Genomic DNA, 121896 nt, shown 5'->3' with positions numbered 1-121896 from the left:
AAGAACCTCATTTCCATCATTGCTATCCACGATGTTATTCTTTCAGTCATTACCCAAAGTAAATGGAGTGGTAAACTGAGAGTCTTACCTTCTGGCTCAGCTCTTTCTTCACTACAACGGTCTGGTACAGCGTCCACAGGACCTCAGATCACAGCCCTAATCTGTGTGTCAATCTTACACTCCATCTTACCCCATTCACGAACAAGACCATGAGATACTTGAACTGCTAAACTCAAAAACACATGAATGCAGAAATTTTGTTTCCACTCCTACTTTTCCTGAATTTAAGTAGAAAACCTAAGATTTTTCTCTGTACACATAAGGATTATTCTGCACAAAGTTTGCATACAGATTTGTTAAAATCCATGTTTGCAAGCACTTCACCTTTGTCAGGATAATCCATCCACCTGGCAGGTGTGGCAGATCACGATGATAATGGCACAGATGTTCTCTGGGCTGGTCATGATTAAAAGCTCATTAAAATGTGCATTTTAATCAGGACTCATAAATTATTCATTAGTATGTAATAAAAACTTATAAAATATAAAAAAACACACATGATGAGAATAACTAAATAAAGGGTCAAAAATGAAAAGAACTGAGTGTCAGAGGTGAAGTCCAATGAAAGCTGAAACTGAAACGTTAAAAATAAAAAATAATCAATATCATATAGTTGTTGCTGAGAGAAACAAGAGGGAAAAAACAAGTTTTCAGTTGAAGGAATGCACAAGTACACATGACTTATTTATTTATTTCATTTGATTTGATTTAAATCATTATTATATGACAAGGTATAAAATAGATACAATGGCATGGTAATTAAAGGATAAACACAATAAAGCATTAATTTCCATTGCAGTCCCTTATTTATTTGTTAGTGTTGCTTATGTATGATCAGGGTGTCTTTTTTTCTACTTCTATAATAAAATGCATATACTGTATGATTTTTTTTTTTTACACATTCCGATACAGTAGGTGGCGGTATGCACCTCAAAGATTGGTTGCAATCCACCAACAAACTTGAAGAAAAAGATGCGCAGCCGCGGTAGCGGCAGAAACAACTCGTTTTGGAACCCACTGAACTATAGTTCAGTGTTGGAACTACAGAAAGTGTTTAAAGTCGTCACTTTTAAAGATAATTTTGGCTCTACTTACGGATCGAAACGAAAGTAAAGGTAATAATTAGACTAGACTGACCATTCAGAAGGCCTGTGTAGGTGTCGGATAGCCAGTTAGCCTGTGTGGCTGCGCTGCAAAGAACAGAGCCGTGAAACAAAGTGAAATAAACACAAAAACCTAACCATTTTGGATACTTTTACTGGATGTTAAAGATATAGGGGCTTTGGACAAAGCTGGATATCGCTGCACAAAGCAGCACAACATCATTCAGAGGTAAGAAAATTATGTAATGTATTCAACAAACAACGTTTGTTCGATAAAAGTGTAAAAACACCTCGTTTCAAGTCACTGTAGTGGAGTAAGATATTCATCTTTCCAGGCCCGTGATAAGTGCGGGAAGAGACCTCCAGCAGACCAGACTCAGATCCTGGACTCATGATCCGTGCAGTTTACAGATCTGAACCGGTCCAGAATTGGACATGGACCATATTTACACATTGAACTACTGCACAAGACTCCTGGAAGTGTCCAAAGCAGTGAACTCTTATTCTTATCCTAACCCTAAACAATTTACCATAAAATAATTTGCACAGTTGGGACTGGGAGGCAGCTGAGCGGGTTTAGAGCCTTGTTATGACACTGGATGTGTGCCATCCTCTTCCAGAAGTGGCAGTTATAGTTGGGGAGTTAACAACTATGACTACCACTAAAACACTCTCTCTGCTCTATTTGGTTTTGTGTGTGAGTGTGAGGGACAGTGATACCTCTGTGACCTTGACCTTTTTTCTGGGCTAGAAATGGGTCATGTCTTAATAGTCAACCTCGCTGCACCATTAATCGACACCATCATCACAGAGCTCAGATATGTGGGATGCAAGTTCAGCTAACAAGTCCACCAGCCTTGACCTACTTTTCTGGGTCAAATCTCACTACGTGTCGTGCTACAAAACCAACTCTGTAGTCACTACTAGTCCTTCGGGATGGGTGTCTCTTTTTTGAAGGTTGGGCTTATGACTAGCACTCAGCTCAGTGTTTATGACAGTAACATCGCCTGTGTGGGGAATTAGACCGGTGGTAAAAGACGAACTGAACACAATTATTCAAACGTGAATGGAATTCTGTTATTTTTTGACAGGCATTGAAAACCAGTTCCATGTTATACCCTCTTTGTCATTTGTATGTCTCAATTTAATACATGTTAGAAGAAGTTAACGTTATTTAGAAATTGTTTGAAGCAGCTTCAAAGCAGTAGAAACCAGTCTTTAATAAACTTCTTATCGACAAATAAAATAGGGGAGGATTTTTTTTTCCTGTCAGTCAGCAAATCAATCAAATAATTGTCTTGACTTTAGCAAGAATTAAAGTCATAAAACTAAAGTTCACTGGCATTAGAAGAAGAGATAAGTCCTATACGGAGGCCCAGAGGCTTGTTGCTTATCTCTGGATTCTGTAGTGTGAAGTTAATGACAGTTGAGGACTGCACCTGGACGGGACACCGGTCCAATGACGGTTACTTCCCCAGCCAAAACTGGTACCCAATTAAAGCTGGGCGGACTGGGATTTTGTTCAAGGACCCAGACAGGCAGCACAACGAAGAATCAAAGCAAGTCTTATATTGATAATCCAACTTGTTACCCACTGAGCTACCTGTTCTGCAATTACATTCTAACTTATAATCAGTGAATTGTACAAAGATAATGTCCTGGTGTTGTGAAGCTGTACATGTGAATTAACATGACTGTACCTGTAAAGTGCTCAGAACGGTTTTGAGTCCTAAAGACTTGGCTGTAATTAATGATGCCTCACTTCTTGAGATCATGAACTTTGATGATTTCAGCTGGTAATAATTTTGTTTTATGGCAGCAATTGATGGTTACTTTCATTATTCAATTGCTGATTTTTATAAATGATGATTTGACCATTTAAAAATTAAATCACCAAATAACAGTTATTAAATCTATTTACTCCAGCTCTACAGGTGTAGTCCAACATGTTTAAACCTCAGTGAAGCAACAGAACCAGCCGGGATGAACAGGAAGAAGGATAAAGGATTTGAGAGCCCTCGTCCCTTTAAATTATGAGTATTTCTTATATGATTTTTTTGTCTTGATGATTTACACTTAAATTTCTCTTTGAAAATATAAGCACTGGAGTGTGTGCTAGTATTTGAGCTTACATAATTTATTTTTTTTAATGTAAGCTTATTGTTTACCACTTATTTTGCATGCTGTATTAACATTGTTTTGTTGCTGCTTTTACGACCCACCAGATGGTGTGCATCAACAACATCAACTTCCAGAGGAAATCTGTCATTGTGAGTATTGCAACTGTCTGAGAAAAAAACACATTTTCACTGGAACCTGACCAACATATCGATATGAGCCTTTCACAAATATATCTGTATCAGTGTTATTTTTGCCGATATGAAAAATTTTTTATGTTGAATCAACAATGCTGGAAAATTGTCATTACATAGTTTGCCCTTTAGAGGATGCTTTGACAGCATTGTTAAAATACTGTCAACACGTGGCTGGGACCCCCATCACCCCTTCATTACATTAGTTACAAGAGACAGAGGCAAAGTGACCAGCTGCCATTCATTTGCAGTCAGAGCTGGTGGTTTACAGCAACAAGAGACGAGTGGCTAGTTTGCTGCTAGCTAGGTGGCGCCAAAATAGACATGCCGAGGGAAGCCACATGGTGACAGGTTGTTGTTTATATTTGTAGTTAAAGTTCATGTTTAAGCTGTTACATCAACTCTCAGGTACATCTACAACCCCTGGCAAAAATTATGGAATCACCGGCCTCGGAGGATGTTCATTCAGTTGTTTAATTTTGTAGAAAAAAAGCAGATCACAGACATGACACAAAACTAAAGTCATTTCAAATGGCAACTTTCTGGCTTTAAGAAACACTATAAGAAATCAGGAAAAAAAAATTGTGGCAGTCAGTAACGGTTACTTTTTTAGACCAAGCAGAGGGAAAAAAAAATATGGACTCACTCAATTCTGAGGAAAAAATTATGGAATCATGAAAAACAAAAGAACGCTCCAACACATCACTAGTATTTTGTTGCACCACCTCTGGCCTTTATAACAGCTTGCAGTCTCTGAGGCATGGACTTAATGAGTGACAAACAGTACTCTTCATCAATCTGGCTCCAACTTTCTCTGATTGCTGTTGCCAGATCTTGCAGGTTGGAGCCTTGTCATGGACCATTTTCTTCAACTTCCACCAAAGATTTTCAATTGGATTAAGATCTGGACTATTTGCAGGCCATGACATTGACCCTATGTGTCTTTTTGCAAGGAATGTTTTCACAGTTTTTGCTCTATGGCAAGATGCATTATCATCTTGAAAAATGATTTCATCATCCCCAAACATCCTTTCAATTGATGGGATAAGAAAAGTGTCCAAAATATCAACGTAAACTTGTGCATTTATTGATGATGTAATGACAGCCATCTCCCCAGTGCCTTTACCTGACATGCAGCCCCATATCATCAATGACTGTGGAAATTTGCATGTTCTCTTCAGGCAGTCATCTTTATGAATCTCATTGGAACGGCACCAAACAAAAGTTCCAGCATCATCACCTTGCCCAATGCAGATTCGAGATTCATCACTGAATATGACTTTCATCCAGTCATCCACAGTCCACGATTGCTTTTCCTTAGCCCATTGTAACCTTGTTTTTTTCTGTTTAGGTGTTAATGATGGCTTTCGTTTAGCTTTTCTGTATGTAAATCCCATTTCCTTTAGGCGGTTTCTTACAGTTCAGTCACAGACGTTGACTCCAGTTTCCTCCCATTCGTTCCTCATTTGTTTTGTTGTGCATTTTCAATTTTTGAGACATATTGCTTTAAGTTTTCTGTCTTGACGCTTTGATGTCTTCCTTGGTCTACCAGTATGTTTGCCTTTAACAACCTTCCCATGTTGTTTGTATTTGGTCCAGAGTTTAGACACAGCTGCCTGTGAACAACCAACATCTTTTGCAACATTGCGTGATGAGTTTGATAATCCTCTCCTTTGTTTCAATTGACATCTCTCGTGTTGGAGCCATGATTCATGTCAGTCCACTTGGTGCAACAGCTCTCCAAGGTGTGATCATCCTTTTTAGATGCAGACTAAGAAGCAGATCTGATTTGATGCAGGTGTTAGTTTGGGGGATGAAAATTTACAGGGTGATTCCATAATTGTTTCCTCAGAATTGAGTGAGTCCATATTTTTTTCCCTCTGCTTGGTCTAAAAAAGTAACCGTTACTGACTGCCACAATTATTTTTCCTGATTTCTTATAGTGTTTCTTAAAGCCAGAAAGTTGCCATTTGAAATGACTTTAGTTTTGTGTCATGTCTGTGATCTGCTTTTTTTCTACAAAATTAAACAACTGAATGAACATCCTCCGACGCCCATGACTCCATAATTTTTGCCAGGGGTTGTATATACATAATGGGCTACATCTGTCTGTCCGGGATAAACTCCCAAACTGTAATATGTAGCCCTAAAAAGTATATATATTCTGAATCATGACATGGGGAACAAACTGGTACCATTTTTTAAAAAGTTGAACTGAAAATTACCCCCAAAATATTCATTTATGTAAGACCATACAGTGTTGTACCATGTGCAGTAAACTCCCAAACTATAATATGTGGCCCTAAAAAGTATATATATTCTGAATCATGACATGGGGAACAAACTGGTACCATTTTTTAAAAAGTTGAACTGAAAATAACCCCCAAAATAGCCATTTATGTAAGACCATACAGTGTTGTACCATGTGCAGTAAACTCCCAAACTATAATATGTAGCCCTAAAAACTATATATATTCTGAATCCTCATGACATGGGGAACAAACTGGTACCATTTTTTTTTTTTTGAAGTTGAACTGAAAATTACCCCCAAAATAGCCGGCTGTGGGTATGACCAGGCAGATTCAAATTTCCAGCCCTGTTTATGTGTTGGCCATCTATGTTTATTTAATCCCCTCCTTCAGCTACTTTATATTCTCAACTTTTAAGCACCTGACTGTCCTGTACAACCCAGTTTGCCTTCCTGTCTGAATACATTCATTTTATGTTTGTAAAATTACAATGTAAAAACAGTGAAATACACCACTACCTCAATTTTGATTCATTGATATTTACATTTACTGTTACCTACCTTTTGTGTGTAATTTTGTTATAAATTTGATTGCAAAACAAAGTCTGCATGAAGGACTTCAAATGTGTTTGTCTTTTAACCAATTATTTCCACTTAGTTTGGGGAGTCCACCTCTTATAGTTCTGCTGGATAAACTTTAGCCCATTAACTATTATACTACATCAGCATTACAAAAACAAATGTTGGGCAGTTGTTTTGATTAAAATGATTGGCATTTGGCTTATGTCTAAAACAGGTTAACCCGCGCAGCACCGGGTACCCCAGCTCGTTTCTTTATAATAAGGGTTTAATAAAGAAATGTTAGGAATCACTGCTGGTACTGATATACTCGTATGTAATATCAGTGTCATCATTTTGTTTTTACTCCCTGATATTGGTATCTCTATCTGTATCCCCCCCCCCCCCCCCCCCACACACACACAAAAAAATCCAAATCAGTTAGGCTCTAAATTTTACTTTATCATTGCATAAGATATTGTAAGAAATGCAGGTGAAAAACAAGAGCAATTGGAGAGTTCTGACGTCTGCCAAGGGTTCACGAGGACTCACAATAAAAGATATGTGATTCACATTGTGACCCAGACTTTACGTGGGTCCGGATTCCACACCACAATGCAGTAATTGCATACTGATCCAGAATGGTCCACCTGATCAAGATGTTGCAATCTGATGTTTAACTCACAAGGTGATCTTGGTTGTGCATCGTTATGTTGTGTCCGTGAAGTAGTTTTGGCGTAATCCTTCAAAGTCTACAAAGTGAAATCCTAATCCAGAATCCGGATCCCGATCACCTCCAACATTTAAAGGAGTCTTCCCATGCCTAACACCAATGTGTGGTGAAAATTTGGTGAAAATCTGTTCAATAGTTTTGACATATTCCTCAAAATCCAACAAAGTGAAGTGTACAAATTAAAATCCTGATCCAGAGTCTATATCTGGATCACCTCCAAAATTTAATGGAGTCTTCCATGGCCTAATATCTGTCTGTGGTGAAAATTTCATAAACATCTGTGCAGTAGTTTTGACGTAATCCTGCTAAAAGACAGACAGACAAATAAATAAAGGCCGATGATTTTATTACATCCTTGGCAGACACAATACTGTGATTAACAGTTACTCTTGCTGTCAGTCTGGATGTTAATCTGCCAGATTGTTTTTCTGAATAATTAATTGTTTTACAATATGATTTGCATGTTAAAAAAAGTTTATAATGTCTCATAACCAGATAAAAGAAAATATAAATCTTTAAATTACATTTTGCTAAAATCAGAATCCATGAGTTTTGCACAGTGACAATAAAAAAAATGTTCAGTGATTATTCAAAGGAAGAGTTGTGATTAATTTTCGTCTGTTTTGCGCCTTTCAGGGTTTCGTTGAGCTGACTATTTTCTCCACAGTTGTCAACCTGAACAGGATCAAACTGAACAGTAAACAGTGTCGTATCTACAGGGTCCGAGTCAATGAACTCGAGGCCCCGTTCATCTACAACGACCCCACTTTGGAGGTGTGCCACCACGAATCCAAGCAGTGAGTATGTCTGTGTGCATGTTTAGCCAGCATCGCATTTGACACTAAATCAAATTTGTGATGAGACAACTCCCCCATCCCCACCATCAACCTTCTACAACCAGATGAAAGGTGGGTGTCCTCTTGACCTTCTCCAGCTGCTGGGGTCCTCAACACTGAGTGAATGTTTTTGACTACATACAGACACAATGCTGATGATTGAGTCCAGGAAGTCATTGGGATCCTATAAACTCAAGACAATTTTTCTTACTGGGCTGGTGTTTGGTAATGTTGGCAGGCACGGTTGCTGTCTGCCTTCCTGAAGTTGACACAGGTCCTTTACAGGCAGATCCCCAGATACTGTACTGTGGATCAGATGGGAGTCTAAGGCCGGGTTCACACGGCAGGATAATTAGGCCGATATCAGACCCGGTCTTCCCCATCCGACAATCTTAAGAACGCCCCGACAATCGTGATGACGCTAAAGATAATCTTATCAGATATTCCTGTCGTGTGTGGTGTGTTCACAGCGCTCTGATCTGCTCAGAAGGGCGTCAGGAGCGCTCCGATCGCAAATCGGGGATATTCAACATGTTGGATTTTTTTTGGCCTGATATCGCAGTGTGTATTGTGTCCTCCGACCACAAACGAGCACGCAGCCTGCTGAATGTGACGTGCAGCCAATCATAAAGCGAGGTGACGGACGTGCGGAGTGGAAAATAAAATCAAAACAGCTGTTCTGACTTACCAGAAAGTCCGGTGGTCGCGCTGTCTGCACTCCTTTAAAGAGCACCTTTTCTTTTTCTTTTTGTATCATTTTTTCCCTCTGTTGTAAATAGTCCACAAAGTACCTCCGTTTGTTTACTCTGAAGTCACGTTTAATCTTGAGATTTTGTGAGATTTCCTGTCTGAACTGTAAATGTTCGTGCGTGAAATCTGTTCGTGTGTGGTGTTGTTGTCCTTACGGTGTGGCTGCACACCACACACTGTGCGACCAAACCTGTTAGATCCATGATTTTTTTATCTTCACGTGTGTGGTCTCTCAGGTTTTGGAAACCTACAGATAATTTTAAAATCCTGTCGTGTGAACCAGGCTTAAGACTCCCCCGGATGGGACACCAGTCTATTGCAGGTTACTTTTGGGTGGACCTGGATGATACAGATGAAGTGTGTTGTCCAAAATACAGACATGTAACCTGAAAGACAGACTGGACATTGAACACAGGTCTACATATTGGTATTCTAACTAACAACTGGGGTTGCAATGTTCTGGGAATTTTCAGTTAGACATTTTCTGTGGAAATACGTATGGGAATTAAATATAGTTGTTATAGTTATATATATCTTGCAGCATAATCTTGCTTAAAACAACCAGATATGAAGCTAATTCAGCTCAGTTACTACACCACACTATGCTTGAATCACAGCACACAACTTACTGCACGGCTTTTGAGACCACACCCCCTGAATGCACTTCCTCTATTACATGCGCAGATAGTCCCTTTGGCTTTTCCCTTGTTTGCACTCGGGGTTGTCACAGCAAATCCAATTTGGAGCTGCATGATGAATTGGCACAGGTTTTACACCATACATGAGGGTTAGGTGAATTGGAAACTTTATAATTGTCCAGGTCTCCCTTGCAAAGTATTAAAGCCACAGTACTGCATTTGAGCCCAAGAAATACATCCAGTCAAGTACGTTTTGATGTTTTTAGTGGAGTAAATATATTTTATCTATGGTATCAAAGTTTAATGAGCAAATTCAAAATCAAAATGAAAGTGTTTTTTTTTTGTATTGGAAATGTTTGCATGCATGCCTTTGTGTAACAAAACAAAATGATTTTGTTTGTGTATGGTACAGTTTGTGTATATATATAACCTCATATTTCCTATTAATTCCTGTCAATTCTCTTTTAAGTTCCACATATTCTAGTTAATTCCCATAGAAAGTTTCCAACTTGGAATATTGCAGATTGTTCAAAAAGTGGTAAAAACTTCCAAATTCCTGACCTTCCCATGAAAAGTTGTTGGAAATTTTCCAGAAATTTTCTGCTCCTGTGCAGCCTTGCTCCCATCACAGTGTCCGGTCTCATATTAAAATGCTTTTAAGTAGATTCTGTAAATGATGTGTTAGCATCAGCCTCAGCCTTACAAAGCTCTTATTTAGTCCAACACACTGGAGCATTTCGTCTGACGCACCACAGACCTGAAAAATTGTCACTTGTCCGATGTCAAACTAGTTAGGTTGTCTGCAGCGTCGGGTCAATACTACACAAAAAGACTAGCAAGGGCTGGATCTGTGACTCTAACAATCCTTCCTTGTTCAGATCCTCTATCTTTAGTAAAATGTCAGTGGTTCAGTTGCTGATCTGAACCCTTGGTAAAAATTGGGATCGGTTTCACGATTTCTCGCTTTAGTTTCCCGGTTTGTCACTTTATCTCACAGCTTTAAGGTTCCTGTCTGCAGTGGAAAATCAATGTTTTCATTGTCTATAAACAGGAGGAACCTGAACTATTTCTCCAGTGCATACACAGCAGCAGTAGGTGCTGTGGACCCAGATGCTGGACACGGCGAGCTGGTCATCAAAGTTCCCGCTGAGATCTGGAAACAAGGAGATGGTAAGAGGCTCAGTGAGACGGAGGGGTAAAGCAGCATGGATTCTTCTTCTGCAGCACTTATTGTTTTACCTCGAGAGGTGTGGTATAATGAGTTTGATAATCAGTAACAAAATGGACGACTTTACCACATTCTTTGCCTGATGGTTTGTATTCATGCAGCCACCTGACATATGTTCAGCTGGTTGAAGTACCTTGTAGAAATTGGGACAGGACGTTATTGTTCCTGTGTTTTCAGATTTGAAGGTTTTCAAGGTGTACATTGAGTTTTCCTTGGACCAGCCAAAGGGGGGTCTGCACTTTGTTGTTCCTGATGTAGAAGGGAGCATGGCGGAGAGAGCAGCACATGTGTTCTCCTTTGGACACCAGAATTCCACCAGGTCTGTGAAAATGTGTCTGTAGTATTCCCAAAATATGTAATACTATGTACTCATACAGTATGTACCACCTGATGGTGATCCCGTTTGCTTTCTTTTCATTGACTCTTCTCATCTCAAAGGTTCTGGTTCCCCTGTGTGGATTCTTACTCGGAGTTGTGTACCTGGAAGTTGGAGTTCACAGTTGATGCCTCCATGGTGGCCGTGTCCTGTGGTGATTTGGTGGAGACAATCTACACTCATGACATGAGGAAGAAGACCTTCCATTATGTGCTAGCTATACCCACCGCCGCCCCGAACATCTCCATGGCTGTGGGACCTTTTGAAATCCTCGTGGACCCCTACATGCATGAGGTGGGTTTTCAGAAAGCCTGAAAAAAAGAGAAAAAGGTGTCACTTGAGCCAGTTACCATGGTACAGTGCTACAGCTGACAATGGTTTTCATAAATGATGAATCTCTTTTTTTTTTAATTTTGTGATTACCATAATCAGTTATGTAGTTTTTAAATGTCAGAAATTACTTTAAAAATGGCCATTACAATTTCTCAGATCAGAGATCTGAGATTTCTTCATGAACTCCAATGTATTAAGTTGACGAAGCCCAGCTGATACATGTATCAGATATAGAGTACCGTATATCAATTTGCACATAATATCAGCTGATACGAGCTTTTTGCAAACATATCTGTGTCGGTGTTATTTTATGCCAATATGAAAACTTTTATTTTACCAGTGCAGAAAACACTTTGGCTGTTGGAAATGGTGTCATTGTGTAGTTTGTCCAGCAGGGTGCTCGGACAACATAGTTGGGACCCCCTTCACTCCTTGGACACATTAGCTACAAGAAACACAGCCAAAATGGCCAGCTGCCATTCATTTTCATTCAGAGTGGGCATTTTACAGCAACGAGAGACAAGTGATCGCTATGCCCCCAGCTAGGTGGAGCAGAAATAGACAAGAAGCCTATTTTATACAAATGCTGAGTGAAGGGGCACACTGACTGTCAGTCCGAGTGAAGTCAGTGTGATGTACTTTGGCTGGTTGTTGATAACATTTATAGTTATTTAGAATAAAGTTTGAACTGTAAACTGTGCTCAGTTACATTTCTTTGTCATTCCTTTGATAAAATGTTTTGTAATGTCTGTATAGGGAGACACATCCCTATTGTAAATGTTTTGCCCTTTAATATCAATATCATATCGGCTTCCAAAGAAATCCATATCGGTCGGGCCCTATTAAGTTGTTTGTGAAACGCTGTCGAAATGGGCTTATCTCAGACAAATTATATACCTTTATCAGCAATCTAATATATCAGGGTTCCTGCTCATCCTTTTTTGATGTTTTTAGGTTTGTTTTATAATTTCATTGGAATACATTTTTGAAAAATGGATACACTTATCAGTCAGGCCAAAATGTTCAAAATTGGAGTTCTTCAATATCTTGGTTTCTAGATGATCTAGAATCTTGATTCCAATTGCTAAATACAGTAGTGTTCAGAATAATAGTAGTGCTATGTGACTAAAAAGATTAATCCAGGTTTTGAGTATATTTCTTATTGTTACATGGGAAACAAGGTACCAGTAGATTCAGTAGATTCTCACAAATCCAACAAGATCAAGCATTCATGATGTGCACACTCTTAAGGCTATGAAATTGGGCTGTTAGTAAAAAAAAAAAGTAGAAAAGGGGGTGTTCACAATAATAGTAGCATCTGCTGTTGATGCTACAAACTCAAAACTATTATGTTCAAACTGCTTTTGTAGCAATCCTGTGAATCACTAAACTCGTATTTAGTTGTATAACCACAGTTTTTCATGATTTCAATTCAGTTCAATTTTTCAATTTTTTTTTTATATAGCGCCAAATCACAACAAACAGTTGCCCCAAGGCACTTTATATTGTAAGGCAAGGCCATACAATAATTATGTAAAACCCCAACGGTCAAAACGACCCCCTGTGAGCAAGCACTTGGCTACAGTGGGAAGGAAAAACTCCCTTTTAACAGGAAGAAACCTCCAGCAGAACCAGGCTCAGGGAGGGGCAGTCTTCTGCTGGGACTGGTTGGGGCTGAGGGAGAGAACCAGGAAAAAGACATGCTGTGGAGGGGAGCAGAGATCGATCACTAATGATTAAATGCAGAGTGGTGCATACAGAGCAAAAAGAGAAAGAAACAGTGCATCATGGGAACCCCCCAGCAGTCTACGTCTATAGCAGCATAACTAAGGGATGGTTCAGGGTCACCTGATCCAGCCCTAACTATAAGCTTTAGCAAAAAGGAAAGTTTTAAGCCTAATCTTAAAAGTAGAGAGGGTGTCTGTCTCCCTGATCCGAATTGGGAGCTGGTTCCACAGGAGAAGAGCCTGAAAGCTGAAGGCTCTGCCTCCCATTCTACTCTTAGAAACCCTAGGAACTACAAGTAAGCCTGCAGTCTGAGAGCGAAGCGCTCTATTGGGGTGATATGGTACTACGAGGTCCCTAAGATAAGATGGGACCTGATTATTCAAAACCTTATAAATAAGAAGAAGAATTTTAAATTCTGTTCTAGAATTAACAGGAAGCCAATGAAGAGAGGCCAATATGGGTGAGATATGCTCTCTACTTCTAGTCCCCGTTAGTACTCTAGCTGCAGCATTTTGAATTAACTGAAGGCTTTTTAGGGAACTTTTAGGACAACCTGATAATAATGAATTACAATAGTCCAGCCTAGAGGAAATAAATGCATGAATTAGTTTTTCAGCATCACTCTGAGACAAGACCTTTCTAATTTTAGAGATATTGCGTAAATGCAAAAAAGCAGTCCTACATATTTGTTTAATATGCGCTTTGAATGACATATCCTGATCAAAAATGACTCCAAGATTTCTCACAGTATTACTAGAGGTCAGGGTAATGCCATCCAGAGTAAGGATCTGGTTAGACACCATGTTTCTAAGATTTGTGGGGCCAAGTACAATAACTTCAGTTTTATCTGAGTTTAAAAGCAGGAAATTAGAGGTCATCCATGTCTTTATGTCTGTAAGACAATCCTGCAGTTTAGCTAATTGGTGTGTATCCTCTGGCTTCATGGATAGATAAAGCTGGGTATCATCTGCGTAACAATGAAAATTTAAGCAATACCGTCTAATAATACTGCCTAAGGGAAGCATGTATAAAGTGAATAAAATTGGTCCTAGCACAGAACCTTGTGGAACTCCATAATTAACTTTAGTCTGTGAAGAAGATTCCCCATTTACATGAACAAATTGTAATCTATTAGACAAATATGATTCAAACCACCGCAGCGCAGTGCCTTTAATACCTATGGCATGCTCTAATCTCTGTAATAAAATTTTATGGTCAACAGTATCAAAAGCAGCACTGAGGTCTAACAGAACAAGCACAGAGATGAGTCCACTGTCCAAGGCCCTAAGAAGATCATTTGTAACCTTCACTAATGCTGTTTCTGTACTATGATGAATTCTAAAACCTGACTGAAACTCTTCAAATAGACCATTCCTCTGCAGATGATCAGTTAGCTGTTTTACAACTACCCTTTCAAGAATTTTTGAGAGAAAAGGAAGGTTGGAGATTGGCCTATAATTAGCTAAGATAGCTGGGTCAAGTGATGGCTTTTTAAGTAATGGTTTAATTACTGCCACCTTAAAAGCCTGTGGTACATAGCCAACTAACAAAGATAGATTGATCATATTTAAGATCGAAGCATTAAATAATGGTAGGGCTTCCTTGAGCAGCCTGGTAGGAATGGGGTCTAATAGACATGTTGATGGTTTGGATGAAGTAACTAATGAAAATAACTCAGACAGAACAATCGGAGAGAAAGAGTCTAACCAAATACCGGCATCACTGAAAGCAGCCAAAGATAACGATACGTCTGTTGTGTGGGCCGCTGAAGAGGAGGTACTACTGGCCCACCACCACAAGATGGCGCCCTGCTTGAAGTGCGGGCTTCAAGCACGAGAGGGCGTCGGCTTTGCTGGAGGTGACAGCTGTCAACAATCAACACAAGCTGTCACCCATCATCACCACTACAAAGACCGGACTGCCACTCCACCTCCTCGCCGAGAAATCAACTACCATTCAGGTAATTTCTCTGCTGCCTGACACTGTGTGTGTTTAACCTGAACTTCTATTTGCAGCCGTTTTCCTGGAATGTTTCTTTATCTGGAGGATTGGCGTTTGGTGTGACAGCGACGGCTTCGCCTCACACCCCAACTCAGATAAGTGGTTGACCAGGAGCTGCACGAGTGTGTGTGATTGGAGGTGGAGGTTTTCCCTCCTTTACTTAAGACAGACTGTGGATTACTGAGTGTGCGAACTCACACTCATCTGGACTGTCTTTGTTCTCTGCCAGCAGTACCGGCTCTGACTGCTGAAGACAGCGGCCACCTGGGGCGCAGGGCTTGGCGGCTCCGGTGTTCTTCAGCTCCGTTGGTGGTGGAAGCTGTGTGGGGATCCAGCTCTTCTCTCTCCAGGCGTCTTCTATCGTCGAGCCTGCCCACACGTCACCTGGTGTATGATTGACAGTCACCATATTGTTATTGTCTGTACGTTGTTGTGCGATTCACAACATTAAATTGTTACTTTTTGGCTTATCCATTGTCCGTTCATTAACGCCCCCTGTTGTGGGTCCGTGTCACGTCACTTTCACAACAACGTCTTTGGGATGGTTATGAGTAATTTTTTCTCTAATAGTTAAAATTTTGTTAGCAAAGAAAGTCATGAAGTCATTACTAGTTAAAGTTCATGGAATAATCAGCTCAATAGAGCTCTGACTCTTTGTCAGCCTGGCTACAGTGCTGAAAAGAAACCTGGGGTTCTTATTTTCTTCAATTAGAAAGATGTCCTAGCTTTACGGAGGGCTTTTTTATAGAGCAACAGACTCTTTTTCCAGGCTAAGTGAAGATCTTCTAAATTAGTGAGACGCCATTTCCTCTCCAACTTACGGGTTATCTGCTTTAAGCTACGACTTTGTGAGTTATACTACGGAGTCAGGCACTTCTGATTTAAAGCTCTCTTTTTCAGAGGAGCTACAGCATCCAAAGTTGTCTTCAATGAGGATGTAAAACTATTGACGAGATACTCTATCTCACTTACAGAGTTTAGGTAGCTACTCTGCACTGTGTTGGTATATGGCATTAGAGAACATAAAGAAGGAATCATATCCTTAAACCTAGTTACAGCGCTTTCTGAAAGACTTCTAGTGTAATGAAACTTATTCCCCACTGCTGGGCAGTCCATCAGAGTAAATGTAAATGTTATTAAGAAATGATCAGACAGAAGGGAGTTTTCAGGGAATACTGTTAAGTCTTCTATTTCCATACCATAAGTCAGAACAAGATCTAAGATATGATTAAAGTGGTAGGTGGACTCATTTACATTTTGAGCAAAGCCAATTGAGTCTAATAATAGATTAAATGCAGTGTTGAGGCTGTCATTCTCAGCATCTGTGTGGATGTTAAAATCGCCCACTATAATTATCTGAGCTAAGCACTGAGTCAGACAAAAGGTCTGAAAATTCACAGAGAAACTCACGACCAGGTGGACGATAGATAATAACAAATAAAACTGGTTTTTGGGACTTCCAATTTGGATGGACAAGACTAAGAGTCAAGCTTTCAAATGAATTAAAGCTCTGTCTGGGTTTTTGATTAATTAATAAGCTGGAATGGAAGATTGCTGCTAATCCTCCGCCTCGGCCCGTGCTACGAGCATTCTGACAGTTAGTGTGACTCGGGGGTGTTGACTCATTTAAACTAACATATTCATCCTGCTGTAACCAGGTTTCTGTAAGGCAGAATAAATCAATATGTTGATCAATTATTATATGATTTACCAACAGGGACTTAGAAGAGAGAGACCTAATGTTTAATAGACCACATTTAACTGTTTTAGTCTGTGGTGCAGTTGAAGGTGCTATATTATTTTTTCTTTTTGAATTTTTATGCTTAAATAGTTTTTGCTGGTTATTGGTGGTCTGGGAGCAGACACCGTCTCTATGGGGATGGGGTAATGAGGGGATGGCAGGGGGAGAGAAGCTGCAGAGAGGTGTGTAAGACTACAACTCTGCTTCCTGGTCCCAACCCTGGATAGTCACGGTTTGGAGGATTTAAGAAAATTGGCCAGATTTCTAGAAATGAGAGCTGCTCCATCCAAAGTGGGATGGATGCTGTCTCTCCTAACAAGACCAGGTTTTCCCCAGAAGCTTTGCCAATTATCTATGAAGCCCACCTCATTTTTTGGACACCACTCAGACAGCCAGCAATTCAAGGAGAACATGCGGCTAACCATGTCACTCCCGGTCCGATTGGGGAGGGGCCCAGAGAAAACTACAGAGTCCGACATTGTTTTTGCAAAGTTACACACCGATTTAATGTTAATTTTAGTGACCTCCGATTGGCGTAACCGGGTGTCATTACTGCCGACATGAATTACAATCTTACCAAATTTACGCTTAGCCTTAGCCAGCAGTTTCAAATTTCCTTCAATGTCGCCTGCTCTGGCCTCCGGAAGACAATTGACTATGGTTGCTGGTGTCGCTAACTTCACATTTCTCAAAACAGAGTCGCCAATAACCAGAGTTTGATCCTCGGCGGGTGTGTCGTCGAGTGGGGAAAAACGGTTAGAAATGTGAACGGGTTGGCGGTGTACATGGGGCTTCTGTTTAGAACTATGCTTCCTCCTCACAGTCACCCAGTCGGCCTGCTTTCCCGGCTGCTCGGGATCTGCCAGAGGGGAACTAACGGCGGCTAAGCTACCTTGGTCCACACCGACTACAGGGGCCTGGCTAGCTGTAGAATTTTCCACGGTGCGGAGCCGAGTCTCCAATTCACCCAGCCTGGCCTCCAAAGCTATGAATAAGCTACACTTATTACAAGTACCGTTACTGCTAAAGGAGGCCGAGGAATAACTAAACATTTCACACCCAGAGCAGAAAAGTGCGGGAGAGACAGGAGAAGCCGCCATGCTAAATCGGCTAAGAGCTAGTAGCTGCGCTAAGCTAGCAGATTCCTTAAAACACGCAAAGTGAATAATGTGTAAATAATTTAGAGGTGATTCAGCAGAAGGAGTGCTTTAGTTAAGGCACGTGAAGATTACACTGGGAAACAAATCGTTATCTAGATAACTAGATCAATCTAACTGCGCAGATTAAACAGCTAACAGATACAGCAAAACACCGCTGTGCTCCGGAACAGGAAGTGATACAATACCGCAGTGAGAGCCAACCACCAGTAGAGGCAAGCAAGAGCAATGTGATGTGATTTCGCAGATGTGATTTCTTCACATCTGCGAGGCATTAATTTTCTTGGTTTGGAACCAAGATTTTGCTTGTGTACTAGTGTGCTTGGGGTCATTGTCTTGTTGAAACACCCATTTCAACGGCATGTCCTCTTCAGCATAAGGCAACATGACCTCTTCAAGTATTTTGACATATCCAAACTGATCCATGATACCTGGTATGCGATATATCGGCCCAACACCATAGTAGGAGAAACATCCCCATATCATGATGCTTGCACCACCATGCTTCACTGTCTTCACTGTGAACTGTGGCTTGAATTCAGAGTTTGGGGGTCGTCTCACAAACTGTCTGCAGCCCTTGAACCCAAAAAGAACAATTTTACTCTCATCAGTCCACAAAATATTCCTCCATTTCTCTTTAGGCCAGTTGATATGTTCTTTGGCAAATTGTAACCTCTTCTGCACGTCTTTTATTTAACAGAGGGACTTGGGGATTCTTGCAAATAAATTAGCTTCACACAGGCGTCTTCTAACTGTCACAGCACTTACAGGTAACTCCAGACTGTCTTTGATCATCCTGGAGCTGATCAATGGGTGAGCCTTTGCCATTCTGTTTATTCTTTTATCCATTTTGATGGTTGTTTTCCATTTTCTTCCACGCGTCTCTTTTTTTTTTTTGTCCATTTTAAAGCATTGGAGATCATTGTAGATGAACAGCCTATAATTTTTTTGCACCTGCGTATACGTTTTTCCCCTCTCCAGTCAACTTTTTAATCAAACTACGCTGTTCTTCTGAACAGTGTCTTGAACGTCCCATTGTCTTCAGGCTTTCAAAGAGAAAAGCATGTTCAACAGGTGCTGGCTTCATCCTTAAATAGGGGACACCTGATTCACACCTGTTTGTTCCACAAAATTGACGAACTCACTGACTGAATGCCACACTACTATTATTGTGAACACCCCCTTTTCTACTTTTTTTTTTTACTAATAGCCCAATTTCATAGCCTTAAGAGTGTGCATATCATGAATGCTTGGTCTTGTTGGATTTGTGAGAATCTACTGAATCTACTGGTACCTTGTTTCCCATGTAACAATAAGAAATATACTCAAAACCTGGATTAATCTTTTTAGTCACATAGCACTACTATTATTCTGAACACTACTGTACACATCTTCATGGCTAAGTGATCCATTGGTGCTGATTACAAAATAATGTAAATGTGATTTAATTTTAAGCCACCATTTTTACAAATCCTAGATGGTCACTATAGTGGCTTCCAGGAAAGTGGAATGGTCCATTTTCTGATTGACAATGTTTTGCACTTCTCAGAAATGTATAGTTTTAGAAATCTCTATGAAATTCCAACAAAAACTAGTATCTGAACATAGTGAACGTGACTAAAAACAGTCTAGGCATTTTTTGTGTGTGATGAAACTGTACAGAATTAGATTAGATTAATTACAATTGCAATTCAATTTATTTCATTTATATAGCACCAAATCGCAACAAAGCTGTATCTAAGCACTTCACATAAGTAAGGTCTAAACTTACCAAACCCTACAGCAAGCACACAGGTGACAGTGGTAAGGAAAAACTCCCTCTGATGATTTGAGGAAGAACCCTCAAGCAGACCAGACTGTTGAACGGTAGCATGGCCCAAGCAGAGGGCAGAGAGAAAAAAAAGACAGAATCAGGCATCGGAAAGACAACAAATACAGTATAATATGTCAGCATTAAGCAACAAGAAAAACAGAAGAAATACTAAGGTGATCACTGACACTACCCTAAGCTTCACTAAAAGACCCAGACTTTAGATAAAGTTGAGGCCGCGGCCCAATCCGTTTCCTAATAAAATTAATTTAAAAGGGTAAAAAGCATAGTAACATACTATGCCAGGATGCTAGCCATACGAAAGGGAAAATAAGTGCGTCTGAAGTCTGGACTTGAAAGTCTCTGCAGAATCTGACTAATTTCTTGATGCAGGGAGATCATTCCACAGAACAGGGGCACGATAAGAGAAAGCTCTGTGATCCGCAGACTTTCTATTCACCCTAGGGACACAAAGTAGTCCTGCACCCCGAGAACGCAGATTAGATAGAACTTTATTAATCCCTTGGGAAGACTCCCTCAGGGAAATAGAGGTTAGATAGCATTGTATAGCAGCACACAGGGTAAGAAGCACACAGAGTATCAAAAGTGAATGTAAAAAAAAAAAAAACAATTTGCAAATGTAAATGCCAGAAATACTGCTTGCGACTGGTTTACTGGCTGCTACTGTAGCTCTCCTTCCTGTCCTCTGTCTTTCTGTAAATATACAGTTCAGTATTTTTATTATTTTTGTAAGTTCGAAAGGGAAAAACATCAGTCCTGTTTATGACAAACAAAAGATGCCAGATGATCTCACTGGACAGTTAGCAGTGATGGATGTAGCCATCACTTGTCATTAACATAAGACACTTCATCACTAATCCTTTATCAGTATTAAAGGAGGAATAAAATTGTGCTGCAGTTCCTCAACACGAGCATTCAATTATTTTTACCACCTGTCAGCAGCTGCTGTCTTGAAATGATAGGAAAATATCCTGGAAAGGTCCTGTAAAATGATCATGGTTTCTTCTTTATATCTTGGTATTTTTGTGGGCTTTCGCAATGTTGTAAGTTCCAGTGACTCTCTTCAGCATTGTACTTGGTTCTTTTGTCCACCAGGTGACCCACTTCTGCCTGCCTCAGTTGTTGCCGCTGCTCAAACACAGCATGTCATACCTCCATGAGATTTTTGAGTTCTACGAAGAGATCCTGACTTGCCGCTACCCGTACTCCTGCTTCAAAACGGTCTTTGTGGACGAAGCGTATGTGCAGGTGTCCTCCTATGCTTCCATGAGCATCTTCTGGTATGACTTGTATATTTATGCAGCCACATAAACTATGCTAACACAAAATGTGTTCCGAGTTGTCTTTACAGAAGTATTTTTACAGTAGCATGATTTTATGGTCCCCACATTGACTATATAAGGCCACGCACAAGTGTGTTTGAGGCACATCCACTTTTTCACAGTGTCCATTGAATCTGCAAAGTGGAGTCAGTGGATACCCTGATTGCAGGAACTGAGAAGTTCAGTGAGGAATTGGAGTGTGAGTTTCCAGTTGTCCTGGTCCAAGACTAAGATCTGGGTTTTTAATGACTTCCTGGACATCAGAAGTGTATTTGTTGGCCAAGATAGGGTGGAACTGTTGAACTTCATTCACTTATCTCGGCAGTGACATTCATATCTTTGGGTCTTCAGTATTTGTGGTAGACAGACGCCTGGGCAGAGCTTATAGAGTCATGAGGCCACTGGACAGAGGTGTTTGTTGATGCCAATATCTTTGCAGGAGAATGAAGTGTCGTGTCACAGACTGAGCTGTGACCCTTACGCAGTCAATGGCGTGTAGGCAGCAATTAGCCGGCATTTAACAACTATGCTGCACTGACGCCGACTGTGTTTCACTCTTCATCCATCTGTATGTATTGTTTTCATTTTCCTGGTTCATTATTTACCGTCATTAATCACCATTTGCCATAACTTTTACCTAGTATTGTGACTAAGAGTGCAGGGAAAGGCCTACCGGCATTTCTTACAGCTGACAAGATGGCTAACAGGAAGAAGACTACTGAAGATAAGGAAGATGGAGCAATAGGCGGCGCCACTGAGACGGGAGTGCCTACTCCACAGCCTGCCACAACAGACATAGCCATTGATCGACTTGCCATGATGTTCCAGTCGTTTATGGAAGTGCAGCGTGCCAGAGATGAGCGAATGGAGAGAGATGCATCCAAGCAAGCCCAGGAGGTCAAGGTCCTGACGCATCAGGTGACACAGCTGCAGCTGGACTTGAAGACAGGCCGAGCCACAACCCCACCACCATCCCTGGACACTTCAACGCCTGAACCACCACCAGTGACCACTGTGACCACCGAGGGGCGTCTACCAAAAATGGCCAAGCTGGAAGAGGCTGATAACATTGAGCACTACTTGACCACCTTCGAAAGGCTAGCCACAGCTTTTGACTGGTGAAGAGCGACCTGGGCCGTGCACCTTATCCCGTTGCTGACTGGGAAGGCCCGCAGTGCTTTCGTTGCCATGAACCCAAATGACACAACCGACTACGATCGCTTGAAGGAGGCAGTGTTGAAGAAATATGAAATCAACGCTGAGATATATCGGTAGCAGTTCAGAGCCCTGGACACCAGTTCGACTGAGACGCCACAGGAGCTGTATGTCCGACTGAAGGACCTGTTCTGTAAGTGGACCGGATATGAGAAGAGCAGTAAAGAGAACCTGATGGAGATGCTGGTGCTGGAGCAGTATCCACGCGTACTATATCCAGATGTGAGGACCTGGGTCAGGGAGCGTAACCCGAAGACTGCCGCAGAAGCCGCAGTACTGGTGGAGAGCTATGTGGCTGCGCACAGAGGTCCCCGAGGCTACCTCTACGCTGGAGTGCTGGAGCAGAGCACCCGGGGTAAGTCTGTTGCATTTGGGAAGGGAGTTGGTTCTGGTACGGCTAATAGTCACAGCCTTAGTAGAGCCCCACCACCACCCCCCACAGACCGTGCTAGACCCCAGAGCATTTCCTGTTATAATTGTGGCCAGGAAGGTCATAAGAGCCCTGCTTGCCCCCTGAGAAAGTCAAAGTACAGCCACTTATGCTATGTTCCCCACCACTCCTTTAAATATCCTGGAGAGCAGAGATCCCGTTATCACCATTGAGCTAAATGGTAAATCTGTTAAAGCATTGGTGGATACTGGATGTTCACAGACACTAGTGCAGGCTGACCTAATCCCCCTAGAGGTCCGCAACTGCAATGACAAGCTGACCATCTCTTGTGTACATGGAGATAAAAGTGAGCAAGACACAGCCGATGTGTATGTCAGAGTGCAGGGACAGACATACTTGCTAAGGGTAGGACTGGTGTCTAAGTTGCCATATCCTGTGTTGCTAGGCCAGGATCTTCCAGTGTTACTTGAGTTGGTGAATAGAACCACTTTGTGTGGTGTTGTGACAAGAGCACAGGCTAGGGAGCAGCAAGCAGAGTTGACAGACTTGCCATATTATGGCGAAGAGGTTCCTGTTAAGTCCACACCGAGTAGGCAGCAGAGGTGTGATAGGCGTAGACAGACTGTTGAAGACACTTTGAATCAAAAAGACGTGCAGACAGAGAATATTGACCCCCCTGAATTGACGGATGTGAATTTTACTGGTAATCTGGCAGAGGAGCAGCGTGCAGACCCCACACTGAAACAGAGTTTTAAGAAAGCTGAAGAAGGTGTTGGTTATGTTCCTATGTTAGGTAAGGAGGGCTACACTGTGCAAAATGAGCTACTGTGTAGACAGAGTGAGGATGGAATGCAATTGTTGATCCCAAAGAAGTACCGTAGGCAGGTGCTGGAATTGGGTCACACTGTACCCTGGGCTGGACACTTGGCCTACTTGAAAACATTACAGAGAGTAAGCAAACGTTTTTACTGGCCAGGTTTGTTCTCTGATGTTAAAGAATTTTGTAAGTCTTGTCCTCAGTGTCAGCTGTCAGGAGGTAAAAACTTTGCCCGTACCCCATTGATCCCCTTACCTGTTATTGACACGCCATTTGAGAGGATAGCTGTTGATGTGGTAGGCCCTCTTGAAAAGAGCAAGTCAGGGAATAGATTTATCCTGGTATTATGTGATTATGCCACAAGATACCCCAAAGCCTTTCCCCTGAGAGATGTTACAGCCAAGCGAGTTGCAACAGCCATGCTGCAGCTCTTCTCTAGAGTAGGGGTACCCCATGAAGTGCTTACCGATCAGGGCCCCAACTTTATGAGTAAGACCCTCAGGCAGGTTTATGATACCTTTAGGCATTAGGCGTATCAGAACCACTCCTTACCATCCACAGACCGACGGACTTGTTGAACGGTTCAACCAGACCCTTCTCAACATGCTTCAGAAGTTTGTGGAAGACTCTGGCAAGGACTGGGACCAGTGGCTACCATACTTGCTCTTTGCCTACAGAGAAGTCCCCCAGGCGTCAACAGGATTTTCCCCCTTCGAGCTCCTGTTTGCGCACCAGGTTCGAGGTCCCCTTGATGTGCTGAAAGAGACTTGGGAGGGCGAGATGTCTGCTGGCACGAACATCATCTCGTATGTGCTGAAGATGAGGGAGAAACTTGCTGCTGCATCTACCCTGGCACAGGAGAACCTGCAGAAGGCGCAAGAGAGACAAAAGACATGGTACGATCATTCTGCCAGAACACGCTGCTTCCAGGCTGGTGACAAGGTCCTGTTGCTGCTGCCCAGCTCTGAGAACAAACTGCTGGCAAAGTGGCAGGGGCCGTACACTGTTACCAGGCAGATGGGACCGGTGACGTACGAGATTCACATGCCAGACCATCGTAAGAAGCACCAAGTCTACCACGTGAACATGCTGAAGAAGTGGACTGAGCGTCAAGAGCACCAGCCAGAGGTGTCTGCCCTGTTCATCCGTGCCATTGAGGAAGAGGAGGAGCACAGCGAGCAGTACCTACCGTGCTGGGGCGAAGGCTCTACACTGGACTTGAGCCACTTGTCCAATGACCGTCAGCAGGAGCTGACCGCCATCTTACCCGAGGGTCTCTTCTTGGAGAGGCCGGGACGGACGGAGATGGTGGTGCACCGCATAACCCTGAAAGACCAGCAGCCGGTGAGACAGCCATGCTACCGGGTTCCAGAGAGCCTGCTGCCCGTGCTGAAGGATGAGTTGGACATGATGCTGGAGCTGGGGGTGATCGAGCCATCCTCCAGTGAGTGGAGCAGCCCCATCATCCTTGTCCCCAAGAAGGATGGCAACCTGAGGTTCTGCCTGGACTGCAGGAAGGTCAACGGCCAGTCCGAGTTTGACCCTTACCCCATGCCGAGGGTTGATGATTTGGTCAAGCGCCTCGGCAAAGCCAAGTACTTGACCACCATTGACCTGTGCAAAGGGTATTGGCAAGTGCCGTTGGCTGAGAACAGCAAGAAGCTGACGGCTTTCAGGACACCTTTTGGCCACTACCAATTCACGGTGCTCCCTTTTGGATTGCATGGAGCGCATGCAACGTTCCAGAGATTGATGGACAGGCTCCTCAGAGGGACTGAGGGCTTTGCCGCCGCCTACCTGGATGACATTTGCATATACAGCTCCACATGGGAGGAGCATTTGCAACACCTGCAGCTGGTCCTCTCCTTGGTGAAGGAGGCGGGCCTGACCATCCATCCTGAAAAGTGCATGCTGGCCAGGGAGGAGACAGCGTACCTTGGCTACATGTTTGGCCGGGGTGTCATTCGGCCTCAAGCTGGGAAAGTTGAGGCCATCAAGGCCGCTGAGCGCCCCACCACCAAGAAACAGGTGCACTCTTTCCTGGGCTTGGTTGGGTGGTATAGACGCTTTATACCCAACTTTTCAGAGAGAGCGGTCCCACTGACTGAGGTCACACGTAATAGTCAGCCTAACAAGGTGGCATAGACTGACGAGTGTGAGGCAGCATTTCAGGGCTTGAAGGACTCCTTGTGTAGGGAGCCTGAGCTGCTCAGCCCAGACTTCAACAAGACTTTCACTGTCCAAACTGATGCCTCAGACCGAGGCCTTCGTGCGGTGTTGCTGCAAGAGGAAGATGGACATTTGCGACCTGTGGCTTACATCAGCCGCAAACTGCTGCCGCGGGAGTGTAACTACTCCACAGTCGAGAAAGAATGTCTCGCTATTAAGTGGGCATTGGACTCTTTTAAATATTATTTGTTGGGGAGGAAATTTATTTTAGAGACTGACCACAGGGCATTGTCTTGGTTAGGACGCATAAAGGATACTAACTCAAGGATCACTAGGTGGTTCCTTGCTGTACAGGTCTGGGAAGCTGAATACCACTGCAGACTTCCTTTCTAGGATGCCCCAGGGGGCATCTTCAGAACAGGGGGGGGAAATGTCACAGACTGGGCTGTGACGCTTACGCAGTCAATGGCGTGTAGGCAGCAATTAGCCAGCATTTAACAACTGTGCTGCACTGACGCCGACTGTGTTTCACTCTTCGTCCATCTGTATGTATTGTTTTCATTTTCCTGGTTCATTATTTACCATCATTAATCACCATTTGCCATAACTTTTACCTAGTATTTGTGACTAAGAGTGCAGGGAAAGGCCTACCGGCATTTCTGCAGTGTGTTTATTTCCACCGCGTTTCAAAACGCGCATCTTATACAGTTACTCATTATCAAAATTCATCTGTTTTAGTGATCTTTAAAACACTGGTAAAACATTTCTGTAACAGTTTAAGCTTACTCACCAAAGTTACCAGCATGCAGGTACTTCCTTGTTTGGGGCAAACCGAGTGAATGTTCCATTCAGTGTAAATACAGGGGTTAGGCTGAGTAAACTATTTTAGATAGGGGTGTTTTATCTGGTGATGTTCATATTCCATTTTATTATGCTTAGAATGGGTTTTTGGTTAAAGGAAATGGTGTTGGGTGTTAATGTATTTTGTTTGTATTTCTTTGGGTTGTTATTTTGTGCTTATGTTACTGTTATTTAGTTGATTGATTGATTTTGTGAATGGAGCTTACCTGTGGGAGGGTCGGAGGGGAAGGTTGTGTCTCAGTGAACGTGTATGTAAGTAGTGGCCCAGAGTCTTTGATAGGTATAGTCTGGCACTCTTGCTCATTTGTTTTTTGATGCCCATCTTGGGATGCACTGTAAATATTTGCACTTTTAGAAAATAGGAAAAGAAGAAAAAGAAATGTTTTTAGTTGGGAAAACTGTCTCTTGTCCACTCCGTCGCCGGTCTTCCTGCTACATGAAGGTCCAAGTCTTTTAGTGTCCTGATGCTTCCTGTCTTGCGCTGTGGTTGTGAGACTTTAATCATTGACCTTAGGTGATGGCTGAATGTCTTTGGTGTTAGGTCTGGTTATAGGATCCTTGGGCACTGGTGGGATGACTTTGTGTTCAGCTCGTGGTTGCTGAGGCAGACTCAGATGAAAAGTATCACTTACACTGTGAGATTGTCATCTTCGACTTTTTGAAAGGTGGTGCATTTCTCTGTGCAGGTGTCTCCGCGTTCAGGACCCCTGTAGCTAGAGATGGCCAAGAGGAGATGCTTATGCTTCACCTGACTGCAGTAGATAGACAGTTACTTTCGAGCAGTGAGGGTGGACCTGTGATCTGGCTGGGTGGTTGCCAATCAAGACCCAAGCCAGTTCCATGATGTTGTGAATGTGTCAACACGTGACACCAGTGCATAGTCCCAGAGTTGACTTGACAAGTCCACCTTGCTGTGTATATAACCTCAGTGCCACATCATTTGCACACAGAGGTTGTATTTAGTCTAGTCGGGCTGTATTCTACAACAAGCACAAAGCAACGCAAAGCCCACTTGATGCCGGTGACATTTTTACACCCAGGGACCGTGTCCTTTAAATAATAATACTTCTTGCTCTCCTTTGACCGTGTTGGTCTAAATATCAGGTGTAGTCAAGCACAGAGCTGGTGCATCGTCTTCCATCACCAGAAAGCATTTGTGCCGTAGATCACCTAAAACCTGGTCTTCAGTCCAGAACTGTCTCACACTGCACAGAGAGTTTCATAAGCGCCTTCACAACACACGTACACTCTCTCTGCACCTATCTCATTTTGTAAAAATACTTCTTGTAGGAATTATTTTCTAAAGGATTTGTTATTCTTGTTATTAATGGTATTATCAGGCAAAATCTACATCATTGATGAAGGGATTTTTGAGCTGCTTTTGTCAGACTGTGATGTTGCCTGTGTTTTGTCAGTACGAACCTGCTCCACAGTCCCATGATCATCGACCAGACCCCGCTGACTCGCCGCTGTCTGGCCCAGGCCTTGGCACAACAATTCTTTGGCTGTTTTATCTCCAGAATGTCTTGGTGAGGCTCAGAACTTTAAATTATTTAATATTAAAATGCCAGTAAGGCACCCAAAGCAGGCAGAGGGAAGGTTTAAGAATTTTGTGTGGAGTCGAATCTATCAACTAATAGAAAGTTTGTACACGGTGATGTCTTATTCCTGTTGTCTTCTGTAGGGCTGATGAGTGGGTGTTGAAGGGAATCTCAGGCTACATCTATGGCCTTTACCTGAAGAAGACCTTTGGTGTTAATGACTACCGACATTGGATCAAGGAGGTATTGATTATTGTGATTATATTTTCACACTGACTTGCCTTTGGGGATCCTCTTCATTAAAATTATGCACTGAATTTGTTTCAGATTACTTTTCTCAGTTTGTTATGCTTTTTTCTTTCTTTTTTTTTTCTTGTAGGAACTGGACAAAATTGTGGAATATGAGCTTACGATGGGAGGGGTTCTGCTGCATCCGACCTTCATTGGAGGCAAAGAAAAGGACAAGTAAAGGAAAAAAAATTGTGAAAAGCATCTCACAGATGATAACTAATTACCCTTCTGGATTTTTAGACCTACATAACGGCAGTAGCCGATGTTAATAGAGAACATGTCAGTCCTATATTGGCCCATTGGTGCCTGCACTTACCTCTGGATTCTGCAGCGGCAAGCGGATGAGAGTCTGCTCTCCCCCTGCACCGACACCAGTCCAGTGCAGGTTACTTCCCCAGTCGAGGCTCATGCCCATTTACAACTGGATGGATGTTTAGACTTTTTTTACTTGCGTATCAGCAACAGCTAATATTAATGATTGATAGAAATTACGTCCAATAGATATTCAGTGATTTTAAAATGTTTGTCTGTCTAACCCTCGACATGTTTTAAAGAACACTGGCAGTAAAAATTCTGATTTGTTTTAAAACATAATTCTTATATGCAGTTTGTCCAATTGCATATGGGTTCTGAAAATAGAAAAACTTATTTCTGTTAAACCCCATGAGTTCAAGCTGAAAGACTACAGTAATGGCACATCTTGATTGTATCATTTTAAAGACATCGTGGTGGTTTACAGAGACAGAATTACAAAAATTGTCACTGTCTAAATAATTATGGGCTGGACTGTAGAAAGCAGGTAATCATCAACTTTGGTGTTCATGGGATTTATTTTATTTAACGTTTCTGCTCTGTGACATCACGTTACAGAAATCATCTCTTAGTTTCCACACTGATGTCATAGGTTTTCACATAAATTTCTCAGTCTGGTGTAGTTACTAAAATGCAATTTTTTTTTTTTTTTTTTTTTATTCCACATAACACCTGAGAAGAGATGCTTCAGCCCTGTTTTATCAGCATTGCACCGACATGTATTTGTGGGTTAAAGTAGCTGTAAGACATTTTTGCTGTTTTTTTTTTTTGTTTTGTTTTTTTTTGTCTGAGGCACTGATTGTGTTTTTGTTTCCACAGTCCAACTCCCCACCTTCACTTTTCCATCAAACATCCTCACACGCTGTCGTGGGAATACTACAAGATGTTTCAGTGTAAGGCCCACCTGGTGATGAGGCTGATTGAAAACCGGATCAGCATGGAGTTCATGCTGCAGGTCCGTCACAGGCGGGATCCTCCCTGTTCTTAATAAGAGGTTCAGTCTTATTTTCATCTCAGAATTCTCTCTCCACCATCAGGTTTTTAACAAGCTGCTCAGTCTGGCCAGTACGGCCTCGTCTCAGAAGTACCAGAGTCACATGTGGAGCCAGATGCTTCTCTCTACTCATGCTTTCCTCAAATCCATTTCCAACGTCTCTGGCAAAGACATCGGCCCCCTCATCAAACAATGGGTGTATCCTTATCTGTTTTTTGCTGGGTTTTTGTTTTTGTTTTTTTTTGTTTTTTACATTTAAAAAGTTACCAATGGAACACACTCATCACCTTCAGCTTTTGCATGTTTTAATAATTTTATGACATCAAATCTAAATAAAATCATTCAAACTTTCTTTATACTATGTTTAACAGTTAAGACCTTAGAACACATGGGGAAAAACAAATCTGTACAAGGGTAATATAAAACGCAACAAGGCGATCAGAGATAGGAGAGTTCACCCTATCACCCAGCACCCAGTTCACCCAGCAACTAGTGGAATATAACAATTAATGAGATATTCTTTGATGATATTCTTACCAACAGTTCAACCTTTCTTTGTGTTTCTTTGTGATGAGCAACGCCAACATATTGTAATTATTATACAACCCCAATTCCAATGAAGTTGGGACATTGTGTGAACTGAAAATAAAAACAATACAATGATCTGCAAATCCTCTTCAACCTGTATTCAATTAAATACACCACAAAGACAAGATATTTAATATTCAAAATGATAGACTTTTTTGTTTTTGTGCAAATATTTGCTAATTTTGAAATGGATGCCTGCAACACATTTAAAAAAAGTTGGGACAGGGGCAACAAAAGAAAGTTGATGAATGCTCAAAGAACACCTGTTTGGAACATTCCACAGGTGAACAGGCTAATTGGAAACAGGTGAGTGTCATGATTGGGTATAAAAGGAGCATCCCCAAAAGGCTCAGCGTTCACAAGCAAAGATGGGGTGAGGATCACCACTTTGTGAACAACTTTGTGAAAAAAATAGTCCAACAGTTTAAGAACAATGTTTCTCAATGTTAATTTGCAAGGAATTTAGGGATTCCATCATCAACAGTCCATAATATAATCAGAAAATAATATAGTAAGTAATAGTAAATGGCAAGGCCGAAAACCAACATTGAATGCCTGTGCCCTACGATCCCTCAGGCAGCACTGCATTAAAAACCGACATTTGTGTAAAGAATCTTACCGCATGGGACTCAGGAACATTTCAGAAAACCATTGTCAGTTAACACAGTTTGTCGCTACATCTACAAGTGCAAGTTAAAACTCTACCATGCAAAGTGAAAGCCATACATCAACAACATCCAGAAATGGCGCTGCCTTCTCTGGGCCCGTGCTCATTTGAAATGGACAGACGCAAAGTGGAAAAGTGTGCTGTGGTCTAATGAGTCCACATTTCAAATTGTGTTTGGAAATCATGGACGTTGTGTCCTCCAGACAAGAGGAAAAAGACCATCCAGATTGTTACCAGCACAAAGTTCAAAAGCCAGCATCTGTGATGGTATGGGGGTGTGTTAGTTCCCATGGCATGGGCAACTTACACATCTGTGATGGCACCATCAATTCTGAAAGGTACATCCAGGGTTTGGAGCAACACATGTTGCCATCCAAGCAACGTCTTTTTCAGGGACGTCCCTGCTTATTTCAGCAAGACAATGTCAACATTCTGCACGTGTTACAACAGCGTGGCTTCGTAGTAAAAGAGTGCGGGTACTAGACTGGCCTGTCTGCAGTCCAGACTTGTTGCCCATTGAAAATGTGTGGCGCATTATGAAGCACAAAATATGACAACGGAGACTCCGGACTGTTGAACAACTGAAGTTGTAAATCAAGCAAGAATGGGAAAGAATTCCACCTACAAAGCTTCAACAATTAGTGTCCTCAGTTCCCAAATGCTTATTGAGTGTTATTAGAAGGAAAGATGATGTAACACAGTGGTAAACATACCACTGTTTCAGCTTTTTTGAAATGTGTTGCAGGCATCATTTCAAAATGAGCAAATATTTGCACAAAAACAGTAAAGTTTATCAGTTTGAACATTAAATATCTTGTCTTTGTGGTGTATTCAATTGAATATAGGTTGAAGAGGATTTGCAAATCATTGTATTCTCTTTTTATTTACATTTCACACAGCGTCCCAACTTCATTGGAATTGGGGTTGTATTTAAAACGACAAAACATGCCACAGCACGCCCGACAACATTCAGTGACTCATCTGTGCAGCATGATCATAACTTTGATAATATTTTCCTCATTTTGTGCATGCCACAACATGCACAAGAACAACAAGAGCAGTCAGATTTCTGATGCCAGTCCAGATCTGGATCACCTCTAAAATTTAATGGAAACTTCCATGCCCTAATGTCTATCTGTGGTGCAAATTTGGTGAATCTATGAAGTGGTTTTGAAGAAATCCCTCAAAGCCTATATAAAGTGAAATCTTGATCCAGGATCCAGATCACCTCCAAAATTCAGTGGAGTCTTCCATGCCCTAATATCTGTCTGTGGTGCAAATTTGGTGAGAATCCATAAAGTAGTTTTGACATTATCCTTCAAATCAATCTTGATCCAGAATCCAAATTTGGATCTGGATCCCCTCCAAAATTTAATGGAGTCTTTCATGGCCTAATATGTATCTGTGTTGAAATCTTTGTCAAATTCTGTGAAGTAGTTTTGACGTAATCCTTCAAAGCGTACATAAAGTGAAATCTTGACCCATAATCTAAATTCAGATGCAGATCATTTCCAAAATTCAGTGGAGTCTTCCGTGCCCTAATATCTATCTGTGGTGCCAAAATTGGTGAAAATCCATGAAGTAGTTTTGACGTAATCCTTCAAAGACTATATAAAGTGAAATCTTGATTAGGGATGGGCATCGAGAATCGGTTCCTTTCGAGTATCGTTAAGAAATGATTCGATCCACCGACATCAATAAGCTTTTTACTTAACGATTCCCTTATCGGCCTTCAGAGTGCCCGTTGTTTTTGGGGATGTTTGTCAGGAAAATTATCATTTCTCTACATTGATTCCAGACCCTGCAGCGGGTCTGGAATCAACTTTTCTGCAGTGCAGCTTTGCTTTGAACCTTGAACCAATCGAAGCAGTGATTTGCAGATCGAAGCAATGCTTTGATCATTGTTTCGTTGATTAATTTTTTCTTTCGCTTTCCCCCGCTAAAACCCTAAAGAGCATATGGCTGTGAGTATTGTTTACCTTTTTTATGTTAAACTGACCTGTTATGGTCTTCTGAAACAGTTGATACAAATCCTGGCAAAAATTATGGAATCACCGGCCTCGGAGGATGTTCATTCAGTTGTTTAATTTTGTAGAAAAAAAGCAGATCACAGACATGACACAAAACTAAAGTCATTTCAAATGGCAACTTTCTGGCTTTAAGAAACACTATAAGAAATCAGGAAAAAAAAATTGTGGCAGTCAGTAACGGTTACTTTTTTAGACCAAGCAGAGGGAAAAAAATGTGGAATCACTCAATTCTGAGGAAAAAATTATGGAAATCATGAAAAACAAAAGAACGCTCCAACACATCACTAGTATTTTGTTGCACCACCTCTGGCTTTTATAACAGCTTGCAGTCTCTGAGGCATGGACTTAATGAGTGACAAACAGTACTCTTCATCAATCTGGCTCCAACTTTCTCTGATTGCTATTGCCAGATCAGCTTTGCAGGTTGGAGCCTTGTCATGGACCATTTTCTTCAACTTCCACCAAAGATTTTCAATTGGATTAAGATCCAGACTATTTGCAGGCCATGACATTGACCCTATGTATCTTTTTGCAAGGAATGTTTTCACAGTTTTTGCTCTATGGCAAGATGCATTATCATCTTGAAAAATGATTTCATCATCCCCAAACATCCTTTCAATTGATGGGATAAGAAAAGTGTCCAAAATATCAACGTAAACTTGTGCATTTATTGATGATGTAATGACAGCCATCTCCCCAGTGCCTTTACCTGACATGCAGACCCATATCATCAATGACTGTGGAAATTTACATGTTCTCTTCAGGCAGTCATCTTTATAAATCTCAATGGAACGGCACCAAACAAAAGTTCCAGCATCATCACCTTGCCCAATGCAGATTCGAGATTCATCACTGAATATGACTTTCATCCAGTCATCCACAGTCCATGATTGCTTTTCCTTAGCCCATTGTAACCTTGTTTTTTTCTGTTTAGGTGTTAATGATGGCTTTCGTTTAGCTTTTCTGTATGTAAATCCCATTTCCTTTAGGCGGTTTCTTACAGTTCAGTCACAGACGTTGACTGCAGTTTCCTCCCATTCGTTCCTCATTTGTTTTGTTGTGCATTTTCAATTTTTGAGACATATTGCTTTAAGTTTTCTGTCTTGACGCTTTGGTGTCTTCCTTGGTCTACCAGTATGTTTGCCTTTAACAACCTTCCCATGTTGTTTGTATTCGGTCCAGAGTTTAGACACAGCTGACTTTGAACAACCAACATCTTTTGCAACATTGCATGATGATTTACCCTCTTTTAAGAGTTTGATAATCCTCTCCTTTGTTTCAATTGACATCTCTCGTGTTGGAGCCATGATTCATGTCAGTCCACTTGGTGCAACAGCTCTCCAAGATGTGATCACTCCTTTTTAGATGCAGACTAACGAACAGATCTGATTTGATGCAGGTGTTAGTTTTGGGGATGAAAATTTACAGGGTGATTCCGTAATTTGTTCCTCAGAGTGAGTCCATTTTTTTTTTTCCCTCTGCTTGGTCTAAAAAAGTAACCATTACTGACTGCCACAGTTTTTTTTCTTGATTTCTTATAGTGTTTCTTAAAGCCAGAAAGTTGCCATTTGAAATGACTTTAGTTTTGTGTCATGTCTGTGATCTGCTTTTTTTCTACAAAATTAAACAACTGAATGAACATCCTCCGAGGCTGGTGATTCCATCATTATTGCCAGGGGTTGTAGATGTATTTTATAACTTAAAAACGGGACCGATGCTAACACATTAGCATGTCTATGGCATTTTCAATGTTAAAGTTAGCATTAAGCAGTTGCAGCTGTCAAGCGTTTGTTGTCGTAAAGGAGTCAAATGTATTACAAATTGTAATATTTTTTTTAAATTTATTTTTGTTTATATATTAATAATAATACCAAGCACAACAATAATAGTAATAATAACTAATCTAATGTTTATATACAATTTTAGAGAAAGAGACAAAAAGAACCTGAATAAAAACACAACAGAAAATATAAAACCAACTAACAATGAACATACATAAATAAATACATATATACATACAGAAATAAATAAGTGTTTCCTGTGAACATCAAGTGACTCTTACACCTCCATTTCATCCCTGTCGTATTTAACTTTAATGACAGTTTGTTTCGGTCAAACCATATTTTCAATGTGTTAATTTCTTCAGTGATTTCCTCCAGAAAATCAAAAAATTCAATTGGGCTTGTGACCCGGTCATGAAGGGCTGTCAATGAGTTAATCAGTTACACTCCATTGCAGGTACTGTCAAGTGTGGAAACACAGGCACGCACACACACATACACACACACACACACATAAAGAACCACTAAAAACAATACTTCACTCCCCTTCCAAGGGGTGAAGTAACAAGTGGACTGGATAAAGTTAATCGAGTTATTGTGCAAGGAGACCCATGAGGGAAGCCACCAAGGCACTTAAACCACTCTGAAGGAATCGTTTATTTGTAAAACTGTAAAGCATATCCATGACTCCCCCAAGATGGGACAGTAGGCCATCACAGGTTAAGCCCCGTTTCTACCTTGAGGTCCGGGTCAGCACAGCACGCTATTTGTGGATTTGCACATCCAGATTTAGGAATGGGTACCAAAATAAGCGAGCTGTACCGTAACAGTTTTTCTGCACCCTTCGGCTCGGACCCAAAAAATGGAGCGTAACAAAAGGGAGGCGCTAACCCGCTGCTGTCCATCGTTTGGCTCAGCAACAGCTAAAGCTGCAGTCCCCACGTGACGATTCATACAGTTCAGACTGTTACAAATATTAAAACCATTCACACATTTATCTTACCTGTTACGTCATTTCAGATTCATCATCACATCCTGTCCGCATAAAGTGTCCTTATTTTGGAAAACAACATCTGGAAATACATTTGTTCCTTGTCGTGGCTGAAGAAACGCTGCATTTTTAAAGAAGTCCCTCTATGTTTGTCTGCTCCCGGTGCATTTCTCAGCCTGAACCAGAGAACGCCGGCACTTTGGTCCACAACAAGACATTGACTTATTTTAAATGTTGAAAGAGTCACAGCGCCTCATTCATTCTTGCCAGCGTTTAACACAGGCATCAGTCGACTCTTCAGCCATCTGCACACGATGAAAATAAATCCCATGATCCACAAAGACAAAAATATAATTACATTTTTTTTTAAATGGTAAATTACACTGTGTGGACTCCGCATGGAGGTGGTGAGGCTGTGTGACAGCGTACACGCTCTTGATTATGTGCCTATCGACGTCTACATGCTCTGCCTACTAAACAAAAGGGATCTGCTGGTGGTGGAAACACAAGCCAAGACAGACTTAGCCGTTCTTACCCACTGGTGGAAACGAGGTTTAACTGCCCCAGCCAAGGCCGCTACCTCTACTTCTGGACTGAGACAGATGACGTCTTGTCCAAGGACACAAGTGGGAATTCATGCCCAGGTCTACATATTGTTTGGCCAACTCCTGTCCTGCTGTGCTACCTGCTCTGATCTGTATTTATTTATTTTCAAACACTCATTCATTTCCTGCCACTTGTCTGTGACAAAGCAGCTCCACCCATACTCCCTTATCCCTGGCCAAGTCCTGTAACTAATAATACCTCCAGCATGTCCTCAGTCTTCTCCCACTATTTACCAGAACTACTTGTGCTCAATCTTGGACTAGATCCTGAGTGCTGGACTACCTGTAAGTAGACCTGTCTGGAAACTTGGGCTAGCTTTGTCCTTTAGCATTATTAATAGTGTTACTCAGGCAGAAACACTGATGCATCATCACTGGACAGATTTGCTTTAATAATAAAGAGCGCCGACTGCAGACTGATCACACGTGTCAGACTTAACCTGCTTTGTACTCAGAGACCAGAGTGGTGTCGTCAAATTCTTCGGCAGTTTTGCTTTCAACAGAAAAAGGAATGTGCTGGAGCTGGAGATCCGTCAGGACTATACTTCATCTGGGACTCAGAAATATGTGGTGAGAGAATCTGACGTTTCTCATCCTCACACGTTTGCTTGCCCTGTCATGGAAGTTCTGTTTGTTTCCAGTGCAGTTTAATAGATTAAGAAACTAATGAAGAATAATGGAGAGGATTAATGCTGCCTTCCATTGTACAAGCTCCAACTCAGAAAAATGCAATGGAATGGCTGCTTGAGTCATAATTCCAAGTCAGAAACTCAGGCAAGATCTGTGCAGATGGAGTTCGTTGATCTGATGTCACAGCAATATGGTGGTAAAAAGAATAGTCTTTTCATCATATTTTACCTACACGTCGTGATTGACAGCAGAATTTATGCAATAAATTGACACAGGTACTGACTTAAGTTCTGAGTGTTAGTGTTGCTGTCAGTCTGGCAGTAGGTCACAAAAGTGTGATGATCCTGGTGGACGAAAATATCGAGAAAACAAGCTCAATGTCCCGAGCCATGATTTTGCTGTTAGCATTCTTGCTTTCCCAATTGGACATACCAGTTCGAAATTATCAACTTGCAGTGGAATGCAGCATGGTAAAGTGGGGCAGAAGAAGGAACTCCAGCTCTTGTCCATAAAGAATTTGAGTTTTGCTATGAGATATATATATATATATATATATATTTTTTTTTTTTTTCTTTTTTCTGCAGGGTCCCATCAAGGTGACAGTACAGGAACTGGATGGCTCTTTCAATCACACACTGCAAATAGAGGAGAACAGTCTGAAACATGACATTCCCTGCCACTCCAAGAGCAGACGGTACAACACATACTACATATGAATCAAGCCTGACCGATATAGCCGATAGCATCAGCTGATATCAGCCTTTCACGAATATATTGGTATGTGTTGATATTTGCTGATATGAAAACTTTTACCCCAGTCACATTAGGTACAAGAGGCAAAGTGAGCAGCTGCCATTGAACTTTATTTATAATAAAGTTCATGTTTAAACTGTAAAACACATACTAAATTACGTTTATTTGTCATAAGGGTTTGATAATGAAATGTTCCATTTTTTGTTTATAGATCACTCAGTTTATCAGTATCACATTTTTATTATTCCCTGATATTGGTATTGGTATCAGCCCCCAAAAATTCCATATCAATTATGCTCTAAATATCAATATGTTCTTTAAATTCACCAATATATTTGAATGCTGTAGAAAACTCTTTCTGGTTCCGTAACATTTATAATGCATCTATTTTTGGTCTGTTCAGGTGCTCCTCATGAATCACTTCCGCTGGTCATGTGGTTCAGCTGTTTATAGGTTTATAGGTTGCTCATGATGGGGAGAAAAAGTTTACTGACTTCGACTTCACAGATGATGCTGTGATCTTTGTGGAATCAATGAATACTCTAATGGCCACACTTGAGAAGCTGAGTGAGGATTCACAGTGTCTGAGTTTGTCATTGTCCTGGATCAAGACTAAGTTCCAGGATTTCCATAACTCTCTGGACTCAGCCATCAGAAGTGTTAAGCTTGTTGAGACATTTGCTTTCTTCATGTCTCTAGGTCTTCACCTTGTGAGGTTGAACGATGTCTGGGAAGATGTTATGGATTCATGACGTCATTGGACAAAGGTGTTTCACACTGCCAATACAGGAATTGTGGTCCAAATCTTTAGGATCCTGGTGCTTCCTGTCTTACTATACCATTGTGAGACTTTTACTCTAACCAGTGACTGGGTGTCTTTGGTACCAGGTCTCTTTGAAGGATTTTTGGGTTCTGCTGGAATGACTTTGTGTCAAACGAATGGTTACTGAGAGAGACTCAGATGAGGAGCATCACTCGCATTGTGAGAGAACATCAGGTGTCACATTTTGGCCATGTGGCACATACCTCTGGTGCTGGATGCAGGTACCCCAGTGACCGGAAGAGGTCAAAGATGCCCATGTTTCACTTGACTGTGGCAGATACAGCAGGCAAAATAAGTATTAAACACGCCACCATTTTTCTCATTAAATATATTTCCATAGGTGCTACTGACATGAAATTATTGAACACACTTACTCAAATTTATTTAATACTTTGTACAAAAGTCTTTGTTTCTAATGAAGCTCAAAGACACCTCCTGCATGGAGAAACTAGTCTCATGCTTTGTTCTGGCATGATTTTGGTCCATTCTTCCACACAGTCTTCAAATCTTGAAGGTTTTGTGGACCTCTTCTATGAACTCTGATCTTTAGTTCTTTCCATAGATTTTCTATTGGATTCCAGTCAGCTGATTGGCTGGACCATTCTAGCAGCTTTATTCTCTGAGACCAGTTGCGAGTTTCCTTGTCTGTGTGTTTGAGATCATTGTCTTGATGAAATGTCCACCCTCGTTTTGTCTTCATCATCCTGGTAGATTTTTATCAAGAATGTCTTGGTACATTTTTCCATTCATCCTTCCTACAGTTGTATGACATTTGCCAGTGTAAACCAGCCCCACACCATGATGTTCCACCTCCAAACGTCACTGTTGGTGTGGTGTTGTTTGAGCGATGTGCAGTGGCATTTATGGTGTGTATTATGACATCCAAAGAGTTTAATTTTGGTCTCACCTGTCCAGACTATATTCTTCCATTATTTCAGAGGCTTGTCTAAATGTTGTTGTTGTAGCAAACTTTAAACGAGCTTCAACATGCTTTTTCTTCAGCAGTGGAGTCTTGTGTGGCGAGCGTGCATGCAGCCCACAGTAGTTGAGTGCATTACTTATTGTTTTCTTTTAAACATTTGTACCTGCTAATTCTAGATCTTTTTGAAGTGGTCCTTGGCTCTTGGACAACTCTTCTGATCATTTTTTCCAGTCCCCTGTCAGTAATCTTGCCAGGAGTACTTGGTCTTGGCTGGTTTATAGTGAAATGATGTTTTTTCCACTTCCAGATTATGGCCCCCACAGTGTTCACTGGAACATTCAGACGTTTAGAAATCCTTCTGTAACTAATGCCACCAGTATGTTTTGCAACAGTAAGGTTGCGAAGGTCTTGAGAGAGCTGTTTGATTTTACCCATCATGAGATGTTTCTTGTGTGACACCTTAGAAATGAGGGATAGGACTTCTTTGTAATTACTGATGTCTTGGCTTTCCATGTCTTTTTGCACTTCCCTTTCTTCAGGTGTTCAGTACTTTTTTCCTTGTGTTATTTCACATTATTATACATAAATTATGAACATCTGTTGTTTGATTTCTTTGTGTGGATTAGTTGAGTTGTTACTGACATCTGATGAAATTTTCATGTCAATCGCACCTTTTAGAAATATTCCTGAAATAAATGGTGACGTGTTCAATACTTATATCACCTAGAGTCCCTTAATTCAGAGAGTAACAACATGAAGAGTCTTATAAAATGGGCATGTGACTCGTGGTGCCATCTTGGGTTCAAAGTAGCGTTCGCTGTTAATCTGTCTACCTGGAAATCCAGCTCTTTTATTTGTTTATTTGCTGAAAATGCCGGGTTGTTGTTTGTTTGAATGCACAAATAGATACAACAAGGGCTTCAAAATGTACAGATTCCCTTCAGATCTGAACAGAAGAAAAATTTGGGAAAATAAAGTCAGCCGTGTGAGACCCATAGATGTTTCATTACTTGCTCAAGGATTACAGATTGAAAGAGTACAAGAAGTCAAGTTTTTGGGCATTACTATAGATGAACACTTGGCCTGAAAATCACATACTGATCATGTCAAAGTAAAGGTATCACAAATCATAGCTGTGTTGTATAGGGTTAAAGACTCTTTAAATAAGGATGCCTTGATTTTGTTGTATAACTCACTGATTGTTCCGTGTCTAACCTACTGTATTGAAGTGTGGGGAAACACTTGCAAAACCTATATTAATCCAATTTTTCTTTTACAGAAACGAACTGCGAGAATTGTCAATGGAAGTGGATACAGAAGTCCAACAGACCCAATTTTCATGCAATTAAAAATGCTAAAAAATTAATGAATTGGTAGAAATCAATATTTTAAAAACATGTACAAAGCTCACAGGGACAAAATTTGCCTATTAATCTCCAAAACAGATTCACCAAAAGAGTAAGTAAATATGAACTAAAAGGGACTGAGGTTTTCTCAAAACCCAGCTTCAGGACTACAACAAATCTGAGGCGATAGTTTATGGAACAATCTTGACAGTGAATTAAAATGTTCCAAGTGTACATATATATGTGTTTAAAAAGAATTTAAAATTGTCCATGTTGAAAAAATATGAAATTTCTGAGTAATAGTAGTTAAATTGCTCAGTGTTGTGAGTTTTATGTCTTAAAAAGCCATGTGGCTGTTAGTACAGCCAATTAATTGAAATTGTTCATTTTGTTTTGTGTGTGAGGGGCAGATGTTACAAGTTATTGCTTCTTTCTGCTCCTTTTCATTCATGATAATCTGGTAACAGTAGCTATTCTTGTGTTTTTATTTTATTTTTATTTTATGAGTGAAATAAATCAAGAAATAAAATGAAAATGGAAACAACTGAATCGTCAAAGTTTTGCAAGGTAAATTTATTGTTCAGTCCCATGTACAGTAAACCTCACCTAAACAGTCATCGTATGAACCGGATATTCACAGTCACCAGACCAGAAAAAGTCCCACTGTTTTTGTATTTTCCATGTAATAAACACCGTATATAACGGATTTTGTATAACAGATTTTTTGCTCACATCGGATAAAATGTCTGGTCCGATCGTGATGTATTTCCATTAAACCCCTCGCATGTGGGACCGGAGTCATTTGTGATTAAAACCCTGGCCATTTATTTTTTCACACCGTGCTCAGACTTGGAGCCACGGCACCTGTTAAATTAGACACAGCAAAAGGCTGTGATTTGACATTTTTCTGCTTTCACTCCTTTGTCTCCCATTATATTTTAATAGTTTTTGTAGTACACACGTTGATTACATTTCGGGATCACATACGTTTGACAGAAAAGTCTGCAAATTTACAACACACAGTCTGAAAAAAGAGGAAATTGTACAGCTTACCTTTTGGGGGTGATGATTGTAGAAAGAAAAGCTTGTTGAGGGTCAAATTAGTCCATCTAATCTAGATCTTTAAGACTGTCATGCACATCATTGCATGACACGGAGTTACAGAGCTGCAGCTGCGTAAATAAGGCTTTAAATTAATTAAATAAACCATCATAAATTGTAAATTTGATAGCTTAACAATTTCTATATTTGTTTTGATCATACCTGTACCTGGATGTGTTACTGTATGTGGTTAACTGTTTAAAAAAAAGTTGAAAACATAAGGTTCATTCAGTAGTTCAGCACATTTGGCCCCAAAATGGCGCCATGTTCCAAGTTGACGTTACTCTCTCAATAAAGGGACTGTAATATCACCCACTGTAGATGGTTGCTTTGGAGAGGTGGGGATGGATTGTTTTCCTGGGTGGTTATCAACCAGAAACCCAAGGTGGTTTCTGATCTGGTACTAGGACCTCTACTCATCAAATGGTATCCACACCTGGTTTGTCATGAGGTCTTCAGAGTGGAAAATCAGTTCACACAGCGAGTGAAACACATGGATTTTTATAAATGAAAGAGGTGTATGAGGCACCTGAGCCTCCTGTAATTTTTGTCGGTAGAATATATCAAAAGTCTTTCATCTAAAATGTTCATTAAGCGCAGCTGAATTTGACAGATTATTTTTGGTTACTTTTCTCAGTAACAAGAAGAAGAAGATTCCTCTGATGAATGGAGAGGAGGTGGACATGGACCTGTCGGCCATGGAGTAAGTCATGACTTATGTCACCTTTCTTCTCTTTTCCCTGTCCATCGTTTTTGGAACTTGTTTTCGTACATGTCAAGTATTAGCGATGGTTTGATGTTTTATCAGTATAATTAGAGTTCTCCAACTGTTCCCTTACAGTTATCAGTAAATGATTTCTGTACATTTAATTCCAGTTAATGTCATGGCCGTGGGAGAAGGGTTTGAGTTGGGGGCGCTGTCGTGAGGTTTTCTGCTAATTTGACAAAAGCATATCCAAAAGCAAAATGGCTCTACACAATATTTGAACTGCACAAAATTTACTATATTTTATTAAGACCCACTCCTCTGTCACGGGACACAGACATCAAGCAAATGCACACAATAACACATGAGAACAAAATTATTCACCCCCTTATGAAATGTAACATTGTCTTGAAAATTTTTCCAAGTGCTTTTTTTTTTTAACAGAGCAAGGAATCTTCAACAAAGCATTTCTAAACATCCAAGTTTCATTTTGGATGTTTACATTATTTTACTGATGTTTGGGAACCATCACCTTATCGTGGTGGAGAGGTTTGTGTTGGGGGGGGGCTTGGGGTCTGCTATTTGGTGACTATCGTTTTGACAAACAACAGTCACCAAATAGTAGTTTGGAGTATTCAGCCTTCTTGGAGTCCCTGACTGGAGTCCTGTATAGGGCTCCAGTGGGGGACTCCATCGTTGTGCTGGGGGACTTCAATGGACACATGGGCAATGACAGAGACACCTGGAGAGGCGTGATTGGGAGGAACAGCCTCCCTGATCTAAACCTGAGCGGTCGTTTGTTGTTTGACCTCTGTGCTAGTCAGGGACTGTCTACAACAAACACAATGTTCAAACATAAGGATGCTCATAAGTGTACATGGTACCACAGCACCCGAGGCCAAAGTTTGATGATCGATTTTGTGATCGTATATCTGATGTGAGGCTGCGTGTTCTGGACACCCGGGTGAAGAGAGGGATGAGCTGTCAATTCATCACCATCTGGTGGTGAGTTGGATCAGAGGGTGGGGGAGGACTTTGGACAGACATGGGAAGCAGACCTGGGATAGTGCAGGTGAACTGGGAACGTCTAGAGGAGCCCACTGTCCAACAGACCTTCAACTCACACCTCCAGCAAAGCTTTTCTGGCATCCCTATGGAGGTTGTGGTCATTGAACCACAATGGGCAATGTTCAAAGCTTCCATTTCTGAAACTGCAGCAGGGAGCTGTGGCCTGAAGGTCTTAGGTGCCTCAAATGGCAGTAACCTTCAAACACTCTAGTGGTCACTGGTGATCAGGGAAGCCGTCTGGCTGAAGAAGGGCTCTTTCCAGGATATGTTATCTCGGAGGACTCCGGGGGAAGTTGCAAGGTACCTAGAGGCCCGGAGGGCGGCAGCCTCTGCTCTGTGGGAGGTAAAGCAGCGGGTGTGGGAGGAGTTCAGAGCAACCATGAAGAAGGACTTTTGGTCAGCAACAAAATGCTTCTGAAGGACCATGAGGCACCTCAGGAGAGGAAACGGGGAACCATCCAAGCTGTATACAGTAAGGATGGGACTGTGTTGACCTCAACTGAGGAGGTAATTGGGTGCTGGAAGGAGCACTTTGAGGAACTCCTGCATCAGACCGGACCGCCCTCTGTAGTAGAGGCCAGCTGGAAGCTGGTGGGGGATCATCATCAATTTTCCTGGTGGACGTCACTGAGGTAGTCATACAACTTTGCAGTGGCAAAGCCCCGGAGCTTGATGAGATCTGTCCAGAAATGCTGAAGGCTCTGGGTGTGGAGGGAGTGTCTTGGATGAGACATCTTTTCATCATTGCTTGGCAGTCTGGGACAGTGCCTAAGGAGTGGAAAACTGGGGTGGTGGTCCCCATATTTAAAAAAGGGGACCAGAGAGTGTGTGCCAATTACAGGGGCATCACACTACTCAGCCTCCCTGGTAAAGTCTACTCCAGGGTGCTGGAAAGGAAGGTTCTGCCGAACGTCGAACTGCAGATTGAAGAACAATGCGGGTTCTCTCCTGGCCATGGAACAACCGACCAGCTCTTCACTCTCACAAGTATCCTGGAGGGTGTCTGGGAGTATGCACATCCAGTCTACGTGTTTTGTGGGCTTGGGGAAGGCATATGATCGGGTACCCTGGGAGATACTGTGCGAGGGGTTCCCTTCTCAGAGTCATCCAATCTCTGTACTCACAAAGCGAGAGCTGTGTTCGGGTTCTCAGCAGTAACTTGGACTCGTTTCCGGTGGAGGTTGGCCTTTGCCAGGGCTGCACCTTTTCACCATTCCTGTTTGTGATATTCATGGACAGGATATTGAGGTGTCATCGGGAGGTGTAGTATGGGGATGTGTTAGTGCCCATGGCATGGGCAACTTACACATCTGTGATGGCACCGTCAGTGCTGAAAGGTACATCCAGGTTTTGGCGCAACACATGCTGCCATCCAAGCAACGTCTTCTTCAGGGACGTCCCTGATTATTTCAGCAAGACAATGCCAAGCCACATTCTGCACGTGTTACAACAGCGTGGCTTCGTAGTAAAAGAGTGCAGGTACTAGACTGGCCTGCCTGCAGTCCAGACCTGTCGCCCATTGAAAATGTGTGGCGCAGTATGAAGCGCAAAGTACGACAACGGAGACCCCAGACTGTTGAACAACTGAAGTCGTACATCAAGCAAGAATGGGAAAGAATTCCACCTACAAGGCTTCAACAATTAGTGTCCTCGGTTCCCAAACACTTATTGAGTGTTGTTAGAAGGAAAGGTGAGCCATTTCAAAATGAGCAAATATTTGCACAAAAACAATAAAGCTTATCAGTTTGAACATTATATATCTTGTCTTTGTGGTGTATTCAGTTGAATATAGGTTGAAGAGGATTTGCAAATCATTGTATTCTGTTTTTATTTACATTTTACACCATGTCCCAACTTCATTGGAATTGGGGTTGTACTTTGCACACAGAAACAAAATTATTTCACAAAAAATCAAAAACTACCAGGGTCAAAATTATTAGCCGCCCTGATGCTTATAGTCAATTGTGTGTCCTTTTTGCTGGAACAAACAGCCTGCAGCAGTCTGTTGTAGTTTTTCAGCAAGTCTCAGATATGTCTCCTGAGGAAACCCAGCACATTGTTTGGAGAATCTCCCAAGCTCATCCAAGTTTGATGGTCTTCTGGCATGGACCTTGGTCTTGAGTTCACCCCACAGTTTTTCAGTGGGATTCAAGTCAGGGCTTTGTGTAGGCCAGTCAGTAACCTTCACTTTGTTCTTCTGAAGGTAGTTCTTCACCAGGAGCAACATATGTTGTGGGTTGTTGTCGTGTTGGAAGACAAAATGGTGACCCAGATTCAGTTTTGCTGCTGACTGCTGGAGATTTTCTTTAAAATATCTTTTCTTCTTGGTTCCTTCTACCTTGAAGACATTCACAGTTCCAGATGCACTGACGCATCCCCACAGCATAAAACTCTCACTGCCATATTTCACTGTGGGGATGGTGTTCTTTGGGTGTCTTTCTTCAAACATAAGCAGCATCTCTGTGGACAAAGAGCTCTAGTTTCTTCTCATCTGACCAAAGGACACCCTTCCAGTCTACATATTCTGTCTCCAGGTTGTCCTTAGCATACTTTAGTCTGGCTTGAAAGTGTATCTTCTTTTCTTGGTCTTGAACCTCACAGTCCATTCCTGTCCAGGGCTCTATTGATGGTCTTCATCGAGTCTAACCTTCCTGACTTGGCTGAAGGGCCAACACTGCAAGAGTTGAGGGAGTTAGATACATCACGGATAGCTCTAAAAAACATTATTTTCAATGAGACGCTTCGTGTTTTTGAGATGAAGCATCACGTCAAAATCTGAGCAATTGCAACGCTCCGCCAGGAGCACGCATTGCCACTTGCCGTTAAACTGCCATGGTCAAAGTTCAGCCCAATCCACCTTTCGCCGCTGTGCGCTGTGACATAGCTTCACGCTGTCCAATAGAAATGAGGTATCAGGCCAAAATGCGGAAGACTACAGTGCAGAAACGTCACAGAACTGCTCTTTTATACACAGCTCTTTTAAACCTCAAAATTAATTTCTGATTTAAAAAAAAAAAGTTTCTTACATAAGAACACTTGTAATTAAAATAGTAAAAATAAAAGATTCTTTAGAAACCTTTCTTCATCTGTAAATTAAAACCATAACTGACCTGTTGTTTCAGATTAAATGATTTCTTGATTAACAAAATAAGCAGTGTTGGGCACAGTTAATCAAAAAGTTAGCTTCAATAACCACTAATCCACTAACTGAAAAGTTGATAAATGGACGGACTGTATTTCTATAGCGCTTTTCCGTCTGCATCAGATGCTCAAAGCGCTTTACAAATAATGCCTCACATTCACCCGATGTGTGTGTGCTGCCATACAAGGCGCTCACTACACACTGGGAGCAACTAGAGGATTAAGGACCTTGCCCAGGGGCCCTTAGTGATTTTCCAGTCAGACTGAGATTTGAACTGAGGATCCTTTGGTCTCAAGCCCAACGCTTTAACCACTAGACCATCACCTCCCGAAACCAACACACAAGTTACTGTAACATGTATTGGTTTTTTAGAACCAACCAAGCACTGATGAGGAGGCTCAATTTCCCATAATGCCTTTTGGCATCTGTGAGTTTTAATGCTCAAACTTTCAGAATTAGTGCATTATTTTAAAACTAAAAGATATTTGTGATAATGACAGAGTTAACATTAACATCAGTAAACTCTCCGGAATTAGTTTGGTTTTTAAATCAAACCATAAGTCAAACCTGCTTTTCTGTTTATGCCTTTTGCTCATGTCAGGAGCACTGTATGCTGTGAATGTGAATAACTTTTTTTGTACCAGCCAGGTAACCAGGTCCCTTCTGCTGGAGTCGGGTTGAGCTCAGCTGCGTGACTGCTGCAAAACACAACAGACAGGAACTAACGTGTGATTTTAGGGTTTACAAATGTTTTTGACCGTTCGGCTTGCTTACTTACTTACTATGCCAGCAAAAAAACGTTAGCGGACTAAAAGTTAGCAAAACTAAATTTAGTGAAAACTAATTGGTCTGCTGATGGTTTTTGAAGTTAGTTGAAACCTAATCTACTAACAAAAAAGTTAGCTTCGCTAATTAGCGGATTAGCAGAACTGTGCCCACCACTGAAAATAAGGAACCTTGGACATTTATTTTTAGACAAATAAAACAGCATCGAAATGAATGTGTACAATTTTAAGTCCGGTAAATTATTCATATCTGCATTTCAACCAGAAGAAGAGACACCGTAAATAAATACAAATGTTTATTATAAATGCAACAGGAGATGATGTAACAGTGACTGCAGTGTGATTGTTAATTAGAATTTCTTAATGTGACATAAACCTCTTGATGAAATAATTTTTTTAGTTGAGTCATTTCAATTTTTACTTACATCCTCAGAGTATGTGATTGCTTTCAATGTGATCAGGACAGAGTAATTTTTAAAATATGTATTTGACTAGTGATTGTGAATGTTTTAAAATTATGCACAATAGGGGCAGGGCTTCTTCTATCTTGACTTCATGGACATGTTTAATAGTAAGTCCCTTCGGCTGCTCACTTGTTTTGCACTCGGGGTCGCCACAGCAAATCCAAGGTGGATCTGCATGTTGAATTGGCATAGGTTTTTACGCCGGTTGCCCTTCCTGACGCAACTCCACATTACATGGAGAAATGTGGCAGGGGTGGGATTTGAACCCAGAACCGTCTGCGCATTCATTTAATGTTCAAATATAAAATGAAACGGCTTTTTAAAAAATAATAAAATTGTTGCTGTTTAAAGAGCCTTTGTTTTATTAGCGTAGAAGCAGGTGTTGGTTTGCTGGACTCTCGGGGCATTTAACCATATGAAGGTCTCTTCTGCAGCTTTGACCTCTGGTGGAGTTGTTGAAGACACTTTTCTCCCATTTCGAAGAGCAGAGATGTTTTCTTCTAACTGGACTTCATGGTGTTCAGCTCATCACTGGAAGTTTTTGAAGTGTGTCTGTATTTCTACTCAACAAAAATATAAACGCAACACTATTGGTTTTGCTCCCATTTTGTATGAGATGAACTCAAAGATCTAAAACTTTTTCCACATACACAATATCACCATTTCCCTCAAATATTGTTCACAAACCAGTCTAAATCTGTGATAGTGAGCACTTCTCCTTTGCTGAGATAATCCATCCCACCTCACAGGTGTGCCATATCAAGATGCTGATTAGACACCATGATTAGTGCACAGGTGTGCCTTAGACTGCCAACAATAAAAGGCCACTCTGAAAGGTGCAGTTTTATCACACAGCACAATGCCACAGATGTCACAAGATTTGAGGGAGCGTGCATTTGGCATGCTGACAGCAGGAATGTCAACCAGAGCTGTTGCTCGTGTATTGAATGTTCATTTCTCTACCATAGAGAATTTGGCAGTACATCCAACCAGCCTCACAACCGCAGACCACGTGTAACCGCACCAGCCCAGGACCTCCACATCCAGCATGTTTACCTCCAAGATCGTCTGAGACCAGCCACTCAGACAGCTGCTGAAACAATAGGTTTGCATAACCACAGAATTTCTGCACAAACTGTCAGAAACCGTCTCAGGGAAGCTCATCTGCATGCTCGTCGTCCTCATCGGGGTCTTGACCTGACTCCAGTTCGTCGTCGTAACCGACTTGAGTGGGCAAATGCTCACATTCGCTGGCGTTTGGCACGTTGGAGAGGTGTTCTCTTCCCGGATGAATCCCGTTTCACACTGTTCAGGGCAGATGGCAGACAGCGTGTGTGGCTTCATGTGGGTGAGTGGTTTTCTGATGTCAATGTTTTGGATCGAGTGGCCCATGGTGGCGGTGGGGTTATGGTATGGGCAGGCGTCTGTTATGGACGAAGAACACAGGTGCATTTTATTGATGGCATTTTGAATGCACAGAGATACCGTGACGAGATCCTGAGGCCCATTGTTGTGCCATACATCCAAGAACATCACCTCATGTTGCAGCATGATAATGCACGGCCCCATGTTGCAAGGATCTGTACACAATTTTTGGAAGCTGAAAATGTCCCAGTTCTTGCATGGCCGGCATACTCACCGGACATGTCACCCATTGAGCATGTTTGGGTTGCTCTGGACCGGCATATACGACAGCGTGTACCAGTTCCTGCCAATATCCAGCACCTTCGCACAGCCATTGAAGAGGAGTGGACCAACATTCCACAGGCCACAATTGACAACCTGATCAACTCTATGCGAAGGAGATGTGTTGCACTGCATGAGGCAAATGGTGGTCACACAAGATACTGACTGGTATCCCCCCCCCAATAAAACAAAACTGCACCTTTCAGAGTGGCCTTTTATTGTGGGCAGTCTAAGGGACACCTGTGCACTAATCATGCTGTCTAATCAGCATCTTGATATGGCACACCTGTGAGGTGGGATGGATTATCTCAGCAAAGGAGAAGTGCTCACTATCACAGATTTAGACTGGTTTGTGAACAATATTTGAGAGAAATGGTGATACTGTGTATGTGGAAAAAGTTTTAGATCTTTGAGTTCATCTCATACAAAATGGGAGCAAAACCAAAAGTGTTGCGTTTATATTTTTGTTGAGTGTAGGTTGCCTGCACAGCAAATGTTCCTGATTGTGGAACAAATAAAAAAATATTTCTTAAAATATAAAGAAACAGTAAACAGTTAACAAAAAAGAAAAAACCCTGGAACCCCCCCCCAAATCACTTATTTAAAGTTGAATTTTTTTTGTGGTCTCAGAACTAACAAAAAAAAAGCTGTAGCTTTATTTGGTAAAAATAAGATAAACGGAACCATTTATAAATTAAAACATTCACTCAACTCGACTGTGATTCTGCAGCTAAACGGCTAAGCTAACATTAGCCAAGCATTAAATTCTCACCTCAGACAAATTTGCAGAATTAAGCTCCGTTGGTCAAACTGGGTGTTTGCACATATCCAAAAGTGAAGAATTTCAGATGGAGTGGGTCTGCTCCATAACCCCGGCTGCATTGTCTCGCTCTGCCCCTGAATGTAGCCTGAACCCAGCTGCTCCATGTGGCTGTGACCCCTGTCGCTGTTTGATCGATACCACCAAGTCATCAGTCCTCCCTCGGCTCGACATCACTCCGAAAATTCGCTGAAAAAAAGCTTATCCCAGCAGGGTGATGGGAGACTCGTCCTACTGCTGTTTTTTCCATCATTAATGTGGTTTTGGCAGACGTGAACCCAAGATGGCGATTGCGCTGCTTTTTCGAGCTGTGGAAAAGCCAGAGTGTGACGTAGGGATTAACCCCCCTCGCCGCATTCAACGTGTTGAACGCCCCCACAGTGTGTAGCGCAACCGACATAAGGGGAGATGTCATTTGATGTGGATGAAGCGTGCAGTCTGAAAGGCCCTTATGTCATTCACTCATATCCTGGCAGTTGTTTTGGGGTCTTTAGACACGTCTCTCACTAGTTTTTGTTCCAGATTCTTTGAAATCTTTGTCTTTCTCCCTCTGCCAGGTTTTTTCTGTTCTCTGTGGTTCTTTGAAGTTCTTGATGATACGTCTCACTCCAGTTCTTGACACTTGGAAACACTGCGATAACTCTTTCTCCTGGTTTGTGAGCATCAACAGTTCTTTTTCTTCAGTCTAAGCTGATTTCTTTTGATGCTTTCTCTAGTGACAGCTCAGACTTTTACTAAAGTTTTTATACTGCACATTGGAAAATAATCCTCAGTTCCGACTTGATTTTACAAGCTTTGAGCATCACAAAGTTAAAGCACATCATTGCACAACAGTGATTTGTGCTACGGTTCAATCAAAAAGGTAAGTTCTCAAGAGGACTAATAATTTGGACCCTGGTACTTTTTGTTTTTGGTGAAATAATTTTGTTTCTGTGTGCAAAGTAAAATAATGCAAGCATCCAAAATAAAACTTTGATGTTTAGAAATGCTGTGTTTAAAATCCCTTGTTCTGCTAAAAAAACAGTTGGGAAAATTTTGAAGAAATCTTTAAATTTCATAGGGGGGCTGATAATTTTGTCCTCATCTGTACACGATCAGCATCAACAAATCAATAGACATTGAAATAAAAACAGACATTACCAGATAGAACACTTATTTAGAATTGGTTGTTATTCTCAAAATGCTCATCAAACATTACATTTGTGTGTAAATAAGAGCAAAAGAGCTTTAAATATTTTAATACCTACTTCATTATTATATTTTTGTCATCTTGCAGGGATTGCTATCGTGTCCACTTTTCCAGCAGGGGGTGCTGCAGCCTCAACAGCCCCACTTCCCACGGCTATAGTTAATATGCATGAACTTTTATTTGAATTGTCGGTGCAATGGATTAAAATGTCTTTTGTCTTGATATAAATCACTCTGGGCTGCAGGGTTCTCGCCAGCATTATAACAGCGTAACAGCCCATTGCGCTGCTGCCTGAAAAAAATTACACTGCAGTTTGGCTGTTACGCTGTTTCCAAGGGTGTTTAGTGGGAAAATGAGAATTATTTCTGTAGAAGAACAGAAATGATCTTTTTTTTCTATCAACCTCAGTCAAACCCATTTAAAGATGTCAATCGTGACTCACTTTTCTGCTGATTAAAGTCGCTACCGGACTATCGTCTGTTATTGCAGGCAAAAAAGAGAATTGCCTGCTGTTTCACACCACAGTTGGTTTTTTTTTGGGTTTTTTTTCTGTTACTTAAGCATACCTCTGGTGTGGATCGTTGCGCAGCTATGGGAAAAGTTCTGGTACAGCCGCTAAAGTTCTCCTTGCAGCGAGACATGCACCAAGCACTGCAGGATAGAGGAGACCGGGCCAGCTTCCCTCAGAAGATTTTTTAAATTTCTAACCCCCTGAAACACTATTGCTTGCATTTCGAGCGCCAAATTTTGTGAAATAAAGCCATAGTGTTTTTTGTTTTTTAAATTGTTGTTACAGCCTTACTTTAAAGCCAAAAGAAACAAGGCATCAAGCCAAAACAGAACAGTGTAGACGTGTGTCTGGAACATCAGAACTGCCAATTTATATACAGCATTTTATTAAAGAAAATCCTTATGTGTTTTTTTCTTATATTAAATAACTTGTAGTTAAAATAGTTTTCAGTAAAAAAAAAAAAAAAAAAGATTCTTTATTAATCTTTGCTGTTTGTCTGTAAATTAAAACCATAGATTATCTGTTGTTGTTTCAGGTGAGATGATTTCTTGATTAACATGATAATGAACCTTGGACATTTATTTTTAGACAAAATAGCATGAAAAGTAATGTGTACATTTAAGTCTGGTAGATGCCTTCATTCATATCGGCATTTCAACCAGCAAAACAGACATAAATAAATTACATAAACAAATGTAAATATTTATTATAAACACAACAGGAGATGATGGAACAATGATGTGACATAAACCTCATGATTAAGTCATTTTTTATTTAGTAATTTCAACATTAAATGACATCCTTATTGACTATGTGATTGCTTTTAATGTTGTAATCAGAACAGAGTAATTAGGAAAATATGAATTTCGCTGTTCTAGTGATTGTGTATGTTTTAAAAGTATGCACACAAGGGGCAGGGCTTCTTCCTGTGCAAATGTCTTTTTGACTGAATTTTGACTTCATGGACATGTTTAATGATTTATTCATTAAATGTTAAAATAAGGAAAGTTTTTTTCAAATAATAAAATAGTTTCTGTTTAAAGAGACTTCGTTTTATATAGAAGCATAGCAGCAGATATGAGTTTGCAAAGACGACAGGTGACATATAACCAGACGAAGGTCTCCTCTGCAGCTTCAGCCTCAAATTGGTAGAGTTTTTGGAGACACTTTCCTCACATTTTGAAGCGCAGAGATATTCTCTTCTGGACTTAAGATTTTGGTATATTTATACTAAAAAAGAAGGCCCTTTATAAGCCCATAATGCAAAAGCTTCGGGGGGGTGGGGGGTGTGAAGCCTAAGCATCATCCCCTGGACCTCTGGCTTTTTAAGGTGAAATTTCCATCCCATTACGCTTAGAAAAAATCCTGCTAAGAACCCTGGGCTACATTTTATTGTGTGACAGCCATTGTGGAAAATAATGTGTAATGTGTTTTTGTTGTGTGATTATAAACAATGGAGAGAGCATGACAGAGTGTTAGAGTGACTCAGGGGTGTTGAATAAAATCCACTTGCATCTGTCAGCTTCATTCCTGTGATTCACACACTCGCCCATTTTATGTGTGAATGAATCGGGGTGACCTGGCGTGACGGTGTTCTTTAATACCTCGTTCTAGCTTATAATCGCCGTGACAACCACGCTCTCACATCAATCTGAAGGTCTCACTCCCACACGCTGTGTGAACTCCTCTTGTCATAGTTTGCTAGTCATTTACAGACGTTTTCTTAAAAAAAACCCCAAAAAAAACAGGAAGTGTGGTGCAGTTCACCGAGTAGCGTCCTCCTGGTCCTGTGGTTCTCGTCAGTCTCTGTTTACTGAGGCTTTCATCACGGCGCTGGTCCAAAGATTTTGGTTGTGTGAAGTTCTGTCATTTCTGGTTCCTTCATTCTGTCCTCCTCTTTTGTCTGCAGTGCTGATTCTCCTCTCCTCTGGATCCGTATTGATCCAGATATGTCCATTCTGAGGAAGGTGGAGTTTGAGCAAGCGGACTTCATGTGGCAGTATCAGTTGCGCTTTGAGCGGGATGTCATAGCGCAGGTGAGCTCATGGTACAAGGCTGCACACACACCTGTATTATCTAACAGGTGGAGCTTTTAGTTTTCATATTTATTCCAATGTAATGTGTGTCTGTGGAATGTTAAAATTGCTGTGACCACATATTTGCGCTGATGTCCAATCATAAGTTGCCATTTCACTCTGAGGTGACCAGTGGAAAAAAATAAGTTATATGTAACAATCATAACTAACCATCTCACATAATTCAGCATTAGAAACCCTGCTGCTGTATAAACTGTTCTATAACAGAGGCTGCACTCAAGAAAGGTTAGTTACCTGGGTGGTGAAATAGATTCCAAACAGCGAGGGAGGGAGCACATTTTAAGCTGCTTAAAGCCCCGGTCACTCGGCACTAACGAAGGACAGTAAGCCCGAGCGAAACAAGAAATCTGGACATGCATTGACTTTGGGAGGCATCATTTAACCATCTTTCATCTTTGTTTCTGCATAGTTTCCGTAATGTCAGCATCCCATTTGACTTAGAGTCCCTTAATTCAGAGAGTAGCAACATGACGAGTCGGAGAGAAAAAAAATGAAGTGAAAAAGTCACGTGACTTGTGGTGCCATTGTACCATGTAAATCCAGCTATTTTATTTATTTATTTGCTGAAAATGCCAGCTTGCTGTGTGTTTGGATGGACAAATAGACACAACAAGGGCTTCAAGATGTATAGATTCCCTTCATATCCGAACAGAAGAAAAATTTGGGAAAATAAAGTCAGCCATGTGGGATGGAAGCAACTTCATTGTCAAAGCTTTGAGAGGTAAATATATTGTTCAGTCCCATGTACAGTAAAACTCACCTAAACCATCATTGTATAAACCAGATACTCTCAAGTCACCAGACAAAAAAGTCCCAAAGCTTTTGTATTTTCCATGTAATAAACACTCTATATAACGGATTTTGTATAATGGATTTTTCGCTCACATCGGATAAAATGTCCCATCCAATTGGTGTATTTCCATTAAAAACTCCAAGCAGTCTGGATGTGCACAGTAACACGGGTACAAATTAAAGTTCAGGGCTCTCTCACTTGCTGATCTGAGGAAAGTGGGACCGGAGTCATTTCTGTGATTAAAAACCCGCCCATTTATTTTTTCACACCGTGCTCAGACTCGGACCCGCAGCCTGACGTGCACCTGTTAAATCAAACACAAAGGCTGTTATTTGACACTTTTCTGCTTTCACTCCTTTGTCTCCCATCATATACTCAACAAAAATATAAACGCAACACTTTTGGTTTTGCTCCCATTTTGTATGAGATGAAGTCAAAGATCTAAAACTTTTTCCACATACACAATATCACCATTTCCCTCAAATATTGTTCACAAACCAGTCTAAATCTGTGATAGTGAGCACTTCTCCTTTGCTGAGATAATCCATCCCACCTCACAGGTGTGCCATATCAAGATGCTGATTAGACACCATGATTAGTGCACAGGTGTGCCTTAGACTGCCCACAATAAAAGGCCACTCTGAAAGGTGCAGTTTTATCACACAGCACAATGCCACAGATGTCGCAAGATTTGAGGGAGCGTGCAATTGGCATGCTGACAGCAGGAATGTCAACCAGAGCTGTTGCTCGTGTATTGAATGTTCATTTCTCTACCATAAGCCATCTCCAAAGGCGTTTCAGAGAATTTGGCCGTACATCCAACCAGCCTCACAACCGCAGACCACATGTAACCACACCAGCCCAGGACCTCCACATCCAGCATGTTCACCTCCAAGATCGTCTGAGACCAGCCACTCGGACAGCTGCTGGAACAATCGGTTTGCATAACCAAAGAATTTCTGCACAAACTGTCAGAAACCATATCAGGGAAGCTCATCTGCATGCTCGTTGTCCTCATCGGGGTCTCGACCTGACTCCAGTTCGTCGTCGTAACCAACTTGAGTGGGCAAATGCTCACATTCGCTGGCGTTTGGCACGTTGGAGAGGTGTTCTCTTCACAGATGATGCGAAGGAGATGCGTTGCACTGCATGAGGCATATGGTGGTCACACCAGATACTGACTGGTATCCCCCCCCAATAAAACAAAACTGCACCTTTCAGAGTGGCCTTTTATTGTGGGCAGTCTAAGGCACACCTGTGCACTAATCATGGTGTCTAATCAGCATCTTGATATGGCACACCTGTGAGGTGGGATGGATTATCTCAGCAAAGGAGAAGTGCTCACTATCACAGATTTAGACTGGTTTGTGAACAATATTTGAGGGAAATGGTGATATTGTGTATGTGGAAAAAGTTTTAGATCTTTGAGTTCATCTCATACAAAATGGGAGCAAAACCAAAAGTGTTGCGTTTATATTTTTGTTGAGTGTATTTTAATAGTTTTTGCAGTGCGCACGCTTATTACATTTTGGGATCACATACGTTTGTCAGAAAAGTCTGCAAATTTACAACACTGAGTCTGAAAAAAGAGAAAATTGTACAGCTTACCTTTTGGAAGTGGTGATTGTAGAAAGAAAAGCTTTTGAGGGTTAAATTAGTCCAAAATAAATCAGAATCCAGAGATGGAGAACTTTAAAACTGTCATCCACGTTGACGTCATGACACGGAGTTACAGAGCAGCAGAAGCATAAGTCAGGCTTTAAATTAATTAAATAAATCATCATAAATGTAAATGTATGCAAATTTTATAGCTTAATTATTTTTATATTTATTTTGATAGATCCTGTACCTGGATGTGTTGCTGTATGTAGTTAAATGATTAAAAAAAATGTTGAAAACATAAAAGGTTCATTCAGCAGCTCAGCACAGTTGGACCCAAAGTGGGGGCATGTTCTGAGTTGACGCCACTCTCTCAATTAAGGGACTCTAGATTGACTGTTGTCCAACTTCGTCAAACCTCCCAAGTCTGACGTGCTGCACAGAGGTTGACGATATACGGATCAATAACTAAAGCTCCGATCGGCTGAATGTAACATGTTTGGGATGAAAAGCAACGTTGTCAAACAGAAACAACAGCGGTAAGAACGATTTATCAACTACTTTAACTATTTACGCACATTCCAGCCGTGTGTGGCTCGCCTGCGTGTGCCCACACATTGTGAAGGCAAACAACATCTCTCACCTGTTGTCAAGACAACCCAATCACGCACCTGCAGGTGCTGCAGACAAAAGGACAGGGCTGGCTCTGCTCTGTCTCATACCCGCTGTAAGTCACATCATTGTGAATGTTTTGTTTTGATTCCGTTTAAAGCGTCAAGGTCGACGTTCGCTTTGGTTTTCTTTCGTAAGTTTCAGTTTTGTTTTGTTCCTTTTTGTACTTTTGATTTGCAGGCTTTTCAGTGATGGGGAAGATACAGGATCATTCGTCCACATTTCCTTGATGATTTGTGACTTTTTGACTTTTTATCCTTTGTTCAGCTATTGCCGTGTGACTGAGACCTAAGTCAGACTTTTTTTCCCTGTAACATTACTTTACCGGACTTATATCGGAAAAGTCTGATAAAAATATTATTAGAATTATTACTATCAACAAATGAGTCGCAGCAAATACAATAGTTTGCTATTATAATCAAGACCTTGAGTTATCAAATTATCTGTCAAAGCTTTTTGTGTCGTATTTTTTAGCTTGTAAGTCACATCTGTCAGAGAATGCATAACAAAAAGGGAAAAACATTTGTAAATTGTGCTGGAGTCCAAATAGCATTTATGTTTGAAACACATTTCACAAGAAATATTTCTTGTTTTACTGTACTGAAAATGTACCAAGCCATGATTTTATGTACTGTTACGCCTTTTTTTTTTATTTTATTTTTTTATTTTAGCTTTTTCTCTTTTTTTTTTTTTTTTTTTTTCTGGCACATGTAAGTCTCTAGTACATCAATAAATCAATACCATGGCTTATATCCAGAAATCGCATCTTTCCAGTCTATAAAACTGAACTGTCAAAAAATGCAATGTGAGAGAATCAAGAATCTTTAATAAATTTGCAAATTCCTTCCAACGGGTATTTCTGTGAGCCTCAGCACACAGCTGTCATTAGGAGTGTCTGTCAGCTTTATTTTTATTTTATTTTTTCCAGGAGGAGGCCATCTCTGCCCTGGAGAAATTTCCTACTCCTCCTTCCAGACTGGCTCTCACTGACATCCTGGAACAGGAACAGTGTTTCTACAAAGTCCGCATGCAGGCCTGCTTCTGTCTGGCCAAAGTATGTCCTGCTGTGTTTTTATATCCCAGCAGCACCGAAGCATTGTGATTTTTATAGATTGTAAAAAACTAAAGATGTGGGCAGGAGTTTGCTCTGATGTGGTAGAACCTCAGCTCTCTCTTAAACCAGGGATCATCTCACACAAAAAAAACTACTTCTGTAATCCATAAGCCTTTTTTTGAGTTTTGTGTGTAAACATATAGCAGAGGCCGTTAAAGGTCAAGCGAAAACTCAGGAATATATTAAACCCATTTGGGCACGTGTTGGGGTCCAGTGTTATATCTCTCCGTGAGGAACGTTTAATCTGCTCTTATGGGATATTCCAAATATCACGATGTGACAGAAAAATGCACCTGTGTTTATATGAACATTCTGTAGATGATTATTAAATATAGCAACTGTTCCCTGTGTGTGGAGTAAGAAGACATTAGGGGGAACCCCCAACAACAAAATGACATATGGCTGCTCTTGCTGATGCCTTATATGACAAGAAAACTGGAAACGTGTCCATCACGTTTCATGCTAATGTGTCGGCTAAATGAGTTATAGCTGCTTTTCTTGTCATCTTTCACTCTTACTTGAACAAGGGGGAATTCTGTGGACCTTCTGTCATCTGTGCACATCCACCCTCTTCCCTGAAGGTTCAGTTGGAACCAATCAGCCATCATTATGCTAATCACAGGGCCATGTGGTGTGTAACTGCTCAGGAAAAATGCAGTTGTAGGAACAGAGTTGAGATTATTCTGTAGATTCTTCCACATCGGAGGGTTTATTGAGCATCGTATGTGTTTATTTTTGAAATCCAGTGCTCTTCCTGACCTTCATATCATCTCACTGAAACTGTGTGAGCTTGAGATCAGACTGTGGGTGCATGTGTTTACACCAAGTGGAAAACCAGTCCCTCCACCAAACCACGGTCTGGAAACAGGCTGAAACACTGTGCCGCTCTGCTGCCCATTTCTTCCAGAAAGTTCCACTTTGGGTCATCCAAAGTCTTGGAGTTTATTGAGGAGCTTTTTGTTGACAAGAAGTTGAGCCTTTAGATTGAGTGAGCGGTGGTTTTGATCCCGTAATCGACATCTTGTTCACGTAGTGGAGTGACAGAGTCTGGTTTTAACTGACGTGAATGAAGTCGACAGTTCCCTGAGCGTCTGTGTGGTCTCTCTCTCTCTCTCTCTCTCTCTCTCTCTCTGTCTGTCTCGTAGCTTCATAGATGAGTCATCAGTGTGCTGAGCGGAGTTTTGGTTGGCCGGTGTTGCTGGGGGGGAGGGAAATTGTGTGTGTGTGTTTGCGTGTGTGTTACGTCTCAAAAGCATCTATGTTTGCAAAGCAGAGTGCTGCCCTCTAGTGTTTGTCAGTATTCCTGTTTGTCTGTGTGAATGGATCAGGTCCGCAGCTGCTGATTGTTCATGTAAACTTTGCAGATCGCCAACGCCATGGTGAGCACGTGGCAGGGTCCGCCGGCGATGAAGTCACTGTTCACCAGGATGTTCTGCTGTAAGAGCTGTCCAAACATTGTCAAAACCAACAACTTCATCAACTTCCAGAGCTACTTTCTGCAGAAGGTAGGACAGGCTCCAGTAGACGTGCACAGAAGCAGAGCGTTGTTTGTTGGCATGGCGTGCACAGCTCAGTTTTTTGGGGGGGTTATGCAATGTTTTCGCTGCTACAGGAGAAATGGTTTTGCTTCTGAGCACTTGCTGCTTAATCAAATACATCTTCAGCAAGCGATGACTTCAAGACATTTGCAGCGTTTAATGTTAATTCACGTAATCGCCAAAAAAGTCACAAACTGCAGCCAACTTAAAGCTTCATTGACTCCTGTTGACAGGGAGTGGAATAACAACTCTGCTCAAGTGACAAAATCCAGATTTTTCTTCTTTTTGAAGCTGGTTTGTCTATGTTAAGCATTTCACAATAAAAATTGTCGGGTGGTGGGAGGAATAGGATTTGGGGAAAATATTTCAAGTTTGAACACTTAAAGTGTTTCTTTCATTTAACGCTAAACTAAGAGTAATGTAGATGCTCCTTTATTACCCAAACTACAGTAGTGTTCAGAATAATAGTAGTGCTATGTGACTAAAAAGATTAATCCAGGTTTTGAGTATATTTCTTATTGTTACATGGGAAACAAGGTACCAGTAGATTCACTAGATTCTCACAAATCCAACAAGACCAAGCATTCATGATATGCACACTCTTAAGGCTATGAAATTGGGCTATTAGTAAAAAAAAAAAAAAAAGGAGAAAAGGGGGTGTTCACAATAATAGTAGCATCTGCTGTTGACGCTACAAACTCAAAACTATTATGTTCAAACTGCTTTTTTAGCAATCCTGTGAATCACTAAACTAGTATTTAGTTGTATAACCACAGTTTTTCATGATTTCTTCACATCTGCAAGGCATTAATTTTGTTGGTTTGGAACCAAGATTTTGCTCCTTTACTAGTGTGCTTGGGGTCATTGTCTTGTTGAAACACCCATTTCAAGGGCATGTCCTCTTCAGCATAAGGCAACATGACCTCTTCAAGTATTTTGACATATCCAAACTAATCCATGATACCTGGTATGCAATATATAGGCCCAACACCATAGTAGGAGAAACATGCCCATATCATGATGCTTGCACCACCATGCTTCACTGTCTTCACTGTGAACTGTGGCTTGAATTCAGAGTTTGGTGGTCGTCTCACAAACTGTCTGCAGCCCTTGGACCCAAAAAGAACAGTTTTACTCTCATCAGTCCACAAAATATTCCTCCATTTCTCTTTAGGCCAGTTGATGTGTTCTTTGGCAAATTGTAACTGCTTCTGCACATGTCTTTTATTTAACAGAGGGATTTTGCGGGGGATTCTTGCAAATAAATTAGCTTCACACAGGCGTCTTCTAACTGTCACAGCACTTACAGGTAACTCCAGACTGTCTTTGATCATCCTGGAGCTGATCAATGGGTGAGCCTTTGCCATTCTGTTTATTCTTCTATCCATTTTGATGGTTGTTTTCTGTTTTCTTCCACGCGTCTCTGGTTTTTTTGTCCATTTTAAAGCATTGGAGATCATTGTAGATGAACAGCCTATAATTTTTTGCACCTGCGTACAAGTTTTCCCCTCTCCAGTCAACTTTTTAATCAAACTACGCTGTTCTTCTGAACAATGTCTTGAATGTCCCATTTTCCTCAGGCTTTCAAAGAGCATGTTCAACAGGTGCTGGCTTCATCCTTAAATAGGGGACACCTGATTCACACCTGTTTGTTCCACAAAATTGACGAACTCACTGAATGAATGCCACACTACTACACCCCCTTTTCTACTTTTTTTTTTTTTTTACTAGTAGCCCAATTTCATAGCCTTAAGAGTGTGCATATCATGAATGCTTGGTCTTGTTGGATTTGTGAGGATCTACTGAATCTGCTGGTACCTCGTTTCCCATGTAACAATAAGAAATATACTCAAAACCTGGATTCATCTTTTTAGTCATATAGCACTACTATTATTCTGAACGCTACTGTACACTAACACTTTGCACAGTTCTGTTAAAGTACGCTGGCATCTTAGCAGATTCAGCCTGCAGCAGGATGAAGGCACAAACATGAACTGGTGACAACTGTCTTCTTATTTAGGCTGTCCTCTGAGCTGCTGTTTTGTCTTTGTTGACCATGTCAGACAATGCCAGTTGCCATGGCGTTACTCAGGGATGTCCAGAACCTCTGTCCCAAAGAAGTGCTGAACTTCATCCTCGACCTCATCAAGTATAACGACAACAGAAAAAACAAAGTAAGGAACCGAATTTCTGTGGACTGTGTGACTGACTCGAACCAAAGATGGTCACAGTATGTCCTTTTTGTTCTGTTTTTAATTTTATTCTACACAGAATTTAAAACCTTAATTTATCATTTTATAAAGAGTTACTGCCTCAGGTGGAGGAGATCAAGTATCTGCAGATCTTGTACATGAGTGGGGGTAAGATGGAGCATGAGATCGATAGAATGATCAGAACTGCGTCTGAGGTCCTGCAGCCGCTGTACTGCACCATCATGTTGGAGAAAGAGTTGAGTCAGAAGGCGAGGCGCTCGATTTAACCGTCAGTTTACACTCCTATCCTCATGAGCTTTGGGTAATGACCAAAAGAACAAGATCATTGATGATTACAAGTGATGGAAATAAGGTTCCTCTGAGTGGCATCCAGGCTTAGACTTAGGGACAGGGTGAGAAACTCAAATACCCAGGAAGGACTCACAATGAAAGAAGCCAGCCAAGGTACGTTGGGCATCTGGTGAGGATGCATCCTGGTTGTCTCTCTAGAGAGGCATTCCAGGCACGTCTAAATGGAATGAGGCTCCAGGGAAGACCCAGGACACGCTGGAGGGATTGTATTTCCCAGGTGGGTTGGGAACGCCTTGGAATCCCCCCAGGAAGAGTTAAAGGACTTGGTTGAGGATCTGGTAAGTAATGGTAATATGGTAAATGGACTGCATTTATATAACATTGGTCCATCTGCATCAGACGCTCAAAGTGCTTTACAAATAATGCCCCACATTCACCCTGATGTGAGGGTGCTGCCATACAAGGCGCTCACGACACACCGGGAGCAGCTAGGGGATTAAGGACTTTGCCCAAGGGCCCTTAGTGATTTTCTGGTAGGGCTGGGATTTGAACCGAGGATCCTCTGGTCTCAAGCTCAATGCTTAACCACTACACCATCACCTCCCCTGGGATGAGCTCCTGATTCTGTTGCCACTGTGACCTGGACTCGGATAAGCAGCGGAAAATAAATGAAAAAAGAGTTATGAAAAGTATTTTGTGGTCTTAAGATGAAGTATTGTATATTTTAATATCTGTTACGGAACACCTGCAGAAGAACAATGAATACATGAATGTGTTCATTTCTCTGATTTCAGTCTTTTGCTCTTTGACTTATTTTCATTTTGTCCTCATCTGGCTTCAGTTTTCAGATAACTACTACCGTGCTGAGCTGATCGAAGCGTTGACCAACTCTCTGACTCCGGCAATCAGCATCAACAATGAGGTGAGGACCGTGGACAATTTAAACACAGACGTCCGTTTCATCTTGGAGGAAATCACCAGATTCCTCAACATGGAGAAACTTCTGCCGAGCTTCAGAAACACCATCACTGTCAGGTTTGTTTCCAAATGTTTTTATTCTCAGTCTGATGAAAAACACTCTTTCAAAAAAAAAAAATCACATTAGCTGAAAGGTTGTGTTGTTTTTCTTGACTTGGAAAATATGAATGAAACATTTAATATTTCACAGGATGTCAGTCAAAATTAGAGCCCAGTCGATATATTGGGTGCTCTGTAATATCGACCAATATGAGCCTTTCACGAACATCCGCATCACATTTATTTTTGCTGATATGAAAACTTTTATTTGACCAAATAATACAATTAAAAAAAAAAAAAACTATTAAAAATAGTGTCACTATGTAGTTTATCCAGCAGAGGGTGCGGGCGCTCCAGTGGGACTCCCTTCACCCTTTGGTAACATTAGCTAGTACAGACAGAGGCAAAGCGACTAGTTGCCATTCATTTTCAATGAGAGTGGACGTTTCACAAAGATGAGAGACCAGTGGTCGCTTCACTGCCAGCTAGGTGGGGTCAAAATAGACAAGAAGTCTATTTTATGCAAATGCTGAGTGAAGTGACACTGCAAATGTCAATCAGCGTGACGGTAGTGTGATGTACATTCATTGATATTGAATACGTGTGTGTGTGTGTGTGTGTGTGTGTGTGTGTGTGTGTGTGTGTGTGTGTGTGTGTGTGTGTGTGTGTGTTATTTATAATGAAGTTCATGTTTAAACTGTAAACTATTAAACCTCAAAAACATTTCTTTGTCACAAGGGTTTAATAACAAAATGTTAGTAATCACTGTTGTTTTTATGTGTACATCGGCAGATCTCAGTGTCATAAATTCTTTTTTTGTGTTGCCGTTTGTTGGTATGGGTTAAAGTTCTCCGTCACCACGACGGATTGCCATCATTTGGAAAATTTAACCACACATACGCGTGCACACGTGGTGCCATGCGTGTTTTGGGGCCGAAATATGATAGTCTCGCTGTCAAAGCAACATCCCGTTCTGCGCTAATCAAAGCAGCAGCAATGTCAGCGTGGACTGCGGAGGAAGGGACTGGGTGAATTTTCACTCCTCTCCGCTCTGCTTAGTGCTTGCCATGAGCCACAGTCCTTCTCCTCCCTGCCTTTGTGGGAACATTGGCAGACCTTCCCCAAGTAGAGCAGGGCGTGGCTTTGCTTTGAACCAATGAAGCAATGATCCGACTCACTGTTTCGATGGTTTTGCTTTATCTTAATTTTCCCCCGCTAAAACCCTAAAGAGCATATGTCTGTGAGTAAGATTTACATTTTTTTATATTAAACCGACCTGTTATGGTCTTCTAAAATAGTTGATAGATGTATTTTATAACTTAAGAACAGGACCGATGCTAACGCGTTAGCATGTCTATGGCGTTTTCGATGTTAAAGTTAGCATTAAGCTGTTCGCATCTCAGCACAGTCTGTGTGCATGTTTTCTGTATAATAAATAATTCATGGCTTAGTGTTTGTTGTCGTAAAAGAGTCAAATGTATTACGAATTGTATTTTTTTTATTTATATATTAATAATAATAATAATAATACCAACAACAAAAGTAATAACTAATATTGCTACAATACAATTTTAGAGAAACAGACAAAAAGAACCTGATAAAACAAAACACAACAGAAAAGGTAAAACCAAGTAACAATGAACATAAATAAATAGAAATAGAAATAAATAATTTTTAACTTTGAACCCCCGAGTGACTCTTAAACCTCTACTTCATCCCTGTTTTATTTAAGTTTAATGACAGTTTATTTCGGTCAAACCACATCTAAGCTGTGTTTTTACACAAGAAAAAATAAAATGCAGTAAACTGCACATTTGTGTCTTTTTTCATGAAAATAACTTATTAAAGGTCACATATTACACTTTAGTTAGGCCTTTAAAATACTTTTGTGGACTCTTTTTGACGAGAATATAACATCATAACTTTATTACAAGCTCAAATGTTAATGTTGCGTGATAAAGGCCTTTTAATAATAACTCACTTCAAGAAATAATGGCAAAACTCACATGTAAGTAAAAAAAAAAAAAATGTTTGATCGATTACTAAAATAATCGTTAGGTGCAGCCCTAGTTTGTTTTACAAGTGCGAGCATTTTACAGATTAAATGTGAATAAGCCAGTTTTGAGTTTCTCAGTGCGCATGCGTTTTCAAAACTGGTGACAGTGTTACTTTGTGCACAGCAGAATAACATTGTCAGTTGGTTTAGGCCCTAATTTTGTATTTTATTGACTGTACAGTCAACAACACAGCACCCATTTGGTGCATTCACCGGATTAGAACAGATCAAAATACTACAGAAGACAAAGAATTTTTACTTGACAGTTTGAAGTGAGTTTTCTTTGTTTCAGAGGGCTTCATACCCATTAAAATTCACTAGAATATACAAAATTTGACTTGCTCTTTTAAAAAATTTCTGGGGGAGCACCCCCAGACCCCCCATAATCAATAGTGTGTTTTTACTTCACAGATTGAAGTGACTTTTATTTGTTTCAGAGGGCCTCATAACCATTAAAATTCACCAGAATATACAAAATTTCAATCAATCAATTTTTTTTTTTTTATATATATAGCGCCAAATCACAACAAACAGTTGCCCCAAGGTGCTCTATATTGTAAGGCAAGGCCATACATTAATTATGTAAAACCCCAACGGTCAAAACGACCCCCTGTGAGCAAGCACTTGGCTACAGTGGGAAGGAAAAACTCCCTTTTAACAGGAAGAAACCTCCAGCAGAACCAGGCTCAGGATGGGGCAGTCTTCTGCTGGGACTGGTTGGGGCTGAGGGAGAGAACCAGGAAAAAGACATGCTGTGGAGGGGAGCAGAGATCGATCACTAATGATTAAATGCAGAGTGGTGCATACAGAGCAAAAAGAGAAAGAAACAGTGCATCATGGGAACCCCCCAGCAGTCTACGTCTATAGCAGCATAACTAAGGGATGGTTCAGGGTCACCTGATCCAGCCCTAACTATAAGCTTTAGTAAAAAGGAAAGTTTTAAGCCTAATCTTAAAAGTAGAGAGGGTGTCTGTCTCCCTGATCTGAATTGGGAGCTGGTTCCACAGGAGAGGAGCCTGAAACCTGAAGGCTCTGCCTCCCATTCTACTCTTACAAACCCTAGGAACTACAAGTAAGCCTGCAGTCTGAGAGCGAAGCGCTCTATTGGGGTGATATGGTACTACGAGGTCCCTAAGATAAGATGGGACCTGATTATTCAAAACCTTATAAGTAAGAAGAAGAATTTTAAATTCTATTCTAGAATTAACAGGAAGCCAATGAAGAGAGGCCAATATGGGTGAGATATGCTCTCTCCTTCTAGTCCCCATTAGTACTCTAGCTGCAGCATTTTGAATTAACTGAAGGCTTTTTAGGGAACTTTTAGGACAACCTGATAATAATGAATTACAATAGTCCAGCCTAGAGGAAATAAATGCATGAATTAGTTTTTCAGCATCACTCTGAGACAAGACCTTTCTAATTTTAGAGATATTGCGTAAATGCAAAAAAACAGTCCTACGTATTTGTTTAAAATGCGCTTTGAATGACATATCCTGATCAAAAATGACTCCAAGATTTCTCACAGTATTACTAGAGGTCAGGGTAATGCCATCCAGAGTAAGGATCTGGTTAGACACCATGTTTCTAAGATTTGTGGGGCCAAGTACAATAACTTCAGTTTTATCTGAGTTTAAAAGCAGGAAATTAGAGGTCATCCATGTCTTTATGTCTGTAAGACAATCCTGCAGTTTAGCTAATTGGTGTGTGTCCTCTGGCTTCATGGATAGATAAAGCTGGGTATCATCTGCGTAACAATGAAAATTTAAGCAATACTGTCTAATAATACTGCCTAACGGAAGCATGTATAAAGTGAATAAAATTGGTCCTAGCACAGAACCTTGTGGAACTCCATAATTAACTTTAGTCTGTGAAGAAGATTCCCCATTTACATGAACAAATTGTAATCTATTAGACAAATATGATTCAAACCACCGCAGCGCAGTGCCTTTAATACCTATGGCATGCTCTAATCTCTGTAATAAAATTTTATGGTCAACAGTATCAAAAGCAGCACTGAGGTCTAACAGAACAAGCACAGAGATGAGTCCACTGTCCGAGGCCATAAGAAGATCATTTGTAACCTTCACTAATGCTGTTTCTGTACTATGATGAATTCTAAAACCTGACTGAAACTCTTCAAATAGACCATTCCTCTGCAGATGATCAGTTAGCTGTTTTACAACTACCCTTTCAAGAATTTTTGAGAGAAAAGGAAGGTTGGAGATTGGCCTATAATTAGCTAAGATAGCTGGGTCAAGTGATGGCTTTTTAAGTAATGGTTTAATTACTGCCACCTTAAAAGCCTGTGGTACATAGCCAACTAACAAAGATAGATTGATCATATTTAAGATCGAAGCATTAAATAATGGTAGGGCTTCCTTGAGCAGCCTGGTAGGAATTGGGTCTAATAAACATGTTGATGGTTTGGATGAAGTAACTAATGAAAATAACTCCGAACAATCGGAGAGAAAGAGTCTAACCAAATACCGGCATCACTGAAAGCAGCCAAAGATAACGATACGTCTTTGGGATGGTTATGAGTAATTTTTTCTCTAATAGTTAAAATTTTGTTAGCAAAGAAAGTCATGAAGTCATTACTAGTTAAAGTTAATGGAATACTCAGCTCAATAGAGCTCTGACTCTTTGTCAGCCTGGCTACAGTGCTGAAAAGAAACCTGGGGTTGTTCTTATTTTCTTCAATTAGTGATGAGTAGAAAGATGTCCTAGCTTTACGGAGGGCTTTTTTATAGAGCAACAGACTCTTTTTCCAGGCTAAGTGAAGATCTTCTAAATTAGTGAGACGCCATTTCCTCTCCAACTTACGGGTTATCTGCTTTAAGCTACGAGTTTGTGAGTTATACCACGGAGTCAGGCACTTCTGATTTAAAGCTCTCTTTTTCAGAGGAGCTACAGCATCCAAAGTTGTCTTCAATGAGGATGTAAAACTATTGACGAGATACTCTATCTCACTTACAGAGTTTAGGTAGCTACTCTGCACTGTGTTGGTATATGGCATTAGAGAACATAAAGAAGGAATCATATCCTTAAACCTAGTGTAATGAAACTTATTCCCCACTGCTGGGTAGTCCATCAGAGTAAATGTAAATGTTATTAAGAAATGATCAGACAGAAGGGAGTTTTCAGGGAATACTGTTAAGTCTTCTATTTCCATACCATAAGTCAGAACAAGATCTAAGATATGATTAAAGTGGTGGATGGACTCATTTACATTTTGAGCAAAGCCAGTAGAGTCTAATAATAGATTAAATGCAGTGTTGAGGCTGTCATTCTCAGCATCTGTGTGGATGTTAAAATCGCCCACTATAATTATCTTATCTGAGCTAAGCACTAAGTCAGACAAAAGGTCTGAAAATTCACAGAGAAACTCACAGTAACGACCAGGTGGATGATAGATAATAACAAATAAAACTGGTTTTTGGGACTTCCAATTTGGATGGACAAGACTAAGAGTCAAGCTTTCAAATGAATTAAAGCTCTGTCTGGGTTTTTGATTAATTAATAAGCTGGAATGGAAGATTGCTGCTAATCCTCCGCCTCGGCCCGTGCTACGAGCATTCTGACAGTTAGTGTGACTCGGGGGTGTTGACTCATTTAAACTAACATATTCATCCTGCTGTAACCAGGTTTCTGTAAGGCAGAATAAATCAATATGTTGATCAATTATTATATCATTTACCAACAGGGACTTAGAAGAGAGAGACCTAATGTTTAATAGACCACATTTAACTGTTTTAGTCTGTGGTGCAGTTGAAGGTGCTATATTATTTTTTCTTTTTGAATTTTTATGCTTAAATAGATTTTTGCTGGTTATTGGTGGTCTGGGAGCAGAGTAATGAGGGGATGGCAGGGGGAGAGAAGCTGCAGAGAGGTGTGTAAGACTACAACTCTGCTTCCTGGTCCCAACCCTGGATAGTCACGGTTTGGAGGATTTAAGAAAATTGGCCAGATTTCTAGAAATGAGAGCTGCTCCATCCAAAATTTGACTTGCTCTTTTTAAAAAAAATCTGTGGGAGATCCCCCAGACGCCCATAGTTTGAAGTGAGTTTTCTTTGTTTCAGAGGGCTTCATACCCATTAAAATTCACCTGAATATACAAAATTTGACTTGCTCTTTTAACAAATTTCTGGGGGATCCCCCAGACCCCCCATAATCAATACTGTGTTTTTACTGAACAGATTGAAGTGAGTTTTATTTGTTTCAGAGGGCTTCATACCTGTTATTATTCACCAGAATACACAAAATTTTACTTGCTCTGTTAAAAAATGTTCTGGGGAGCACCCCCAGACACACACCCCCCACCACCCTTTTGTGTACCTTCATGTTCAGGTGTGCATTCTTTTTATGCTTTGTCTCTCTCTCCTTAGAGGCTATTTAGAATAGATTTGTATACTGTGTAATGTGTTTATTGTATTTATTGAGGAAAAAAGAGTGTGTGCCCCCACTACACCACATTTTAGGGAATTGCTGGCATTGATTTTTGCCAGGAAAAAATTTCAGTCAGATGAAAATTTATTGCTTTAACCCATGCTTTAATATCGATATCAACCTTCAAAAATCTATATCAGTTGGGCTCTACTCCAACTACATCTAACCTTCAGCTAATCAGAAATGGTTTAAAGCGTTCGTTCTTATTAATTATGACACGTTGTGCTTCTGTGTATAGCTCGTGTTCGCGCTGAAATGGGAAAGAAAGTTTTTACTTTTTCTGCTCCCTCTGCTTGGAATGTCCTGCAGTCTGAACTGAAGCTGTTGTGTTTGATTTCTCTGAAAGCTTTCCGCTCTATTTTAAGAGACCGCGAATGGAATTCTTTTAAACAGTGCCTGTGGTTTTAATTTTTAAATTGTTTTTATTTCTATATTGCTACTATGACCAAAGTTATTGTTTTATCTGTAAATTGCTTGTATTGTATTAATTTTAATGTTCTCTTGAATGTTAACCTGTCTATTATGACGTGTGCTGCTGCCTTTCTTGGCCAGGTCACCCTTCTAAAAGAAGTTTTGATCTCAGTGGGCTTTTATCTGGTTAAATAAAGGTTATAATAATAATAATTACTAATATTATTGAAAGGCCATAAGATTTGTCAGTCAACAGAAAAAATAATCAAATATGTGAATTACTACTTATAGTAATTGATTTTTGCATTTGTTGCATTAGTTTTGAGTTAAATAGTTTTGAATTTGTTTGAAATGCTTTGAAACCAGAGAAATATTTTTGTCGTTCGACAGCTCAAAATAACACTGTAATGACTTAAAAGGGTTTAACGATAACTGTGTAAGCTAGTACTAACCTGGATATAACCAGTTTTAAACCAGCAATAGTCTGGTTTGAAGTGCAGTTAAGATGCTTTTAATCACATTTTTACACTTTGGTCTTGATGGGTTTTTGTCTTTGTTGAACCTTTGTGAGTTTGGCTGACTGATCATACTTTTTTTTTTTTTTGCTATATAATTTTAGACTGGTTGCTCAGAGTACAGTACTTGAAGATATGATTTCTGGGGAATTGTGTGTTCTGTTTTGAACAGTTGATGATTTAAATGTTTTATTAATCACAAACTTGTGTCACCCCAACCTGTTTGGTTGCAGTTGTCTCAGAGCAATTCGCCAGCTTCAGAAGAACGGTCACATTCCCAGCGACCCGTCTCTTTTTAAGTCCTATGCTGAGTACGGACACTTTGTTGATGTTCGCGTTGCTGCTCTGGAGGCTGTGGTGGACTACACCCGAGGTTTGTCCAATGCTCGCTTCACTTATTTAGTCATATGACGTCAGCCGATGGCGGCGGGATGATGAAGTGTGGCTGGAAGTTGTTTAGTTGCAGTGTTAACCAGACTGAGGTGCTGCAGAAACAACACATTAAAAACACTTTTTTTGCTTTGTCAAATTCTCACCATGTTGCTCATGATTGAAGTTACTCAGGGTTTTGTTTGTTTTGTTTTTTGCCTGCCATAAGGCCAGAAGGGTGATACAGAAGCACGTTCAGTCATTGTCATTCATCATTGGTTTTTATCCCCCGCTGGCCAAAGGCCTGAAGAGGAACTATGTCGTGGTGATTTCCGCCTGTCCATCCGTCTCAAAAGGTGTAAGTGTTCTGAAATCAACTCCTCTCACATTTCTTGGAGGAATTTCATGAAACTTGGTACAAGTCCTTGCTATAGGTTGGTAATATGCATATAATCATATCATTTGACTTGGGCCCATTTTGAGTTATGGCCCTTGACTCATAAATCTAGACTCAACAGTTTCATGAGTGGGTGCCTGCATTCTGAAATCAACTACTTTGTAGGAGGACTTTTGTGAAATTTGGTACAAGTCCTTGTTATAGGTTGGTAATAAGCATATTATAATGTTGTTCGAGTTGGGCCCATTTTTCCAGAGTTATGGCCCTTGATTAGCAAAATCTAGACTCCATCAGTTGCCTGAATTCTGAAATCAGCTCCTTTCACATTTTTAGGATGAGTTTCATGAAACCTGGTACCAGTCCTTATTATCGGTTGGTCATATGCATATAATCATATAATTTGAGTTGGGCACATTTTTCCAGAGTTGTGGCTGTTGATTAACAAATGTAGACACTGCAGAAGTGCAAATATTCTATTTATCTAATTCCCGGTGTGGTAGCGTGTTTTGGTCAGTGACAGCTTCTTGTTTTTACATTTACAAAACCAGTATGAGAAAACTATAAGCGAAGTGCGCAACGCATCTGCGCATGCGTGGGTCAAACCGGGGCAAAAATTCCAACTACCAAACTCACACCGCTCTCATTGAATTTCGTATACAGTAGCATTAGCGGACTGTAAAAGTTAAGGCTTACAGGGATTGTTTCAAAGGCTTTAAGCCTTAAGCGACACATACAGTAATGACAGGTGCGCATTGTGCTGTTTTCAAATGCTCAGACGGAATTTTTAGGCTTGAAAGTTGGCTGAAAACACACGATTGTAATGCTCTGCCGAGTCCACACAGAGATGGAAAGAAGAAGAAATGTGGTTGTGAACCTCCGTTCATTCTACACAATTTCTCCACAGAAAAGAAAGATCCAGACGGACGTAAAGGTTTCTTGCACACATTTATTTTGTCAATATCCTGAAACCGTGCCGAATTATAATGTGGCTGATGACGCTGTTTTTGTGCGTCGGCTTATGACTGTAATGTCGCTCCATGAATGACGTGGTGCGTAATATTGTAAAATTAACATGTTCTATAAACGAACTGCATGCATGCACACATCATTGTATGTCTGTCAACTTATCAAAACAAACATGACACCAAAGAGGTTATATGCGAGACCCACCTTCCTTGTAGTCATTACGAAGCCAGCAGAGTAGCGATTTCTCATCCCTGCTTAGCAAATATTCTGCAGTATCCACAGTTTCAGACTCTGGACTTCGTCTAACCATCCGTCAGTTGCCTTCAAGGGGTCAGAAATTTGTTTGTCTCCAACTGTCTACAAGGACTGGTCATTTTCGACAGCAGCTCTCTTTTCCTCCTTCGTCGGCACAAACAGTAGTTTCTGTAACGATGCAGCACACGCAAGCGCAGCCAGCTCTTCTTTCTGTTTCTGTCTACTGCCTACATAGTTGTAGTTGTAACAGGCAATCCGCGGAGCTTACAAAAACACTTTAAATCATCAGTTTTCCAGCAGTTGAAATGATCCAAATCATAGCACTCCTCACTGCTTTCCGCCTTCATAGCTTGTGGATTGGTAGCCGAAAAATTTAGCATACCCATAATGCTGTGCGCAGCCTGAGATGTGCACTTCACTTATTGACTTCAGAGAGTATCTCCTAATTTACTGACCAGAGTGGTCCACAGGCCGTGTTGTAACTGTGCAGCGGCGGACTCTCGGTGTGTGAGCGTGTGTCGACATCGTTGTTGATGAGATGTTTTTCTACGCTCATGTTTGTCTTGTGTTTGTGTGTTTTTTCAGTGGAAAGAAGTCCAGCTGAGCTGCAGTGGCTGCTCAGTATGGTCCAGAATGACTCGACACATTATGTCAGGTCAGTCAGCGCGCGCACACATGCACACACACACACATGCGCAGCTTTGACTCTTCTGTTGGGATGTCAGGCTGCACTAATGAAAAGTGGATCATAATGATGAGACACAGTCAACATTTATCTTATCTGAATGTCACCTGGACTGCGTTTCTGCCCCGGTCAGTTTGTGGCGTTTGTCTTCCATAATGTATTTTAATTTATTTTGTACTGGACCTGACAATATACTTTCTCATGTTTTTGACTCCAAAACAAAATCTATTTCACTTCTTGCAGGGTCGTGAGCAAATGTGAATTACATTCTTAACTTTATGAGCTGATTATACACACCTGACTATCTGTACATTTGCTGTTCAATCAGACACAAGATCCTGGAGATGCTGTGCAAGAATCCACCTTTCACCAAAATGTCAGACTCCGCTCTGTGTAACGAGTCTCTGGTCGACCAGCTCTGGAAGCTCATGAACTCAGGTGAGCACACGCACCCCGTCTGTACAGTCCATGGGACAAGAAGGTTTTCTGTACCACTTAAACACCATAAACAACTCTTACAGTCCAGCCTCAGTGTACCGTGGCCTACACAAAAATGTATGGTCACATTGAATAGAATACAACATTATTTGTCTGATCAAGGATTCCAAAACTGTAGAGCAGGGACGATCTACAGCACACCCTTAAAGTAGCCACAGTGCTTCACTTTTTCAGATCCACCAGGTCTCTTCTTAGAGCTGGCTGCCCAGCAATCAGGTGAGAAGGGCCATAGTCAGGGAGGTGACCAAGAACCCGCTGGTCACTCTGTTAGAGAGGAGAACCTTCCAGAAGGACAACCATCTCTGCAGCAGTCCACCAATCAGGCCTGTATGATAGTGTGGTCAGACAGAAGCCACTCCTTAGTAAAAGGCACATGGCAGCCTGCCTGGAGTTTGACAAAAGGCACCTGAAGGACTCTCAGACCATGAGAAACAAAATTCTCTGGTCTGATGAGACAAAGATTGAACTCTTTGGTGTGAATGCCAGGCGTCATATTTGGACGAAACCAGGCACCATCCCTACAGTGAAGCATGGTGGTGGCAGCATCATGCTGTGGGGATGTTTTTCAGCAGCAGGAACTGGGAGACTAGTCAGGATTGAGGGAAAGATGAATACAGCAACGTACAGAGACATCCTGGATGAAAACCTGCTCCAGAGCGCTCTTCACCTCAGACTGGGGCAACGGTTCATCTTTCAGCAGGACAATGACCCTAAACACACAGCCAAGATATCAAAGGAGTGGCTTCAGGACAACTCTGTGAATGTCCTTGAGTGGTCCAACTAGAGCCCAGACCTGAATCTGATTGAACATCTCTGGAGAGGTCTGAAAATGTCTGTGCACCGACGCTCCCCATCCAACCTGATGGAGCTTGAGAGGTGCTGCAAAGAGGAGTGGACAAAACTGCCCAAAGATAGGTGCACCAAGCTTGTGGCATCATATTCATGAAGACTTGAGGCTGTAATTACTGCCAAAGGTGCATCAACAAAGTACTGAGTAAAGGCTGTGAATACTTATGTACGTGTGATTCCTTAGTTTTTAGTTTTTTAATAAATTTGCAAAAATAAAAAACTTTTTGATGTTGGCATTATGGGGTGTTGTAAGTGGAATTTTGAGGTAAAAAAATTTAATTTATTTTGAAATAAGGCTAACAAAATGTGGACAAAGTGAAGTGCTGTGGATGCTTTCAGGATGCACTGTATGACTGAATATTGTGGAGTAAAAACAGCTAAAATGGTGACAAAGGTCCATTTCCATTTGTACAAGGATCAAACATTAAAGTTGCTCCAGTGTTGGTGAAAGTTGATGCAAATTATTGGTTGAGCTAATAGGATTAATCAAGAGTTTGTACCACCTGTTGTGCTTAGTTATCATGGCACTGGGTAACATGTCACATGTAGTAGAATCCAGTGGGTGTCGACCTTTTTTGTCCATTACTTTGGAGAACAAACATAAACATGGTCAAAACTGTTCCATTTATTAAAATGTATCATTAGACATTTCTGTAATTTTTGCACAGAGTCGCCCTCATGTCTGCTGTGTGCTGTTCACGTCTTAGTTTTGTGTGTCATGCAGATCTGTCATGTTCTTTGGCTGGTTTGCCGTTTTTCGTTCCACCCCATCACTCCACACCTCAGTGGTTTCCTGCTCGTCCTTTCAGGTACTTCCCATGATTGGCGGTTACGCTGCGATGCTGTGAATCTCTACTACTCCTTGTTTGGCCTGATGCGGCCTTCTTGCTTGCCGTTGCCTGAACTGGGCCTCGTCCTCAATCTGAAGGAGAAGAAGGCTGTGCTCAACCCTACCATCAAACCGGAGCTGGGCGTAGGCATCGTCATGGACACACCGGCCAGTATCGGTATCCACGGAGTGGGCATGAGCTTCTCAGCTGTAAGTATGCCACAGATGGACCATACCAGGAGTGACAGAGCAGTTCTGGAAGTAGATGGAATATAGTTTGTGAAACTAATGGAATAATCTACTTTAATACAGAACCCCAATTCCAATGAAGTTGGGACGTTGTGAAAAGTGTAAATAAAAACAGAATACACTGATTTGCAAATCCTCTTCAACCTATATTCAATTGAATGCACCACAAAGACAAGATATTTAATGTTCAAACTGATAAACTTGATTGTTTTTGTGCAAATATTTGCTCATTTTGACATGGATGCCTGCAACACGTTTCAAAAAAGCTGGGACAGTGGTATGTTTACCACTGTGTTACATCATCTTTACTTCTAACAACACTCAATAAGCGTTTTGGAACTGAGGACACTAATTGTTGAAGCTTTGTAGGTGGAATTCTTTCCATTCTCGCTTGATGTACGACTTCAGTTCTTCAACAGTCCAGGGTCTTCGTTGTCGTATTTTGCGCTTCATAACGCACCACACATTTTCAATGGGCGACGGGTCTGGACTGCAGGCAGGCCAGTCTAGTACCCACACCCTTTTACTACGAAGCCACGCTGTTGTAACACGTGCAGAATGTGGCTTGCAATTGTCTTGCTGAAATAAGCAGGGACGTCCCTGAAAAAGACGTTGACTGGATGGCAGCATGTGTTGCTCCAAAATCTGGATGTACCTTTCAGCATTGATGGTGCCATCACAGATGTGTAAGTTGCCCATGCCATGGGCACTAACACACCCCCATACCATCACAGATGCTGGCTTTTGAACTTTTGTCCAGAGGACACAACATCAGAGGCATTTCTGGACATTGCTGATGTATGGGTTTCGCTTTGCATGGTAGAGTTTTAACTTGCACTTGTAGATGTAGCAGCGAACTAACTGACAATTGTTTTCTGAAGTGTTCCTGAGCCCATGCAGTAAGATCCTTTACACAATGATGTTGGTTTTTAAGACAGTGCCGCCTGAGGGATCGAAGGTCATGGGCATTCAATGTTGGCTTTTGGCCTTGCCGCTTACGTGTAGAAAGTTCTCCAGATTCTCTGAATCTTCTAATTATATTATGGACTGTAGATGATGGAATCCCTAAATTCCTTGCAATTGAACATTGAGAAACATTGTTCTTAAACAGTTGGACTATTTTTTCATGCAGTTGTTCACAAACTGGTGATCCTCACCCCATCTTTGCTTGTGACTGGCTGAGCCTTTTGGGGATGCTCCTTTTATACCCAATCATGACACTCACGTGTCTCCAGTTAGGTATTCTTTGAACATTCATCAACTTTCCCAGTCTTTTGTTGCCTTGTCCCAACTTTTTTGAAACGTGTTGCAGGCATCCATTTCAAAATGAGCAAATATTTGCACAAAAACAACAAAGTTTACCAGTTTGAACATTAAATATCTTGTCTTTGTGGTGTATTCAATTGAATATAGGTTGAAGAGGATTTGCAAATAATTGTATTCTGTTTTTATTTACATTTTACACAACGCCCCAACTTCATTGGAATTGGGGTTGTAGCTGAAATTCCCCAAAATAAAAATACATAAAATATATATTAGCAAAGTTATTAGTGCCTCTATTGTGAGAAACAGGATTTATAATGTGTTTAAAAATACTGACATACATGCTAATGTTAGCCCAATAGCGACATTTGTGCAATGCCAAAGGGTGAACGTTAGAATGAAAACTTCCAATAGCAAGTCCCTTCAGCTTCTCCCTTGTTTCTGGGTCGCCACAGCAGAGCCGACGTGCATCTGCATGCTGATTTGTTTTTGCAGCGGATTTCCTTCCACATTACATGGCGAATGGGCAGCGGCGGTGATGAACTGGGAATCTTCTGCACTGGAAACAAGTGCACTCACCCTTATCCATCACCCCTACCTGGCAATGGGATTTTATGTGCTTAAAAAAACATACTTGGTTACAGTTTTGCTTAGACAAATTTTACTGCACATCTTCAGGTAATTTTACAAGTTGCCTGTAAAATAAAATTACTAACTGTAGTTTTTGGCTAAAAAGATTATATTGTACCTGTTTCATCCCGAATAGCAAATCTGGGTGTGCTTTGGAGCATCACAGTAGCTCCTTAGTACATGTTTGGTCAATCTTGAACAAACTTGGTATGTGTAGTAGTTATGGCCATCATCGGCACCAAATTTGAAATCGGGGTGAAATTTTCAAGCTTTTAAAACATGTCATCTCAGTTCGCCAAATCGGCGTCATTATGCGGCCACTTTCCGGGTGATTGTAGTCTTAACAGCTTTGGTCATTTTCAGACGTCTTTAAATGAGGTACTCCTAATGAGTACAGCTTCATACTTGTTTGACTGTGCTCCAATGGGGTAAAAAATTGAAGCCAAGCAGCATTTATTGCAGTTCTGGCTGAGGACAGAACTCCTTACTGTCATTGTTGGACAGGTTGCCAGGTCTGCACTTTATAAGTAATAGAATGGTGCCCTGTGGAATAGGGATGTTGTGCTGTTTTTAAAGCATTAATGACTGTAATAAGTGGAAACATGGGACAGAGAGAGGCCGCAAACTTCAGGTGGCAAATCTGCTCTCACAAGGGGATTTTATTTTAATTTGCTAACTCCTGTGTCCATGGATACGTATTCCTAAGTGTAGTTCAGTTCTAACCACCATCAGAGATGCCGCCAACAGCAACGTTTGACTGTTTTCTCTATAATTCATGGGTTAAAGTTCTCCGTCACCACGAAGGATTTCCGTCATTTGGAAAATTTAACCACACATACCCACGCGCACGTTGTGTCGTGCGTGTTTTGGGGCCAAAATATGATACTCTCACTGTCAATGCAACATCCCATGCTGCGCTAATCAAAGTAGCAGCAATGTCAGCGTGGATGGTGCCGCACTGCGGAGGAAGGGACTGTGTGAATTTTCACTCCTCTACGCTCTGTTTTCTGCTTGCCATGAGCCACGGTCCTTCTCCTCCCTGTCTTCGTGGGAACATTGGCCGACCTTCCCCAAGTAGAGCAAGTGACCCTTTTTACTGTTTGTGTTTTGGCGATGGTGAATCTGATCAAAACTAATCCACTAAGTCGGCGTGATGTCATTGTTTTATAATTGCTATGGCATGGACATTCGGAACCGAACTGAAAGATCAGCACGAGCGAGTCCAGCAGAGAGAGAGAGGTTTTTATCAGTCGGACCTGCAGCCCGGAGGACCGACGCCCAGCCGGTAACAGACGGTGGCAGCAGCAGAGAACGAGCCACTTGGAAGAAAAGTACTTAATCAGTGAAGTTCCACAAAAACCACACATGAAGGATATAGTCACAGTCACAGAGTCACAGTCAGTCAGAGCTGCGTGTCGTCAGAGCGAGCTGCAAAAAGTTTGTACCTGAGTTTTCAGAGGTGGTGTTTGTGGTTGCCATCTGCCACGCCGGTGTTTGCCAACCCGGACACCTCAACCGGCAACTTAGCCCCGCGACTGGACAGCAACAACGTCCGAGGCCCGCCCAACGTGGTGAATTCACTGAGGCTGCGCGCTGCGTCATTAGAGCCGCGCATCACGAGTGCCGCTTCCCCGAGGCCTCGTGCAGCCACCGCGGATCCATCAGCGCGGAAACACCGAGGCCGCGCGGCACCAGCGCAGTGCAGATCCATCCCGGTGACAAACAACGCAGGCTGTTAACATCGGCGATCGACAAGCTGCTCATAAGCCGACCATGGGGCCTAAGAAGGTTCTGACAGCGGAGGAAGGTGACGATATTAAAAAATCTCTGGACTTTCTATCAGAGGAGATTTCTGTTGTGAAGCAGCAACAGAAATCAATCATGGATCTGGTGGAGGAGGTGAAGGCATTACGGCTCCAGAATGCCGAGAAAGACCGGCATCTGGTGCAGCTGGAAAATAGAGTGGCTGAATTGGAGCAATACACCAGAATTAACGACGTCATCATCACAGGTCTTCACATCAAGCCACGGTCCTACGCACGGGCGGTAACAGATGAGAGCGGAGGGGAGCCCAGTGAACAGGACGTCAGCTCTGTGGAAAAACAGGTTGCTGATTTCCTCCTATCTAAAGGTATAGAAATGGATTTAAATAACATTGAAGCGTGCCACCCTCTGCCCCGGAGAAATGACGGTGATAAACGAACCGTCATCATGAGATTCATCAACAGAAAACACAAAACAGCACTGTTAAAACAAGGAAGAAAACTGAAAGGGACAAACGTATTCATCAATGAACATCTCACCAAACGGAATGCCGACATCGCCAGGAAAGCACGCTTCTTGAAGAAACAGGGAAAAATCCAGCACACATGGACTTCAAACTGTAAAATATTCATCAAACTGAACGGATCACCAGAACAAGCAAAAGTCATGGCAATAAGGAACATCGAGGAGCTGGACAAATATGAACAATAGTGTTTCTTAAAGCGAGGATCTGGACAAATATGACCAATAAGGTATGAGGACACAAACACATCACAACACCATGACACAGACCAGAGGAACCTATTCATCTACTACATCATCTACATCTGGAGACAAGAAGGATATAACTCAAAGGATTGCTGATCATGGAAAAGTACATTTAAATACACAGACCACAATGTACTGGACTTGGAGCACGATATAGACCCGGACAATAATTTCTTCTCAAATATCAATGACAGTTGTTGCTATTATACAGATGAACAGTTTAATCGGATCATTAGAACGGATAACAAATTATCAATAATCCATTTCAACAGCAGAAGTCTATATGCAAACTTTAACAACATTAAAGAATATTTAAGTCAGTTTAAAAAAATATTTAACATAATTGCTATATCAGAAACATGGATCAATGAAGATAAAGGAATGGATTTTGAACTGGATGGATATGAATTTAATTGTGTAAACAGAAAAAATAAGAGTGGAGGAGGAGTGGCTGTGTATGTGGATAAGAACATGGATTATAAAATAGTAGACAATATGACAACTGTGATTGATAACTTATTAGAATGTATAACTATTGAAATATGTGAAGAAAAAAGCAAAAATGTATTAGTCAGCTGTATATATAGAGCACCAGGATCTAGTATTGAAACATTCACTGACTGTATGGGAAAAATGTTCTCAAAAACTAATCAAAAAACTGTGTTCATTTGTGGTGACTTAAATATTGATCTGCTCAATCCAAATAAGCATAAAATAACAGATGAATTTATCAGTATAATGTACAGTATGAGTTTATATCCAAAAATCACCATATAGGCCAAAATATTAAAATTAGTATTATTTGCAGATGACACAAGCATTTTTTGTTCAGGGGGGGATTTGCAGGAGTTACTGAGGAGGATCAGTATAGAAATGGGAAAATTGAAAATATGGTTTGACAGAAACAAATTATCATTAAATTTAAGTAAAACAAAATACATGTTATTTGGCTATTGTAATACAGACATACAGGTTCAGTTACAAGTCGAGGGGGTAGATATTGAAAGGGTACATGAAAATAAGTTTCTGGGGGTGATAATAGATGATAAGATAAACTGGAAGACTCATATAAAACATATACAAAGTAAACAGTCAAGAAGCATTTCAGTTCTAAACAAAGCGAAACATATTCTGGACCACAACTCACTCCGCATTCTTTACTGCTCACTGGTTTTACCATATTTACAGTACTGTGCAGAGGTATGGGGTAATACTTATAAAGGTACAACACAATCACTATCAGTAATGCAGAAAAGAGCTATAAGAATTATTCATAATACTGGCTATAGAGATCATACAAATCCACTATTTTTACAATCCAAATTCTTAAAATTCACAGACTTGGTTCATTTTCAAACAGTACAAATTGTGTATAAAGCAATAAACAATTTACTTCCAGCAAATATTAAAAATATGTTTTTTAACAGATCAGGGGATTACAGTCTGAGGGGGAAATTTAATTTAAAGCATCAGTGGGCACGAACAACATTAAAAGGTTTCTGTATTTCTGTCTGTGGGGTGAGGATGTGGAACAGATTGGGAGTGGGGCTCAAGCAATATCCAAGCATGAACCAGTTCAAACAGCGGTACAAAAATATGTTTTTTTCTGGGTATAGGGAGGAGGAAGGGTAATGAGGGTTAGGGTGTTTTTGTTTTTTGCTTCGGCTTGTAAATATATAGTATTTTGTATGTAAGTAGGTATGTGTAGGTGTATATTTATGTTTGTGTATATATATGTGTATATATGTATATGTGTATGTATGTTGATGTGTGTATGTATATATATATATGTGTATGTATATGTATATATATATATATATTGATATCGGTTTAGGTGTGTAGGAATCTATGTGTATATGTGGCAAAGGGTATTACTGGTTGTGGGGAAGAAGGGGTAGGGATAAATAAGCTGATGCTTCACCCTACCCCTTTTCGGACATGTTGGGTACACAGTAGGAACTTTTTTGTTGTTGTCTTTACTGATCTATCTTGTAATTGTTGTTGTATCAAATGTTCGAAATAAACAGTTTTCATTCATTCATTCATTCATATATTTTTTCTTTACTTTTTACACGAGGGGCCGTAACGTCAGCTTGTCGGTGAGCCGACGTGCTTGACACGGGTAACGCCGCGCGCATTTGAAGGAACGAGTCACGTCTCACAAAACGGAAGACATTATTTTTAACTTCAGTTGATGAACTGGCGAAGTGGCAGATATTAATGATTCAGTCCGGGTCTGACGGTTGGCTGCCCCTCGGAAAAGCCACGTTAATGAGGAACGAATAAATTCCGGTGGGACACGGCGGGCGAGTCTCATTTCTTGATCACACCAAGAGTCCTGGTTAGCGACTTCAATCCACAGAAAGGTGAGTCACAATTGATATCTTTAAATAGCTTTGATGAAGTTTAACTTGCGGTATGCTACGTTTGTTTTAGAGCTGAAACAACTAATCGATTAAAATCGATTATTAAAATACTTGTCAACTAATTTAGTCATCAATTAGTTGCTAAATAACTTTGTTTTACCGCAAAAATGTCATTTCTTCCATGTAATCAACCGTTTCGGCCGCACGGCTTTACTTTGAACCTTGAACCAATGAAAAAGTGCTTCGATCTGCTGGTTCGTTGGTTCTTGGTTTTATTTCGCTTTATCTTAATTTTTCCCACTTAAAACCCTAAAGAGCATATGTCTGTGAGTAATATTTACCTTTTTTATGTGAAATTGACCTGTTATGGTCTTCTGAAACAGTTGATAGATGTATTTTATAACTTAAAAACGGGACAGATGCTAACGCGTTAGCATGTCTATGGCATTTTCAATGTTAAAGTTAGCATTAAGCTGTTCGCATCTCAGTGCTCAGCGTTTGTTGTCGTAAAAGCAATATTGTATATTTTTTTTATTTACTTTGATTTAGATTTTAATAATAATAGCAACAACAACAATAATGGTAATAATAACTAATGCTACAATATAATTTTTGAGAAACAATGAACATAAATAGTAGAGAAGCTTGAATCTTCGACTGGACTGGGTTGCTTGACGCGAGGACGTTTCGCTTCAAATCGCAGAAGCTTCCTCAGCTAAAATTCTTGCTCTGGTGGTCTGACTTCTGTCTTGACTCTTGTAGAGAAAAATAATCAAGAAGTCACAAAAGCTGGAGTTTTAAACCTAACCAGACCCCTCCTACCGAGAGGCAGACTGCTATACGCTGGTGACTAAACAATAGCTCTAATTAGCACCTATTGTGCTCTAGTTAACACCCTCCTAATGACAGGGCAGCTGTCCCTCTCCTGATGGCTCCCTTGACGACTCTGCTGATGACGTGAATGACTCATTACCATGAACAAAAGACTGAAACTGCTTTGACCTGAGTACCCCATTGTAAACAGGGGATAAAGTGTGTCTCAGACCCCCTCCCCGGTTAAGGCTAGGTTTCAAACGTTTCACAAAGAATGCCTCCTTGACCCCTCTCTCAAACCATTTCTTCTCTCTGGCTAATATTTTAACTTCCTTGTCCTCAAACGTGTGGTTAGTGTCTTTAAGGTGGAGATGAACTGCAGACTGAGGTCCACTGGCGCCCTCTCTGCGGTGCTGGTATAGCCTTTTGTGTAAAGGTTGCTTAGTCTCACCTATGTAGTGTTCGTTACAGTTTTCCTGACATCTGATAGAATACACTACATTGCTCTGTTTGTAACTAGGGATCCTGTCCTTAGGGTGAACTAATTTCTGTCTCAAGGTGTTAACCGGTTTAAAGTAAACCGGGATTTTGTGCTGTCTGAAGATCCTCTGTAGTTTTTCCCCTACTCCTGCTAAATAAGGAAGAGACACTCCTCTTCTTCTTGTATCCGTCTCCTGTCTATCTGGTCTCTTTGTTCTCTGGGACTTCTGCACTTTGTCCAGGGACCATCGTGGGTACCCACATACTGTGAGGGCTTTCCGGACAAGTTGTTGTTCTTTAGCCCTTCCCTCTGCAGTTGTGGGCACCTGTAGGGCTCTGTGTTGAAGCGTCCTGATCACCCCGAGCTTGTGTTCAAGGGGGTGGTTTGAGCCAAAGAGCAGATATTGGTCAGTGTGAGTTGGTTTTCTGTAAACCCCTGTCTGGAGCTGCCTGTTCTCTCCAGTCGTAACATCACAGTCCAAGAAGGCTAAATGGTTGTTTCTGGCATCCTCACGTGTGAACTTGATATTGGCGTCCACCGAGTTGATGTGTTCTGTAAAGTCCTCAACTTCCTGTTGCTTGATTTTTAACCCTCAACATATCTGAACCAGTGACTGGGAGAGATGCCCATGAAAGACGTCAAGGCTGTCTTCTCCACTCGCTCCATGTACAGATTGGCCACAATGGGAGATACCGGAGACCCCATTGCACAGCCATGAATCTGCCTGTAGTAATTCCCCCTAAACAGGAAATACGTGGTGTTAAGACAGATCTCCAAGAGCTGGCAGATGTGGTCTGGTGTGAGTTTGATCCTTTCACGTAGAGACACATCCTCCAGCAGTCTCTCCCTCACAGCTGAGACAGCTTCAGCGGTGGGGATGCAGGTGAACAACGAAGTCACATCAAAAGACACAATTGTTTCATCTGCCTCCAGCTGCAGGTCCTTGATCTTGTTCACAAAATCTTGTGTGTTCTCCACATGGTGTTCTGAGTTACCCAGTAGAGGAGCCAAAATCCACTTGAGGTGCTTGGCCACATTGTACGTGATGGAATCTGTGCTACATACAATAGGCCTGAGTGGCACGTCCTGTTTGTGGATTTAGGGCAGTCCATAGATGCACGGAGTGGCGTCCCCAGGGTACAGTCTGTAGTATGTCTGCCTGTCGATGAGTCCCTCTTTCTCCAGGTTTTGGAGGTAGCTAATGATTTTCTTCTTATAGCCGCTTGTGGGGTCTCTCTTCAGACGTTCGTATGTATTGGAGTCACTGAGCAAGTTGTTGATCTTGGCCTCGTAGTCAGATGTGTTCAGTACCACCGTGCATCTGCCTTTATCCGCTGGCAGGATAAGGATGCTTTGGTCCTTTTGCAGTGCTGACAAAGCTTTCCGTTCTTCTCCTGTGATGTTGGACGGAGGAGGCTTAGCACTGTTCAGCACTGCTGTGACTCTTAGTCGGAGGTCCCCAGCTTCTGACTCTGACAAACCGTTATGTTTAATGGCTGACTCTACTGCAGTGATGTAATCTACTGTCGGTATATGTTTAGGGGTCACTGAGAAATTTAGTCCTTTAGCGAGCACATCCTTTTCTGTCTGTGTAAGAACCCTGTTGGAGAGATTCTTTACCCAATTTTCCCTGTTGTCTCTAATTTGTCTGGGTGTATCTTTAAAAATACTCCCACTGAAAGTACAGCTTTTCTGCACTAAAAGGATGTGAAACTTCCTGATTTGCTGCTCCTTACTTTTTAAATGCTCAGCCATTTGAATTTTAACTATGAACTTTGTGATCTTATTATGGGCCTCTTCCTCCACTAAAGTTTCTAACATTTTGTGCAGACTATCAAGATTATTTTGGAGGTCTAATATTTTAAAATGAAACCTTCTAATTCTAAGACCCAAAATCCTCCTAAGGTAACTGTGCTGGATCTTTTCTGCTGTGTGACCTGCTTCTAGTGCCTTTTGCTTCATGTATTTGGGAATAACATTGTTTTGTATGCATCTCAGGTTAAATCTTAAGTGGTTTCTAAAGTTAGCTATCTTTTTAGCAGTCTTTTCCAGCTTACGTACCAGTGCCAGGGCCTCATGCCCACAGTTGGTCGCAATGTTTCTGTGTAGGCTCTCAGTTGTCCAGGTGGTTTCCATAGTAGAGAAGCTTGAATCTTCGACTGGACTGGGTTGCTTGACGCGAGGACGTTTCGCTTCAAATCGCAGAAGCTTCCTCAGCTAAAATTCTTGCTCTGGTGGTCTGACCTCTGTCTTGACTCTTGTAGAGAAGAATAATCAAGAAGTCACAAAAGCTGGAGTTTTAAACCTAGCCAGACCCCTCTTACCGAGAGGCAGACTGCTATAGGCTGGTGACTAAACAATAGCTCTAATTAGCACCTATTGTGCTCTAGTTAACACCCTCCTAATGACAGGGCACCTGTCCCTCTCCTGATGGCTCCCTTGACGACTCTGCTGATGACGTGAATGACTCATTACCATGAACAAAAGACTGAAACTGCTTTGACCTGAGTACCCCATTGTAAACAGGGGATAAAGCGTGTCTCAGACCCTCTCCCCGGTTAAGGCTAGGTTTCAAACGTTTCACAAAGAATGCCTCCTTGACCCCTCTCTCAAACCATTTCTTCTCTCTGGCTAATATTTTAACTTCCTTGTCCTCAAACGTGTGGTTAGTGTCTTTAAGGTGGAGATAAACTGCAGACTGAGGTCCACTGGCGCCCTCTCTGCGGTGCTGGTATAGCCTTTTGTGTAAAGGTTGCTTAGTCTCACCTATGTAGTGTTCGTTACAGTTTTCCTGACATCTGATAGAATACACTACATTGCTCTGTTTGTAACTAGGGATCCTGTCCTTAGGGTGAACTAATTTCTGTCTCAAGGTGTTAACCGGTTTAAAGTAAACTGGGATTTTGTGCTGTCTGAAGATCCTCTGTAGTTTAGTGTTTAGGGGGAATTACTACAGGCAGATTCATGGCTGTGCAATGGGGTCTCCGGTATCCCCCATTGTGGCCAATCTGTACATGGAGCGAGTGGAGAAGACAGCCTTGACATCTTTCACGGGCATCTCTCCCAGTCACTGGTTCAGATATGTTGATGACACATGGGTTAAAATCAAGCAACAGGAAGTTGAGGACTTTACAGAACACATCAATTCGGTGGACGCCAATATCAAGTTCACACGTGAGGATGCCAGAAACAACCATTTAGCCTTCTTGGACTGTGATGTTACGATTGGAGAGAACAGGCAGCTCCAGATAGGGGTTTACAGAAAACCAACTCACACTGACCAATATCTGCTCTTTGGCTCAAACCACCCCCTTGAACACAAGCTCGGGGTGATCAGGACGCTTCAACACAGAGCCCTACAGGTGCCCACAACTGCAGAGGGAAGGGCTAAAGAACAACAACTTGTCTGGAAAGCCCTCACAGTATGTGGGTACCCATGATGGTCCCTGGACAAAGTGCAGAAGTCCCAGAGAACAAAGAGACCAGATAGACAGGAGACGGAGACAAGAAGAAGAGTGTCTCTCCCTTATTTAGCAGGAGTAGGGGAAAAACTACAGAGGATCTTCAGACAGCACAAAATCCCAGTTTACTTTAAACTGGTTAACACCTTGAGACAGAAATTAGTTCACCCTAAGGACAGGATCCCTAGTTACAAATAGAGCAATGTAGTGTATTCTATCAGATGTCAGGAAAACTGTAACGAACACTACATAGGTGAGACTAAGCAACCTTTACACAAAAGGCTATACCAGCACCGCAGAGAGGGCGCCAGTGGACCTCAGTCTGCAGTTCATCTCCACCTTAAAGACACTAACCACACGTTTGAGGACAAGGAAGTTAAAATATTAGCCAGAGAGAAGAAATGGTTTGAGAGAGGGGTCAAGGAGGCATTCTTTGTGAAACGTTTGAAACCTAGCCTTAACCGGGGAGGGGGTCTGAGACACGCTTTATCCCCTGTTTACAGGGTACTCAGGTCAAAGCAGTTTCAGTCTTTTGTTCATGGTAATGAGTCATTCACGTCATCAGCAGAGTCGTCAAGGGAGCCATCAGGAGAGGGACAGCTGCCCTGTCATTAGGAAGGCGTTAACTAGAGCACAATAGGTGCTAATTAGAGCTATTGTTTAGTCACCAGCCTATAGCAGTCTGCCTCTCGGTAGGAGGGGTCTGGTTAGGTTTAAAACTCCAGCTTGTGTGACTTCTTGATTATTCTTCTCTACAAGAGTCAAGACAGAAGTCAGACCACCAGAGCAAGAATTTTAGCTGAGGAAGCTTCTGCGATTTGAAGCGAAACGTCCTTGCATCAAGCAACCCAGTCCAGTCGAAGATTCAAGCTTCTCTACTATGGAAACCACCTGGACAACTGAGAGCCTACACAGAAACAGTGAACATAAATAAATATAGAAATAACTTTCCTGTGAACACCTAGTGATTCTTACACCTCCACTTCATCCCTGTTTTATTTAAGTTTAATGGTAGTTTGTTTCGGTCAAACCACATCTAAGCTGTGTTTGTACACAAGAAAAAAATAAAATGCAGTAAACTGCACATTTGTGTCTTTTTTCATGATCCCATCTTATTAAAGATCACATATTACACTTTAGTCAGGCCTTTAAAATACTTTCGTGGACTCTTGCTTTAATATGTTGTCAGTGGTTGAGATAGTTGCTGTAGGCATGTAAAAATGCTCATAATCAGGTGAAACTTGATGTAAATCTCTTCGTGGTGTGTCGGTGATGTATGTATGTGCAAAATAAAAACACTACTCCAGGTATGTTTTTGACGAGAACATAACATCATAACTTTGTTACAAGCTCAAACATTGATGTTGCGTGATAAAGGCCTTTTAATAATAACTCACTTAAAGAAATAATGGCAAAACTACGTACCCCGCCTGGGGACATGGTGGTTAATTTTTTTTTTTTTTTGCCAAGATTATTGCTTTCTCTCGCAGTACCTTTTGCGTTCCCTCACAATAGTTTTGTGTTCCTCACAATAACCTAATATCATATTAAAGCTCATGCCTGTCAGAGCACACAGTGAGTGGAATCAAGTGGAGGAGACTGAGCGCATATGCGCACACACACACACACACACAGCAGACAGCAACGGGATTCACTAGGGGACGGAAGAAAAAGAAAACATAAATGCACACTAATAGGTGTTGCTACTTACTAACACTGTTATATAAATAAACTATATTTCATACGGAGTCTTACAACTGTGCAAGTGGTAGCAACTTACTCACTCATCTCTCATGAACGATTACTAAAATAATCGTTAAAATAATAGTAATTAGTAAAATAATTACTAAAATAATCGTTAGTTGCAGCACTCGTTTGTTTTACGAGTGAGAGCAGTTTACCGATTAAATGTGAATAAGCCAGTTTCGAGTTTCTCAGTGCGCATGCATTCATTTTCAAAACGGGTGACAGTGTTACTTTGTGCACAGCAGAACAACATTGTCAATTGATTTAGGCCCTAAGTTTGTATTTTATTGACTGTACAGCCAGTGACACAGCATCCTTTTGGCGCATTAACCAGATTAGAACCGATCAAAATACTACAGAAGACAAATAATTACCCTTCCTTTTCATTGACTTTAAAAGTTTTAAGGAAACATATGCATTATATGCACTTTATTACCTCAATTTTTGTTCCTTTGACGTTCTTTCTCTGTTAATTGTGTTCCTTCTTATTTAGAATAATGTTTTTACTTGACAATTTGAAGTGACTTTTATTTGTTTGAGAGGGCTTCATACCCATTAAAATTCACCAGAATATACCAAATTTGACTTGTTCTTTTAAAAAAAATTCTGGGGAAATCCCCCATAATCAATACTGTGTTTTTACTTCACAGTTTCAAATGAGTTTTCTTTGTTTCAGAGGGCTTCATACCCATTAAAATTCACCAGAATACACAAAATTTGACTTGCTCTGTTAAAAAATGTTCTGGGGACTACCTCCCCACCACCCTTTTATGTACCTTTATGTTGAGGTGTGCATTCTTTTTATGCTTTCTCTCTCTCTCTCCTTAGAGGCTATTTAGAATAGATTTGTATACTGTATAATGTGTTTATTGAGGAAAAAAAGAGTGTGTTCCCCCACTACACCACATTTTAGGGAATTGCTGGCATTGATTTTTGCCAGGAAAAAATTTCAGTCAGATGAAAATGTATTGCTTCAGCCCATGTTATAATTACCAGACATGATGTCATTTTGATTCTCAACCAGGTGGAGGAAGAGCCTGATCCTGTCTCATTAGGGGTGTGTGGCGTGGGTCAGCCCCTGCAGGGTCTGAAGAGGAAAGCCGAAACCCCTTTAGGTTCACCTCCAGAACCAGGACAGGTACTACAGCAGCAGGATGAAGATGCAAGAGGACGCTATAAAATTCGGGTAACAGCTTGTCCCAGGATTACTTTTAGAATCATTGAAGTCTGAAAGGTTTTGGTTCTTTGTTTTAATGGTTGATGCTCCTCTGCACATGTGAGTGTTGAGACGCTGCAGCATCAAGTAATTAGTGACTAGGGATGGGTATCGTTAAGATTTTATCGATACCATTATCGATTCCGCTTATCGATCCGATTCCTTATCGATACCTCTTGTGAATTTTTTTGTGTACTAAAAGTAGGCTTTACAGGTTTTCTATGTCAGCGGGTCAAAGAGCTTTTTCTTATCGTGCACACGCTCTGTGGAACGGCCTTCCTGCGACCGTGAGGCAGTCGGAGTCCGTGGACATTTTTAAGTCAAGACTTAAAGCCTATTTTTATTCTCTTTCTTATGACTAGCTTTTATTTTTTATTTGTTTTATTCGTTTACTTCTGTTTTTAATTATGTATTTGAATTTCAAAATTTTTATTTATTTATTTTAATTTTTTATGTTGAACTGTTCTATGTGAGGTGCCTTGAAATGGCTTTTGTTGTGATTTGGCGCTTTATAAGCCGATTAAATTGAAATTGAACAACATTTTATTGAGTCTTAAAGTAAATAAATATGAAATTGCTCACTGGATCCTTAAATTTTGGACATAATAAAGTCTACGTGGTGGATCCTTGATCTCTGGACATAAATAGAAATAAACAAAATCTGTAGTTATTGTCAAAAGCATTTCCTTTCAGACACTGTTGGCATGAATGTCTCTCCATACATCTGAGCTGAGCTCTTGCAGCTGACTGTGCTGCACGTCAGGATGTAATTCATAAAGAACACAGCACGTCTCATTTTGGGAGGAAAACGTTTTAGTCGATTGTAGTTTATTGTCTGTATTACAACATTTGTAAGAGGTGTCATTTTATTTAAAGCAGCAATTCATTTTGAAGTTATTAATTCCAACCGGACTCTGTCTTGGCAGCGAGCGGCGCAGCGTTTGGAGCTGTGCCAATGGAACGGAGGACGATACTTGTTTCTTGACTGCAACAAGACATGAGTCTCAGTTAGTGACTTTAATCCACACAAAAGTGACTCATGATATTTTAATGGCTTTGAGAGGGGTTACGAAGCGGACTTGCCGTTTCTGAAGAGCAGCGAATCAAAGAACCAATGAGCTAGTGGATCGAAGCATTGCTTCATTGGTTCACGCTTCAAAGTGGTGTCGCGCTGCAGAAACGGTTGATTACAGAGCCGCTGCAGGGTCTGTAATCAACATAGAGGAATGATCATTTTCCCGACAAACACCCTCAAAAACAATGGCTGTTCTGAAGGACCGATAAGGGAATCGTTAAGCAAAAAGACTATTGATATCGCTGGATCGAATCATTTCTTAACGATACTCGAAAAGAACTGGTTCTCGATACCCAACCCTACTAATGACGCTGTGGCTTTCAGCAGAGTGGTGCGATCACAGCCACTTTTGTTTCAGGATTTATTTTACAAAAAGTTTTACAGAAGTTGAACTCGTCCCGGGCTGTTTGCAGCAGTGTTGGACCGCTGAACCTACAGTCTCAGTGGGCGTGTCTCACTGAACAAAAAAAGTCCAGATGTGATCCAAAATGATGCAGCACCAGCACTCTACCTGCATAAAGAATTGTAGAACATATAATGTATTTTCCAAAGTTTTTTATTTTTTTTATTTTACTTGTTTTGGACGTCTTGCGATTTATACTCCGTTGTGACATATATACTGAAACATGACACATTCGTTATTATCATTATAATGACTATTTATATCAGACTTTACCAGGAATCAAACAAAATAAACTCTACTAATAAAATACTAAATGTCAAATAATAAAAATATCTGAACTTCTAGATGATCTGGGCTGTTGTAGCCCATGGCTAAATACACATTTTCAGGGGCAAGGATTCCAGTGGTTCTACTGTAATTACAAAAATGTATATGTTAGCAAAGGCCTGGTCACATGGCACTTAATGAAGGGAAACAAAGCCCAAACGAAACAAATCTAAACTTTCGTTGACTTGGCATCATTTAACCTTTGCGCAGCGTTGTACCTGCAGCTGGCGCTTCATCAGGATTTTTAAACTGTCGAAAAATTTGAACGAATGTCACCAAAAACCTCAACTCCTCCATATTTCTTTTTGCTATAGTTCTTGGCGGTTTTTTATCGTTTGCTTAGTTTTTGTAATGGCAGTATTTAGTTTGACTTGTTTGACCAGCTGAATGTTTTCATACAGTACAGAAGCCGGTTTGTGAGCACTGTTGTGGAGGAGAGATGCATCTCCTCCACGGCGGTGCTGGTGTGTGTGGCGTGGGGCCTCTGCCGCTGTGTGTGATTTGTTGAGTGCTGCCGTGGTGCTGGCCAGCTGGGAAGAATTTGTCGGCCTCTCCGCCAGCATACGGCAGTCTGTGATCGTGGTGTTCTTCCAGCGCTGGGCGCACATGAGGAGAGAGTTGCTGCACAAAAAGTCCGGTCGGAGCTGCAGCATTCTGTCCATGAACTCAGAAAGACTTGCTGTCCTCCAGCCACTGGAGAGAGAAGAGCCTGCTGACCCTTTCTGACAGTTAAAAGGTTTTGAGGAAGTGATCCTTGATCACTGTGTATTTGTTTGCTGCAGGGGGGCTTTGCAGGAGCGCGATCAGCCTCGTTTATTTCCGTGGAGCTATTTTGTGTCGTCTGCTGTGATCAGAGCGAACTGTGCCTCCGTTTGTGCAAACCAGGCGGCAGTTTACTTTGAGCCATCAAGTATGGAAAAAGTTCCAGCAGAAGTGGACATTCACGTGTGAACAGCTTTGATCCACAGAGGTGTAACATATGAAAACAGAAAACCCCTCAGTGTTTGAATCGTTTGAACGTTTAAGTCGCTAAATCATTTACGAGGCAGTCCTTTTGTGCTTTTGCTACAACACATCCAAACACTGAATACATTCATCCAGAGTGAATCAGTTGGAGAGTAGGTGAAGCGCGTGCATGCGTGTGTGTATATGTCTGATCCACATCCACAGCACTTGTGCTTGCGTGATCAGAACTGGTAATTGAACCCGTGCGTGTGGGTCTGACTGACTGCTTGATGACACAGCGACAGTGCCTGTGATCAGAAACACCAGGGTTTTGAAAAACAAACTGCAGAGAGAGAGAGACAGCGCTATTTCTCTCTCTGTCTCCCTCCTCTCCCCCCTTGCTCTCTCTCTCCCTCCCTCCCTCCTCTCCCCCCTCGCTCTCTCTCTCTCTCCCTCCTCTCCCCCCTTGCGCGCTCTCTTTCTCACTCTGTCTTATTCTCAATGGTGAAACAAGAGACGGACAGTTTTAAGTTTGTTTGTGAGTTGAAATAGCAATATTTCTACTTTTTTTGGGGGGGGGGGGGGGACACAGAAGGACTCTGAAGGACTTTGCGATCTGATGTTCCCAACTCTGACAAGGAAGCAGTGTGTCCCACTATACATCTGCAAACCTGAGTGCCGTTTGCTTTACAGTCTTGAGAACAGAGTGCATTTCTACAACTCAAAAAAAAAAAACGAACGCAGGAGTGCGGCAAGGGCTACACACGACAGAACGCATACATTAAAAGCAAGCATACACAGCTGCAAGCAAATCTACGAACGCAACGACACGTGAAAAACTCTGAGTACGTGTGCATTTCGGCTGTACGGACAGCGATTAGAGTTTTTATATTTGAGAGATTTGAGAAATATTTGGGCGTTTGCAGTGTGTATTATTTTGGTGGAGTATTTAGCATGTGTGGTTAGTGTGGTGGTGTTTTTTTGTTGTTTTTGTTTTGTAAAAATTAGGCATCTTATGAATGTTGAGCAAGTGCTTCAGTATTTTTTTAATTGGAGCAAGATGGAGCGCGCAGCTCATTGTCAGAGTCTGAACCAGACAGTGAAGATTCTAATGATGGAGATGATCCCTCTTTTGTTCTGGATGAGCAACCAGAGCAGGTGGATCCACCGACGTGCGCACAGATCTCCACAGTGGGTCGATCACGTGCTTCTGTTTGCAGTTTCTCCATGACGCAGGCGCTATGAGGTCCGTCCCAGCGCCCAGTCCTGGAACGCAGAGATGCAGACACACACTGCTCCAGCAGTGGCTCCAGGCGCATTTTGTTTAAAGCGTGGCAATCAATGTTAGCTTCGGTTTTGTTTTGTTCCTCTTTCGTATCTTTTGTGCTCTTGATTCGCAGGCTATTTAGTGATAAAGCTCATTCGTCCACCTTTGCTCAATGATTTGTGACTTTTTTACTTTTTTCCCTTTGTTCAGGAATCGTCGTATACCGTGTGACCGGGCCACAAGATCACAATTATGGGTGGCCATCTTGGATTTTTATATGTGACTTTGCCCACACACACAATGGGTAAATTAAGTATTTAACACCTCACCATTTTTCTCAGTAAATATATTTCTAAAGGTGCTATTGACATGAAATTCTCACCAGATGTTGGTAACAATCCAAGTAACCCATAGAGAACCAAAACAAAGTACAGAAATGAAGTTATGTGCAATAAAAAGGAATGACACAGGGAAAAAGTGTTGAACACGCTTATTCAAATTGATTTAATACTTCACACAAAAGCCTTTGTTGGTAATGAAGCTTCCACACAAACAGTCTTGAAGATTTTGTGGACCTCTTCTATGAACTGTGCTCTTTTAGTTCATTCCATAAAATTTCTGTTGGATTCCAGTCAGGTGATTGGCTGGGCCATACCGGCAGCTTTATTGGGCACCACAGTCATTCAATCCCCTGCATGATATTGCGGAATGGTGATGTATTCAGTACTTATTTTATCCGCTGTACTTTTTTCTTTTTTCTTTTAACGAACACCATGAGATGCCTATTTAGCCACTGGAATCAAGATCCTAAATCATCTAGAAGGCAATATATTGAAACACTCCCATTTTTAAGACACCAGTTTAACAATTCCATGATGGCCGTCATATGGTGGCTTCAGAGATAATGGAATTATCCTGATTGGCTGTTGCATGCACTTTCCAAAATTTTGTCATTTTTCAAATCACAAAATTCCAGTTAAAGCTAGCTGCTGAACCTAGTGAACCCGACTATTAGAAACATTGAACTATAATTAATTGTAAAAATGTATCGATAAGTTTATGAAGTTGGTTTTCCATCATCTTTAGAAGGTGTTTTCTGATCAGGGTTCCTGCAGATCCTGAAAAAACTCTGAACAGGGGTTGAATTTGTTCATTTAAAAATAAGGCTTAAATTGATATTAAATGTTTTTCAAAAGTCTTTAAAAAGACATGGGAAGTAGGATTTTATTCATGTTTTCTTCTGAAATTGAAATTAAGAATATGAAAAAATGGCAATATATTATTATTATTAATATAAATGAGTGAAAACTTCTCACAACGTTATGCAACGTCAGATAACTGAACAAAAAATCTCATTTGTTTTGATGACCAGCACAGCCAGAGCAGAGACACTTGTTAAATTTAATGAAAATTTGCTTTTCAGGGAAGATTTTGCAGTATGGCTTAAACCAGTAACCATTACATGTTGCATAGTAGAGAAGCTTGAATCTTCGACTGGACTGGGTTGCTTGACGCGAGGACGTTTCGCTTCAACTTGCAGAAGCTTCCTCAGCTAACATTCTTGCTCTGGTAGTCTGACTTCTGTCTTGACCCTTGTAGAGAAGAACAAACGGAACCCACAAAAGCTGGAGTTTTAAACCTAACCAGACCCCTCCTACCGAGAGGCAGACTGCTGTTGGCTAGTGACTAAACAATTGCTTTAATTAGCACCTATTGTGCTCTAGTTAGCACCCTCCTAATGACAGGGTAGCTGTCCTTCCTAATGATGGAACTGATGCCTGTCCTGATGGCTCACCTGACTGCTTTGTAAACGGGACAAAGCGTGTCTCAGACTCCCTCCCCGGTTAAGGCTGGGTTTCAACTGTTTCACATGCCTCCTTCACCCCTCTCTCAAACCGTTTCTTCTCTCTGGCTAAGATTTTAACTTCCTTGTCCTCAAATGTGCGGTTAGTGTCTTTAAAGTGGAGATGAACTGCAGACTGAGGTCCACTGGCGCCCTCTCTGCGGTGCTGATATAGCCTTTTGTGTAACGGCTGCTTAGTCTCACCTGTGTAGTGTTCGTTACAGTTTTCCTGACATCTGATAGAGTACACTACATTGCTCTGTTTGTAACTAGGGATCCTGTCCTTAGGGTGAACTAATTTCTGTCTCAAGTTCTTAACAGGTTTAAAGTAAACTGGGATTTTGTGCTGTCTGAAGATCCTCTGTAGTTCTTCCCTACTCCTGCTAAATAAGGGAGAGACACTCCTCTTCTTCTTGTCTCTGTCTCCTGTCTATCTGGTCTCTTTGTTCTCTGGGACTTCTGCACTTTATCCAGCGACCATCGTGGGTACCCACATATTGTGAGGGCTTTGCGGACAAGTTGTTGTTCTGTTTTTTTTTTTTTTGTTTTTTTTTTGATTATGTCTCTCACAGTGGACATGCACCTAAGATGAAAATTTCAGACCCCTCCATGATTTCTAAGTGGGAGAACTTGCAAAATCACAGGGTGTTCAAATACTTATTTTCCTCACTGTATGTACTTGCTGTTTGTTGTAGTTCAACACGATGGAGGAGGAGGACATTGACATGGAGACTGTTCACGACAGTCAGGCCTTCATTCATCACCAGCTCAATCTGTTGGAGAGACCGTCCACACCGGGTAAGAAGCTCCAGCACTTATGTCTAAAATATGTCTATCATTTTTATTTTTGTTTTGAACGTTCATTGTATTGTAAATTCATTAAAGACCAATTTTTATAATCTTTGGTAAAACGTTGCGTGTGTGATACATTAACATATTTAAAGGGGATGTGACTCTGGAAAAACAAAGATGCTGCCATGTTGTGGTGGACAGAGACACCTTTGTCCAATCGCAGACTACCATGGGTGCACTGTAGGATATCATATTCCTGATCTGTGTCCCTTCAGCTACTTTTATAAAAACTCTTTGTTAATCATAACGGTAATCTGTTCCACATCTACCACCTGAACAATAAATTAGACAATTTCTGAAATTCAGTGTATTAATGTATTTTCTTGAATTTGTTCATTCAGTTTGCAGTCAAGTTAATAAATTAACACAACCATGATCGAGCAGGTAGCTAGCCTGTAGCGATAATTAGGTAGCTAACTGGGCTCACAGGGTTTGGTGCTGTTTGGATGTTTTTTGCAGCTGTGACATAAACTTGTGTGTGATTGCTTTACTTGACACACATCTGATGTTTAGCGTTCGCCCCTACTGGCATAAAAACGATGAGTCATTATATCGTCTCTGCAAAAACGTTTGTCTCTCTTCCCCCGGCTTTTACGTTTTTAAATTGTGACATCATAAGATAAAAAAAAGAATCCAGACTTCTTTATATTAAAATTTCCAAAATTATGTTTGTTAAACTCAGTCAAATCAAATCTCTAGAATATGTAAGCAAAATATCAATGGCATGTGCAAGTATGTGCCCCTGTTGAAGACAGCATGAATCCGTCTCATGCTTCTTTTTTATCTGTTTTTGTGTCATGTTACAGCAGGACCGTGACATTTTTGGTCACATAACTGGTTGATTATAAAACCCGTAACATTTTTGAGTTATGTACTACTATCAACAACAGATTGGTCATTATGTTGTCCCAAGGTTCTTGAAATGGAGCAGTATCTCCACCTAGTGGGCATTTACCATTGTTGCAGGTCCAATAGAGTTTTGTCAAGAACTCAGTAAGGGTGTAATGTGCAACTTTGCGGTTTCAGGGTCTTGAGACATCCCTGCCAGGTTTCATCATACAAGTGCAGAACAGAATACTTGTAGATTATTAAAATAATGAAATAATATCATTTCAAATGTTCAACAGTTGGTTTAGCGATTACAGTTTTTACATCCTAAACATTCTGATTTTACTTTTTATTTTGTGTACCAGCATTAAAAATAAACATCTGAACATGACAATATAATTCACAGTAACAGTGCTGCAGAGCTCACTGTTTATTGTTTGTTTGTTTTGCTGTTTTTTTTGTTTGTTTGTTTGTTTGGTTGGTTGGTTTTTTGTTTTGTTTTTAAGGTACATAGTCCATGGTTCACTACATATACAATAAAATACTTTGGGTTTTTTTGGAGATGAAAACTTTTAAACAGCTTATTACATTTTGGTGAGCTCCAGGGAGCTATGTTTTTTTTTAATGGTTTTTAATTCTTTTTATTTCTTTTTTTCCTGTATCTCAGTGGTGCTAGTTTTTAAATTGATGATCATTATTTTAGGTAAAGAGCCACCATCAGTTGAGCAGTCCATGCTGTCCATGCCTGCCACGCCTGTACCATCCTTCCCTAAAGAGATCACATCCTCATTGTCCAAACACGGTGGCGAGCACGGTCACCACCATCACCATCACCACCACGAGCACAAGAAGAAGAAGAAGAAACACAAGCACAAACACAAGCACAAGCACAAACATGAGAGCAAGGACAAAGACAAAGAACGGGACAGGGACAGTTGCCACGGTTACACCAACAGCCCCGCCAGCGGCAGGTCGCTGCGCTCGCCATCTCTGTCGGACTAAACAAGCAAGACGCTGTTCTTCATTCTCGCCATCTGAACTTTTTTGTTTTGTTTTTGTAGTGTGAAAATGTTCATTTCTGACATCTGAATACAAACTGCTTTATTCAGAATTGTGAGATGGAAATGTTTTCTGTGTAAATATGCTTTCTCTTTTCAGAAAAATGGAACTTGAAATGTTTAGCCATTTTGAGCATTTTAACAGTTTCTACAGTAAAATACCATTAGAAGTCTGAAACAGGCTTTTATTGTCATTTTTATATGAAGACTATAAAAACCTGAAGCTTTTTGCAGAGAATTGACTCTTTGATAAAATCTTTCACGAACCATTTTCTCTGTTAGATCCAACATAATGTCTGTTTCATGTCACTGTGAAGTTATTTAATAGTTACAAGATGGATTTGTTTGTTTTTATTCACTGCCATATGTTCACTGGGTAAAACGTTTACATACACCAAGTTAAGTGCCTTTAAAGAACATGGAAGATTCCAGAAATTGATGGAATGCTTATAAAAGATTCTGAATGACGAATTGACATAATGTTTTAGTTGTTTGGGTAACGTTTGGCTATATCAATATAGAACTAGGATGTTCTACTGCTTAAAGAGTAACGCAGGAGTTTTCCAAGGGTGTACTTGGATGATCCCCCCGACATTTTGTAGTACTGATTTATTGGGGCGGGTGGGGGGATATGTCATCTCCTGATATAGTTAGTTGGGTATGTACATGTTTTACCAATGACTAAGGTAGTGCTGAAGGAGAAACATTGACAGCAGAAGAGAAAAAAAAAATCTGAACCAAGGCTTCCTAAAGTTTTATACAAGTCAGGTTCCTCGTTCTGAGCTGTCTCTTAAAGATTTGTACCATAAGGGACAAACTGTAATGTCTTCCACCAAATGAAGCTGGCTTCTGTGTGAAGTCATTGTGAAGCCACTGACACCAAATATCAAATGTGTCGCTGATCGATATACAGTAGTGTTCAGAATAATAGTAGTGCTACTTTTTTTTTACTAATAGCCCAATTTCATAGCCTTAAGAGTGTGCATATCATGAATGCTTGGTCTTGTTGGATTTGTGAGAATCTACTGAATCTACTGGTACCTTGTTTCCCATGTAACAATAAGAAATATACTCAAAACCATCCATCCATTTTTTTCCGCTTTATCCGGAGTCGGGTTGCGGGGGCAGCAGCTCAAGCAAAGCCGCCCAGACCTCCCGATCCACACACACCTCCCCCAGCTCCTCCGGGGGAACCCCAAGGCGTTCCCAAGCCAGCCAAGAGATGTAGTCCCTCCAGCGTGTCCTGGGTCTTCCCCGGGGCCATACTCAAAACCTGGCTAAATCTTTTTAGTCACATAGCACTACTATTATTCTGAACACTACTGTACATATGCTTTCATCATAACAAACGCCATCTTCAGGTAAACACAAAAGTTGAAAGTCTCCTGGCAACACCATCACTCGAAACGTTGGCACCTGCTCAACAGCATCATCTGAAAACAAGATCAAAAAGTTGACTCCACCGAGGCAATGATTGGTGCAGATGACTGTTGGATGGATCATCATCTGATCTGTTCCAGGATCCAGCTGAACATCTGCCCCAAGAGGAGGCCTGGACCCAGCAAAACTGTCAAAAGGTTCAACATCACCAAGACTCAGAAACAAAAGCAGAGTTTCAGCAGCAGCTGATACTCAATTCAATACCTTATTCAGGACACAAAAGATTGTCCATAGTACAATAGAGACAGACAAAAACAGTAAAAAAAAAAAAATCCACAGATAGAAGAACTTTCCCCAAAGTACTCCATCCCAGCTCCTGACTATTGGGTGGAACTCAAGATAGCCACAACAGCCTGTCAAGAAACAGACATCAAAAGAGGAAGCACCAGGGCTGGCTTGATGAGAATGACCATGTTCTCCAACAACTCAGTAACCAAGAGTAAAAGGCTTTCCTTGCCCTCCAGAAAGATCTGACCTCACAAGAGAAAATGTCTTGATTCCAGTGAAGCAAACCAACTGCAAAAATCAGTGGTGGATCAACAAGGCTGCTGAAATCCAAGCCCTCAGACAGAAAACACAGCAGAAGCTTTTTCAAAGCAATCTGTGGCCCCTCCACCCAAGGACAAGCAAGGATGGGAGGAAGAGGAAGTACTCAGGCATCTACCAAGATATTGTTGAAGAACTCAGCAGAACCCCAACTCTCAAAACAAATTTTCACTTTGCAAGCATTTAGTCTCAAGGATCAGATGCGTTTGTCTTTTTGAACATGTAGTTTTACTGCATTGTCTACACGGTATAAAAACAATCCTGCGTGATTTATACTTTTGGAACAATGGAACACAGCAGGAATCATAAATTGGCGATGGGTAACGTTGTATTGTGAGGGTGTGGCTTCCGGTCACGTTGAGCACCGTTGCTTTGCCCCGACTTGGATTGAAACTACTTCCTTTCTGCGTCGAGCACAGGACGCAAAAAAAAAAAATTAACATTTAATTTTTGGCGTCCGATTTGCTTTGTCCTTTGCGCCCATCACGGTGTTCCGGCATTGAGCGACATCATCTCAGCACTAGGTTGCATCCACGCAGCGGCATCATGACGGCGCATGATGCAACTTGAAGCAGGCCCGGTGTGAAAGGGGCTGAAGAGGTGACCAAAAATCAACACATTCTGTCAAGAATAATGGACTCTTAAATTTTGTGGAGCCTTTGAGTTGGCTTTAAGAGGCCATGATGAGAGCAAGAGCTCAGACAACCCCAGGATTTTCCATGCCTTGGTGGACTTCATTGCTTCTCTTGATGAGGTGTTAAAAGAGCACATATACGTAGAGCGTCACAGTATTCAAGGGGACCTCAAAAACAGTGCAAATTGCGTTGCTGAACTGTATGCTGTCTGTTGTGAAGGAGGAAATCATCCAAGAAGTCCAGAGCGGTGAGTTTTTATCCATTCAGGCAGCTGAAACAATGGATATTGCCACTCAGTCCCAGCTTGTTCTTGTACCGTGCTACATTGATCCGAGAAACAACCTGCAGGAAAGATTTTTTTTTTTGAGTTCATCCCCATACAGTCAGCTGCAGCAGAGGCCATCTCCACAGCACTGAAAGAGAGTCTTGCTGCCATTCTTCCTGAGGATCAGAGAAGTCAGCTCATTTGTCAGGAGTATGATGGAGCCAATGTGATGAGAGGAGCCACTGCAGGCATTCAGAGGAAGATACAAGACCTGGGCTCCAACACTCACTACATCCACTGCAACGCACATCAGCTCAACCTGATCATGCCACAGGTCACCTCTCACATATCCAAAGTAAGCATCTTCTTTTCTAACCTTTCTGGCTTCAACAGTTTTTTTTCAAGATCTCCCAAGTGGACAGGTGTGCTTGATAAAATTGTGGCCCAAAGGCTGCCAACATCTGGCACTATCAGGTGGAACTTTCACAGCTGTGCCATCAACACAGTGTCTGAGCAGAGGGAGGACCTCATTCGATGTTTTGAGACCATACAAGACTCCGGTGACTTTTGACCCCAGTACTGTCAGAGAAACAGGAGCCTTTGCCGTGGTACTGGAGCATCCGGACTTCAAGTTCTTCCTGCAACTTTTCCATCATATCTTGCCACATGTGGACGTCCTCAAAAGCAAACCGTTGATTCGGTCCATATCAATGGCTGCATCCAGCAGTTCCAACAGGACATCCAACTGATCAGGTTATTATTATTTTTCATTTTATTATCATTATTATTATTATTGTTCCCTTTGTGCCTTTATTATTAATCCTCTTTATTTTTTGTTATTTTTGTAAATATTTTGTCAGCTCCATTCGATGGTTGAGCTCAGCAGTTTGGAGAGAAGCAGCTTCCATCCAGCAAAGAGACGTCGGGTCCTGAACCCAGAGAACCATCAGAGGATCGCAGAAGAGGTGAGATTGTACTGAGGAAAGAAATCAATATTCTCAGGTTGTCAGCCTCCATTTTTGTTGTGAGAACAGCTCGGCTGGTGTGAGCCGCCTGCCTTCTTCTGGTGAATGTTTTTAAATTTATTTGTGCTTAGAATCTTGATCCATGAGACATCACGTATAAAATAGGACACTGTTCAGTTGACACAACAAATGTTTTTAAAATGGGGAAAATGACAAAGTAAAGCTTTATTTCATGGGAGCAGATTAAACTTTGGTTGTTTTGGTACTAAAAGCTGCTTTTTAAAATTCTTCTCTTTGTAGGTCGGCGACACCGTATTAGAACACTACGAGGGAATGATTTTCCTTCACCAACCATCTCATCAGTGTCACTAGTCTGCAGGGAGACAGGTTCACACAGGACCACACCACGTTTCCTGAAGATGCCCTCAGCAGCACCTTGAAGGTCTACCTGATGCTCAGTCTCATCTACAGCAAGGGGGAGTTCAAGGCCCACTGTGGTGCTGTGGACCTTTTCCATGGAAAATAATGTTGGAGAGGTCTTTTCAGAGATTGTTACTCTACTAAAGATCCTCATCACCACACTCATGACCACTGCAGAAGCTGAGAGCTGCTTCTCCACCTTGAAAAGAATCAGAACTTTTCTCAGAAACACCATGAACCAGGACAGGCTTAATGCACTGGACATGTGGTCAACAGAAAAGAAACGTGACGGAGATGGACTTTAATTCAGAGGGTCATCCGCCCTTTTCAGGTTTCAAATCCCACAAAACCTTGGAGAGGTCGCCGCGCTGTGAGTTCTCAGTAACATTGAGAACTGCATTGAGACGCTCTGATCATGCTGCACTTTAACCGCTGCACACAGACTAACATCACAACATAAAACTATTTTTATATTGTGCCTAAAACTCTCATGAATATATTCTCTGGGTTTATAGACGTTGTTATTGTGTTTGTTTTATGTAAACATGCGAGAATCACAGGCTGTGTCTCTATTATTTTCAGTGGGAGTTGCTGTGAGCTACGCTCGCTTCCTGATCATGTCGTTCTGGTGGAAAGTGAAGTTTGCTCTTTAATGTCTTGATTATTGTTCTTTACAACACTGTTTGTCCTCTTTGTTCCAGACTAATATATATAATATGTCTGAAATTCGGTTTGCATTTATTAAATTCTACGCAGATTAAACGTAGCAGACATGGATTATTTGTTATAATTGTTTTAGCAGGTTTTCAGGGTATCATGCATGCAGTCTCTTATTAACGTGATGAAAAGCCTAAAAAAATGTTTTTGTAGTATAATATTCATTTACAATCGTCGTCATGTGGTTTCTCTATGTTGTTTTGACTGCAGCGACTCTCTGGCACACAAGGGATTATGGGATACATGAAAATCCTGGATTGAGAAATTTGCAGTCCAGAAAGAGAGGAGGGCAAAATTTCTGGTCGAATGAATGGTGTTGGACAGCAATAAAGTAGGTTGTATTGTGATTTTGTTTTGCCTTCAGTTTGTTGTTTTGTTGCCCCTGTATGAAATGCGTTTTTATTTTGTTTCCTCCAAAGGTGCGTCCCCCCTTAAAATTTTTATCACCAGTCAACACTGCTCGAAATAGTCTGTGTGCTGCTACTAATATTGGAGAACTGCAAGTGATCGGGAAATCTGTATGGTGAAATTTTATGATAAATTTCAAGAGGACAACCTTTCTGAGAGAACGCCAACACACACTGTCATCATCAGTTGTCAATGGCCGCCGCCTCCGCTAAATGGACTGCTTAAAAGTCCTAACACAAAGTCCTAACACTTCCTAAAAAAGTCCTAACAACTCCTACACATGACAACAACTCCTTATTGGTCAGTGAGCTCCTAACAACAACTCCTTATTGGCCAGTGAGCCAATATAATGCTGAGCCTGTTGGCGCTCATTCATTCGGCGCAGCGGCAGAGCACAGATTTGTTAAAGCATTTTAATCAATTTTTTTGGTCAAGACGCAGACATCAACAGACAGTAAGTATTAATGTAACGCAAGCAGTGTGTTCTTTATAATTTGCAGTTTAAGTGTTTTTCTTCTTGCTCATTCTGGAAGTTAGCTTTGAGTTAACATGCATGCTAATGTCTGCTTAATGTCTTTTAAATCACTTCAACGGTATTATTATTAAAAACAGCATTTTCAGTTTTAGAAGTATTTTTTCTTGTTCGCAGTGTGTTCTTTATAATTTGCAGTTTAAGGATTAAACAACGAGAAGCCGTGCATTATACGGTTTGAATGCACGAGGCGAAGCGGAGTGGTGTTATGGGCCTTTCACACTGAACATGTCGGAAGCGTCATATGTGTCAAAACTCGTTCTAAAAAACATTTTTAATGAGACGCGTTGCTTTTTAGAGAAGCGTCGCATCAAAAGCCGAGCTAAAGCGACGCATCTGACGGGAGCGCGCATTGCCGCTTGTCGGCAGGCTGACACCGTCAAAGTTCAGCCCAATCCAACTGTCGACGCACTGAGCTGTGACGTAGCTTCGCGCTGTCCAATGGGAACGACCCGAGAAAGGGCCAAGAGAGTGCAGGTTTTCTTTGCAGCCACTGATTATCACTTTGAGCAGATGCAGTTAATCAGTGAAATCACCTGGTGGAGTCAGTGGCTGCAAAGAAAACCTGCCACCCTCTTGGCCCTTTATGGAATCAGTTTGAGGCCTCTGAAACTGTCTCAGTCTGAGGTCAGTGTGTGTTCTTTTATAATTGTGTGATGTCATGTCAGTAAAACCCATGAGGCTGTGATTAAACAAATTTGTGAAATCACTGCTTGTGCTATACTATATCTGTTATGTCAGGGTATATCATACTATTACTATATCCTACTGTTTCTGATACTCATATTTTTTTTGTATATATTTTTCCTTGAATGATTAATGATGAAATAAGCCAGGCCATTTACAGCTTATCATAGCTGGTGGGTGGGTGTGTGTGTGGGGGGGGGTTGCCGTTTTCTGTAGGAATGACGAAGACTGGGAAACCAGACTCATACTGGGTGTGATGACGCTGTATGCCCAGGGGAAACATAAATTTTCAACAGGTCAGAGACTGGGAGGGAAGAGATGGAGGGCAGGGCCTGTGTGTGGTTAAGGCGATGGACTAGAAATCCATTGGGGTCTCCCCGTGCAGGTTCGAATCCTGCCGATAACGCGTCCTTTTTAATGTCATCTTCACTGCATAATGTAAATTATATATAATACTGTTTTTATATTTTGTGCTCCTGTGCAATCACGTTAGTTTACACTCAAATCAGACACACTGTTTTGTATGTCTTTTGTGTTTGGGTCGTGTTATGGTTGTTGTTGTTTTTGAATTATCAATAAAGTTAGCTTAAAAATGTCACAACACTGTACTTCCTTGTTTTATCAAAATAAAAGTTCTGTACTTATTTTTAAGATATAACACACAGCATGAATGAAGATGATCTATAAACAAGAAATTCATATAAAGTAAAGCTAACATCGTGGCAGATTAATGTTTTGGTTTTTTAGATAAACAATTTCTTTTGATTTTATTTTGAAGGCAGGATCTGCTGTTACTTAGCAACTCTGGGCGTGTGCTTTGCCCGGCTGTTCGCGCGCAAACAGCAGAGACATTCTATGGCTAACAGGACGGACTGAACGATGGACGAAGACCTGCGCGAGCTGCTGGATGACGTAGAAAAAAGGTTATGTAGTGCCGACACCGGCGGGAGTCCATCCGCGTGGGAAAGCTCGTGCAGAGACGGAAAGCACGGGAAAGAGAAGGCCGCGGACAGCAAGTTGAGGTAAACTATGTTAACTTTTGTTAGCTGATGACCTTATAGTTACACAAGAAAGGGAAAACTATAAAGTTCTGCCAAATAGAAGGAATCGTAATGACAATACGCGTTGGGCGGGGCCCACACAGATCAGTGCTGTGCATAAATAACACATCACATCCAAATCAATGACAATCCCTTTTAAATATTTTCACTTTGCAGCATTTAGCCTCAAGGATCAGATGTGGTTTGGATCAGAATTGTGTCCAGTACAGGTGGGAGATGGATCACATGAGCTCACCCTGTGTTCAAACTCATCACATTAAAAACAAACCTCCACTTCTATATTTTTTTCCTTTTGGTTTTCTCTGTGCAGCTCCACATTTAGGCGATAAGTTGTGACTGAAGTTATTATGAGGACTGCAAAATAACTATGATCTAATTTTCGGTTCATTCTTTTGAAATCAAACAGTTTAACATGCAAAAGAGCAATTTTTGCAGACAAACGGACAAACACAAAGTGTAAAGTTGGACTCACCGGTGTCAAAAATGATTGTCAGCCGGGGAAGAAATAAAAACAGCCAGAAGAAACATAGAGGAGACTGTCCAGGAACCCATGTTCAGTTCTAACTGGTTTGGTGGCTTTCGCGTTGTTAAAATATATAAATGTATGAATACATACTTTACACACATGCACACGTGTGTGTGCATATATATAATTGCTGCTGCAATATGTGCTTACAGGCAAACTCGGGAGGCGTATGCTTCGTTGTCACTGGACGATAGTTTGGTTTATGACAAAGTGAAAAGCACTGTGGAGAGATCATATGAGTTTGTGCCAGAGGCATATAGACAGAAATTTCGGCATTGTAAAAAAAAAAAAAAAAAAAAACTTGACCATCAAAATTATGTGGACTTTGGATGTGATAAAACTGTGTTGTTTGATCATTGGTGCATTGCGCAAAATGTTAAAAATTTTGATCAGCTGCAAGAGCTAATTTTGGAGGAATTTAAGAACTGTGTACCAGAAAGGATTGCAACTTATATCAGTGAGCAAAAGGCTCTGAAGGTTTCAGATGCTGCTGTTTTGGCAGATGTTTTGGTTCCAGTGTGCCAAGAGAGGGGCACTCGGAGGGCTCTGGTCAGTCCAGTTGGGTGAAACGGGGATGTAAAAAAAAAAAAAGTTTGGCGTGATAGTGATCCGGTGTGTCATTGTCACAAGTGTGGGCACATTCAGGGCTGTGAAAACTCGCGGAATTCCGCAGATTTCATCATGGGGGGGGGGTGTGGTAGTGATGTACTCTTTAATCGTGAACATCACTGAGTTTTTAAAACGCTTACCGCAAAGCGTTTTTTTTTTTTTTTTATGACATCGTGTAAGTTTTATAAGTCTACGGACACTGATCTGTGTGTTACAGATACAAATCAGTTTCCTCGGATCCGCGGCGCTTTGCGGAGGAAAAATGCCACTCAAAGTGTAGCTGTTACGACAGTTGTCGTAAAGCAGGACTGGTTGGTTGCTGCGGCGATGCTGTGTGGCTCCTGTGCGACACTTAAGCTAAATGTAGCATGTGGACATCCCAAACTTTTAGAGCTTTCAAGTTTTTAAAAGATTTGTGCAGCATGTCTGTGTCACAGAGTGACGTCGCAGAAAAAGATGGCGAGAAAGACGGTTTGAAAAAGTCTTATAACGACAAGAATCCGTGGAATCGTCACTGGCTTCGTCAACACACCTGAAAGATAAAAGAAACGGGAAAAGTGAACTGTGCCCTCTCAGGAAACACGGTAAGAATTTTTATCTCCCTGGAAAATAAACATTCTGCTGTTCAAACAGGATTTTAGACAAGATTATGTGACTTTTTTCACTAATCTAGCCTTTCTTTCATTGTAAAAAGACTTTGTGGCTTTGAATGGATTTGGGCTGTATGAATTTACACAAGAATGACTTTTTACTATAAGGTATGTTATTGATATTTTACCATGATTTTCCAAATATTCTACAAGCTTTAGCTGTGGTTTTTGAAATGCTGTAACAATCTTTCAGGCTTCATAAATTTCATGTAGTTTAATTGTTCTGAGTTAATGCATAATTTGGTTTACATTTAAAAGGAAAATCATTCCAGGTCCTACTTCCATGTCATATTCTATTATTTCAACATCATCACTGACAGGTCAAATAAAAGGTTGAATGTAGAATCATTTAAATATGCACTAATTTTGAGATTTGTTCTTCTAGGAGATGCTGAAAAAGTATCATTAGATAAAAATTTAATTCTGGGGCCCCACAGGGCCCTAGACCCCAGCTCCTGGACGCTGTGCATCCCCCCTGCAAATTTTCCTTGGATTTCACAATTTTCATTTCACAGCCCTGCACATTAAAGTAGTTTGTGTTCTGCTAAAGTCAAGAATGTCTTGTAAGCCCAAAGGAGTAGGTTTAGCTGTGCTGTGGAACATAAGGTGGAAAACATGAGTTGTGAACCGTGTGACTCGTACTTGCCTTTCATTCGTGAGGGGTTTGTCTCATTGATGGGAGATGACAAAAAGGTGCGTGTCAAAATTTTGCGCGACACAGGGGCATTTGACTCGTTTATCCGAGCTGATGTGTTGCCGTTGTCTGAGGAGTCGGAGACGGGCACGCGGGTTCCAGTTCGAGGTATGGGTTTTAATGTGCTCTCTGTGCCTTTGCTTAAAGTGTCACTTGAGTGTGAACTGTTCAGTGGGGAAGCAGTTCTGGCTGTTCGTCCTGCATTTCCAGTGGAAGGTGGCTCCATTATCTTGGGTAATGGTTTGGCTGGGGTGCGTTTGTGGAAGGACGTTGCTGGGTCAGCTGTGCAGAAGGAGGCGGAGCCTGTTCCTTGTCTGCTTCCTCAGACTGAGTGCAATAAAACAGTTCCTCTTCACGGCGTGTAGTTACTCGGGCTGTGACACGGAATGAGGTCACGAAGGGGAAATGTGGGGAAAAAATGTTCATGTACCTCTGTCTGATTTTCCTGTGTCCTTGTCTCGCAGTGAGCTGGTGGCAGAGCAACATGCTGACGTGTTTTTAAAAGGCCTTTTTGATCAGGTGCGCCCAGCAAGTGACATCGTGGATTGCGCGTGTGGGTACTTTCTTCAGGGTTCACTGTTGGTGAAAAAATGGTTGCCCCATGTGGGTGTGGTCCGTGATCCTTTGTTTCAATCGTGGTGCCCAGTAAATTTCGCGCTGCTGTGTTAAAAATAACACATGAGTCTGGACATTCTGGGGTGACTAAAATGTATGACCGGGTCCTGAGAGATTTTTTTTCTTTTTTTTTTTGGGCCACGTCGATAAAAGGACGTTTCTGCGTACGTTAAAATAGGGCTGAAACGATTACTTGAATAACTCGAATAATTCGATTACAAAAAATGATCGAAGCAAATTCTGTGCCTTGAAGCTTCATTTAAACGTTGTAGTACATATGCCAGGTCTGTGTGTGGCACTGTAATGTCCCCAGAAAAACAGAAGACTAGAGCATGCGCTCAGGCTGTGTAACAGCTAATAATTTAGCCCTTAAAGCTACTGCTTTCCAATGTGACGAGTAAAATAAAGCCTTTTAAGAGAAAGAGGGTCCACACTGATCATGTGAAATAGACTTACTGACCATTTAAAATGAAGCAGTGTGTTCGTGTAGAATTAAAATCACACGGTCTGCTCAACGTGGTGAGTGACTTGACCCGACGGCCGGGTACCCACAGTCAAAGCCGGCTGCTGTTCAGACTCGCACTGTGTCGCTTTTTCTGGGCAACACAATGCTTCACAAATACGGTAACTTAAAAAAAAAATAGTAACTGCGAGGCTTGCATGTTCAACCTCCTGCTGAAATGCATTTGCTGAATCGCAGAGAAACAGGGATTAAAAAAAAAAAAAATCACAGGGATCCAGTCCATCAACCTTAAAAAAAAAAAAAAAAAAAAAACTCAAAATGGTTACATTTTACAAGTTGGGGGAAAAAAAACACAACAGAAAGCCACATCCCATCACCATTTCAGCAAAATGTGAAGACTTTGGCAAAGGAATATTGTGCCATTGCTTAGGGAGAGCCCTGGACTATTGATGTTTTAAAAACGCAAAAGTGTTTTTTTTTTTTTTTATCTGATTACTCGATTACAAAAATAATCGATAGCTGCAGCCCTACATTAAAACATGTCGTGTGCCAGCTCACTGCTAAGCCTAATCAAGTGTTAAAGTCAGTTCCATTGAGTCCAATTGCAGTTGCATCTGAACCATTTGAGCATTTGATAATTGATTGTGTTGGGCCTTTGCCTCATTCAAGGTCTGGGTCATCATATTTGCTCACAGTGATGTGTCAGGCTACATGGTATCCGGCAGCTTATCCATTGTGGACGATAACTGCTAGGACAGTGGTGCAAGTGCTTACTCAGTTTATTTCTGTGTTTGACATTCCAAAAGTCATACAGTCGGATCAGGGCAGTAATTGTACATCTCATTTGTTTGGCCAGGTCTTGAAGCAGCTCAGAGTGCGGCATATCGCGGGGGCAAGGCTGACGGTTAATCTTGCAAAATGTGAGTTTGCGAGGGCAACTGTTACCTACTGGGGTCGTATAGTTGGTCAGGGGGAAGTCTGCTCTGTTGCAGCTAAAGTTCAAGCAGTGGAGGAATTTCCGGTTCCCAGTACTAAGAGAGAACTTATGCGTTTTCTTGGACTGGTTGGTCATTATCTGTGTTTTTGTAAAAACTTTTCCTCAGTGGTTGCGCCGCTAACTAACTTGTTGCGCAAAGATGCTAAATTTGTCTGGTCTTCCCTTTGTCAGCAGGCATTTGAGAGTGTGAAGAAGCTCCTCTGTGCAGATCTGGTGTTGGCTGCCCCACGTTTAAATGAACCATTTCAGCTGTACATGGACGCAAGTCTTGTGGGAGCTGGAGTGGTCCTGATGCAGTTAGATAATTCTGGTTTGGATAGACCTGTTAGCTATTTCTCAAAGAAATTTGATAGACATCAGCTAAACTATTGAAAAAGAGACACTTGCGTTGATTTTGGCCCTGAAGCATTTTGAGGTGTATGTGGGTGGTGGGGCTAAAATTACTGTTTATACCGACCATAATCCATTAACATTTCTGACCTCAGTTAAAGCGCCTAACCTGCGGTTGGTTCGTTGGTCCTTGTACCTGCAGGCATATAATCTGGACATAAAATATATTAAGGGAAAGGAAAATCTGGTAGCGGATGCCTTGTCACGCGCCCCTGTGATATTCGTCTAACTCGGGCGAATATCTGTCATTTTGGGTGACTGGGCATGGACGGAGGGCCTCTGAAAATGCATTCCGCACGACAACAGCATGTTATTTGCATTATTGTCACTTTTTACTGAGACACAACATGTAACGCGAACATAAAAAGTTGGCTCACTTTAACATTTGTCGTGTCGGCTGGCGTGCGCTGCTCTCCAAATTCAGTAGTGCATCTTCATCAAGCTGGCTGCTTTAGCTGCTGTTCATTGTCGTACTATCCATGAGAAAATCATCCGGAATATCCATATTGGGACCAACACACCCTTCTCCCCTTTTTATCTTTCCCTCTGCGGACAGTTCTTGGGCTGCGCACTATGACGTCATTTGTTTAAGCACAGCGGGCGGGTATAGCCAGGTAGCATCGACGTAAATCTACGATACCAGCCTAGCAACGCCTCGGTAAAGTGATAATTAGAGCCCAACTCTTTTTTTTTAGGCCGATAACGATATTTGGATGGAAAAAAATGCCGATAATAAATCAGCTGACTTGCCGATAAATCAGCCGATATTATTTTTTTATGAATAAAATATTATTTTTTTGGACCCTTAACAAAAAAGGTATGAGTTAAAAGATGAAGCTTTGTCTTCATATTGATGAAATGCAATTGGAGTAGTGAGGGGGCTATTCGAACGGCCCAACTAGTAAGATATCACTCCTGAAAGTGATCTTTGCCATATCACCTGAGGTAAATCTGCCCTACAGTTGGATTTTGGAAAACGATGTGACGGAGAACCAATTCCGATTGGACACTCGCATTGCGCACGTCTTCGCACATCTTCTGTGAGGAGTACCAAGATGGCCGACGGTGGATCGAAAGTCCAAGGAGTTAACTTTTCAGCCAAAAAAAGTAAGATTCTATCTCATATCATTAAAAAGTTATTTACAATTTAGTAAAGATTGGTCCCAGCCATCGTATACGATGGCGTTGGCCCCAGAGGGTTTATGGCGAACGGCAGTAATTCCCAGAACCCTTCCGGATGACCAGTGAATCTGAATGTTTCAACCTCTTAGCAGTAAATGAAACTTTTTCATGCTAGAAATAGGGTCTACACAACGTGGGTTTAATAAAAAGCATGACCGACGCAATGAAGCACATTTGACACATTACTACATAAACTGAGTTAATCAAACTGAGTGAACTGAAACGGAGAAATGTGGGGTGAATGTAATTACAAAGTTATTACAAATAACATCCTTATAAACTTGTATGCTTTTGTCAGCTGATCAGTGCAGTGTGACGGCGAACTACGGGGGCAGGTGATGAACACATTTAAATGGGTGTAAGCAGCACTCAGTTGAATGGAGTCAGAGCTCCATCTACTGGACAAACGGTGCAAGGACATTTTACATTGCCGACAAACGTTATTTCAGTAACTGTTCTGTTTATGAGAAATTATCGGCGTTCTATCGGCAAAATTTCGGTCGATAGTGAGTACTTTGAAAAGAGCTTATATCGGTCGGGCTCTAGTGATAATAATATATCAGTGGTTTAAGTACTGAGACTTACAGGTGTTGGTTTAACTGTTTTCCACAACTGTTGTGCTCGTGTGTGATGGAGGCCAGCAGGAGTCACTGTGCATGTGGTAGTCAACATGCTTCACTCTTCCAACAGCCAAAGGTTACCCGAGTCTGGGTTTTAGCCGACTTTTCAGTGCGTCTGCTTCCCATGCCGGAGATCGTGAGTTCACATCCTGAGGGGTAAGAGTCGATCACAACACAGAAGCAGAGAGAGTACAACTTGCGGCTACACGTAGAAATTTTGTCCTTCTGGACATCATTCCAATAAACCTTTGTATCTTAAAATTCAATATCTGCAAAACCCGTAAAATCTGAATTTTTATACATTAATACTGGAAGGTCAAAGTGCTGCGTGACAAAAAAGCATGCATTCTTACATCTTTAAATGCTTTTATTTATTTTTTGCTGAATTTTGGGTTTCAGGTGGGAAATGTATCACATTAACCATTAGATGGTGACAAAAGCTGCTCAAATGTGTGGCAAGGTATCGAATATTTATTCATTTGTGAAGTTAAAGTGTAGGTAACACCAAAAAATGTTCACAAATCACTAAAAATGCTGAAATGTTATTTTTAAAAAAATCCTGAAAGATAAAAGTGCGCAGGTGAAGAATAAACAGATGTCTGAAGCCTGCGCTCTGTTTCAGCCCTCAGGCGTGGCCATATTGTTATGACATCATCAGGACAACAGGACCTGCTGATTCAAGCCCAAGTCCAGTCAGAAGGTGATTCTGAAGAAGCTGTGGAGACAGCCTGATGGGCTAGCCTTATTTAGATGACAATGATGGAGACTAAACCTTGGAGGAAAACCTTCAGTCTGACAACAGTGACGATATTGGCAGTGTTCAGAACACAGAATGGTGATTATAAAATAAATAAATAATGCAGGTGATTTTGGCATGCAGGTGGAGATGATAATACCCCCCCCAAGCTCTGTGGTCATAATCTACTGATAAAAATAAAGTTTGTTTTACTATCCTTGACATCAGAAAAAAGTAATGACGAAGTATGGATTTTTTTTTTTTTTTCCTTAGAAACAGGTACATACATACATTCAAATCTGAAAAATGACAAGGGACTGAAAATATCAGCTATTTTTAAAATAAATCTTGTTTCCTCTTGAATACAACTCGTGTAGTGTACTTGTAGCGTAACATGTTAAATATTAAACCCATTCACACAGGTGTAATAAAAAGTCTTACCTGTTCATTTCAGTGAGATCATCTTCACAGACTGATGAAAACACCCACATAAAGCCTGATTTTGAAAAATGTCTGAAAATATTTTAATTCCTTGTCCTTGCTGAGTCCCTTTGGCACACCGACAGTTTAGTGCCAGGTTACAGTGCCGCCACAGATGTAGTCCGTTAATTGTGTCTGCGGCTGATGGTTCGAGTCTTTCTATGAACGGATCGTCCTCTTTTTCCACCGCGGGCCACTTTGTACCACAAGTTGAAAGACTTGCGGCACCTCATCTTTTCCACCTTGAAAAGAATCAGAACCTTTCTCAGAAGCACCATGAACCAGGACAGGCTGAATGCACTGGACATGTGGTCAACAGAAAAGAAACTGGTGACTGAGATGATGGACTTTGATCAGAGGGTCATTGAGAAATTTGCAGTCCAGAAACGAGCAAAATTTCTGGTCAAATAGTGTCTCTGAATGGTGTTTTACAGCAATAAAGTAGGTTGTATTGTGACTTTGATTTCTTTAGTTGCCCCTGTATGAACCTGCGTTATTTTGTTTCCTTCAAAGGTGCCCCCCCCCCCCCCCTAAAATTTTAGCACCAGCTGCCACTGCTCTAAATAGTCTGCTGCTGCTAATATTGGAGAACTGCAAGTGATCAGAAGATCTGTATAGTGAAATTTTATGATGAATTTCAAGAGGGGAACCTTTCTGAGAGAACGACCACCAATTGTCATCATCAATCATCAGTTGTCGTGCCGAGTGGTTAAGGCGATGGGACTAGAAATCATTGGGGTCTCCCCGCGCAGGTTCGAAATCCTGCCGACAACGTGTCCTTGTCACTTTTCATGTCATCTTCACTGCATAATGTAAATTATATATAATACTGTTTTTATATTTCGTACTCCTGTGCAGTCATGTTAGTTTACGCTCAAATCAGACGCAGTGTGTTTTGTGTTTGGATCGTGTTGTGGTGTCGTTCTGAATTATCAATAAAGTTGGCTTAAATGTCACAAAATACTGTACTTCTTGTTTTATCAAAATAAAAGTTCGTGCACTTATTTTAAAGATATAACAGCATGAAATGAAGATGACCTATAAACAAGAAATTCCTATAAAGTCAGGGGCGTAGCACCAAATTCTGGGCCCTAGGTACTAGCCATATTGAAGACCCTCCCCACTGTTCTTTTTTTTTTTTTTTATTACGCAAACACTAAATTTCTAATGCGTAGTCAAACCAGGTCTAAATCATGTATACCTTAGATCACACCTGAGAGCAATTTCTCTTGTTTGGAATCCGGACTTTGATTTTTTTTTTTTTTTTTAGGAAAGACACATTTTATTCAGCCTAAACACTAGGGCTGCAACTAACGATTATTTTACTAATCAGTTCATCGGTCAGTTATTTTTTTTTAATTAATCCTTTTGTTGTTGTTTTTTCACTTACATGTGAGTTTTGTCATTATTTCTTTAAGTTAGTTATTATTAAAAGGCCTTTATCACGCAACATCGTTTGACCCTGTAACAAAGTTGTTATATTTTTGTCAAAAACATACCTTGAGTAGTGTGTTTTATTTTGCACATACATACATCACCGACACACCACAAAAAGATTTCCATCAGGTTTAAATGCCTACAGCAACTATCTCAACCACTGACAACATATTACAGCACGAGTCCACGAAAGTATTTTAAAGGCCCGGTGAAAGTGTAATATGTTATATTTAATAAGATATTTCATGAAAAAAGACACAAATGTGCAGTTTACTGCATTTTAATTTTTTCTTGTGTAAAAACACGTGGTTTGACCAAAACAAATTGTCATTAAACTTAATAAAACAGGGATGAAGTGGAGGTTTAAGAGTCACTAGGTGTTCACAGGAAACAGTTATTTCTATATGTTCATTTTTAGTTGGTTAATCTCTTCAGTTTTTTGTCAGATTCTTTTTTGTCTTTCTTTAAAACTGTATTATAGCATAATTAGTTATTATTACTATTGTTTCTATTATTATTTATATAAATGAATAAAATATTACAATTTGTAATACATTTGACTTTTACAACAAATGCTGAGCCATGAATTATACAAAAAACAAATGTGCTGACAGCTCCCACAGCTTAATGCTAACTTGAACATGAAAACGCCATAGACATGCTAACGCTTTAGCATCTGTCCCGTTTTTAAGTTATAAAATCTATCAACTGTTTCAGAAGACATAACAGGTCAGATTAACATAAAAAGGTAAATGTTTACTCAGACATATACTCTTTGGGGTTTTAGTGGGGAAAAAATTAAGATTAAGCAAAATAAACCACTGAATCAACAAAGCACCAGATCGAAGCACTGCTTCGAGCTGCGAATCATTGCTTCGATAGGTTCAAAGCAAAGCAGCGCTGCAGAAGCGGTTTGATCTATATGAAAGAAACGAAACATTTACGGTTAAAACAAAGTTATTTAACAACTAATTGATGACAAAATTAGTTGACAACTATTTTAATAATCGATTAAATTGATGAGTTGTTTCAGCACTACTAAACACCTCTCTGTCAGATCCTGTTGGGGGGTATCGCCTGTGTGCCTGGACCTAAACCATTGATCTTTCAATATTATGTTTAGAGCAGAATTATGTTTTGCAACATTATACATTATTCTAATATTATTTTACAACATGAATTGTCATGGAAATTAATAACAAACACCAAAATGTATTTAATGCCAGTTTTTTTGTGGGCCCCCCCATGCTCTGGGCCTGGGAACATAGTACCCTTTACCCCCCAGTCCAACGCCCATGTATAAAGTAAAGCTAACATCGTGGCAGATTATTTATTTATTTAGATAAACAATTTCTTGTTTTTATTTTGAAGACAGGATCCACTGTTACTTAGCAACACTGGGCGCGTACTAACAGCAGGACGGACTGAACAATGGCTGAAGACCTGCGCGAGCTGCTTGATGACGAAGAAAAAAGCTTTTGCAGTGCCGACGCTGGCGGGAGTACATCCGCGCGGGAACGTTCGTGCGGAGATGGAAAGCGCAGGAAAGAGAAGGTCGCGGACAGGAAGTTGCTAACGGTTGTTAGCTGATGACCTATAGTTACACAAGTATGGAAAAACTACAGTTTTTCCATATCAAAGGAATCGCGATGACGTCACGCGTTGGGCGGGGCCCACACAGATCAGCGCCGTGCATAAATAACACATCACATCCAGATGAATGACAATCCCTTTTAAATATTTTCACTTTGCAGCATTTAGCCTCAAGGATCAGATGTGGTTTGGCTCAGAATTGTGTCCAGTACAGGTGGGAGATGGATCTCATGAGCTCACCCTGTGTTCAAACTAATCACATTAAAAACAAACCTCCGCTTCTGTATTTTTCTTTTTTGTTTTGGTTTTCTCTGTGCAGCTCCACATTTAGGCGATAAGTTGTGACTAAAGTTATTATGAGGGCTGCAAAATAACTATGATTTTCGGTTCATTCTTTTGAAATCAAACAGTTTAACATGCAAAAGAGCGATTTTTGCAGACAAACGGACGAACACAAAGTGTAAAGTTGGACTCACCGGTGTAAAAATGAACTCAGCTGCGGAAGAAATAAACCACAGCCAGAAGAAACAGAGGAGACTGTCCAGGAACCCATGTTCAGTTCTAACTGGTTTGGTGGCTTTCACGTTAAAATATATAAATGTGTGAATACATACATTACACACACACACAGTTGTATGTAAATGTTTGGGCACCCCTGATGATTCCACGATTTTTCTTTATACAGTAGTGTTCAGAATAATAGTAGTGCCATATAACTAAAAAGATTAATCCAGGTTTGAGTATATTTCTTATTGTTACATGAGAAACACAGGGTACCAGTAGATTTTCACAAATCCAACAAGACAAGCATTCATGATATGCACACTCTTAAGGCTATGAAATTGGGCTTTTTTAGTAAAAAAAAAAAAAAGAAAAGGGGGTGTTCACAATAATAGCATCTGTTGTTGACACTACAACCTCAAAACTATTATGTTCAAACTGCTATTTTTTTTTAGCAATCCTGTGAATCACTAAACTAGTATTTAGTTGTATAACCACAGTTTTTCATGATTTCTTCACATCTGCGAGGCATGGAGTCAACCAACTTGTGGCACCTTTCAGCTGTTATTCCACTCAAGATTCTTTAACAACATTCCACAGTTCATTCACATTTCTTGGTTTTGCTTCAGAAACAGCTTTTTTGATATCGGAGAAACATGCACATATCATGATGCTTGCACCACCATGCGCCACTGTGAACTGTGGCTTGAATTCAGAGTTTGGGGGTTGTCTCACAAAACTGTCTGCAGCCCTAGGACCCAAAAGAACAATGTTTCCTCTCATCAGTCCACAAATATTCTTCCATTTCTCTTTAGGCCAGTTGATGTGTTCTTTGGCAAATTGTAACATCTTCTGCACTTCTTTTATTTAACAGAGGGACTTTGCGGGGGATTCTTGCAAAAAAAATTAGCTTCACAGAGGCGTCTTCAAACTGTCACGGTACTTTCCAGGTAACTCCAGACTGTCTTTGATCATCCTGGAGCTGATCAATGGGTGAGCCTTTGCCATTCTGGTTATTCTTCTATCCATTTTGATGGTTTTCCATTTTTTTCCCACGCATCTCAGGTTTTTTTTTTTTTTTCCATTTTAAAGCACTGGAGTTCATTGTAGATGAACAGCCTATAATTTTTTGCACTTGCATATAAGTTTTCCCCTCTCCAATCAACTTTTTAATCAACTACACTGTTCATCTGAAACAATGTCTTGAACGTCCCATTTTCCTCAAGCTTTCAAAGAGAAAAGCATGTTCAACAGGTGCTGGCTTCATCTGTAAATAGGGACACCTGATTCACACTTGTTTGTTCCACAAACTGACGAACTCACTGACTGAATGCCACACTACTATTATTGTGAACACCCCCTTTTCTACTTTTTTTTTTTTTTTTTACTAGTAGCCCAATTTCATAGCCTTAAGAGTGTGCATATCATGAATGCTTGGTCTTGTTGGATTTGTGAGGATCTACTGAATCTGCTGGTACCTTGTTTCCCATGTAACAATAAGAAATATACTCAAAACCTGGATTAATCTTTTAGTCACATAGCACCACTATTATTCTGAACACTACTGTAAATCATTGGTTGTTTGGATCAGCAATTTAAGTTAAATATATCAGACAAACACTGTGATATTTGAGAAGTGAAATGAAGTTTAGGATTTGCAGAAAGTGCAATAATTCCTTAAGTAAAATTAGGCAGGTGCATAAATTTGGGCACACCAACAGAAAAAAAAACTCAGCTGATGACCAATTTCGATTAGCAACGAGGTTTCACATTGAACTTGATGAACCTGTTTGTCCTTTATTTGTGTTGTTTTACTTGTTAAAGGAACCAACATGGTCGAAAATCTGAGGTTCACTGATCCTCATCAATATCTGTCTTCTCCTGCTTTTGGCTGCTACTGTTAGGGGGCGCCACAGGAGATCAATCGTTTCCATCTCATCCTGTCCTCTGTCACACGAACCAACTGCATGTCCTCCCTCAGCACATCCATAAACCTCCTCTTTGGCCTCCCTCTGTCCTCCTGCTTGATGGATCCATCTTCAGCACCTCCTCTGTATACGTGCAAAACCATCTGTCTCACCTCTCTGTCTTCCCGTCCCACCAGTCCACTTACCATAATCTCTTGCACTTCCTGATTTGCCCTCTAAATCATCCAGCGTTTTCTCCATTTTCTCATTTATAAGCTCCTCAAAATATTCCTCCACCTTCTCAACACTTTCCTCCCTTGTTAGCACTTTACCATCTGCATCCTTTACCACCCCTAAACTCCTGCACATCCTTCCAGCTCTGTTCCTTTGTTTAGCCAATCGGTACTAGTCCTTCTCTCCTTCCTTTGTGTTTAACTTCCTGTACAGTTCACTATATGCCTTTTCTTTAACTTTTGCCACTTCTCTTTTCTCCTTACAGCGCATCTCCTTGTACTCCTGTCGACTTTATTCATCTCTCCAATCCCAATTCTTTTTCACAAACCTCTTTCTCCTTATGCTTTCCTGGACATCTTCTTCCACACCAAGTCTCCTTGGTCTTCCTTCCACTGTCCAGATGTCACACCTAGTACCATCCTGTCTGTCTCCCTCACCACATCTGCAGTACTTTTCCAGTTGTCCAAAATGCTTCCCCTCCATCCAGTGCCTCTCTCACCTGCTCACTGAATTTCACACAACAGTTCTTTCTCCTTCAGCTTCCACCTTCTGATCCTTTGTTTTCTCATGTCACTAACTGTGAGCTCCCACCTCTGCTGTCGGCATGGAGGGCGTTAAGTGCCTATTTGTCCAAAACACGTAGGAGGGGCGGCTCTCGCAGCTTATTCCACAGAGCACTGTTCTGCTGTGATCACCCACTATCCAAAAAAGTGCTAAAACAGGATGTAATGGCTCAATCCGGCTTGCCTACTAACAGGCTGGTCCGTGAAGTGCAGACCGGGTAATCCACCTGAAAACAAAAGCCAGAAGTTCAGTTGCTTTCATTGCACATTTTACTGGCTCTAAACACTTGGAAAATACTGAGTTGGGTTTTTCGTTTCATGACAACTGGAGCAGTACACTCTGTTTTCGAGGAATGGCTGGAACGTTTCGTTTTGATTAACCTTATTCAGGAAGTCAAGGTGGGCAGCGTCATTTTGTCAAGCAACTTCCGGTTTGTCATTGCGTCAATGATTATCTACGTGGGAACACAGTACACTAGAAGTGTCTGAACATGAGCAACATTAATTGTTAAGTTTGTAGGTGCCACAACAACTGGAAGAAGAAGAAACTATCACTTTCAGAACGATGTTTTGAACATGGAAAGCAGAGATCTGAGTGCTGTGGACGAGCATTTAACTTGTTCCCTCCTCCATTGAAATAGGAGGATCTCCGGTGCTGGCTAAAGGCGCTGAATTTGAAAAATCCACCCAGATGTCCCTGTCTGTTATTTTCATTTTATAGAGGAAAAAACCCACACCACAGGATCTTTACCCAGAGAAATTATTGGACTATAACGCTCCGTTGAAAAAGCCACGGGGGATGCTAGTGAGACAAACGGGTAAGCTGTGTTTGTAGCATTAGCTGCTATCTTTACTCATTTTCTGGCGTTTGATACAACCAAACACTGCATGAAATAACACCATAC

The 121896-nt window shown here is 41.1% G+C and overlaps 2 protein-coding genes across 4 annotated transcripts in view; both read left to right on the top strand.

Annotated features, from left to right (window-relative positions):
• The first annotated feature begins 1073 nt into the window (after nt 1-1073).
• taf2 (TAF2 RNA polymerase II, TATA box binding protein (TBP)-associated factor) lies at nt 1074-99385 on the top strand. Of its 3 annotated transcripts, none has more exons than XM_034173896.1 (28): nt 1074-1392; nt 3098-3196; nt 3379-3433; nt 7651-7811; nt 10290-10408; nt 10644-10785; nt 10905-11136; nt 20729-20913; nt 27824-27937; nt 28093-28192; nt 28329-28414; nt 29372-29507; nt 29590-29744; nt 36664-36778; nt 37423-37532; nt 42421-42486; nt 54064-54190; nt 58243-58368; nt 59793-59933; nt 62030-62140; nt 63312-63505; nt 71149-71288; nt 73488-73557; nt 73916-74025; nt 75744-75973; nt 90329-90490; nt 97076-97178; nt 98764-99385. In XM_034173896.1, exons 2-28 carry the CDS (start codon nt 3147-3149, stop codon nt 99060-99062), a joined length of 3639 nt encoding a protein of 1212 aa, XP_034029787.1. In that variant the 5' UTR covers nt 1074-1392; nt 3098-3146; the 3' UTR covers nt 99063-99385. The 3 variants fall into 3 exon arrangements, with proteins under 3 accessions (XP_034029787.1, XP_034029785.1, XP_034029786.1); XM_034173894.1 differs by having other exon boundaries at nt 3090-3196; XM_034173895.1 differs by having other exon boundaries at nt 1157-1175; nt 3090-3196.
• Nucleotides 99386-106597: 7212 nt separating this feature from the next.
• The window catches only part of c7h8orf37 (chromosome 7 C8orf37 homolog), a 61732-nt gene continuing 46433 nt past the window's right edge, over nt 106598-121896 (top strand). Inside the window, exon 1 of the mRNA XM_034173893.1 lies at nt 106598-106755. Coding sequence (XP_034029784.1) covers nt 106613-106755 — 143 coding nt within the window. The 5' untranslated portion in view covers nt 106598-106612. The remainder of the gene's footprint in view (nt 106756-121896) is intronic.

The sequence above is a fragment of the Thalassophryne amazonica genome, chromosome 7 (assembly GCF_902500255.1).
Source record: "Thalassophryne amazonica chromosome 7, fThaAma1.1, whole genome shotgun sequence".
In the NCBI taxonomy this organism is placed as follows: domain Eukaryota; kingdom Metazoa; phylum Chordata; class Actinopteri; order Batrachoidiformes; family Batrachoididae; genus Thalassophryne; species Thalassophryne amazonica.
Note: the sequence above shows the minus strand (reverse complement) of the source record. Positions and strands in the feature narration are given on the sequence as shown.

Bases quoted from the DNA above. Each gene is read 5' to 3' on its own strand.
- taf2 (XM_034173896.1), top strand. From the start codon at position 3,147: ATGAACAGGAAGAAGGATAAAGGATTTGAGAGCCCTCGTCCCTTTAAA. The intron at 20,914-27,823 runs GTATGACTTGTA...GTGTTTTGTCAG, and splicing joins GCTTCCATGAGCATCTTCTG to TACGAACCTGCTCCACAGTC. The intron at 59,934-62,029 runs GTAGGACAGGCT...TGACCATGTCAG, and splicing joins AGAGCTACTTTCTGCAGAAG to ACAATGCCAGTTGCCATGGC.